This window comes from Salminus brasiliensis, chromosome 2, assembly GCF_030463535.1.
Source record: "Salminus brasiliensis chromosome 2, fSalBra1.hap2, whole genome shotgun sequence".
NCBI lineage: Eukaryota > Metazoa > Chordata > Actinopteri > Characiformes > Bryconidae > Salminus > Salminus brasiliensis.
The window spans coordinates 60,337,342-60,475,965 of NC_132879.1; the positions used below are offsets into that span (position 1 = coordinate 60,337,342).

General features: G+C 44.2%; 1 protein-coding gene across 1 annotated transcript in view; it reads right to left on the reverse strand.

Annotated features, from left to right (window-relative positions):
• Positions 1 to 135,649: 135,649 nt before the first annotated feature.
• Positions 135,650 to 138,624, reverse strand: part of dus3l (dihydrouridine synthase 3-like (S. cerevisiae)) — an 11,238-nt gene continuing 8,263 nt past the window's right edge. The window contains exons 12-15 of the mRNA XM_072673371.1: positions 137,512 to 137,587; positions 136,830 to 137,018; positions 136,341 to 136,469; positions 135,650 to 135,859 (exon numbers count right to left, since the gene is read on the reverse strand). Coding sequence (XP_072529472.1) covers positions 135,787 to 135,859; positions 136,341 to 136,469; positions 136,830 to 137,018; positions 137,512 to 137,587 — 467 coding nt within the window. The 3' untranslated portion in view covers positions 135,650 to 135,786. The remainder of the gene's footprint in view (positions 135,860 to 136,340; positions 136,470 to 136,829; positions 137,019 to 137,511; positions 137,588 to 138,624) is intronic.

The following is a 138,624-nucleotide window of genomic DNA, read 5'->3' on the forward strand; positions in this document are numbered from 1 at the left end:
TTCTCGTGGATGTAGCAGTAGATGGAGTCGTAGTTGATACTGCTGGTGTTGTTCCAGCAGTTGAAGTTGTTAGAGCTTGAGAAGATGTTGATGCAGGTGTGCTTGATCCAGCAGTGGTAGTCATAGTTGTAGTTTGAACTGTTGCTGTGGTTGATCCAGTTGGTGAAGATGTGGTTGTATATGCTGGCGTTGTTGCTTTGGTACTTGTAGGCACTACAGTGAAGGTGCTTTCAGTTGTACTTTGTGGAGAAGCTGTAGTGCTTGCAGACGTGGTAGTTACAGTTTCAGGAGTTCTTGTGGATGTAGCAGTAGATGGAGTCAGAGTTGATACTGCTGGTGTTGTTGCTGCAGTTGAAGATGTTAGAGCTTGAGGAGATGTTGTTGCAGGTGTGCTTGATCCAGCAGTGGTAGTCATAGTTGTCGTTTCAGCTTTTGCTGTGGTTGATGCAGTTGGTGAAGATGTGGTTGTTAATGCTGGCGTTGTTGCTCTGGTACTTGTAGGCACTACAGTGGAGGTGCTTTCAGTTGTACTTGTTGGAGAAGCTGTAGTGCTTGCAGACGTGGTAGATACAGTTTCAGGAGTTCTTGTGGATGTAGCAGTAGATGGAGTCAGAGTTGATACTGCTGGTGTTGTTGCTGCAGTTGAAGATATTAGAGCTTGAGGAGATGTTGTTGCAGGTGTGCTTGATCCAGCAGTGGTAGTCATAGTTGTAGTTTGAACTGTTGCTGTGGTTGAAGCAGTGGATGAAGATGTGGTTGTTAATGCTGGCGTTGTTGCTCTGGTACTTGTAGGCACTACAGTGGAGGTGCTTTCAGTTGTACTTGTTGGAGAAGCTGTAGTGCTTGCAGAAGTTGTAGTTACAGTTTCAGGAGTTCTCGTGGATGTAGCAGTAGATGGAGTCGTAGTTGATACTGCTGGTGTTGTTCCAGCAGTTGAAGATGTTAGAGCTTGAGGAGATGTTGTTGCAGGTGTACTTGATGTAGCAGTGGTAGTCATAGTTGTAGTTTGAACTGTTGCTGTGGTTGATGCAGTTGGTGAAGATGTGGTTGTTAATGCTGGCGTTGTTGCTCTGGTACTTGTAGGCACTACAGTAGGGCTGCTTTCAGTTGTACTTGTTGCAGAAGCTGTAGTGCTTGCAGAAGTTGTAGTTACAGTTTCAGGAGTTCTCGTGGATGTAGCAGTAGATGGAGTCGTAGTTGATACTGCTGGTGTTGTTCCAGCTGTTGAAGATTTTAGAGCTTGAGAAGATGTTGATGCAGGTGTGCTTGATCCAGCAGTGGTCGCCATAGTTGTAGTTTGAACTGTTGCTGTGGTTGATCCAGTTGGTGAAGATGTTGTTGTAAATGCTGGCGTTGTTGCTTTGGTCCTTGTAGGCACTACAGTGGAGGTGCTTTCAGTTGTACTTTTTGGAGAAGCTGTAGTGCTTGCAGACGTGCTAGTTACAGATTCAGGAGTTCTTGTGGATGTAGCAGTAGATGGAGTCAGAGTTGATACTGCTGGTGTTGTTCCAGCAGTTGAAGATGTTAGAGCTTGAGGAGATGTTGCAGGTGTGCTTGATCCAGCAGTGGTAGTCATATTTGTCGTTTGAACTGTTGCTGTGGTTGATGCAGTTGGTGAAGATGTGGTTGTTAATGCTGGCGTTGTTGCTCTGGTACTTGTAGGCACTACAGTGGGGGTGCTTTCAGTTGTACTTGTTGCAGAAGCTGTAGTGCTTTCAGAAGTTGTAGTTACAGTTACAGGAGTTCTCTTGGATGTAGCAGTAGATGGAGTCGTAGGTGATACTGCTGGTGTTGTTCCAGCTGTTGAAGATTTTAGAGCTTGAGAAGATGTTGATGCAAGTGTGCTTGATCCAGCAGTGGTAGTCATAGTTGTAGTTTGAACTGTTGCTGTGGTTGATGCAATGGGTGAAGATGTGGTTGTAAATGCTGGCGTTGTTGCTCTGGTACTTGTAGGCACTACAGTGGAGGTACTTTCAGTTGTACTTGTTGAAGAAGCTGTAGTGCTTGCAGAAGTTGTAGTTACAGTTTCAGGAGTTCTTGTGGATGTAGCAGTAGATGGAGTCATAGTTGAAACTGCTGGTGTTGTTTCTGCAGTTGAAGTTGTTAGAGCTTGAGGAGATGTTGTTGCAGGTGTGCTTGATCCAGCAGTGGTAGTCATAGTTGTAGTTTGAACTGTTGCTGGGGTTGATGCAGTTGGTGAAGATGTGGTTGTTAATTCTGGCGTTGTTGCTCTGGTACTTGTAGGCACTACAGTGGAGGTGCTTTCAGTTGTACTTATTGTAGAAGCTGTAGTGCTTGCAGACGTTGTAGTTATAGTTTCAGGAGTTCTCGTGGATGTAGCAGTAGATGGAGTCGTAGTTGATACTGCTGGTGTTGTTCCAGCAGTTGAAGTTGTTAGAGCTTGAGAAGATGTTGATGCAAGTGTGCTTGATCCAGCAGTGGTAGTCATAGTTGTAGTTTGAACTGTTGCTGTGGTTGATGCAGTTGGTGAAGATGTGGTTGTTAATGCTGGCGTTGTTGCTCTGGTACTTGTAGGCACTACAGTGGAGGTGCTTTCAGATGTACTTATTGTAGAAGCTGTAGTGCTTGCAGACGTTGTAGTTATAGTTTCAGGAGTTCTCGTGGATGTAGCAGTAGATGGAGTCGTAGTTGATACTGCTGGTGTTGTTCCAGCAGTTGAAGTTGTTAGAGCTTGAGAAGATGTTGATGCAAGTGTGCTTGATCCAGCAGTGGTAGTCATAGTTGTAGTTTGAACTGTTGCTGTGGTTGATGTAGTTGGTGAAGATGTGGTTGTTAATGCTGGCGTTGTTGCTCTGGTACTTGTAGGCACTACAGTGGAGGTGCTTTCAGTTGTACTTATTGTAGAAGCTGTAGTGCTTGCAGACGTTGTAGTTATAGTTTCAGGAGTTCTCGTGGATGTAGCAGTAGATGGAGTCGTAGTTGATACTGCTGGTGTTGTTCCAGCAGTTGAAGTTGTTAGAGCTTGAGAAGATGTTGATGCAGGTGTGCTTGATCCAGCAGTGGTAGTCATAGTTGTAGTTTGAACTGTTGCTGTGGTTGATCCAGTTGGTGAAGATGTGGTTGTATATGCTGGCGTTGTTGCTTTGGTACTTGTAGGCACTACAGTGAAGGTGCTTTCAGTTGTACTTTGTGGAGAAGCTGTAGTGCTTGCAGACGTGGTAGTTACAGTTTCAGGAGTTCTTGTGGATGTAGCAGTAGATGGAGTCAGAGTTGATACTGCTGGTGTTGTTGCTGCAGTTGAAGATGTTAGAGCTTGAGGAGATGTTGTTGCAGGTGTGCTTGATCCAGCAGAGGTAGTCATAGTTGTAGTTTGAACTGTTGCTGTGGTTGATCCAGTTGGTGAAGATGTGGTTGTAAATGCTGGCGTTGTTGCTCTGGTACTTGTAGGCACTACAGTGGAGGTGCTTTCAGTTGTACTTGTTGGAGAAGCTGTAGTGCTTGCAGACGTGGTGGATACAGTTTCAGGAGTTCTTGTGGATGTAGCAGTAGATGGAGTCAGAGTTGATACTGCTGGTGTTGTTCCAGCTGTTGAAGATTTTAGAGCTTGAGAAGATGTTGATGCAAGTGTGCTTGATCCAGCAGTGGTCGCCAATGTTGTAGTTTGAACTGTTGCTGTGGTTGATGCAGTGGGTGAAGATGTGGTTGTTAATGCTGGCATTGTTGCTCTGGTACTTGTAGGCACTTCAGTGGAGGTTCTTTCAGTTGTACTTGTTGTAGAAGCTGTAGTGCTTGCAGAAGTTGTAGTTACAGTTTCAGGAGTTCTCGTGGATGTAGCAGTAGTTGGAGTCATAGTTGATACTGCTGGTGTTGTTCCAGCTGTTGAAGATTTTAGAGCTTGAGAAGATGTTGATGCAAGTGTGCTTGATCCAGCAGTGGTAGTCATAGTTGTAGTTTGAACTGTTGCTGTGGTTGATGCAATGGGTGAAGATGTGGTTGTAAATGCTGGCGTTGGTGCTCTGGTACTTGTAGGCACTACAGTGGAGGTGCTTTCAGTTGTACTTGTTGGAGAAGCTGTAGTGCTTGCAGACGTGGTAGATACAGTTTCAGGAGTTCTTGTGGATGTAGCAGTAGATGGAGTCAGAGTTGATACTGCTGGTGTTGTTGCTGCAGTTGAAGATATTAGAGCTTGAGGAGATGTTGTTGCAGGTGTGCTTGATCCAGCAGTGGTAGTCATAGTTGTAGTTTGAACTGTTGCTGTGGTTGAAGCAGTGGATGAAGATGTGGTTGTTAATGCTGGCGTTGTTGCTCTGGTACTTGTAGGCACTACAGTGGAGGTGCTTTCAGTTGTACTTGTTGGAGAAGCTGTAGTGCTTGCAGAAGTTGTAGTTACAGTTTCAGGAGTTCTCGTGGATGTAGCAGTAGATGGAGTCAGAGTTGATACTGCTGGTGTTGTTCCAGCAGTTGAAGATGTTAGAGCTTGAGGAGATGTTGTTGCAGGTGTACTTGATGTAGCAGTGGTAGTCATAGTTGTAGTTTGAACTGTTGCTGTGGTTGATGCAGTTGGTGAAGATGTGGTTGTTAATGCTGGCGTTGTTGCTCTGGTACTTGTAGGCACTACAGTAGGGCTGCTTTCAGTTGTACTTGTTGCAGAAGCTGTAGTGCTTGCAGAAGTTGTAGTTACAGTTTCAGGAGTTCTCGTGGATGTAGCAGTAGATGGAGTCGTAGTTGATACTGCTGGTGTTGTTCCAGCTGTTGAAGATTTTAGAGCTTGAGAAGATGTTGATGCAGGTGTGCTTGATCCAGCAGTGGTCGCCATAGTTGTAGTTTGAACTGTTGCTGTGGTTGATCCAGTTGGTGAAGATGTTGTTGTAAATGCTGGCGTTGTTGCTTTGGTCCTTGTAGGCACTACAGTGGAGGTGCTTTCAGTTGTACTTTTTGGAGAAGCTGTAGTGCTTGCAGACGTGCTAGTTACAGATTCAGGAGTTCTTGTGGATGTAGCAGTAGATGGAGTCAGAGTTGATACTGCTGGTGTTGTTCCAGCAGTTGAAGATGTTAGAGCTTGAGGAGATGTTGCAGGTGTGCTTGATCCAGCAGTGGTAGTCATATTTGTCGTTTGAACTGTTGCTGTGGTTGATGCAGTTGGTGAAGATGTGGTTGTTAATGCTGGCGTTGTTGCTCTGGTACTTGTAGGCACTACAGTGGGGGTGCTTTCAGTTGTACTTGTTGAAGAAGCTGTAGTGCTTGCAGAAGTTGTAGTTACAGTTTCAGGAGTTCTTGTGGATGTAGCAGTAGATGGAGTCATAGTTGAAACTGCTGGTGTTGTTTCTGCAGTTGAAGTTGTTAGAGCTTGAGGAGATGTTGTTGCAGGTGTGCTTGATCCAGCAGTGGTAGTCATAGTTGTAGTTTGAACTGTTGCTGGGGTTGATGCAGTTGGTGAAGATGTGGTTGTTAATTCTGGCGTTGTTGCTCTGGTACTTGTAGGCACTACAGTGGAGGTGCTTTCAGTTGTACTTATTGTAGAAGCTGTAGTGCTTGCAGACGTTGTAGTTATAGTTTCAGGAGTTCTCGTGGATGTAGCAGTAGATGGAGTCGTAGTTGATACTGCTGGTGTTGTTCCAGCAGTTGAAGTTGTTAGAGCTTGAGAAGATGTTGATGCAAGTGTGCTTGATCCAGCAGTGGTAGTCATAGTTGTAGTTTGAACTGTTGCTGTGGTTGATCCAGTTGGTGAAGATGTGGTTGTAAATGCTGGCGTTGTTGCTTTGGTATTTGTAGGCACTACAGTGAAGGTGCTTTCAGTTGTACTTTGTGGAGAAGCTGTAGTGCTTGCAGACGTGGTAGTTACAGTTTCAGGAGTTCTTGTGGATGTAGCAGTAGATGGAGTCAGAGTTGATACTGCTGGTGTTGTTGCTGCAGTTGAAGATTTTCGAGCTTGAGGAGATGTTGTTGCAGGTGTGCTTGATCCAGCAGTGGTCGCCATAGTTGTCGTTTCAGCTTTTGCTGTGGTTGATGCAGTTGGTGAAGATGTGGTTGTTAATGCTGGCGTTGTTGCTCTGGTACTTGTAGGCACTACAGTGGAGGTGCTTTCAGTTGTACTTGTTGGAGAAGCTGTAGTGCTTGCAGACGTGGTAGATACAGTTTCAGGAGTTCTTGTGGATGTAGCAGTAGATGGAGTCGTAGGTGATACTGCTGGTGTTGTTCCAGCTGTTGAAGATTTTAGAGCTTGAGAAGATGTTGCAGGTGTGCTTGATCCAGCAGTGGTAGTCATAGTTGTAGTTTGAACTGTTGCTGTGGTTGATGCAGTGGGTGAAGATGTGGTTGTAAATGCTGGCGTTGTTGCTCTGGTACTTGTAGGCACTACAGTGGAGGTACTTTCAGTTGTACTTGTTGAAGAAGCTGTAGTGCTTGCAGAAGTTGTAGTTACAGTTTCAGGAGTTCTTGTGGATGTAGCAGTAGATGGAGTCATAGTTGAAACTGCTGGTGTTGTTTCTGCAGTTGAAGTTGTTAGAGCTTGAGGAGATGTTGTTGCAGGTGTGCTTGATCCAGCAGTGGTAGTCATAGTTGTAGTTTGAACTGTTGCTGTGGTTGATCCAGTTGGTGAAGATGTGGTTGTAAATGCTGGCGTTGTTGCTCTGGTACTTGTAGGCACTACAGTGGAGGTGCTTTCAGTTGTACTTGTTGGAGAAGCTGTAGTGCTTGCAGACGTGGTGGATACAGTTTCAGGAGTTCTTGTGGATGTAGCAGTAGATGGAGTCAGAGTTGATACTGCTGGTGTTGTTCCAGCTGTTGAAGATTTTAGAGCTTGAGAAGATGTTGATGCAAGTGTGCTTGATCCAGCAGTGGTCGCCATTGTTGTAGTTTGAACTGTTGCTGTGGTTGATGCAGTGGGTGAAGATGTGGTTGTTAATGCTGGCATTGTTGCTCTGGTACTTGTAGGCACTTCAGTGGAGGTTCTTTCAGTTGTACTTGTTGTAGAAGCTGTAGTGCTTGCAGAAGTTGTAGTTACAGTTTCAGGAGTTCTCGTGGATGTAGCAGTAGTTGGAGTCATAGTTGATACTGCTGGTGTTGTTCCAGCTGTTGAAGATTTTAGAGCTTGAGAAGATGTTGATGCAAGTGTGCTTGATCCAGCAGTGGTCGTCATAGTTGTAGTTTGAACTGTTGCTGTGGTTGATGCAATGGGTGAAGATGTGGTTGTAAATGCTGGCGTTGGTGCTCTGGTACTTGTAGGCACTACAGTGGAGGTGCTTTCAGTTGTACTTGTTGGAGAAGCTGTAGTGCTTGCAGACGTGGTAGATACAGTTTCAGGAGTTCTTGTGGATGTAGCAGTAGATGGAGTCAGAGTTGATACTGCTGGTGTTGTTGCTGCAGTTGAAGATATTAGAGCTTGAGGAGATGTTGTTGCAGGTGTGCTTGATCCAGCAGTGGTAGTCATAGTTGTAGTTTGAACTGTTGCTGTGGTTGAAGCAGTGGATGAAGATGTGGTTGTTAATGCTGGCGTTGTTGCTCTGGTACTTGTAGGCACTACAGTGGAGGTGCTTTCAGTTGTACTTGTTGGAGAAGCTGTAGTGCTTGCAGAAGTTGTAGTTACAGTTTCAGGAGTTCTCGTGGATGTAGCAGTAGATGGAGTCAGAGTTGATACTGCTGGTGTTGTTCCAGCAGTTGAAGATGTTAGAGCTTGAGGAGATGTTGTTGCAGGTGTACTTGATGTAGCAGTGGTAGTCATAGTTGTAGTTTGAACTGTTGCTGTGGTTGATGCAGTTGGTGAAGATGTGGTTGTTAATGCTGGCGTTGTTGCTCTGGTACTTGTAGGCACTACAGTAGGGCTGCTTTCAGTTGTACTTGTTGCAGAAGCTGTAGTGCTTGCAGAAGTTGTAGTTACAGTTTCAGGAGTTCTCGTGGATGTAGCAGTAGATGGAGTCGTAGTTGATACTGCTGGTGTTGTTCCAGCTGTTGAAGATTTTAGAGCTTGAGAAGATGTTGATGCAGGTGTGCTTGATCCAGCAGTGGTCGCCATAGTTGTAGTTTGAACTGTTGCTGTGGTTGATCCAGTTGGTGAAGATGTTGTTGTAAATGCTGGCGTTGTTGCTTTGGTCCTTGTAGGCACTACAGTGGAGGTGCTTTCAGTTGTACTTTTTGGAGAAGCTGTAGTGCTTGCAGACGTGCTAGTTACAGATTCAGGAGTTCTTGTGGATGTAGCAGTAGATGGAGTCAGAGTTGATACTGCTGGTGTTGTTCCAGCAGTTGAAGATGTTAGAGCTTGAGGAGATGTTGCAGGTGTGCTTGATCCAGCAGTGGTAGTCATATTTGTCGTTTGAACTGTTGCTGTGGTTGATGCAGTTGGTGAAGATGTGGTTGTTAATGCTGGCGTTGTTGCTCTGGTACTTGTAGGCACTACAGTGGGGGTGCTTTCAGTTGTACTTGTTGAAGAAGCTGTAGTGCTTGCAGAAGTTGTAGTTACAGTTTCAGGAGTTCTTGTGGATGTAGCAGTAGATGGAGTCATAGTTGAAACTGCTGGTGTTGTTTCTGCAGTTGAAGTTGTTAGAGCTTGAGGAGATGTTGTTGCAGGTGTGCTTGATCCAGCAGTGGTAGTCATAGTTGTAGTTTGAACTGTTGCTGGGGTTGATGCAGTTGGTGAAGATGTGGTTGTTAATTCTGGCGTTGTTGCTCTGGTACTTGTAGGCACTACAGTGGAGGTGCTTTCAGTTGTACTTATTGTAGAAGCTGTAGTGCTTGCAGACGTTGTAGTTATAGTTTCAGGAGTTCTCGTGGATGTAGCAGTAGATGGAGTCGTAGTTGATACTGCTGGTGTTGTTCCAGCAGTTGAAGTTGTTAGAGCTTGAGAAGATGTTGATGCAAGTGTGCTTGATCCAGCAGTGGTAGTCATAGTTGTAGTTTGAACTGTTGCTGTGGTTGATCCAGTTGGTGAAGATGTGGTTGTAAATGCTGGCGTTGTTGCTTTGGTATTTGTAGGCACTACAGTGAAGGTGCTTTCAGTTGTACTTTGTGGAGAAGCTGTAGTGCTTGCAGACGTGGTAGTTACAGTTTCAGGAGTTCTTGTGGATGTAGCAGTAGATGGAGTCAGAGTTGATACTGCTGGTGTTGTTGCTGCAGTTGAAGATTTTCGAGCTTGAGGAGATGTTGTTGCAGGTGTGCTTGATCCAGCAGTGGTCGCCATAGTTGTCGTTTCAGCTTTTGCTGTGGTTGATGCAGTTGGTGAAGATGTGGTTGTTAATGCTGGCGTTGTTGCTCTGGTACTTGTAGGCACTACAGTGGAGGTGCTTTCAGTTGTACTTGTTGGAGAAGCTGTAGTGCTTGCAGACGTGGTAGATACAGTTTCAGGAGTTCTTGTGGATGTAGCAGTAGATGGAGTCGTAGGTGATACTGCTGGTGTTGTTCCAGCTGTTGAAGATTTTAGAGCTTGAGAAGATGTTGCAGGTGTGCTTGATCCAGCAGTGGTAGTCATAGTTGTAGTTTGAACTGTTGCTGTGGTTGATGCAGTGGGTGAAGATGTGGTTGTAAATGCTGGCGTTGTTGCTCTGGTACTTGTAGGCACTACAGTGGAGGTACTTTCAGTTGTACTTGTTGAAGAAGCTGTAGTGCTTGCAGAAGTTGTAGTTACAGTTTCAGGAGTTCTTGTGGATGTAGCAGTAGATGGAGTCATAGTTGAAACTGCTGGTGTTGTTTCTGCAGTTGAAGTTGTTAGAGCTTGAGGAGATGTTGTTGCAGGTGTGCTTGATCCAGCAGTGGTAGTCATAGTTGTAGTTTGAACTGTTGCTGTGGTTGATCCAGTTGGTGAAGATGTGGTTGTAAATGCTGGCGTTGTTGCTCTGGTACTTGTAGGCACTACAGTGGAGGTGCTTTCAGTTGTACTTGTTGGAGAAGCTGTAGTGCTTGCAGACGTGGTGGATACAGTTTCAGGAGTTCTTGTGGATGTAGCAGTAGATGGAGTCAGAGTTGATACTGCTGGTGTTGTTCCAGCTGTTGAAGATTTTAGAGCTTGAGAAGATGTTGATGCAAGTGTGCTTGATCCAGCAGTGGTCGCCATTGTTGTAGTTTGAACTGTTGCTGTGGTTGATGCAGTGGGTGAAGATGAGGTTGTTAATGCTGGCATTGTTGCTCTGGTACTTGTAGGCACTTCAGTGGAGGTTCTTTCAGTTGTACTTGTTGTAGAAGCTGTAGTGCTTGCAGAAGTTGTAGTTACAGTTTCAGGAGTTCTCGTGGATGTAGCAGTAGTTGGAGTCATAGTTGATACTGCTGGTGTTGTTCCAGCTGTTGAAGATTTTAGAGCTTGAGAAGATGTTGATGCAAGTGTGCTTGATCCAGCAGTGGTCGCCATAGTTGTAGTTTGAACTGTTGCTGTGGTTGATGCAATGGGTGAAGATGTGGTTGTAAATGCTGGCGTTGGTGCTCTGGTACTTGTAGGCACTACAGTGGAGGTGCTTTCAGTTGTACTTGTTGGAGAAGCTGTAGTGCTTGCAGACGTGGTAGATACAGTTTCAGGAGTTCTTGTGGATGTAGCAGTAGATGGAGTCAGAGTTGATACTGCTGGTGTTGTTGCTGCAGTTGAAGATATTAGAGCTTGAGGAGATGTTGTTGCAGGTGTGCTTGATCCAGCAGTGGTAGTCATAGTTGTAGTTTGAACTGTTGCTGTGGTTGAAGCAGTGGATGAAGATGTGGTTGTTAATGCTGGCGTTGTTGCTCTGGTACTTGTAGGCACTACAGTGGAGGTGCTTTCAGTTGTACTTGTTGGAGAAGCTGTAGTGCTTGCAGAAGTTGTAGTTACAGTTTCAGGAGTTCTCGTGGATGTAGCAGTAGATGGAGTCGTAGTTGATACTGCTGGTGTTGTTCCAGCAGTTGAAGATGTTAGAGCTTGAGGAGATGTTGTTGCAGGTGTACTTGATGTAGCAGTGGTAGTCATAGTTGTAGTTTGAACTGTTGCTGTGGTTGATGCAGTTGGTGAAGATGTGGTTGTTAATGCTGGCGTTGTTGCTCTGGTACTTGTAGGCACTACAGTAGGGCTGCTTTCAGTTGTACTTGTTGCAGAAGCTGTAGTGCTTGCAGAAGTTGTAGTTACAGTTTCAGGAGTTCTCGTGGATGTAGCAGTAGATGGAGTCGTAGTTGATACTGCTGGTGTTGTTCCAGCTGTTGAAGATTTTAGAGCTTGAGAAGATGTTGATGCAGGTGTGCTTGATCCAGCAGTGGTCGCCATAGTTGTAGTTTGAACTGTTGCTGTGGTTGATCCAGTTGGTGAAGATGTTGTTGTAAATGCTGGCGTTGTTGCTTTGGTACTTGTAGGCACTACAGTGGAGGTGCTTTCAGTTGTACTTTTTGGAGAAGCTGTAGTGCTTGCAGACGTGCTAGTTACAGATTCAGGAGTTCTTGTGGATGTAGCAGTAGATGGAGTCAGAGTTGATACTGCTGGTGTTGTTCCAGCAGTTGAAGATGTTAGAGCTTGAGGAGATGTTGCAGGTGTGCTTGATCCAGCAGTGGTAGTCATATTTGTCGTTTGAACTGTTGCTGTGGTTGATGCAGTTGGTGAAGATGTGGTTGTTAATGCTGGCGTTGTTGCTCTGGTACTTGTACGCACTACAGTGGGGGTGCTTTCAGTTGTACTTGTTGCAGAAGCTGTAGTGCTTTCAGAAGTTGTAGTTACAGTTACAGGAGTTCTCTTGGATGTAGCAGTAGATGGAGTCGTAGGTGATACTGCTGGTGTTGTTCCAGCTGTTGAAGATTTTAGAGCTTGAGAAGATGTTGATGCAAGTGTGCTTGATCCAGCAGTGGTAGTCATAGTTGTAGTTTGAACTGTTGCTGTGGTTGATGCAGTGGGTGAAGATGTGGTTGTAAATGCTGGCGTTGTTGCTCTGGTACTTGTAGGCACTACAGTGGAGGTACTTTCAGTTGTACTTATTGTAGAAGCTGTAGTGCTTGCAGACGTTGTAGTTATAGTTTCAGGAGTTCTCGTGGATGTAGCAGTAGATGGAGTCGTAGTTGATACTGCTGGTGTTGTTCCAGCAGTTGAAGTTGTTAGAGCTTGAGAAGATGTTGATGCAAGTGTGCTTGATCCAGCAGTGGTAGTCATAGTTGTAGTTTGAACTGTTGCTGTGGTTGATGTAGTTGGTGAAGATGTGGTTGTTAATGCTGGCGTTGTTGCTCTGGTACTTGTAGGCACTACAGTGGAGGTGCTTTCAGTTGTACTTATTGTAGAAGCTGTAGTGCTTGCAGACGTTGTAGTTATAGTTTCAGGAGTTCTCGTGGATGTAGCAGTAGATGGAGTCGTAGTTGATACTGCTGGTGTTGTTCCAGCAGTTGAAGTTGTTAGAGCTTGAGAAGATGTTGATGCAAGTGTGCTTGATCCAGCAGTGGTAGTCATAGTTGTAGTTTGAACTGTTGCTGTGGTTGATGTAGTTGGTGAAGATGTGGTTGTTAATGCTGGCGTTGTTGCTCTGGTACTTGTAGGCACTACAGTGAAGGTGCTTTCAGTTGTACTTTGTGGAGAAGCTGTAGTGCTTGCAGACGTGGTAGTTACAGTTTCAGGAGTTCTTGTGGATGTAGCAGTAGATGGAGTCAGAGTTGATACTGCTGGTGTTGTTGCTGCAGTTGAAGATGTTAGAGCTTGAGGAGATGTTGTTGCAGGTGTGCTTGATCCAGCAGTGGTAGTCATAGTTGTCGTTTCAGCTTTTGCTGTGGTTGATGCAGTTGGTGAAGATGTGGTTGTTAATGCTGGCGTTGTTGCTCTGGTACTTGTAGGCACTACAGTAGGGCTGCTTTCAGTTGTACTTGTTGCAGAAGCTGTAGTGCTTGCAGAAGTTGTAGTTACAGTTTCAGGAGTTCTCGTGGATGTAGCAGTAGATGGAGTCGTAGTTGATACTGCTGGTGTTGTTCCAGCTGTTGAAGATTTTAGAGCTTGAGAAGATGTTGATGCAGGTGTGCTTGATCCAGCAGTGGTCGCCATAGTTGTAGTTTGAACTGTTGCTGTGGTTGATCCAGTTGGTGAAGATGTTGTTGTAAATGCTGGCGTTGTTGCTTTGGTACTTGTAGGCACTACAGTGGAGGTGCTTTCAGTTGTACTTTTTGGAGAAGCTGTAGTGCTTGCAGACGTGCTAGTTACAGATTCAGGAGTTCTTGTGGATGTAGCAGTAGATGGAGTCAGAGTTGATACTGCTGGTGTTGTTCCAGCAGTTGAAGATGTTAGAGCTTGAGGAGATGTTGCAGGTGTGCTTGATCCAGCAGTGGTAGTCATATTTGTCGTTTGAACTGTTGCTGTGGTTGATGCAGTTGGTGAAGATGTGGTTGTTAATGCTGGCGTTGTTGCTCTGGTACTTGTAGGCACTACAGTGGGGGTGCTTTCAGTTGTACTTGTTGCAGAAGCTGTAGTGCTTTCAGAAGTTGTAGTTACAGTTACAGGAGTTCTCTTGGATGTAGAAGTAGATGGAGTCGTAGGTGATACTGCTGGTGTTGTTCCAGCTGTTGAAGATTTTAGAGCTTGAGAAGATGTTGATGCAAGTGTGCTTGATCCAGCAGTGGTAGTCATAGTTGTAGTTTGAACTGTTGCTGTGGTTGATGCAGTGGGTGAAGATGTGGTTGTAAATGCTGGCGTTGTTGCTCTGGTACTTGTAGGCACTACAGTGGAGGTACTTTCAGTTGTACTTATTGTAGAAGCTGTAGTGCTTGCAGACGTTGTAGTTATAGTTTCAGGAGTTCTCGTGGATGTAGCAGTAGATGGAGTCGTAGTTGATACTGCTGGTGTTGTTCCAGCAGTTGAAGTTGTTAGAGCTTGAGAAGATGTTGATGCAAGTGTGCTTGATCCAGCAGTGGTAGTCATAGTTGTAGTTTGAACTGTTGCTGTGGTTGATGTAGTTGGTGAAGATGTGGTTGTTAATGCTGGCGTTGTTGCTCTGGTACTTGTAGGCACTACAGTGGAGGTGCTTTCAGTTGTACTTATTGTAGAAGCTGTAGTGCTTGCAGACGTTGTAGTTATAGTTTCAGGAGTTCTCGTGGATGTAGCAGTAGATGGAGTCGTAGTTGATACTGCTGGTGTTGTTCCAGCAGTTGAAGTTGTTAGAGCTTGAGAAGATGTTGATGCAAGTGTGCTTGATCCAGCAGTGGTAGTCATAGTTGTAGTTTGAACTGTTGCTGTGGTTGATGTAGTTGGTGAAGATGTGGTTGTTAATGCTGGCGTTGTTGCTCTGGTACTTGTAGGCACTACAGTGAAGGTGCTTTCAGTTGTACTTTGTGGAGAAGCTGTAGTGCTTGCAGACGTGGTAGTTACAGTTTCAGGAGTTCTTGTGGATGTAGCAGTAGATGGAGTCAGAGTTGATACTGCTGGTGTTGTTGCTGCAGTTGAAGATGTTAGAGCTTGAGGAGATGTTGTTGCAGGTGTGCTTGATCCAGCAGTGGTAGTCATAGTTGTCGTTTCAGCTTTTGCTGTGGTTGATGCAGTTGGTGAAGATGTGGTTGTTAATGCTGGCGTTGTTGGTCTGGTACTTGTAGGCACTACAGTGGAGGTGCTTTCAGTTGTACTTGTTGGAGAAGCTGTAGTGCTTGCAGACGTGGTAGATACAGTTTCAGGAGTTCTTGTGGATGTAGCAGTAGATGGAGTCGTAGGTGATACTGCTGGTGTTGTTCCAGCTGTTGAAGATTTTAGAGCTTGAGAAGATGTTGATGCAAGTGTGCTTGATCCAGCAGTGGTAGTCATAGTTGTAGTTTGAACTGTTGCTGTGGTTGATGCAGTGGGTGAAGATGTGGTTGTAAATGCTGGCGTTGTTGCTCTGGTACTTGTAGGCACTACAGTGGAGGTACTTTCAGTTGTACTTGTTGAAGAAGCTGTAGTGCTTGCAGAAGTTGTAGTTACAGTTTCAGGAGTTCTTGTGGATGTAGCAGTAGATGGAGTCATAGTTGAAACTGCTGGTGTTGTTTCTGCAGTTGAAGTTGTTAGAGCTTGAGGAGATGTTGTTGCAGGTGTGCTTGATCCAGCAGTGGTAGTCATAGTTGTAGTTTGAACTGTTGCTGTGGTTGATGCAGTGGGTGAAGATGTGGTTGTAAATGCTGGCGTTGTTGCTCTGGTACTTGTAGGCACTACAGTGGAGGTACTTTCAGTTGTACTTGTTGAAGAAGCTGTAGTGCTTGCAGAAGTTGTAGTTACAGTTTCAGGAGTTCTTGTGGATGTAGCAGTAGATGGAGTCATAGTTGAAACTGCTGGTGTTGTTTCCACAGTTGAAGTTGTTAGAGCTTGAGGAGATGTTGTTGCAGGTGTGCTTGATCCAGCAGTGGTAGTCATAGTTGTAGTTTGAACTGTTGCTGTGGTTGATGCAGTTGGTGAAGATGTGGTTGTTAATGCTGGCGTTGTTGCTCTGGTACTTGTAGGCACTACAGTGGAGGTGCTTTCAGTTGTACTTATTGTAGAAGCTGTAGTGCTTGCAGAAGTTGTAGTTATAGTTTCAGGAGTTCTCGTGGATGTAGCAGTAGATGGAGTCGTAGTTGATACTGCTGGTGTTGTTCCAGCAGTTGAAGTTGTTAGAGCTTGAGAAGATGTTGATGCAAGTGTGCTTGATCCAGCAGTGGTAGTCATAGTTGTAGTTTGAACTGTTGCTGTGGTTGATGTAGTTGGTGAAGATGTGGTTGTTAATGCTGGCGTTGTTACTCTGGTACTTGTAGGCACTACAGTGGAGGTGCTTTCAGTTGTACTTATTGTAGAAGCTGTAGTGCTTGCAGACGTTGTAGTTATAGTTTCAGGAGTTCTCGTGGATGTAGCAGTAGATGGAGTCGTAGTTGATACTGCTGGTGTTGTTCCAGCAGTTGAAGTTGTTAGAGCTTGAGAAGATGTTGATGCAAGTGTGCTTGATCCAGCAGTGGTAGTCATAGTTGTAGTTTGAACTGTTGCTGTGGTTGATGTAGTTGGTGAAGATGTGGTTGTTAATGCTGGCGTTGTTGCTCTGGTACTTGTAGGCACTACAGTGAAGGTGCTTTCAGTTGTACTTTGTGGAGAAGCTGTAGTGCTTGCAGACGTGGTAGTTACAGTTTCAGGAGTTCTTGTGGATGTAGCAGTAGATGGAGTCAGAGTTGATACTGCTGGTGTTGTTGCTGCAGTTGAAGATGTTAGAGCTTGAGGAGATGTTGTTGCAGGTGTGCTTGATCCAGCAGTGGTAGTCATAGTTGTCGTTTCAGCTTTTGCTGTGGTTGATGCAGTTGGTGAAGATGTGGTTGTTAATGCTGGCGTTGTTGGTCTGGTACTTGTAGGCACTACAGTGGAGGTGCTTTCAGTTGTACTTGTTGGAGAAGCTGTAGTGCTTGCAGACGTGGTAGATACAGTTTCAGGAGTTCTTGTGGATGTAGCAGTAGATGGAGTCGTAGGTGATACTGCTGGTGTTGTTCCAGCTGTTGAAGATTTTAGAGCTTGAGAAGATGTTGATGCAAGTGTGCTTGATCCAGCAGTGGTAGTCATAGTTGTAGTTTGAACTGTTGCTGTGGTTGATGCAGTGGGTGAAGATGTGGTTGTAAATGCTGGCGTTGTTGCTCTGGTACTTGTAGGCACTACAGTGGAGGTACTTTCAGTTGTACTTGTTGAAGAAGCTGTAGTGCTTGCAGAAGTTGTAGTTACAGTTTCAGGAGTTCTTGTGGATGTAGCAGTAGATATAGTCATAGTTGAAACTGCTGGTGTTGTTTCTGCAGTTGAAGTTGTTAGAGCTTGAGGAGATGTTGTTGCAGGTGTGCTTGATCCAGCAGTGGTAGTCATAGTTGTAGTTTGAACTGTTGCTGTGGTTGATCCAGTTGGTGAAGATGTGGTTGTAAATGCTGGCGTTGTTGCTCTGGTACTTGTAGGCACTACAGTGGAGGTGCTTTCAGTTGTACTTGTTGGAGAAGCTGTAGTGCTTGCAGAAGTTGTAGTTACAGTTTCAGGAGTTCTCGTGGATGTAGCAGTAGTTGGAGTCATAGTTGATACTGCTGGTGTTGTTCCAGCTGTTGAAGATTTTAGAGCTTGAGAAGATGTTGATGCAAGTGTGCTTGATCCAGCAGTGGTAGTCATAGTTGTAGTTTGAACTGTTGCTGTGGTTGATGCAATGGGTGAAGATGTGGTTGTAAATGCTGGCGTTGGTGCTCTGGTACTTGTAGGCACTACAGTGGAGGTGCTTTCAGTTGTACTTGTTGGAGAAGCTGTAGTGCTTGCAGAAGTTGTAGTTACAGTTTCAGGAGTTCTTGTGGATGTAGCAGTAGATGGAGTCAGAGTTGATACTGCTGGTGTTGTTGCTGCAGTTGAAGATATTAGAGCTTGAGGAGATGTTGTTGCAGGTGTGCTTGATCCAGCAGTGGTAGTCATAGTTGTAGTTTGAACTGTTGCTGTGGTTGAAGCAGTGGATGAAGATGTGGTTGTTAATGCTGGCGTTGTTGCTCTGGTACTTGTAGGCACTACAGTGGAGGTGCTTTCAGTTGTACTTGTTGGAGAAGCTGTAGTGCTTGCAGAAGTTGTAGTTACAGTTTCAGGAGTTCTCGTGGATGTAGCAGTAGATGGAGTCGTAGTTGATACTGCTGGTGTTGTTCCAGCTGTTGAAGATGTTAGAGCTTGAGGAGATGTTGTTGCAGGTGTGGTTGATCCAGCAGTGGTAGTCATAGTTGTAGTTTGAACTTTTGCTGTGGTTGATGCAGTTGGTGAAGATGTGGTTGTTAATGCTGGCGTTGTTGCTCTGGTACTTGTAGGCACTACAGTAGAGGTGCTTTCAGTTGTACTTGTTGGAGAAGCTGTAGTGCTTGCAGAAGTTGTAGTTACAGTTTCAGGAGTTCTCGTGGATGTAGCAGTAGATGGAGTCGTAGTTGATACTGCTGGTGTTGTTCCAGCTGTTGAAGATTTTAGAGCTTGAGAAGATGTTGATGCAGGTGTGCTTGATCCAGCAGTGGTCGCCATAGTTGTAGTTTGAACTGTTGCTGTGGTTGATCCAGTTGGTGAAGATGTTGTTGTAAATGCTGGCGTTGTTGCTTTGGTACTTGTAGGCACTACAGTGGAGGTGCTTTCAGTTGTACTTTTTGGAGAAGCTGTAGTGCTTGCAGACGTGCTAGTTACAGATTCAGGAGTTCTTGTGGATGTAGCAGTAGATGGAGTCAGAGTTGATACTGCTGGTGTTGTTCCAGCAGTTGAAGATGTTAGAGCTTGAGGAGATGTTGCAGGTGTGCTTGATCCAGCAGCGGTAGTCATATTTGTCGTTTGAACTGTTTCTGTGGTTGATGTAGTTGGTGAAGATGTGGTTGTTAATGCTGGCGTTGTTGCTCTGGTACTTGTAGGCACTACAGTGGGGGTGCTTTCAGTTGTACTTGTTGCAGAAGCTGTAGTGCTTTCAGAAGTTGTAGTTACAGTTTCAGGAGTTCTCTTGGATGTAGCAGTAGATGGAGTCGTAGGTGATACTGCTGGTGTTGTTCCAGCTGTTGAAGATTTTAGAGCTTGAGAAGATGTTGATGCAAGTGTGCTTGATCCAGCAGTGGTAGTCATAGTTGTAGTTTGAACTGTTGCTGTGGTTGATGCAGTGGGTGAAGATGTGGTTGTAAATGCTGGCGTTGTTGCTCTGGTACTTGTAGGCACTACAGTGGAGGTACTTTCAGTTGTACTTGTTGAAGAAGCTGTAGTGCTTCCAGAAGTTGTAGTTACAGTTTCAGGAGTTCTTGTGGATGTAGCAGTAGATGGAGTCATAGTTGAAACTGCTGGTGTTGTTTCTGCAGTTGAAGTTGTTAGAGCTTGAGGAGATGTTGTTGCAGGTGTGCTTGATCCAGCAGTGGTAGTCATAGTTGTAGTTTGAACTGTTGCTGTGGTTGATGCAGTTGGTGAAGATGTGGTTGTTAATGCTGGTGTTGTTGCTCTGGTACTTGTAGGCACTACAGTGGAGGTGCTTTCAGTTGTACTTATTGTAGAAGCTGTAGTGCTTGCAGACGTTGTAGTTATAGTTTCAGGAGTTCTCGTGGATGTAGCAGTAGATGGAGTCGTAGTTGATACTGCTGGTGTTGTTCCAGCAGTTGAAGTTGTTAGAGCTTGAGAAGATGTTGATGCAAGTGTGCTTGATCCAGCAGTGGTAGTCATAGTTGTAGTTTGAACTGTTGCTGTGGTTGATGTAGTTGGTGAAGATGTGGTTGTTAATGCTGGCGTTGTTGCTCTGGTACTTGTAGGCACTTCAGTGGAGGTGCTTTCAGTTGTACTTATTGTAGAAGCTGTAGTGCTTGCAGACGTTGTAGTTATAGTTTCAGGAGTTCTCGTGGATGTAGCAGTAGATGGAGTCGTAGTTGATACTGCTGGTGTTGTTCCAGCAGTTGAAGTTTTTAGAGCTTGAGAAGATGTTGATGCAAGTGTGCTTGATCCAGCAGTGGTAGTCATAGTTGTAGTTTGAACTGTTGCTGTGGTTGATCCAGTTGGTGAAGATGTGGTTGTTAATTCTGGCGTTGTTGCTCTGGTACTTGTAGGCACTACAGTGAAGGTGCTTTCAGTTGTACTTTGTGGAGAAGCTGTAGTGCTTGCAGACGTGGTAGATACAGTTTCAGGAGTTCTTGTGGATGTAGCAGTAGATGGAGTCAGAGTTGATACTGCTGGTGTTGTTGCTGCAGTTGAAGATGTTAGAGCTTGAGGAGATGTTGTTGCAGGTGTGCTTGATCCAGCAGTGGTAGTCATAGTTGTCGTTTCAGCTTTTGCTGTGGTTGATGCAGTTGGTGAAGATGTGGTTGTTAATGCTGGCATTGTTGCTCTGGTACTTGTAGGCACTACAGTGGAGGTGCTTTCAGTTGTACTTGTTAGAGAAGCTGTAGTGCTTGCAGACGTGGTAGATACAGTTTCAGGAGTTCTTGTGGATGTAGCAGTAGATGGAGTCGTAGGTGATACTGCTGGTGTTGTTCCAGCTGTTGAAGATTTTAGAGCTTGAGAAGATGTTGATGCAAGTGTGCTTGATCCAGCAGTGGTAGTCATAGTTGTAGTTTGAACTGTTGCTGTGGTTGATGCAGTGGGTGAAGATGTGGTTGTAAATGCTGGCGTTGTTGCTCTGGTACTTGTAGGCACTACAGTGGAGGTGCTTTCAGTTGTACTTGTTGGCGAAGCTATAGTGCTTGCAGAAGTTGTAGTTACAGTGTCAGGAGTTCTCGTGGATGTAGCAGTAGATGGAGTCAGAGTTGATACTGCTGGTGTTGTTCCAGCAGTTGAAGTTGTTAGAGCTTGAGAAGATGTTGATGCAAGTGTGCTTGATCCAGCAGTGGTAGTCATAGTTGTAGTTTGAACTGTTGCTGTGGTTGATCCAGTTGGTGAAGATGTGGTTGTAAATGCTGGCGTTGTTGCTTTGGTATTTGTAGGCACTACAGTGAAGGTGCTTTCAGTTGTACTTTGTGGAGAAGCTGTAGTGCTTGCAGACGTGGTAGTTACAGTTTCAGGAGTTCTTGTGGATGTAGCAGTAGATGGAGTCAGAGTTGATACTGCTGGTGTTGTTGCTGCAGTTGAAGATTTTCGAGCTTGAGGAGATGTTGTTGCAGGTGTGCTTGATCCAGCAGTGGTCGCCATAGTTGTCGTTTCAGCTTTTGCTGTGGTTGATGCAGTTGGTGAAGATGTGGTTGTTAATGCTGGCGTTGTTGCTCTGGTACTTGTAGGCACTACAGTGGAGGTGCTTTCAGTTGTACTTGTTGGAGAAGCTGTAGTGCTTGCAGACGTGGTAGATACAGTTTCAGGAGTTCTTGTGGATGTAGCAGTAGATGGAGTCGTAGGTGATACTGCTGGTGTTGTTCCAGCTGTTGAAGATTTTAGAGCTTGAGAAGATGTTGATGCAAGTGTGCTTGATCCAGCAGTGGTAGTCATAGTTGTAGTTTGAACTGTTGCTGTGGTTGATGCAGTGGGTGAAGATGTGGTTGTAAATACTGGCGTTGTTGCTCTGGTACTTGTAGGCACTACAGTGGAGGTACTTTCAGTTGTACTTGTTGAAGAAGCTGTAGTGCTTGCAGAAGTTGTAGTTACAGTTTCAGGAGTTCTTGTGGATGTAGCAGTAGATGGAGTCATAGTTGAAACTGCTGGTGTTGTTTCTGCAGTTGAAGTTGTTAGAGCTTGAGGAGATGTTGTTGCAGGTGTGCTTGATCCAGCAGTGGTAGTCATAGTTGTAGTTTGAACTGTTGCTGTGGTTGATCCAGTTGGTGAAGATGTGGTTGTAAATGCTGGCTTTGTTGCTCTGGTACTTGTAGGCACTACAGTGGAGGTGCTTTCAGTTGTACTTGTTGGAGAAGCTGTAGTGCTTGCAGACGTGGTGGATACAGTTTCAGGAGTTCTTGTGGATGTAGCAGTAGATGGAGTCAGAGTTGATACTGCTGGTGTTGTTCCAGCTGTTGAAGATTTTAGAGCTTGAGAAGATGTTGATGCAAGTGTGCTTGATCCAGCAGTGGTCGCCATTGTTGTAGTTTGAACTGTTGCTGTGGTTGATGCAGTGGGTGAAGATGTGGTTGTTAATGCTGGCATTGTTGCTCTGGTACTTGTAGGCACTTCAGTGGAGGTTCTTTCAGTTGTACTTGTTGTAGAAGCTGTAGTGCTTGCAGAAGTTGTAGTTACAGTTTCAGGAGTTCTCGTGGATGTAGCAGTAGTTGGAGTCATAGTTGATACTGCTGGTGTTGTTCCAGCTGTTGAAGATTTTAGAGCTTGAGAAGATGTTGATGCAAGTGTGCTTGATCCAGCAGTGGTCGCCATAGTTGTAGTTTGAACTGTTGCTGTGGTTGATGCAATGGGTGAAGATGTGGTTGTAAATGCTGGCATTGTTGCTCTGGTACTTGTAGGCACTACAGTGGAGGTGCTTTCAGTTGTACTTGTTGGAGAAGCTGTAGTGCTTGCAGACGTGGTAGATACAGTTTCAGGAGTTCTTGTGGATGTAGCAGTAGATGGAGTCAGAGTTGATACTGCTGGTGTTGTTGCTGCAGTTGAAGATTTTCGAGCTTGAGGAGATGTTGTTGCAGGTGTGCTTGATCCAGCAGTGGTCGCCATAGTTGTCGTTTCAGCTTTTGCTGTGGTTGATGCAGTTGGTGAAGATGTGGTTGTTAATGCTGGCGTTGTTGCTCTGGTACTTGTAGGCACTACAGTGGAGGTGCTTTCAGTTGTACTTGTTGGAGAAGCTGTAGTGCTTGCAGACGTGGTAGATACAGTTTCAGGAGTTCTTGTGGATGTAGCAGTAGATGGAGTCGTAGGTGATACTGCTGGTGTTGTTCCAGCTGTTGAAGATTTTAGAGCTTGAGAAGATGTTGATGCAAGTGTGCTTGATCCAGCAGTGGTAGTCATAGTTGTAGTTTGAACTGTTGCTGTGGTTGATGCAGTGGGTGAAGATGTGGTTGTAAATACTGGCGTTGTTGCTCTGGTACTTGTAGGCACTACAGTGGAGGTACTTTCAGTTGTACTTGTTGAAGAAGCTGTAGTGCTTGCAGAAGTTGTAGTTACAGTTTCAGGAGTTCTTGTGGATGTAGCAGTAGATGGAGTCATAGTTGAAACTGCTGGTGTTGTTTCTGCAGTTGAAGTTGTTAGAGCTTGAGGAGATGTTGTTGCAGGTGTGCTTGATCCAGCAGTGGTAGTCATAGTTGTAGTTTGAACTGTTGCTGTGGTTGATCCAGTTGGTGAAGATGTGGTTGTAAATGCTGGCGTTGTTGCTCTGGTACTTGTAGGCACTACAGTGGAGGTGCTTTCAGTTGTACTTGTTGGAGAAGCTGTAGTGCTTGCAGACGTGGTGGATACAGTTTCAGGAGTTCTTGTGGATGTAGCAGTAGATGGAGTCAGAGTTGATACTGCTGGTGTTGTTCCAGCTGTTGAAGATTTTAGAGCTTGAGAAGATGTTGATGCAAGTGTGCTTGATCCAGCAGTGGTCGCCATTGTTGTAGTTTGAACTGTTGCTGTGGTTGATGCAGTGGGTGAAGATGTGGTTGTTAATGCTGGCATTGTTGCTCTGGTACTTGTAGGCACTTCAGTGGAGGTTCTTTCAGTTGTACTTGTTGTAGAAGCTGTAGTGCTTGCAGAAGTTGTAGTTACAGTTTCAGGAGTTCTCGTGGATGTAGCAGTAGTTGGAGTCATAGTTGATACTGCTGGTGTTGTTCCAGCTGTTGAAGATTTTAGAGCTTGAGAAGATGTTGATGCAAGTGTGCTTGATCCAGCAGTGGTCGCCATAGTTGTAGTTTGAACTGTTGCTGTGGTTGATGCAATGGGTGAAGATGTGGTTGTAAATGCTGGCGTTGTTGCTCTGGTACTTGTAGGCACTACAGTGGAGGTGCTTTCAGTTGTACTTGTTGGAGAAGCTGTAGTGCTTGCAGACGTGGTAGATACAGTTTCAGGAGTTCTTGTGGATGTAGCAGTAGATGGAGTCAGAGTTGATACTGCTGGTGTTGTTGCTGCAGTTGAAGATATTAGAGCTTGAGGAGATGTTGTTGCAGGTGTGCTTGATCCAGCAGTGGTAGTCATAGTTGTAGTTTGAACTGTTGCTGTGGTTGAAGCAGTGGATGAAGATGTGGTTGTTAATGCTGGCGTTGTTGCTCTGGTACTTGTAGGCACTACAGTGGAGGTGCTTTCAGTTGTACTTGTTGGAGAAGCTGTAGTGCTTGCAGAAGTTGTAGTTACAGTTTCAGGAGTTCTCGTGGATGTAGCAGTAGATGGAGTCGTAGTTGATACTGCTGGTGTTGTTCCAGCAGTTGAAGATGTTAGAGCTTGAGGAGATGTTGTTGCAGGTGTACTTGATGTAGCAGTGGTAGTCATAGTTGTAGTTTGAACTGTTGCTGTGGTTGATGCAGTTGGTGAAGATGTGGTTGTTAATGCTGGCGTTGTTGCTCTGGTACTTGTAGGCACTACAGTAGGGCTGCTTTCAGTTGTACTTGTTGCAGAAGCTGTAGTGCTTGCAGAAGTTGTAGTTACAGTTTCAGGAGTTCTCGTGGATGTAGCAGTAGATGGAGTCGTAGTTGATACTGCTGGTGTTGTTCCAGCTGTTGAAGATTTTAGAGCTTGAAAAGATGTTGATGCAGGTGTGCTTGATCCAGCAGTGGTCGCCATAGTTGTAGTTTGAACTGTTGCTGTGGTTGATGCAGTTGGTGAAGATGTTGTTGTAAATGCTGGCGTTGTTGCTTTGGTACTTGTAGGCACTACAGTGGAGGTGCTTTCAGTTGTACTTTTTGGAGAAGCTGTAGTGCTTGCAGACGTGCTAGTTACAGATTCAGGAGTTCTTGTGGATGTAGCAGTAGATGGAGTCATAGTTGAAACTGCTGGTGTTGTTTCTGGAGTTGAAGTTGTTAGAGCTTGAGGAGATGTTGTTGCAGGTGTGCTTGATCCAGCAGTGGTAGTCATAGTTGTAGTTTGAACTGTTGCTGTGGTTGATGCAGTTGGTGAAGATGTGGTTGTTAATGCTGGCGTTGTTGCTCTGGTACTTGTAGGCACTACAGTGGAGGTGCTTTCAGTTGTACTTATTGTAGAAGCTGTAGTGCTTGCAGACGTTGTAGTTATAGTTTCAGGAGTTCTCGTGGATGTAGCAGTAGATGGAGTCGTAGTTGATACTGCTGGTGTTGTTCCAGCAGTTGAAGTTGTTAGAGCTTGAGAAGATGTTGATGCAAGTGTGCTTGATCCAGCAGTGGTAGTCATAGTTGTAGTTTGAACTGTTGCTGTGGTTGATGTAGTTGGTGAAGATGTGGTTGTTAATGCTGGCGTTGTTGCTCTGGTACTTGTAGGCACTACAGTGGAGGTGCTTTCAGTTGTACTTATTGTAGAAGCTGTAGTGCTTGCAGACGTTGTAGTTATAGTTTCAGGAGTTCTCGTGGATGTAGCAGTAGATGGAGTCGTAGTTGATACTGCTGGTGTTGTTCCAGCAGTTGAAGTTGTTAGAGCTTGAGAAGATGTTGATGCAAGTGTGCTTGATCCAGCAGTGGTAGTCATAGTTGTAGTTTGAACTGTTGCTGTGGTTGATGTAGTTGGTGAAGATGTGGTTGTTAATGCTGGCGTTGTTGCTCTGGTACTTGTAGGCACTACAGTGAAGGTGCTTTCAGTTGTACTTTGTGGAGAAGCTATAGTGCTTGCAGACGTGGTAGTTACAGTTTCAGGAGTTCTTGTGGATGTAGCAGTAGATGGAGTCAGAGTTGATACTGCTGGTGTTGTTGCTGCAGTTGAAGATGTTAGAGCTTGAGGAGATGTTGTTGCAGGTGTGCTTGATCCAGCAGTGGTAGTCATAGTTGTCGTTTCAGCTTTTGCTGTGGTTGATGCAGTTGGTGAAGATGTGGTTGTTAATGCTGGCGTTGTTGGTCTGGTACTTGTAGGCACTACAGTGGAGGTGCTTTCAGTTGTACTTGTTGGAGAAGCTGTAGTGCTTGCAGACGTGGTAGATACAGTTTCAGGAGTTCTTGTGGATGTAGCAGTAGATGGAGTCATAGTTGAAACTGCTGGTGTTGTTTCTGCAGTTGAAGTTGTTAGAGCTTGAGGAGATGTTGTTGCAGGTGTGCTTGATCCAGCAGTGGTAGTCATAGTTGTAGTTTGAACTGTTGCTGTGGTTGATCCAGTTGGTGAAGATGTGGTTGTAAATGCTGGCGTTGTTGCTCTGGTACTTGTAGGCACTACAGTGGAGGTGCTTTCAGTTGTACTTGTTGGAGAAGCTGTAGTGCTTGCAGAAGTTGTAGTTACAGTTTCAGGAGTTCTCGTGGATGTAGCAGTAGTTGGAGTCATAGTTGATACTGCTGGTGTTGTTCCAGCTGTTGAAGATTTTAGAGCTTGAGAAGATGTTGATGCAAGTGTGCTTGATCCAGCAGTGGTAGTCATAGTTGTAGTTTGAACTGTTGCTGTGGTTGAAGCAGTGGATGAAGATGTGGTTGTTAATGCTGGCGTTGTTGCTCTGGTACTTGTAGGCACTACAGTGGAGGTGCTTTCAGTTGTACTTGTTGGAGAAGCTGTAGTGCTTGCAGAAGTTGTAGTTACAGTTTCAGGAGTTCTCGTGGATGTAGCAGTAGATGGAGTCGTAGTTGATACTGCTGGTGTTGTTCCAGCTGTTGAAGATGTTAGAGCTTGAGGAGATGTTGTTGCAGGTGTGGTTGATCCAGCAGTGGTAGTCATAGTTGTAGTTTGAACTTTTGCTGTGGTTGATGCAGTTGGTGAAGATGTGGTTGTTAATGCTGGCGTTGTTGCTCTGGTACTTGTAGGCACTACAGTAGAGGTGCTTTCAGTTGTACTTGTTGGAGAAGCTGTAGTGCTTGCAGAAGTTGTAGTTACAGTTTCAGGAGTTCTCGTGGATGTAGCAGTAGATGGAGTCGTAGTTGATACTGCTGGTGTTGTTCCAGCAGTTGAAGATGTTAGAGCTTGAGGAGATGTTGTTGCAGGTGTGCTTGATGTAGCAGTGGTAGTCATAGTTGTAGTTTGAACTGTTGCTGTGGTTGATGCAGTTGGTGAAGATGTGGTTGTTAATGCTGGCGTTTTTGCTCTGGTACTTGTAGGCACTACAGTAGGGCTGCTTTCAGTTGTACTTGTTGCAGAAGCTGTAGTGCTTGCAGAAGTTGTAGTTACAGTTTCAGGAGTTCTCGTGGATGTAGCAGTAGATGGAGTCGTAGTTGATACTGCTGGTGTTGTTCCAGCTGTTGAAGATTTTAGAGCTTGAGAAGATGTTGATGCAGGTGTGCTTGATCCAGCAGTGGTCGCCATAGTTGTAGTTTGAACTGTTGCTGTGGTTGATCCAGTTGGTGAAGATGTTGTTGTAAATGCTGGCGTTGTTGCTTTGGTACTTGTAGGCACTACAGTGGAGGTGCTTTCAGTTGTACTTTTTGGAGAAGCTGTAGTGCTTGCAGACGTGCTAGTTACAGATTCAGGAGTTCTTGTGGATGTAGCAGTAGATGGAGTCAGAGTTGATACTGCTGGTGTTGTTCCAGCAGTTGAAGATGTTAGAGCTTGAGGAGATGTTGCAGGTGTGCTTGATCCAGCAGCGGTAGTCATATTTGTCGTTTGAACTGTTGCTGTGGTTGATGTAGTTGGTGAAGATGTTGTTGTTAATGCTGGCGTTGTTGCTCTGGTACTTGTAGGCACTACAGTGGGGGTGCTTTCAGTTGTACTTGTTGCAGAAGCTGTAGTGCTTTCAGAAGTTGTAGTTACAGTTTCAGGAGTTCTCTTGGATGTAGCAGTAGATGGAGTCGTAGGTGATACTGCTGGTGTTGTTCCAGCTGTTGAAGATTTTAGAGCTTGAGAAGATGTTGATGCAAGTGTGCTTGATCCAGCAGTGGTAGTCATAGTTGTAGTTTGAACTGTTGCTGTGGTTGATGCAGTGGGTGAAGATGTGGTTGTAAATGCTGGCGTTGTTGCTCTGGTACTTGTAGGCACTACAGTGGAGGTACTTTCAGTTGTACTTGTTGAAGAAGCTGTAGTGCTTGCAGAAGTTGTAGTTACAGTTTCAGGAGTTCTTGTGGATGTAGCAGTAGATGGAGTCATAGTTGAAACTGCTGGTGTTGTTTCTGCAGTTGAAGTTGTTAGAGCTTGAGGAGATGTTGTTGCAGGTGTGCTTGATCCAGCAGTGGTAGTCATAGTTGTAGTTTGAACTGTTGCTGTGGTTGATGCAGTTGGTGAATATGTGGTTGTTAATGCTGGCGTTGTTGCTCTGGTACTTGTAGGCACTACAGTGGAGGTGCTTTCAGTTGTACTTATTGTAGAAGCTGTAGTGCTTGCAGACGTTGTAGTTATAGTTTCAGGAGTTCTCGTGGATGTAGCAGTAGATGGAGTCGTAGTTGATACTGCTGGTGTTGTTCCAGCAGTTGAAGTTGTTAGAGCTTGAGAAGATGTTGATGCAAGTGTGCTTGATCCAGCAGTGGTAGTCATAGTTGTAGTTTGAACTGTTGCTGTGGTTGATCCAGTTGGTGAAGATGTGGTTGTTAATGCTGGCGTTGTTGCTCTGGTACTTGTAGGCACTACAGTGAAGGTGCTTTCAGTTGTACTTTGTGGAGAAGCTGTAGTGCTTGCAGACGTGGTAGATACAGTTTCAGGAGTTCTTGTGGATGTAGCAGTAGATGGAGTCAGAGTTGATACTGCTGGTGTTGTTGCTGCAGTTGAAGATGTTAGAGCTTGAGGAGATGTTGTTGCAGGTGTGCTTGATCCAGCAGTGGTAGTCATAGTTGTCGTTTCAGCTTTTGCTGTGGTTGATGCAGTTGGTGAAGATGTGGTTGTTAATGCTGGCATTGTTGCTCTGGTACTTGTAGGCACTACAGTGGAGGTGCTTTCAGTTGTACTTGTTGGAGAAGCTGTAGTGCTTGCAGACGTGGTAGATACAGTTTCAGGAGTTCTTGTGGATGTAGCAGTAGATGGAGTCGTAGGTGATACTGCTGGTGTTGTTCCAGCTGTTGAAGATTTTAGAGCTTGAGAAGATGTTGATGCAAGTGTGCTTGATCCCGCAGTGGTCGCCATAGTTGTAGTTTGAACTGTTGCTGTGGTTGATCCAGTTGGTGAAGATGTGGTTGTAAATGCTGGCGTTGTTGCTTTGGTACTTGTAGGCACTACAGTGAAGGTGCTTTCAGTTGTACTTTGTGGAGAAGCTGTAGTGCTTGCAGACGTGGTAGATACAGTTTCAGGAGTTCTTGTGGATGTAGCAGTAGATGGAGTCAGAGTTGATACTGCTGGTGTTGTTGCTGCAGTTGAAGATGTTAGAGCTTGAGGAGATGTTGTTGCAGGTGTGCTTGATCCAGCAGTGGTAGTCATAGTTGTCGTTTCAGCTTTTGCTGTGGTTGATGCAGTTGGTGAAGATGTGGTTGTTAATGCTGGCATTGTTGCTCTGGTACTTGTAGGCACTACAGTGGAGGTGCTTTCAGTTGTACTTGTTGAAGAAGCTGTAGTGCTTGCAGAAGTTGTAGTTACAGTTTCAGGAGTTCTCGTGGATGTAGCAGTAGTTGGAGTCGTAGTTGATACTGCTAGTGTTGTTCCAGCTGTTGAAGATGTTATAGCATGAGGAGATGTTGATGCAAGTGTGCTTGATCCAGCAGTGGTTGTCACAGTTGTAGTTTGAACTGTTGCTGTGGTTGATGCAGTGGGTGAAGATGTGGTTGTAAATGCTGCCGTTGTTGCTCTGGTACTTGTTGGGACTACAGTGTAGGTGCTTTCAGTTGTACTTTTTGTTGAAGCTGTAGTGCTTGCAGAAGTTGTAGTTACAGTTTCAGGAGTTCTCGTGGATGTAGCAGTAGATGGAGTCGTAGTTGATACTGCTGGTGTTGTTCCAGCAGTTGAAGATGTTAGAGCTTGAGGAGATGTTGTTGCAGGTGTGCTTGATCCAGCAGTGGTAGTCATGGTTGTATTTTGAACTGTTGCTGTGGTTGATGCAGTGGGTGAAGATGTGGTTGTTAATGCTGGCGTTGTTGCTCTGGTACTTGTAGGCACTACAGTGGAGGTGCTTTCAGTTGTACTTGTTGGAGAAGCTGTAGTGCTTGCAGAAGTTGTAGTTACAGTTTCAGGAGTTCTCGTGGATGTAGCAGTAGATGGAGTCGTAGTTGATACTGCTGGTGTTGTTCCAGCAGTTGAAGATGTTAGAGCTTGAGGAGATGTTGTTGCAGGTGTGCTTGATCCAGCAGTGGTAGTCATGGTTGTATTTTGAACTGTTGCTGTGGTTGATGCAGTGGGTGAAGATGTGGTTGTTAATGCTGGCGTTGTTGCTCTGGTACTTGTAGGCACTACAGTGGAGGTGCTTTCAGTTGTACTTTTTGGAGAAGCTGTAGTGCTTGCAGACGTACTGGTTACAGATTCAGGAGTTCTTGTGGATGTAGCAGTAGATGGAGTCGTAGGTGATACTGCTGGTGTTGTTCCAGCTGTTGAAGATTTTAGAGCTTGAGAAGATGTTGATGCAAGTGTGCTTGATCCAGCAGTGGTAGTCATAGTTGTAGTTTGAACTGTTGCTGTGGTTGATGCAGTGGGTGAAGATGTGGTTGTAAATGCTGGCGTTGTTGCTCTGGTACTTGTAGGCACTACAGTGGAGGTACTTTCAGTTGTACTTGTTGAAGAAGCTGTAGTGCTTGCAGAAGTTGTAGTTACAGTTTCAGGAGTTCTTGTGGATGTAGCAGTAGATGGAGTCATAGTTGAAACTGCTGGTGTTGTTTCTGCAGTTGAAGTTGTTAGAGCTTGAGGAGATGTTGTTGCAGGTGTGCTTGATCCAGCAGTGGTAGTCATAGTTGTAGTTTGAACTGTTGCTGTGGTTGATCCAGTTGGTGAAGATGTGGTTGTAAATGCTGGCGTTGTTGCTTTGGTACTTGTAGGCACTACAGTGAAGGTGCTTTCAGTTGTACTTTGTGGAGAAGCTGTAGTGCTTGCAGACGTGGTAGATACAGTTTCAGGAGTTCTTGTGGATGTAGCAGTAGATGGAGTCAGAGTTGATACTGCTGGTGTTGTTGCTGCAGTTGAAGATGTTAGAGCTTGAGGAGATGTTGTTGCAGGTGTGCTTGATCCAGCAGTGGTAGTCATAGTTGTCGTTTCAGCTTTTGCTGTGGTTGATGCAGTTGGTGAAGATGTGGTTGTTAATGCTGGCATTGTTGCTCTGGTACTTGTAGGCACTACAGTGGAGGTGCTTTCAGTTGTACTTGTTGGAGAAGCTGTAGTGCTTGCAGACGTGGTAGATACAGTTTCAGGAGTTCTTGTGGATGTAGCAGTAGATGGAGTCGTAGGTGATACTGCTGGTGTTGTTCCAGCTGTTGAAGATTTTAGAGCTTGAGAAGATGTTGATGCAAGTGTGCTTGATCCAGCAGTGGTAGTCATAGTTGTAGTTTGAACTGTTGCTGTGGTTGATGCAGTTGGTGAAGATGTGGTTGTAAATGCTGGCGTTGTTGCTCTGGTACTTGTAGGCACTACAGTGGAGGTGCTTTCAGTTGTACTTGTTGGCGAAGCTGTAGTGCTTGCAGAAGTTGTAGTTACAGTGTCAGGAGTTCTCGTGGATGTAGCAGTAGATGGAGTCAGAGTTGATACTGCTGGTGTTGTTCCAGCAGTTGAAGATGTTAGAGCTTGAGCAGATGTTGTTGCAGGTGTGCTTGATCCAGCAGTGGTAGTCATAGTTGTAGTTTGAACTGTTGCTGTGGTTGATGCAGTTGGTGAAGATGTGGTTGTTAATGCTGGCATTGTTGCTCTGGTACTTGTAGGCACTACAGTGGAGGTGCTTTCAGTTGTACTTGTTGACGAAGCTGTAGTGCTTGCAGAAGTTGTAGTTACAGTTTCAGGAGTTCTCGTGGATGTAGCAGTAGTTGGAGTCGTAGTTGATACTGCTAGTGTTGTTCCAGCTGTTGAAGATGTTAGAGCATGAGGAGATGTTGATGCAAGTGTGCTTGATCCAGCAGTGGTTGTCACAGTTGTAGTTTGAACTGTTGCTGTGGTTGATGCAGTTGGTGAAGATGTGGTTGTTAATGCTGGCATTGTTGCTCTGGTACTTGTAGGCACTACAGTGGAGGTGCTTTCAGTTGTACTTGTTGCAGAAGCTGTAGTGCTTGCAGAAGTTGTAGTTACAGTTTCAGGAGTTCTCGTGGATGTAGCAGTAGATGGAGTCGTAGTTGATACTGCTGGTGTTGTTCCAGCTGTTGAAGATTTTAGAGCTTGAAAAGATGTTGATGCAGGTGTGCTTGATCCAGCAGTGGTCGCCATAGTTGTAGTTTGAACTGTTGCTGTGGTTGATGCAGTTGGTGAAGATGTTGTTGTAAATGCTGGCGTTGTTGCTTTGGTACTTGTAGGCACTACAGTGGAGGTGCTTTCAGTTGTACTTTTTGGAGAAGCTGTAGTGCTTGCAGACGTGCTAGTTACAGATTCAGGAGTTCTTGTGGATGTAGCAGTAGATGGAGTCAGAGTTGATACTGCTGGTGTTGTTCCAGCAGTTGAAGATGTTAGAGCTTGAGGAGATGTTGCAGGTGTGCTTGATCCAGCAGTGGTAGTCATATTTGTCGTTTGAACTGTTGCTGTGGTTGATGCAGTTGGTGAAGATGTGGTTGTTAATGCTGGCGTTGTTGCTCTGGTACTTGTAGGCACTACAGTGGGGGTGCTTTCAGTTGTACTTGTTGCAGAAGCTGTAGTGCTTTCAGAAGTTGTAGTTACAGTTACAGGAGTTCTCTTGGATATAGCAGTAGATGGAGTCGTAGGTGATACTGCTGGTGTTGTTCCAGCTGTTGAAGATTTTAGAGCTTGAGAAGATGTTGATGCAAGTGTGCTTGATCCAGCAGTGGTAGTCATAGTTGTAGTTTGAACTGTTGCTGTGGTTGATGCAGTGGGTGAAGATGTGGTTGTAAATGCTGGCGTTGTTGCTCTGGTACTTGTAGGCACTACAGTGGAGGTACTTTCAGTTGTACTTGTTGAAGAAGCTGTAGTGCTTGCAGAAGTTGTAGTTACAGTTTCAGGAGTTCTTGTGGATGTAGCAGTAGATGGAGTCATAGTTGAAACTGCTGGTGTTGTTTCTGGAGTTGAAGTTGTTAGAGCTTGAGGAGATGTTGTTGCAGGTGTGCTTGATCCAGCAGTGGTAGTCATAGTTGTAGTTTGAACTGTTGCTGTGGTTGATGCAGTTGGTGAAGATGTGGTTGTTAATGCTGGCGTTGTTGCTCTGGTACTTGTAGGCACTACAGTGGAGGTGCTTTCAGTTGTACTTATTGTAGAAGCTGTAGTGCTTGCAGACGTTGTAGTTATAGTTTCAGGAGTTCTCGTGGATGTAGCAGTAGATGGAGTCGTAGTTGATACTGCTGGTGTTGTTCCAGCAGTTGAAGTTGTTAGAGCTTGAGAAGATGTTGATGCAAGTGTGCTTGATCCAGCAGTGGTAGTCATAGTTGTAGTTTGAACTGTTGCTGTGGTTGATGTAGTTGGTGAAGATGTGGTTGTTAATGCTGGCGTTGTTGCTCTGGTACTTGTAGGCACTACAGTGGAGGTGCTTTCAGTTGTACTTATTGTAGAAGCTGTAGTGCTTGCAGACGTTGTAGTTATAGTTTCAGGAGTTCTCGTGGATGTAGCAGTAGATGGAGTCGTAGTTGATACTGCTGGTGTTGTTCCAGCAGTTGAAGTTGTTAGAGCTTGAGAAGATGTTGATGCAAGTGTGCTTGATCCAGCAGTGGTAGTCATAGTTGTAGTTTGAACTGTTGCTGTGGTTGATGTAGTTGGTGAAGATGTGGTTGTTAATGCTGGCGTTGTTGCTCTGGTACTTGTAGGCACTACAGTGAAGGTGCTTTCAGTTGTACTTTGTGGAGAAGCTATAGTGCTTGCAGACGTGGTAGTTACAGTTTCAGGAGTTCTTGTGGATGTAGCAGTAGATGGAGTCAGAGTTGATACTGCTGGTGTTGTTGCTGCAGTTGAAGATGTTAGAGCTTGAGGAGATGTTGTTGCAGGTGTGCTTGATCCAGCAGTGGTAGTCATAGTTGTCGTTTCAGCTTTTGCTGTGGTTGATGCAGTTGGTGAAGATGTGGTTGTTAATGCTGGCGTTGTTGGTCTGGTACTTGTAGGCACTACAGTGGAGGTGCTTTCAGTTGTACTTGTTGGAGAAGCTGTAGTGCTTGCAGACGTGGTAGATACAGTTTCAGGAGTTCTTGTGGATGTAGCAGTAGATGGAGTCATAGTTGAAACTGCTGGTGTTGTTTCTGCAGTTGAAGTTGTTAGAGCTTGAGGAGATGTTGTTGCAGGTGTGCTTGATCCAGCAGTGGTAGTCATAGTTGTAGTTTGAACTGTTGCTGTGGTTGATCCAGTTGGTGAAGATGTGGTTGTAAATGCTGGCGTTGTTGCTCTGGTACTTGTAGGCACTACAGTGGAGGTGCTTTCAGTTGTACTTGTTGGAGAAGCTGTAGTGCTTGCAGAAGTTGTAGTTACAGTTTCAGGAGTTCTCGTGGATGTAGCAGTAGTTGGAGTCATAGTTGATACTGCTGGTGTTGTTCCAGCTGTTGAAGATTTTAGAGCTTGAGAAGATGTTGATGCAAGTGTGCTTGATCCAGCAGTGGTAGTCATAGTTGTAGTTTGAACTGTTGCTGTGGTTGAAGCAGTGGATGAAGATGTGGTTGTTAATGCTGGCGTTGTTGCTCTGGTACTTGTAGGCACTACAGTGGAGGTGCTTTCAGTTGTACTTGTTGGAGAAGCTGTAGTGCTTGCAGAAGTTGTAGTTACAGTTTCAGGAGTTCTCGTGGATGTAGCAGTAGATGGAGTCGTAGTTGATACTGCTGGTGTTGTTCCAGCTGTTGAAGATGTTAGAGCTTGAGGAGATGTTGTTGCAGGTGTGGTTGATCCAGCAGTGGTAGTCATAGTTGTAGTTTGAACTTTTGCTGTGGTTGATGCAGTTGGTGAAGATGTGGTTGTTAATGCTGGCGTTGTTGCTCTGGTACTTGTAGGCACTACAGTAGAGGTGCTTTCAGTTGTACTTGTTGGAGAAGCTGTAGTGCTTGCAGAAGTTGTAGTTACAGTTTCAGGAGTTCTCGTGGATGTAGCAGTAGATGGAGTCGTAGTTGATACTGCTGGTGTTGTTCCAGCAGTTGAAGATGTTAGAGCTTGAGGAGATGTTGTTGCAGGTGTGCTTGATGTAGCAGTGGTAGTCATAGTTGTAGTTTGAACTGTTGCTGTGGTTGATGCAGTTGGTGAAGATGTGGTTGTTAATGCTGGCGTTTTTGCTCTGGTACTTGTAGGCACTACAGTAGGGCTGCTTTCAGTTGTACTTGTTGCAGAAGCTGTAGTGCTTGCAGAAGTTGTAGTTACAGTTTCAGGAGTTCTCGTGGATGTAGCAGTAGATGGAGTCGTAGTTGATACTGCTGGTGTTGTTCCAGCTGTTGAAGATTTTAGAGCTTGAGAAGATGTTGATGCAGGTGTGCTTGATCCAGCAGTGGTCGCCATAGTTGTAGTTTGAACTGTTGCTGTGGTTGATCCAGTTGGTGAAGATGTTGTTGTAAATGCTGGCGTTGTTGCTTTGGTACTTGTAGGCACTACAGTGGAGGTGCTTTCAGTTGTACTTTTTGGAGAAGCTGTAGTGCTTGCAGACGTGCTAGTTACAGATTCAGGAGTTCTTGTGGATGTAGCAGTAGATGGAGTCAGAGTTGATACTGCTGGTGTTGTTCCAGCAGTTGAAGATGTTAGAGCTTGAGGAGATGTTGCAGGTGTGCTTGATCCAGCAGCGGTAGTCATATTTGTCGTTTGAACTGTTGCTGTGGTTGATGTAGTTGGTGAAGATGTTGTTGTTAATGCTGGCGTTGTTGCTCTGGTACTTGTAGGCACTACAGTGGGGGTGCTTTCAGTTGTACTTGTTGCAGAAGCTGTAGTGCTTTCAGAAGTTGTAGTTACAGTTTCAGGAGTTCTCTTGGATGTAGCAGTAGATGGAGTCGTAGGTGATACTGCTGGTGTTGTTCCAGCTGTTGAAGATTTTAGAGCTTGAGAAGATGTTGATGCAAGTGTGCTTGATCCAGCAGTGGTAGTCATAGTTGTAGTTTGAACTGTTGCTGTGGTTGATGCAGTGGGTGAAGATGTGGTTGTAAATGCTGGCGTTGTTGCTCTGGTACTTGTAGGCACTACAGTGGAGGTACTTTCAGTTGTACTTGTTGAAGAAGCTGTAGTGCTTGCAGAAGTTGTAGTTACAGTTTCAGGAGTTCTTGTGGATGTAGCAGTAGATGGAGTCATAGTTGAAACTGCTGGTGTTGTTTCTGCAGTTGAAGTTGTTAGAGCTTGAGGAGATGTTGTTGCAGGTGTGCTTGATCCAGCAGTGGTAGTCATAGTTGTAGTTTGAACTGTTGCTGTGGTTGATGCAGTTGGTGAATATGTGGTTGTTAATGCTGGCGTTGTTGCTCTGGTACTTGTAGGCACTACAGTGGAGGTGCTTTCAGTTGTACTTATTGTAGAAGCTGTAGTGCTTGCAGACGTTGTAGTTATAGTTTCAGGAGTTCTCGTGGATGTAGCAGTAGATGGAGTCGTAGTTGATACTGCTGGTGTTGTTCCAGCAGTTGAAGTTGTTAGAGCTTGAGAAGATGTTGATGCAAGTGTGCTTGATCCAGCAGTGGTAGTCATAGTTGTAGTTTGAACTGTTGCTGTGGTTGATCCAGTTGGTGAAGATGTGGTTGTTAATGCTGGCGTTGTTGCTCTGGTACTTGTAGGCACTACAGTGAAGGTGCTTTCAGTTGTACTTTGTGGAGAAGCTGTAGTGCTTGCAGACGTGGTAGATACAGTTTCAGGAGTTCTTGTGGATGTAGCAGTAGATGGAGTCAGAGTTGATACTGCTGGTGTTGTTGCTGCAGTTGAAGATGTTAGAGCTTGAGGAGATGTTGTTGCAGGTGTGCTTGATCCAGCAGTGGTAGTCATAGTTGTCGTTTCAGCTTTTGCTGTGGTTGATGCAGTTGGTGAAGATGTGGTTGTTAATGCTGGCATTGTTGCTCTGGTACTTGTAGGCACTACAGTGGAGGTGCTTTCAGTTGTACTTGTTGGAGAAGCTGTAGTGCTTGCAGACGTGGTAGATACAGTTTCAGGAGTTCTTGTGGATGTAGCAGTAGATGGAGTCGTAGGTGATACTGCTGGTGTTGTTCCAGCTGTTGAAGATTTTAGAGCTTGAGAAGATGTTGATGCAAGTGTGCTTGATCCCGCAGTGGTCGCCATAGTTGTAGTTTGAACTGTTGCTGTGGTTGATCCAGTTGGTGAAGATGTGGTTGTAAATGCTGGCGTTGTTGCTTTGGTACTTGTAGGCACTACAGTGAAGGTGCTTTCAGTTGTACTTTGTGGAGAAGCTGTAGTGCTTGCAGACGTGGTAGATACAGTTTCAGGAGTTCTTGTGGATGTAGCAGTAGATGGAGTCAGAGTTGATACTGCTGGTGTTGTTGCTGCAGTTGAAGATGTTAGAGCTTGAGGAGATGTTGTTGCAGGTGTGCTTGATCCAGCAGTGGTAGTCATAGTTGTCGTTTCAGCTTTTGCTGTGGTTGATGCAGTTGGTGAAGATGTGGTTGTTAATGCTGGCATTGTTGCTCTGGTACTTGTAGGCACTACAGTGGAGGTGCTTTCAGTTGTACTTGTTGAAGAAGCTGTAGTGCTTGCAGAAGTTGTAGTTACAGTTTCAGGAGTTCTCGTGGATGTAGCAGTAGTTGGAGTCGTAGTTGATACTGCTAGTGTTGTTCCAGCTGTTGAAGATGTTATAGCATGAGGAGATGTTGATGCAAGTGTGCTTGATCCAGCAGTGGTTGTCACAGTTGTAGTTTGAACTGTTGCTGTGGTTGATGCAGTGGGTGAAGATGTGGTTGTAAATGCTGCCGTTGTTGCTCTGGTACTTGTTGGGACTACAGTGTAGGTGCTTTCAGTTGTACTTTTTGTTGAAGCTGTAGTGCTTGCAGAAGTTGTAGTTACAGTTTCAGGAGTTCTCGTGGATGTAGCAGTAGATGGAGTCGTAGTTGATACTGCTGGTGTTGTTCCAGCAGTTGAAGATGTTAGAGCTTGAGGAGATGTTGTTGCAGGTGTGCTTGATCCAGCAGTGGTAGTCATGGTTGTATTTTGAACTGTTGCTGTGGTTGATGCAGTGGGTGAAGATGTGGTTGTTAATGCTGGCGTTGTTGCTCTGGTACTTGTAGGCACTACAGTGGAGGTGCTTTCAGTTGTACTTGTTGGAGAAGCTGTAGTGCTTGCAGAAGTTGTAGTTACAGTTTCAGGAGTTCTCGTGGATGTAGCAGTAGATGGAGTCGTAGTTGATACTGCTGGTGTTGTTCCAGCAGTTGAAGATGTTAGAGCTTGAGGAGATGTTGTTGCAGGTGTGCTTGATCCAGCAGTGGTAGTCATGGTTGTATTTTGAACTGTTGCTGTGGTTGATGCAGTGGGTGAAGATGTGGTTGTTAATGCTGGCGTTGTTGCTCTGGTACTTGTAGGCACTACAGTGGAGGTGCTTTCAGTTGTACTTTTTGGAGAAGCTGTAGTGCTTGCAGACGTACTGGTTACAGATTCAGGAGTTCTTGTGGATGTAGCAGTAGATGGAGTCGTAGGTGATACTGCTGGTGTTGTTCCAGCTGTTGAAGATTTTAGAGCTTGAGAAGATGTTGATGCAAGTGTGCTTGATCCAGCAGTGGTAGTCATAGTTGTAGTTTGAACTGTTGCTGTGGTTGATGCAGTGGGTGAAGATGTGGTTGTAAATGCTGGCGTTGTTGCTCTGGTACTTGTAGGCACTACAGTGGAGGTACTTTCAGTTGTACTTGTTGAAGAAGCTGTAGTGCTTGCAGAAGTTGTAGTTACAGTTTCAGGAGTTCTTGTGGATGTAGCAGTAGATGGAGTCATAGTTGAAACTGCTGGTGTTGTTTCTGCAGTTGAAGTTGTTAGAGCTTGAGGAGATGTTGTTGCAGGTGTGCTTGATCCAGCAGTGGTAGTCATAGTTGTAGTTTGAACTGTTGCTGTGGTTGATCCAGTTGGTGAAGATGTGGTTGTAAATGCTGGCGTTGTTGCTTTGGTACTTGTAGGCACTACAGTGAAGGTGCTTTCAGTTGTACTTTGTGGAGAAGCTGTAGTGCTTGCAGACGTGGTAGATACAGTTTCAGGAGTTCTTGTGGATGTAGCAGTAGATGGAGTCAGAGTTGATACTGCTGGTGTTGTTGCTGCAGTTGAAGATGTTAGAGCTTGAGGAGATGTTGTTGCAGGTGTGCTTGATCCAGCAGTGGTAGTCATAGTTGTCGTTTCAGCTTTTGCTGTGGTTGATGCAGTTGGTGAAGATGTGGTTGTTAATGCTGGCATTGTTGCTCTGGTACTTGTAGGCACTACAGTGGAGGTGCTTTCAGTTGTACTTGTTGGAGAAGCTGTAGTGCTTGCAGACGTGGTAGATACAGTTTCAGGAGTTCTTGTGGATGTAGCAGTAGATGGAGTCGTAGGTGATACTGCTGGTGTTGTTCCAGCTGTTGAAGATTTTAGAGCTTGAGAAGATGTTGATGCAAGTGTGCTTGATCCAGCAGTGGTAGTCATAGTTGTAGTTTGAACTGTTGCTGTGGTTGATGCAGTTGGTGAAGATGTGGTTGTAAATGCTGGCGTTGTTGCTCTGGTACTTGTAGGCACTACAGTGGAGGTGCTTTCAGTTGTACTTGTTGGCGAAGCTGTAGTGCTTGCAGAAGTTGTAGTTACAGTGTCAGGAGTTCTCGTGGATGTAGCAGTAGATGGAGTCAGAGTTGATACTGCTGGTGTTGTTCCAGCAGTTGAAGATGTTAGAGCTTGAGCAGATGTTGTTGCAGGTGTGCTTGATCCAGCAGTGGTAGTCATAGTTGTAGTTTGAACTGTTGCTGTGGTTGATGCAGTTGGTGAAGATGTGGTTGTTAATGCTGGCATTGTTGCTCTGGTACTTGTAGGCACTACAGTGGAGGTGCTTTCAGTTGTACTTGTTGACGAAGCTGTAGTGCTTGCAGAAGTTGTAGTTACAGTTTCAGGAGTTCTCGTGGATGTAGCAGTAGTTGGAGTCGTAGTTGATACTGCTAGTGTTGTTCCAGCTGTTGAAGATGTTAGAGCATGAGGAGATGTTGATGCAAGTGTGCTTGATCCAGCAGTGGTTGTCACAGTTGTAGTTTGAACTGTTGCTGTGGTTGATGCAGTGGGTGAAGATGTGGTTGTAAATGCTGCCGTTGTTGCTCTGGTACTTGTTGGGACTACAGTGTAGGTGCTTTCAGTTGTACTTTTTGTTGAAGCTGTAGTGCTTGCAGAAGTTGTAGTTACAGTTTCAGGAGTTCTCGTGGATGTAGCAGTAGTTGGAGTCGTAGTTGATACTGCTGGTGTTGTTCCAGCTGTTGAAGATTTTAGAGCTTGAGAAGATGTTGATGCAAGTGTGCTTGATCCAGCAGTGGTAGTCATAGTAGTAGTTTGAACTGTTGCTGTGGTTGATGTAGTTGGTGAAGATGTGGTTGTTAATGCTGGCGTTGTTGCTCTGGTACTTGTAGGCACTACAGTGGAGGTGCTTTCAGTTGTACTTATTGTAGAAGCTGTAGTGCTTGCAGACGTTGTAGTTATAGTTTCAGGAGTTCTCGTGGATGTAGCAGTAGATGGAGTCGTAGTTGATACTGCTGGTGTTGTTCCAGCAGTTGAAGTTGTTAGAGCTTGAGAAGATGTTGATGCAAGTGTGCTTGATCCAGCAGTGGTAGTCATAGTTGTAGTTTGAACTGTTGCTGTGGTTGATCCAGTTGGTGAAGATGTGGTTGTAAATGCTGGCGTTGTTGCTTTGGTACTTGTAGGCACTACAGTGAAGGTGCTTTCAGTTGTACTTTGTGGAGAAGCTGTAGTGCTTGCAGACGTGGTAGTTACAGTTTCAGGAGTTCTTGTGGATGTAGCAGTAGATGGAGTCAGAGTTGATACTGCTGGTGTTGTTGCTGCAGTTGAAGATGTTAGAGCTTGAGGAGATGTTGTTTCAGGTGTGCTTGATCCAGCAGTGGTAGTCATAGTTGTCGTTTCAGCTTTTGCTGTGGTTGATGCAGTTGGTGAAGATGTGGTTGTTAATGCTGGCGTTGTTGCTCTGGTACTTGTAGGCACTACAGTGGAGGTGCTTTCAGTTGTACTTGTTGGAGAAGCTGTAGTGCTTGCAGACGTGGTAGATACAGTTTCAGGAGTTCTTGTGGATGTAGCAGTAGATGGAGTCGTAGGTGATACTGCTGGTGTTGTTCCAGCTGTTGAAGATTTTAGAGCTTGAGAAGATGTTGATGCAAGTGTGCTTGATCCAGCAGTGGTAGTCATAGTTGGAGTTTGAACTGTTGCTGTGGTTGATGCAGTGGGTGAAGATGTGGTTGTAAATGCTGGCGTTGTTGCTCTGGTACTTGTAGGCACTACAGTGGAGGTGCTTTCAGTTGTACTTGTTGGAGAAGATGTAGTGCTTGCAGACGTTGTAGTTTCAGTTTCAGGAGTTCTCGTGGATGTAGCAGTAGATGGAGTCGTAGTTGAAACTGCTGGTGTTGTTCCAGCAGTTGAAGTTGTTAGAGCTTGAGAAGATGTTGATGCAAGTGTGCTTGATCCAGCAGTGGTCGCCATAGTTGTAGTTTGAACTGTTGCTGTGGTTGATGCAGTTGGTGAAGATATGGTTGTTAATGCTGGCGTTGTTGCTCTGGTACTTGTAGGCACTACAGTGGAGGTGCTTTCAGTTGTACTTGTTGGAGAAGCTGTAGTGCTTGCAGAAGTTGTAGTTACAGATTCAGGAGTTCTCGTGGATGTAGCAGTAGTTGGAGTCGTAGTTGATACTGCTAGTGTTGTTCCAGCTGTTGAAGATGTTCGAGCTTGAGGAGATGTTGATGCAAATGTGCTTGATCCAGCAGTGGTCGCCGTAGTTGTAGTTTGAACTGTTGCTGTGTTAGATGCAGTGGGTGAAGAAGTGGTTGTTAATGCTGGTGTTGTTGCTCTGGTACTTGTAGGCACTACAGTGGAGGTGCTTTCAGTTTTACTTGTTGGAGAAGCTGTAGTGCTTGCAGAAGTTGTAGTTACAGTTTCAGGAGTTCTTGTGGATGTAGCAGTAGATGGAGTCAGAGTTGATACTGCTGGTGTTGTTGCTGCAGTTGAAGATGTTAGAGCTTGAGGAGATGTTGTTGCAGGTGTGCTTGATCCAGCAGTGGTAGTCATAGTTGTCGTTTCAGCTTTTGCTGTGGTTGATGCAGTTGGTGAAGATGTGGTTGTTAATGCTGGCGTTGTTGGTCTGGTACTTGTAGGCACTACAGTGGAGGTGCTTTCAGTTGTACTTGTTGGAGAAGCTGTAGTGCTTGCAGACGTGGTAGATACAGTTTCAGGAGTTCTTGTGGATGTAGCAGTAGATGGAGTCATAGTTGAAACTGCTGGTGTTGTTTCTGCAGTTGAAGTTGTTAGAGCTTGAGGAGATGTTGTTGCAGGTGTGCTTGATCCAGCAGTGGTAGTCATAGTTGTAGTTTGAACTGTTGCTGTGGTTGATCCAGTTGGTGAAGATGTCGTTGTAAATGCTGGCGTTGTTGCTCTGGTACTTGTAGGCACTACAGTGGAGGTGCTTTCAGTTGTACTTGTTGGAGAAGCTGTAGTGCTTGCAGAAGTTGTAGTTACAGTTTCAGGAGTTCTCGTGGATGTAGCAGTAGTTGGAGTCATAGTTGATACTGCTGGTGTTGTTCCAGCTGTTGAAGATTTTAGAGCTTGAGAAGATGTTGATGCAAGTGTGCTTGATCCAGCAGTGGTAGTCATAGTTGTAGTTTGAACTGTTGCTGTGGTTGATGCAATGGGTGAAGATGTGGTTGTAAATGCTGGCGTTGGTGCTCTGGTACTTGTAGGCACTACAGTGGAGGTGCTTTCAGTTGTACTTGTTGGAGAAGCTGTAGTGCTTGCAGACGTTGTAGTTACAGTTTCAGGAGTTCTTGTGGATGTAGCAGTAGATGGAGTCAGAGTTGATACTGCTGGTGTTGTTGCTGCAGTTGAAGATATTAGAGCTTGAGGAGCTGTTGTTGCAGGTGTGCTTGATCCAGCAGTGGTAGTCATAGTTGTAGTTTGAACTGTTGCTGTGGTTGAAGCAGTGGATGAAGATGTGGTTGTTAATGCTGGCGTTGTTGCTCTGGTACTTGTAGGCACTACAGTGGAGGTGCTTTCAGTTGTACTTGTTGGAGAAGCTGTAGTGCTTGCAGAAGTTGTAGTTACAGTTTCAGGAGTTCTCGTGGATGTAGCAGTAGATGGAGTCGTAGTTGATACTGCTGGTGTTGTTCCAGCTGTTGAAGATGTTAGAGCTTGAGGAGATGTTGTTGCAGGTGTGGTTGATCCAGCAGTGGTAGTCATAGTTGTAGTTTGAACTTTTGCTGTGGTTGATGCAGTTGGTGAAGATGTGGTTGTTAATGCTGGCGTTGTTGCTCTGGTACTTGTAGGCACTACAGTAGAGGTGCTTTCAGTTGTACTTGTTGGAGAAGCTGTAGTGCTTGCAGAAGTTGTAGTTACAGTTTCAGGAGTTCTCGTGGATGTAGCAGTAGATGGAGTCGTAGTTGATACTGCTGGTGTTGTTCCAGCAGTTGAAGATGTTAGAGCTTGAGGAGATGTTGTTGCAGGTGTGCTTGATGTAGCAGTGGTAGTCATAGTTGTAGTTTGAACTGTTGCTGTGGTTGATGCAGTTGGTGAAGATGTGGTTGTTAATGCTGGCGTTTTTGCTCTGGTACTTGTAGGCACTACAGTAGGGCTGCTTTCAGTTGTACTTGTTGCAGAAGCTGTAGTGCTTGCAGAAGTTGTAGTTACAGTTTCAGGAGTTCTCGTGGATGTAGCAGTAGATGGAGTCGTAGTTGATACTGCTGGTGTTGTTCCAGCTGTTGAAGATTTTAGAGCTTGAGAAGATGTTGATGCAGGTGTGCTTGATCCAGCAGTGGTCGCCATAGTTGTAGTTTGAACTGTTGCTGTGGTTGATCCAGTTGGTGAAGATGTTGTTGTAAATGCTGGCGTTGTTGCTTTGGTACTTGTAGGCACTACAGTGGAGGTGCTTTCAGTTGTACTTTTTGGAGAAGCTGTAGTGCTTGCAGACGTGCTAGTTACAGATTCAGGAGTTCTTGTGGATGTAGCAGTAGATGGAGTCAGAGTTGATACTGCTGGTGTTGTTCCAGCAGTTGAAGATGTTAGAGCTTGAGGAGATGTTGCAGGTGTGCTTGATCCAGCAGCGGTAGTCATATTTGTCGTTTGAACTGTTGCTGTGGTTGATGTAGTTGGTGAAGATGTGGTTGTTAATGCTGGCGTTGTTGCTCTGGTACTTGTAGGCACTACAGTGGGGGTGCTTTCAGTTGTACTTGTTGCAGAAGCTGTAGTGCTTTCAGAAGTTGTAGTTACAGTTTCAGGAGTTCTCTTGGATGTAGCAGTAGATGGAGTCGTAGGTGATACTGCTGGTGTTGTTCCAGCTGTTGAAGATTTTAGAGCTTGAGAAGATGTTGATGCAAGTGTGCTTGATCCAGCAGTGGTAGTCATAGTTGTAGTTTGAACTGTTGCTGTGGTTGATGCAGTGGGTGAAGATGTGGTTGTAAATGCTGGCGTTGTTGCTCTGGTACTTGTAGGCACTACAGTGGAGGTACTTTCAGTTGTACTTGTTGAAGAAGCTGTAGTGCTTGCAGAAGTTGTAGTTACAGTTTCAGGAGTTCTTGTGGATGTAGCAGTAGATGGAGTCATAGTTGAAACTGCTGGTGTTGTTTCTGCAGTTGAAGTTGTTAGAGCTTGAGGAGATGTTGTTGCAGGTGTGCTTGATCCAGCAGTGGTAGTCATAGTTGTAGTTTGAACTGTTGCTGTGGTTGATGCAGTTGGTGAAGATGTGGTTGTTAATGCTGGCGTTGTTGCTCTGGTACTTGTAGGCACTACAGTGGAGGTGCTTTCAGTTGTACTTATTGTAGAAGCTGTAGTGCTTGCAGACGTTGTAGTTATAGTTTCAGGAGTTCTCGTGGATGTAGCAGTAGATGGAGTCGTAGTTGATACTGCTGGTGTTGTTCCAGCAGTTGAAGTTGTTAGAGCTTGAGAAGATGTTGATGCAAGTGTGCTTGATCCAGCAGTGGTAGTCATAGTTGTAGTTTGAACTGTTGCTGTGGTTGATGTAGTTGGTGAAGATGTGGTTGTTAATGCTGGCGTTGTTGCTCTGGTACTTGTAGGCACTACAGTGGAGGTGCTTTCAGTTGTACTTATTGTAGAAGCTGTAGTGCTTGCAGACGTTGTAGTTATAGTTTCAGGAGTTCTCGTGGATGTAGCAGTAGATGGAGTCGTAGTTGATACTGCTGGTGTTGTTCCAGCAGTTGAAGTTGTTAGAGCTTGAGAAGATGTTGATGCAAGTGTGCTTGATCCAGCAGTGGTAGTCATAGTTGTAGTTTGAACTGTTGCTGTGGTTGATCCAGTTGGTGAAGATGTGGTTGTTAATGCTGGCGTTGTTGCTCTGGTACTTGTAGGCACTACAGTGAAGGTGCTTTCAGTTGTACTTTGTGGAGAAGCTGTAGTGCTTGCAGACGTGGTAGATACAGTTTCAGGAGTTCTTGTGGATGTAGCAGTAGATGGAGTCAGAGTTGATACTGCTGGTGTTGTTGCTGCAGTTGAAGATGTTAGAGCTTGAGGAGATGTTGTTGCAGGTGTGCTTGATCCAGCAGTGGTAGTCATAGTTGTCGTTTCAGCTTTTGCTGTGGTTGATGCAGTTGGTGAAGATGTGGTTGTTAATGCTGGCATTGTTGCTCTGGTACTTGTAGGCACTACAGTGGAGGTGCTTTCAGTTGTACTTGTTGGAGAAGCTGTAGTGCTTGCAGACGTGGTAGATACAGTTTCAGGAGTTCTTGTGGATGTAGCAGTAGATGGAGTCGTAGGTGATACTGCTGGTGTTGTTCCAGCTGTTGAAGATTTTAGAGCTTGAGAAGATGTTGATGCAAGTGTGCTTGATCCCGCAGTGGTCGCCATAGTTGTAGTTTGAACTGTTGCTGTGGTTGATCCAGTTGGTGAAGATGTGGTTGTAAATGCTGGCGTTGTTGCTTTGGTACTTGTAGGCACTACAGTGAAGGTGCTTTCAGTTGTACTTTGTGGAGAAGCTGTAGTGCTTGCAGACGTGGTAGATACAGTTTCAGGAGTTCTTGTGGATGTAGCAGTAGATGGAGTCAGAGTTGATACTGCTGGTGTTGTTGCTGCAGTTGAAGATGTTAGAGCTTGAGGAGATGTTGTTGCAGGTGTGCTTGATCCAGCAGTGGTAGTCATAGTTGTCGTTTCAGCTTTTGCTGTGGTTGATGCAGTTGGTGAAGATGTGGTTGTTAATGCTGGCATTGTTGCTCTGGTACTTGTAGGCACTACAGTGGAGGTGCTTTCAGTTGTACTTGTTGGAGAAGCTGTAGTGCTTGCAGACGTGGTAGATACAGTTTCAGGAGTTCTTGTGGATGTAGCAGTAGATGGAGTCGTAGGTGATACTACTGGTGTTGTTCCAGCTGTTGAAGATTTTAGAGCTTGAGAAGATGTTGATGCAAGTGTGCTTGATCCAGCAGTGGTAGTCATAGTTGTAGTTTGAACTGTTGCTGTGGTTGATGCAGTGGGTGAAGATGTGGTTGTAAATGCTGGCGTTGTTGCTCTGGTACTTGTAGGCACTACAGTGGAGGTACTTTCAGTTGTACTTGTTGAAGAAGCTGTAGTGCTTGCAGAAGTTGTAGTTACAGTTTCAGGAGTTCTTGTGGATGTAGCAGTAGATGGAGTCATAGTTGAAACTGCTGGTGTTGTTTCTGCAGTTGAAGTTGTTAGAGCTTGAGGAGATGTTGTTGCAGGTGTGCTTGATCCAGCAGTGGTAGTCATAGTTGTAGTTTGAACTGTTGCTGTGGTTGATCCAGTTGGTGAAGATGTGGTTGTAAATGCTGGCGTTGTTGCTTTGGTACTTGTAGGCACTACAGTGAAGGTGCTTTCAGTTGTACTTTGTGGAGAAGCTGTAGTGCTTGCAGACGTGGTAGATACAGTTTCAGGAGTTCTTGTGGATGTAGCAGTAGATGGAGTCAGAGTTGATACTGCTGGTGTTGTTGCTGCAGTTGAAGATGTTAGAGCTTGAGGAGATGTTGTTGCAGGTGTGCTTGATCCAGCAGTGGTAGTCATAGTTGTCGTTTCAGCTTTTGCTGTGGTTGATGCAGTTGGTGAAGATGTGGTTGTTAATGCTGGCATTGTTGCTCTGGTACTTGTAGGCACTACAGTGGAGGTGCTTTCAGTTGTACTTGTTGGAGAAGCTGTAGTGCTTGCAGACGTGGTAGATACAGTTTCAGGAGTTCTTGTGGATGTAGCAGTAGATGGAGTCGTAGGTGATACTGCTGGTGTTGTTCCAGCTGTTGAAGATTTTAGAGCTTGAGAAGATGTTGATGCAAGTGTGCTTGATCCAGCAGTGGTAGTCATAGTTGTAGTTTGAACTGTTGCTGTGGTTGATGCAGTGGGTGAAGATGTGGTTGTAAATGCTGGCGTTGTTGCTCTGGTACTTGTAGGCACTACAGTGGAGGTACTTTCAGTTGTACTTGTTGAAGAAGCTGTAGTGCTTGCAGAAGTTGTAGTTATAGTTTCAGGAGTTCTTGTGGATGTAGCAGTAGATGGAGTCATAGTTGAAACTGCTGGTGTTGTTTCTGCAGTTGAAGTTGTTAGAGCTTGAGGAGATGTTGTTGCAGGTGTGCTTGATCCAGCAGTGGTAGTCATAGTTGTAGTTTGAACTGTTGCTGTGGTTGATGCAGTTGGTGAAGATGTGGTTGTAAATGCTGGCGTTGTTGCTCTGGTACTTGTAGGCACTACAGTGGAGGTGCTTTCAGTTGTACTTGTTGGCGAAGCTGTAGTGCTTGCAGAAGTTGTAGTTACAGTGTCAGGAGTTCTCGTGGATGTAGCAGTAGATGGAGTCAGAGTTGATACTGCTGGTGTTGTTCCAGCAGTTGAAGATGTTAGAGCTTGAGCAGATGTTGTTGCAGGTGTGCTTGATCCAGCAGTGGTAGTCATAGTTGTAGTTTGAACTGTTGCTGTGGTTGATGCAGTTGGTGAAGATGTGGTTGTTAATGCTGGCATTGTTGCTCTGGTACTTGTAGGCACTACAGTGGAGGTGCTTTCAGTTGTACTTGTTGAAGAAGCTGTAGTGCTTGCAGAAGTTGTAGTTACAGTTTCAGGAGTTCTCGTGGATGTAGCAGTAGTTGGAGTCGTAGTTGATACTGCTAGTGTTGTTCCAGCTGTTGAAGATGTTATAGCATGAGGAGATGTTGATGCAAGTGTGCTTGATCCAGCAGTGGTTGTCACAGTTGTAGTTTGAACTGTTGCTGTGGTTGATGCAGTGGGTGAAGATGTGGTTGTAAATGCTGCCGTTGTTGCTCTGGTACTTGTTGGGACTACAGTGTAGGTGCTTTCAGTTGTACTTTTTGTTGAAGCTGTAGTGCTTGCAGAAGTTGTAGTTACAGTTTCAGGAGTTCTCGTGGATGTAGCAGTAGATGGAGTCGTAGTTGATACTGCTGGTGTTGTTCCAGCAGTTGAAGATGTTAGAGCTTGAGGAGATGTTGTTGCAGGTGTGCTTGATCCAGCAGTGGTAGTCATGGTTGTATTTTGAACTGTTGCTGTGGTTGATGCAGTGGGTGAAGATGTGGTTGTTAATGCTGGCGTTGTTGCTCTGGTACTTGTAGGCACTACAGTGGAGGTGCTTTCAGTTGTACTTGTTGGAGAAGCTGTAGTGCTTGCAGAAGTTGTAGTTACAGTTTCAGGAGTTCTCGTGGATGTAGCAGTAGATGGAGTCGTAGTTGATACTGCTGGTGTTGTTCCAGCAGTTGAAGATGTTAGAGCTTGAGGAGATGTTGTTGCAGGTGTGCTTGATCCAGCAGTGGTAGTCATGGTTGTATTTTGAACTGTTGCTGTGGTTGATGCAGTGGGTGAAGATGTGGTTGTTAATGCTGGCGTTGTTGCTCTGGTACTTGTAGGCACTACAGTGGAGGTGCTTTCAGTTGTACTTTTTGGAGAAGCTGTAGTGCTTGCAGACGTACTGGTTACAGATTCAGGAGTTCTTGTGGATGTAGCAGTAGATGGAGTCGTAGGTGATACTGCTGGTGTTGTTCCAGCTGTTGAAGATTTTAGAGCTTGAGAAGATGTTGATGCAAGTGTGCTTGATCCAGCAGTGGTAGTCATAGTTGTAGTTTGAACTGTTGCTGTGGTTGATGCAGTGGGTGAAGATGTGGTTGTAAATGCTGGCGTTGTTGCTCTGGTACTTGTAGGCACTACAGTGGAGGTACTTTCAGTTGTACTTGTTGAAGAAGCTGTAGTGCTTGCAGAAGTTGTAGTTACAGTTTCAGGAGTTCTTGTGGATGTAGCAGTAGATGGAGTCATAGTTGAAACTGCTGGTGTTGTTTCTGCAGTTGAAGTTGTTAGAGCTTGAGGAGATGTTGTTGCAGGTGTGCTTGATCCAGCAGTGGTAGTCATAGTTGTAGTTTGAACTGTTGCTGTGGTTGATCCAGTTGGTGAAGATGTGGTTGTAAATGCTGGCGTTGTTGCTTTGGTACTTGTAGGCACTACAGTGAAGGTGCTTTCAGTTGTACTTTGTGGAGAAGCTGTAGTGCTTGCAGACGTGGTAGATACAGTTTCAGGAGTTCTTGTGGATGTAGCAGTAGATGGAGTCAGAGTTGATACTGCTGGTGTTGTTGCTGCAGTTGAAGATGTTAGAGCTTGAGGAGATGTTGTTGCAGGTGTGCTTGATCCAGCAGTGGTAGTCATAGTTGTCGTTTCAGCTTTTGCTGTGGTTGATGCAGTTGGTGAAGATGTGGTTGTTAATGCTGGCATTGTTGCTCCGGTACTTGTAGGCACTACAGTGGAGGTGCTTTCAGTTGTACTTGATGGAGAAGCTGTAGTGCTTGCAGACGTGGTAGATACAGTTTCAGGAGTTCTTGTGGATGTAGCAGTAGATGGAGTCGTAGGTGATACTGCTGGTGTTGTTCCAGCTGTTGAAGATTTTAGAGCTTGAGAAGATGTTGATGCAAGTGTGCTTGATCCAGCAGTGGTAGTCATAGTTGTAGTTTGAACTGTTGCTGTGGTTGATGCAGTGGGTGAAGATGTGGTTGTAAATGCTGGCGTTGTTGCTCTGGTACTTGTAGGCACTACAGTGGAGGTACTTTCAGTTGTACTTGTTGAAGAAGCTGTAGTGCTTGCAGAAGTTGTAGTTACAGTTTCAGGAGTTCTTGTGGATGTAGCAGTAGATGGAGTCATAGTTGAAACTGCTGGTGTTGTTTCTGCAGTTGAAGTTGTTAGAGCTTGAGGAGATGTTGTTGCAGGTGTGCTTGATCCAGCAGTGGTAGTCATAGTTGTAGTTTGAACTGTTGCTGTGGTTGATGCAGTTGGTGAAGATGTGGTTGTAAATGCTGGCGTTGTTGCTCTGGTACTTGTAGGCACTACAGTGGAGGTGCTTTCAGTTGTACTTGTTGGAGAAGCTGTAGTGCTTGCAGAAGTTGTAGTTACAGTGTCAGGAGTTCTCGTGGATGTAGCAGTAGATGGAGTCAGAGTTGATACTGCTGGTGTTGTTCCAGCAGTTGAAGATGTTAGAGCTTGAGCAGATGTTGTTGCAGGTGTGCTTGATCCAGCAGTGGTAGTCATAGTTGTAGTTTGAACTGTTGCTGTGGTTGATGCAGTTGGTGAAGATGTGGTTGTTAATGCTGGCATTGTTGCTCTGGTACTTGTAGGCACTACAGTGGAGGTGCTTTCAGTTGTACTTGTTGACGAAGCTGTAGTGCTTGCAGAAGTTGTAGTTACAGTTTCAGGAGTTCTCGTGGATGTAGCAGTAGTTGGAGTCGTAGTTGATACTGCTAGTGTTGTTCCAGCTGTTGAAGATGTTAGAGCATGAGGAGATGTTGATGCAAGTGTGCTTGATCCAGCAGTGGTTGTCACAGTTGTAGTTTGAACTGTTGCTGTGGTTGATGCAGTGGGTGAAGATGTGGTTGTAAATGCTGCCGTTGTTGCTCTGGTACTTGTTGGGACTACAGTGTAGGTGCTTTCAGTTGTACTTTTTGTTGAAGCTGTAGTGCTTGCAGAAGTTGTAGTTACAGTTTCAGGAGTTCTCGTGGATGTAGCAGTAGTTGGAGTCGTAGTTGATACTGCTGGTGTTGTTCCAGCTGTTGAAGATTTTAGAGCTTGAGAAGATGTTGATGCAAGTGTGCTTGATCCAGCAGTGGTAGTCATAGTAGTAGTTTGAACTGTTGCTGTGGTTGATGTAGTTGGTGAAGATGTGGTTGTTAATGCTGGCGTTGTTGCTCTGGTACTTGTAGGCACTACAGTGGAGGTGCTTTCAGTTGTACTTATTGTAGAAGCTGTAGTGCTTGCAGACGTTGTAGTTATAGTTTCAGGAGTTCTCGTGGATGTAGCAGTAGATGGAGTCGTAGTTGATACTGCTGGTGTTGTTCCAGCAGTTGAAGTTGTTAGAGCTTGAGAAGATGTTGATGCAAGTGTGCTTGATCCAGCAGTGGTAGTCATAGTTGTAGTTTGAACTGTTGCTGTGGTTGATCCAGTTGGTGAAGATGTGGTTGTAAATGCTGGCGTTGTTGCTTTGGTACTTGTAGGCACTACAGTGAAGGTGCTTTCAGTTGTACTTTGTGGAGAAGCTGTAGTGCTTGCAGACGTGGTAGTTACAGTTTCAGGAGTTCTTGTGGATGTAGCAGTAGATGGAGTCAGAGTTGATACTGCTGGTGTTGTTGCTGCAGTTGAAGATGTTAGAGCTTGAGGAGATGTTGTTTCAGGTGTGCTTGATCCAGCAGTGGTAGTCATAGTTGTCGTTTCAGCTTTTGCTGTGGTTGATGCAGTTGGTGAAGATGTGGTTGTTAATGCTGGCGTTGTTGCTCTGGTACTTGTAGGCACTACAGTGGAGGTGCTTTCAGTTGTACTTGTTGGAGAAGCTGTAGTGCTTGCAGACGTGGTAGATACAGTTTCAGGAGTTCTTGTGGATGTAGCAGTAGATGGAGTCGTAGGTGATACTGCTGGTGTTGTTCCAGCTGTTGAAGATTTTAGAGCTTGAGAAGATGTTGATGCAAGTGTGCTTGATCCAGCAGTGGTAGTCATAGTTGTAGTTTGAACTGTTGCTGTGGTTGATGCAGTGGGTGAAGATGTTGTTGTAAATGCTGGCGTTGTTGCTTTGGTACTTGTAGGCACTACAGTGGAGGTGCTTTCAGTTGTACTTGTTGGAGAAGCTGTAGTGCTTGCAGAAGTTGTAGTTACAGATTCAGGAGTTCTCGTGGATGTAGCAGTAGTTGGAGTCGTAGTTGATACTGCTAGTGTTGTTCCAGCTGTTGAAGATGTTCGAGCTTGAGGAGATGTTGATGCAAATGTGCTTGATCCAGCAGTGGTAGTCATAGTTGTAGTTTGAACTGTTGCTGTGGTTGATGCAGTGGGTGAAGAAGTGGTTGTTAATGCTGGTGTTGTTGCTCTTGTACTTGTAGGCACTACAGTGGAGGTGCTTTCAGTTTTACTTGTTGGAGAAGCTGTAGTGTTTGCAGAAGTTGTAGTTACAGTTTCAGGAGTTCTCGTGGATGTAGCAGTAGATGGAGTAGTAGTTGATACTGCTGGTGTTGTTCCAGCTGTTGAAGATTTTAGAGCTTGAGAAGATGTTGTTGCAAGTGTGCTTGATCCAGCAGTGTTCACCATAGTTGTAGTTTGAACTGTTGCTGTGGTTGATCCAGTTAGTGAAGATATGGTTGTAAATGCTGGCATTGTTGCTTTGGTACTTGTAGGCACTACAGTGGAGGTGCTTTGAGTTGTACTTTTTGGAGAAGCTGTAGTGCTTGCAGACGTACTGGTTACAGATTCAGGAGTTCTTGTGGATGTAGCAGTAGATGGAGTCATAGTTGATACTGCTGGTGTTGTTCCAGCAGTTGAAGATGTTAGAGCTTGAGGAGATGTTGTTGCAGGTGTGCTTGATCCAGCAGTGGTAGTCATAGTTGTAGTTTGAACTGTTGCTGTGGTTGATGCAGTGGGTGAAGATGTGGTTGTTAATGCTGGCGTTGTTGCTCTGGTACTTGTAGGCACTACAGTGGAGGTGCTTTCAGTTGTACTTGTTGGAGAAGCTGTAGTGCTTGCAGAAGTTGTAGTTACAGTTTCAGGAGTTCTCGTGGATGTAGCAGTAGATGGAGTCGTAGTTGATACTGCTGGTGTTGTTCCAGCAGTTGAAGATGTTAGAGCTTGAGGAGATGTTGTTGCAGGTGTGCTTGATCCAGCAGTGGTAGTCATGGTTGTATTTTGAACTGTTGCTGTGGTTGATGCAGTGGGTGAAGATGTGGTTGTTAATGCTGGCGTTGTTGCTCTGGTACTTGTAGGCACTACAGTGGAGGTGCTTTCAGTTGTACTTTTTGGAGAAGCTGTAGTGCTTGCAGACGTACTGGTTACAGATTCAGGAGTTCTTGTGGATGTAGCAGTAGATGGAGTCATAGTTGATACTGCTGGTGTTGTTCCAGCAGTTGAAGATGTTAGAGCTTGAGGAGATGTTGTTGCAGGTGTGCTTGATCCAGCAGTGGTAGTCATAGTTGTAGTTTGAACTGTTGCTGTGGTTGATGCAGTGGGTGAAGATGTGGTTGTTAATGCTGGCGTTGTTGCTCTGGTACTTGTAGGCACTACAGTGGAGGTGCTTTCAGTTGTACTTGTTGGAGAAGCTGTAGTGCTTGCAGAAGTTGTAGTTACAGTTTCAGGAGTTCTCGTGGATGTAGCAGTAGATGGAGTCGTAGTTGATACTGCTGGTGTTGTTCCAGCAGTTGAAGATGTTAGAGCTTGAGGAGATGTTGTTGCAGGTGTGCTTGATCCAGCAGTGGTAGTCATGGTTGTAGTTTGAACTGTTGCTGTGGTTGATGCAGTGGGTGAAGATGTGGTTGTTAATGCTGGCGTTGTTGCTCTGGTACTTGTAGGCACTACAGTGGAGGTGCTTTCAGTTGTACTTGTTGTAGAAGCTGTAGTGCTTGCAGAAGTTGTAGTTACAGTTTCAGGAGTTCTCGTGGATGTAGCAGTAGATGGAGTCGTAGTTGATACTGCTGGTATTGTTCCAGCTGTTGAAGATTTTAGAGCTTGAGAAGATGTTGATGCAAGTGTGCTTGATCCAGCAGTGGTCGCCATAGTTGTAGTTTGAACTGTTGCTGTGGTTGATGCAGTGGGTGAAGATGTGGTTGTTAATGCTGGCGTTGTTGCTCTGGTACTTGTAGGCACTACAGTGGAGGTGCTTTCAGTTGTACTTGTTGGAGAAGCTGTAGTGCTTGCAGAAGTTGTAGTTACAGATTCAGGAGTTCTTGTGGATGTAGCAGTAGATGGAGTCAGAGTTGATACTGCTGGTGTTGTTCCAGCAGTTGAAAATGTTAGAGCTTGAGGAGATGTTGTTGCAGGTCTGCTTGATCCAGCAGTGGTAGTCATAGTTGTAGTTTGAACTGTTGCTGTGGTTGATGCAGTGGGTGAAGATGTGGTTGTTAATGCTGGCGTTGTTGCTCTGGTACTTGTAGGCACTACAGTGGAGGTGCTTTCAGTTGTACTTGTTGGAGAAGCTGTAGTGCTTGCAGAAGTTGTAGTTACAGATTCAGGAGTTCTTGTGGATGTAGCAGTAGATGGAGTCAGAGTTGATACTGCTGGTGTTGTTCCAGCAGTTGAAAATGTTAGAGCTTGAGGAGATGTTGTTGCAGGTGTGCTTGATCCAGCAGTGGTAGTCATAGTTGTCGTTTGAACTGTTGCTGTGGTTGATGCACTTGGTGAAGATGTGGTTGTTAATGCTGGCGTTGTTGCTCTGGTACTTGTAGGCACTACAGTGTAGGTGCTTTTAGTTGTACTTGTTGGAGAAGCTGTAGTGCTTGCAGAAGTTGTAGTTATAGTTTCAGGAGTTCTCGTGAATGTAGCAGTAGATGGAGTCGTAGTTGATATTGCTGGTGTTGTTCCAGCTGTTGAAGATTTTAGAGCTTGAGAAGATGTTGATGCAAGTGTGCTTGATCCAGCAGTGGTAGTCATAGTTGTAGTTTGAACTGTTGCTGTGGTTGATCCAGTTGGTAAATATGTGGTTGTTAATGCTGGCGTTGTTGCTCTGGTACTTGTAGGCACTACAGTGTAGGTGCTTTTAGTTGTACTTGTTGTAGAAGCTGTAGTGCTTGCAGAAGTTGTAGTTATAGTTTCAGGAGTTCTCGTGGATGTAGCAGTAGATGGAGTCGTAGTTGATACTGCTGGTGTTGTTCCAGCAGTTGAAGCTGTTAGAGCTTGAGAAGATGTTGATGCAAGTGTGCTTGATCCAGCAGTGGTAGTCATAATTGTAGTTTGAACTGTTGCTGTGGTTGATCCAGTGGGTGAAGATGTGGTTGTAAATGCTGGCGTTGTTGCTTTGGTACTTGTAGGCACTACAGTAGGGCTGCTTTCAGTTGTACTTGTTGGAGAAGCTGTAGTGCTTGCAGAAGTTGTAGTTACAGTTTCAGGAGTTCTCGTGGATGTAGCAGTAGATGGAGTCGTAGTTGATACTGCTGGTGTTGTTCCAGCTGTTGAAGTTGTTAGAGCTTGAGAAGATGTTGATGCAAGTGTGCTTGATCCAGCAGTGGTCGCCGTAGTTGTAGTTTGAACTGTTGCTGTGGTTGATGCAGTGGGTGAAGATGTGGTTGTAAATGCTGCCGTTGTTGCTCTGGTACTCGTAGGCACTACAGTAGGGCTGCTTTCAGTTGTACTTGTTGGAGAAGCTGTAGTGCTTGCAGAAGATGTAGTTACAGTTTCAGGAGTTCTCGTGGATGTAGCAGTAGTTGGAGTCAGAGTTGATACTGCTGGTGTTGTTCCAGCTGTTGAAGATTTTAGAGCTTGAGAAGATGTTGATGCAAGTGTGCTTGATCCAGCAGTGGTCACCATAGTTGTAGTTTGAACTGTTGCTGTGGTTGATCCAGTTGGTGAAGATGTGGTTGTAAATGCTGGCGTTATTGCTCTGGTACTTGTAGGCACTACAGTGGAGGTGCTTTCAGTTGTACTTGTTGTAGAAGCTGTAGTACTTGCAGAAGTTGTAGTTACAGTTTCAGGAGTTCTCGTGGATGTAGCAGTAGATGGAGTCATAGATGATACTGCTGGTGTTGTTCCAGCAGTTGAAGTTGTTAGAGCTTGAGGAGATGTTGATAAAAGTGTGCTTGATCCAGCAGTGGTCGCCATAGTTGTAGTTTGAACTGTTGCTGTGGTTAATCCAGTTGGTGAAGATGAGGTTGTAAATGCTGGCGTTGTTGCTTTGGTACTTGTAGGCACTACAGTGGAGGTGCTTTCAGTTGTACTTTTTGGAGAAGCTGTAGTGCTTGCAGAAGTTGTAGTTATAGTTTCAGGAGTTCTCGTGGATGTAGCAGTAGATGGAGTCGTAGTTGATACTGCTGGTGTTGTTCCAGCAGTTGAAGTTGTTAGAGCTTGAGAAGATGTTGATGCAAGTGTGCTTGATCCAGCAGTGGTAGTCATAGTTGTAGTTTGAACTGTTGCTGTCGTTGATTTAGTGGGTGAAGATGTGGTTGTTAATGCTGGCGTTGTTGCTCTGGTACTTGTAGGCACTACAGTGGAGGTACTTTCAGTTGTACTTGTTGTAGAAGCTATAGTGCTTGCAGAAGTTGTAGTTACAGTTTCAGGAGTTCTCGTGGATGTAGCAGTAGATGGAGTCGTAGTTGATACTGCTGGCGTTGTTCCAGCTGTTGAAGTTGTTAGAGCTTGAGAAGATGTTGATAAAAGTGTGCTTGATCCAGCAGTGGTCGCCATAGTTGTAGTTTGAACTGTTGCTGTGGTTGATGCAGTCAGTGAAGATGTGGTTGTAAATGCTGGCGTTGTTGCTCTGGTACTTGTAGGCACTACAGTGGAGGTACTTTCAGTTGTACTTGTTGAAGAAGCTGTAGTGCTTGCAGAAGTTGTAGTTACAGTTTCAGGAGTTCTCGTGGATGTAGCAGTAGAAGGTGTCATAGTTGAAACTGCTGGTGTTGTTTCTGCAGTTGAAGTTGTTAGAGCTTGAGGAGATGTTGTTGCAGGTGTGCTTGATCCAGCAGTGGTCGCCATAGTTGTAGTTTGAACTGTTGCTGTGGTTGATGCAGTCAGTGAAGATGTGGTTGGTAATGCTGGCGTTGTTGCTCTGGTACTTGTAGGCACTACAGTATGGCTGCTTTCAGTTGTACTTGTTGGAGAAGCTGTAGTGCTTGCAGAAGTTGTAGTTACAGTTTCAGGAGTTCTCGTGGATGTAGCAGTAGATGGAGTCATAGTTGATACTGCTGGTGTTGTTCCAGCAGTTGAAGTTGTTAGAGCTTGAGGAGATGTTGATAAAAGTGTGCTTGATCCAGCAGTGGTCGCCATAGTTGTAGTTTGAACTGTTGCTGTGGTTAATCCAGTTGGTGAAGATGTGATTGTAAATGCTGGCGTTGTTGCTTTGGTAATTGTAGGCACTACAGTGGAGGTGCTTTCAGTTGTACTTTTTGGAGAAGCTGTAGTGCTTGCAGAAGTTGTAGTTACAGTTTCAGGAGTTCTCGTGGATGTAGCAGTAGAAGGTGTCATAGTTGAAACTGCTGGTGTTGTTTCTGCAGTTGAAGTTGTTAGAGCTTGAGGAGATGTTGTTGCAGGTGTGCTTAATCCAGCAGTGGTAGTCATAGTTGTAGTTTCAGCTGTTGCTGTGGTTGATGCAGTTGGTGAAGATGTGGTTGGTAATGCTGGCGTTGTTGCTCTGGTACTTGTTGGCACTACAGTAGGGCTGCTTTCAGTTGTACTTGTTGGAGAAGCTGTAGTGCTTGCAGAAGTTGTACTTACAGTTTCAGGAGTTCTCGTGGATGTAGCAGTAGTTGGAGTCAGAGTTGATACTGCTGGTGTTGTTCCAGCTGTTGAAGATTTTAGAGCTTGAGAAGATGTTGATGCAAGTGTGCTTGATCCAGCAGTGGTCGCCATAGTTGTAGTTTGAACTGTTGCTGTCGTTGATTTAGTGGGTGAAGATGTGGTTGTTAATGCTGGCGTTGTTGCTCTGGTACTTGTAGGCACTACAGTAGGGCTGCTTTTAGTTGTACTTGTTGGAGAAGCTGTAGTGCTTGCAGAAGTTGTAGTTACAGTTTCAGGAGTTCTCGTGGATGTAGCAGTAGTTGGAGTCAGAGTTGATACTGCTGGTGTTGTTCCAGCTGTTGAAGATTTTAGAGCTTGAGAAGATGTTGATGCAAGTGTGCTTGATCCAGCAGTGGTCACCATAGTTGTAGTTTGAACTGTTGCTGTGGTTGATCCAGTTGGTGAAGATGTGGTTGTAAATGCTGGCGTTGTTGCTCTGGTACTTTTAGGCACTACAGTGGAGGTGCTTTCAGTTGTACTTGTTGTAGAAGCTGTAGTACTTGCAGAAGTTGTAGTTACAGTTTCAGGAGTTCTCGTGGATGTAGCAGTAGATGGAGTCATAGATGATACTGCTGGTGTTGTTCCAGCAGTTGAAGTTGTTAGAGCTTGAGGAGATGTTGATAAAAGTGTGCTTGATCCAGCAGTGGTCGCCATAGTTGTAGTTTGAACTGTTGCTATGGTTAATCCAGTTGGTGAAGATGTGGTTGTAAATGCTGGCGTTGTTGCTTTGGTACTTGTAGGCACTACAGTGGAGGAGCTTTCAGTTGTACTTTTTGGAGAAGCTGTAGTGCTTGCAGAAGTTGTAGTTATAGTTTCAGGAGTTCTCGTGGATGTAGCAGTAGATGGAGTCATAGATGATACTGCTGGTGTTGTTCCAGCAGTTGAAGTTGTTAGAGCTTGAGGAGATGTTGATAAAAGTGTGCTTGATCCAGCAGTGTTCGCCATAGTTGTAGTTTTAACTGTTGCTGTGGTTAATCCAGTTGGTGAAGATGTGGTTGTAAATGCTGGCGTTGTTGCTTTGGTACTTGTAGGCACTACAGTGGAGGTGCTTTCAGTTGTACTTTTTGGAGAAGCTGTAGTGCTTGCAGAAGTTGTAGTTATAGTTTCAGGAGTTCTCGTGGATGTAGCAGTAGATGGAGTCGTAGTTGATACTGCTGGTGTTGTTCCAGCAGTTGAAGTTGTTAGAGCTTGAGAAGATGTTGATGCAAGTGTGCTTGATCCAGCAGTGGTAGTCATAGTTGTAGTTTGAACTGTTGCTGTCGTTGATTTAGTGGGTGAAGATGTGGTTGTTAATGCTGGCGTTGTTGCTCTGGTACTTGTAGGCACTACAGTGGAGGTACTTTCAGTTGTACTTGTTGTAGAAGCTATAGTGCTTGCAGAAGTTGTAGTTACAGTTTCAGGAGTTCTCGTGGATGTAGCAGTAGATGGAGTCGTAGTTGATACTGCTGGCGTTGTTCCAGCTGTTGAAGTTGTTAGAGCTTGAGAAGATGTTGATAAAAGTGTGCTTGATCCAGCAGTGGTCGCCATAGTTGTAGTTTGAACTGTTGCTGTGGTTAATCCAGTTGGTGAAGATGTGATTGTAAATGCTGGCGTTGTTGCTTTGGTAATTGTAGGCACTACAGTGGAGGTGCTTTCAGTTGTACTTTTTGGAGAAGCTGTAGTGCTTGCAGAAGTTGTAGTTACAGTTTCAGGAGTTCTCGTGGATGTAGCAGTAGAAGGTGTCATAGTTGAAACTGCTGGTGTTGTTTCTGCAGTTGAAGTTGTTAGAGCTTGAGGAGATGTTGTTGCAGGTGTGCTTAATCCAGCAGTGGTAGTCATAGTTGTAGTTTCAGCTGTTGCTGTGGTTGATGCAGTTGGTGAAGATGTGGTTGGTAATGCTGGCGTTGTTGCTCTGGTACTTGTTGGCACTACAGTAGGGCTGCTTTCAGTTGTACTTGTTGGAGAAGCTGTAGTGCTTGCAGAAGTTGTACTTACAGTTTCAGGAGTTCTCGTGGATGTAGCAGTAGTTGGAGTCAGAGTTGATACTGCTGGTGTTGTTCCAGCTGTTGAAGATTTTAGAGCTTGAGAAGATGTTGATGCAAGTGTGCTTGATCCAGCAGTGGTCGCCATAGTTGTAGTTTGAACTGTTGCTGTCGTTGATTTAGTGGGTGAAGATGTGGTTGTTAATGCTGGCGTTGTTGCTCTGGTACTTGTAGGCACTACAGTAGGGCTGCTTTTAGTTGTACTTGTTGGAGAAGCTGTAGTGCTTGCAGAAGTTGTAGTTACAGTTTCAGGAGTTCTCGTGGATGTAGCAGTAGTTGGAGTCAGAGTTGATACTGCTGGTGTTGTTCCAGCTGTTGAAGATTTTAGAGCTTGAGAAGATGTTGATGCAAGTGTGCTTGATCCAGCAGTGGTCACCATAGTTGTAGTTTGAACTGTTGCTGTGGTTGATCCAGTTGGTGAAGATGTGGTTGTAAATGCTGGCGTTGTTGCTCTGGTACTTTTAGGCACTACAGTGGAGGTGCTTTCAGTTGTACTTGTTGTAGAAGCTGTAGTACTTGCAGAAGTTGTAGTTACAGTTTCAGGAGTTCTCGTGGATGTAGCAGTAGATGGAGTCATAGATGATACTGCTGGTGTTGTTCCAGCAGTTGAAGTTGTTAGAGCTTGAGGAGATGTTGATAAAAGTGTGCTTGATCCAGCAGTGGTCGCCATAGTTGTAGTTTGAACTGTTGCTATGGTTAATCCAGTTGGTGAAGATGTGGTTGTAAATGCTGGCGTTGTTGCTTTGGTACTTGTAGGCACTACAGTGGAGGAGCTTTCAGTTGTACTTTTTGGAGAAGCTGTAGTGCTTGCAGAAGTTGTAGTTATAGTTTCAGGAGTTCTCGTGGATGTAGCAGTAGATGGAGTCATAGATGATACTGCTGGTGTTGTTCCAGCAGTTGAAGTTGTTAGAGCTTGAGGAGATGTTGATAAAAGTGTGCTTGATCCAGCAGTGTTCGCCATAGTTGTAGTTTTAACTGTTGCTGTGGTTAATCCAGTTGGTGAAGATGTGGTTGTAAATGCTGGCGTTGTTGCTTTGGTACTTGTAGGCACTACAGTGGAGGTGCTTTCAGTTGTACTTTTTGGAGAAGCTGTAGTGCTTGCAGAAGTTGTAGTTATAGTTTCAGGAGTTCTCGTGGATGTAGCAGTAGATGGAGTAGTAGTTGATACTGCTGGTGTTGTTCCAGCAGTTGAAGTTGTTAGAGCTTGAGAAGATGTTGATGCAAGTGTGCTTGATCCAGCAGTGGTCGCCATAGTTGTAGTTTGAACTGTTGCTGTAGTTGATTTAGTGGGTGAAGATGTGGTTGTTAATGCTGGCGTTGTTGCTCTGGTACTTGTAGGCACTACAGTGGAGGTGCTTTCAGTTGTACTTGTTGAAGAAGCTGTAGTGCTTGCAGAAGTTGTAGTTACAGTTTCAGGAGTTCTCCTGGATGTAGCAGTAGAAGGTGTCATAGTTGAAACTGCTGGTGTTGTTTCTGCAGTTGAAGTTGTTAGAGCTTGAGAAGATGTTGTTGCAGGTGTGCTTGATCCAGCAGTGGTAGTCATAGTTGTAGTTTCAGCTGTTGCTGTGGTTGATGCAGTTGGTGAAGATGTGGTTGGTAATGCTGGCGTTGTTGCTCTGGTACTTGTTGGCACTACAGTAGGTCTGCTTTCAGTTGTACTTGTTGGAGAAGCTATAGTGCTTGCAGAAGTTGTAGTTACAGTTTCAGGAGTTCTCGTGGATGTAGCAGTAGATGGAGTCATAGATGATACTGCTGGTGTTGTTCCAGCTGTTGAAGATTCTAGAGCTTGAGAAGATGTTGATGCAAGTGTGCTTGATCCAGCAGTGATCGCCATAGTTGTAGTTTGAACTGTTGCTGTCGTTGATTTAGTGGGTGAAGATGTGGTTGTTAATGCTGGCGTTGTTGCTCTGGTACTTGTAGGCACTACAGTGGAGGTGCTTTCAGTTGTACTTGTTGTAGAAGCTATAGTGCTTGCAGAAGTTGTAGTTACAGTTTCAGGAGTTCTCGTGGATGTAGCAGTAGATGGAGTCGTAGTTGATACTGCTGGTGTTGTTCCAGCTGTTGAAGTTGTTAGAGCTTGAGAAGATGTTGATGCAAGTGTGCTTGATCCAGCAGTGGTCGCCATAGTTGTAGTTTGAACTGTTGCTGTGGTTGATGCAGTGGGTGAAGATGTGGTTGTAAATGCTGCCGTTGTTGCTCTGGTACTCGTAGGCACTACAGTAGGGCTGCTTTCAGTTGTACTTGTTGGAGAAGCTGTAGTGCTTGCAGAAGTTGTACTTACAGTTTCAGGAGTTCTCGTGGATGTAGCAGTAGTTGGAGTCAGAGTTGATACTGCTGGTGTTGTTCCAGCTGTTGAAGATTTTGGAGCTTGAGAAGATGTTGATGCAAGTGTGCTTGATCCAGCAGTGGTCACCATAGTTGTAGTTTGAACTGTTGCTGTGGTTGATCCAGTTGGTGAAGATGTGGTTGTAAATGCTGGCGTTGTTGCTCTGGTACTTGTAGGCACTACAGTAGAGGTGCTTTCAGTTGTACTTGTTGTAGAAGCTGTAGTACTTGCAGAAGTTGTAGTTACAGTTTCAGGAGTTCTCGTGGATGTAGCAGTAGATGGAGTCATAGATGATACTGCTGGTGTTGTTCCAGCAGTTGAAGTTGTTAGAGCTTGAGGAGATGTTGATAAAAGTGTGCTTGATCCAGCAGTGGTCGCCATAGTTGTAGTTTGAACTGTTGCTGTGGTTAATCCAGTTGGTGAAGATGTGGTTGTTAATGCTGGCGTTGTTGCTCTGGTACTTGTAGGCACTACAGTGGAGGTGCTTTCAGTTGTACTTGTTGTAGAAGCTATAGTGCTTGCAGAAGTTGTAGTTACAGTTTCAGGAGTTCTCGTGGATGTAGCAGTAGATGGAGTCGTAGTTGATACTGCTGGCGTTGTTCCAGCTGTTGAAGTTGTTAGAGCTTGAGAAGATATTGATAAAAGTGTGCTTGATCCAGCAGTGGTCGCCATAGTTGTAGTTTGAACTGTTGCTGTGGTTGATCCAGTTGGTGAAGATGTGGTTGTAAATGCTGGCGTTGTTGCTCTGGTACTTTTAGGCACTACAGTGGAGGTGCTTTCAGTTGTACTTGTTGTAGAAGCTGTAGTACTTGCAGAAGTTGTAGTTACAGTTTCAGGAGTTCTTGTGGATGTAGCAGTAGATGGAGTCATAGATGATACTGCTGGTGTTGTTCCAGCAGTTGAAGGTGTTAGAGCTTGAGGAGATGTTGATAAAAGTGTGCTTGATCCAGCAGTGGTCGCCATAGTTGTAGTTTGAACTGTTGCTATGGTTAATCCAGTTGGTGAAGATGTGGTTGTAAATGCTGGCGTTGTTGCTTTGGTACTTGTAGGCACTACAGTGGAGGAGCTTTCAGTTGTACTTTTTGGAGAAGCTGTAGTGCTTGCAGAAGTTGTAGTTATAGTTTCAGGAGTTCTCGTGGATGTAGCAGTAGATGGAGTCATAGATGATACTGCTGGTGTTGTTCCAGCAGTTGAAGTTGTTAGAGCTTGAGGAGATGTTGATAAAAGTGTGCTTGATCCAGCAGTGTTCGCCATAGTTGTAGTTTTAACTGTTGCTGTGGTTAATCCAGTTGGTGAAGATGTGGTTGTAAATGCTGGCGTTGTTGCTTTGGTACTTGTAGGCACTACAGTGGAGGTGCTTTCAGTTGTACTTTTTGGAGAAGCTGTAGTGCTTGCAGAAGTTGTAGTTATAGTTTCAGGAGTTCTCGTGGATGTAGCAGTAGATGGAGTAGTAGTTGATACTGCTGGTGTTGTTCCAGCAGTTGAAGTTGTTAGAGCTTGAGAAGATGTTGATGCAAGTGTGCTTGATCCAGCAGTGGTCGCCATAGTTGTAGTTTGAACTGTTGCTGTAGTTGATTTAGTGGGTGAAGATGTGGTTGTTAATGCTGGCGTTGTTGCTCTGGTACTTGTAGGCACTACAGTGGAGGTGCTTTCAGTTGTACTTGTTGAAGAAGCTGTAGTGCTTGCAGAAGTTGTAGTTACAGTTTCAGGAGTTCTCCTGGATGTAGCAGTAGAAGGTGTCATAGTTGAAACTGCTGGTGTTGTTTCTGCAGTTGAAGTTGTTAGAGCTTGAGAAGATGTTGTTGCAGGTGTGCTTGATCCAGCAGTGGTAGTCATAGTTGTAGTTTCAGCTGTTGCTGTGGTTGATGCAGTTGGTGAAGATGTGGTTGGTAATGCTGGCGTTGTTGCTCTGGTACTTGTTGGCACTACAGTAGGGCTGCTTTCAGTTGTACTTGTTGGAGAAGCTATAGTGCTTGCAGAAGTTGTAGTTACAGTTTCAGGAGTTCTCGTGGATGTAGCAGTAGATGGAGTCATAGATGATACTGCTGGTGTTGTTCCAGCTGTTGAAGATTCTAGAGCTTGAGAAGATGTTGATGCAAGTGTGCTTGATCCAGCAGTGATCGCCATAGTTGTAGTTTGAACTGTTGCTGTCGTTGATTTAGTGGGTGAAGATGTGGTTGTTAATGCTGGCGTTGTTGCTCTGGTACTTGTAGGCACTACAGTGGAGGTGCTTTCAGTTGTACTTGTTGTAGAAGCTATAGTGCTTGCAGAAGTTGTAGTTACAGTTTCAGGAGTTCTCGTGGATGTAGCAGTAGATGGAGTCGTAGTTGATACTGCTGGTGTTGTTCCAGCTGTTGAAGTTGTTAGAGCTTGAGAAGATGTTGATGCAAGTGTGCTTGATCCAGCAGTGGTCGCCGTAGTTGTAGTTTGAACTGTTGCTGTGGTTGATGCAGTGGGTGAAGATGTGGTTGTAAATGCTGCCGTTGTTGCTCTGGTACTCGTAGGCACTACAGTAGGGCTGCTTTCAGTTGTACTTGTTGGAGAAGCTGTAGTGCTTGCAGAAGTTGTACTTACAGTTTCAGGAGTTCTCGTGGATGTAGCAGTAGTTGGAGTCAGAGTTGATACTGCTGGTGTTGTTCCAGCTGTTGAAGATTTTGGAGCTTGAGAAGATGTTGATGCAAGTGTGCTTGATCCAGCAGTGGTCACCATAGTTGTAGTTTGAACTGTTGCTGTGGTTGATCCAGTTGGTGAAGATGTGGTTGTAAATGCTGGCGTTGTTGCTCTGGTACTTGTAGGCACTACAGTAGAGGTGCTTTCAGTTGTACTTGTTGTAGAAGCTGTAGTACTTGCAGAAGTTGTAGTTACAGTTTCAGGAGTTCTCGTGGATGTAGCAGTAGATGGAGTCATAGATGATACTGCTGGTGTTGTTCCAGCAGTTGAAGTTGTTAGAGCTTGAGGAGATGTTGATAAAAGTGTGCTTGATCCAGCAGTGGTCGCCATAGTTGTAGTTTGAACTGTTGCTGTGGTTAATCCAGTTGGTGAAGATGTGGTTGTTAATGCTGGCGTTGTTGCTCTGGTACTTGTAGGCACTACAGTGGAGGTGCTTTCAGTTGTACTTGTTGTAGAAGCTATAGTGCTTGCAGAAGTTGTAGTTACAGTTTCAGGAGTTCTCGTGGATGTAGCAGTAGATGGAGTCGTAGTTGATACTGCTGGCGTTGTTCCAGCTGTTGAAGTTGTTAGAGCTTGAGAAGATATTGATAAAAGTGTGCTTGATCCAGCAGTGGTCGCCATAGTTGTAGTTTGAACTGTTGCTGTGGTTGATGCAGTCAGTGAAGATGTGGTTGTAAATGCTGGTGTTGTTGCTCTGGTACTTGTAGGCACTACAGTGGAGGTACTTTCAGTTGTACTTGTTGAAGAAGTTGTAGTGCTTGCAGAAGTTGTAGTTACAGTTTCAGGAGTTCTCGTGGATGTAGCAGTAGAAGGTGTCATAGTTGAAACTGCTGGTGTTGTTTCTGCAGTTGAAGTTGTTAGAGCTTGAGGAGATGTTGTTGCAGGTGTGCTTGATCCAGCAGTGGTAGTCATAGTTGTAGTTTCAGCTGTTGCTGTGGTTGATGCAGTTGGTGAAGATGTGGTTGGTAATGCTGGCGTTGTTGCTCTGGTACTTGTTGGCACTACAGTAGGGCTGCTTTCAGTTGTACTTGTTGGAGAAGCTGTAGTGCTTGCAGAAGTTGTAGTTACAGTTTCAGGAGTTCTCGTGGATGTAGCAGTAGATGGAGTCATAGTTGATACTGCTGGTGTTGTTCCAGCTGTTGAAGATTTTAGAGCTTGAGAAGATGTTGATGCAAGTGTGCTTGATCCAGCAGTGGTCGCCAAAGTTGTAGTTTGAACTGTTGCTGTCGTTGATTTAGTGGGTGAAGATGTGGTTGTTAATGCTGGCGTTGTTGCTCTGGTACTTGTACGCACTACAGTGGAGGTGCTTTCAGTTGTACTTGTAGAAGCTATAGTGCTTGCAGAAGTTGTAGTTACAGTTTCAGGAGTTCTCATGGATGTAGCAGTAGATGGAGTCGTAGTTGATACTGCTGGTGTTGTTCCAGCTGTTGAAGTTGTTAGAGCTTGAGAAGATATTGATAAAAGTGTGCTTGATCCAGCAGTGGTCGCCATAGTTGTAGTTTCAGCTGTTGCTGTGGTTGATCCAGTTGGTGAAGATGTGGTTGGTAATGCTGGCGTTGTTGCTCTGGTACTTGTTGGCACTACAGTAGGGCTGCTTTCAGTTGTACTTTTTGGAGAAGCTGTAGTGCTTGCAGAAGTTGTAGTTACAGTTTCAGGAGTTCTCGTGGATGTAGCAGTAGATGGAGTCGTAGTTGATACTGCTGGCGTTGTTCCAGCTGTTGAAGTTGTTAGAGCTTGAGAAGATATTGATAAAAGTGTGCTTGATCCAGCAGTGGTCGCCATAGTTGTAGTTTGAACTGTTGCTGTGGTTGATGCAGTTGGTGAAGATGTGGTTGTAAATGCTGGCGTTGTTGCTCTGGTACTTGTAGGCACTACAGTGGAGGTACTTTCAGTTGTACTTGTTGAAGAAGCTGTAGTGCTTGCAGAAGTTGTAGTTACAGTTTCAGGAGTTCTCGTGGATGTAGCAGTAGAAGGTGTCATAGTTGAAACTGCTGGTGTTGTTTCTGCAGTTGAAGTTGTTAGAGCTTGAGGAGATGTTGATGCAAGTGTGCTTGATCCAGCAGTGGTCGCCATAGTTGTAGTTTGAACTGTTGCTGTGGTTGATGCAGTCAGTGAAGATGTGGTTGTAAATGCTGGCGTTGTTGCTCTGGTACTTGTAGGCACTACAGTGGAGGTACTTTCAGTTGTACTTGTTGAAGAAGCTGTAGTGCTTGCAGAAGTTGTAGTTACAGTTTCAGGAGTTCTCGTGGATGTAGCAGTAGAAGGTGTCATAGTTGAAACTGCTGGTGTTGTTTCTGCAGTTGAAGTTGTTAGAGCTTGAGGAGATGTTGTTGCAGGTGTGCTTAATCCAGCAGTGGTAGTCATAGTTGTAGTTTCAGCTGTTGCTGTGGTTGATGCAGTTGGTGAAGATGTGGTTGGTAATGCTGGCGTTGTTGCTCTGGTACTTGTTGGCACTACAGTAGGGCTGCTTTCAGTTGTACTTGTTGGAGAAGCTGTAGTGCTTGCAGAAGTTGTAGTTACAGTTTCAGGAGTTCTCGTGGATGTAGCAGTAGTTGGAGTCAGAGTTGATACTGCTGGTGTTGTTCCAGCTGTTGAAGATTTTAGAGCTTGAGAAGATGTTGATGCAAGTGTGCTTGATCCAGCAGTGGTCGCCATAGTTGTAGTTTGAACTGTTGCTGTCGTTGATTTAGTGGGTGAAGATGTGGTTGTTAATGCTGGCGTTGTTGCTCTGGTACTTGTAGGCACTACAGTGGAGGTTCTTTCAGTTGTACTTGTTGTAGAAGCTGTAGTGCTTGCAGAAGTTGTAGTTACAGTTTCAGGAGTTCTCGTGGATGTAGCAGTAGATGGAGTCGTAGTTGATACTGCTGGTGTTGTTCCAGCTATTGAAGTTGTTAGAGCTTGAGAAGATGTTGATGCAAGTGTGCTTGATCCAGCAGTGGTCGCCGTAGTTGTAGTTTGAACTGTTGCTGTGGTTGATGCAGTGGGTGAAGATGTGGTTGTAAATGCTGGCGTTGTTGCTTTGGTACTTGTAGGCACTACAGTGGAGGTGCTTTCAGTTGTACTTTTTGGAGAAGCTGTAGTGCTTGCAGAAGTTGTAGTTACAGTTTCAGGAGTTCTTGTGGATGTAGCAGTAGATGGAGTCAGAGTTGATACTGCTGGTGTTGTTCCAGCTGTTGAAGATTTTAGAGCTTGAGAAGATGTTGTTGCACGTGTGCTTGATCCAGCAGTGGTCGCCATAGTTGTAGTTTGAACTGTTGCTGTCGTTGATTTAGTGGGTGAAGATGTGGTTGTTAATGCTGGCGTTGTTGCTCTGGTACTTGTAGGCACTACAGTGGAGGTGCTTTCAGTTGTACTTGTTGTAGAAGCTATAGTGCTTGCAGAAGTTGTAGTTACAGTTTCAGGAGTTCTCTTGGATGTAGCAGTAGATGGAGTCGTAGTTGATACTGCTGGCGTTGTTCCAGCTGTTGAAGTTGTTAGAGCTTGAGAAGATATTGATAAAAGTGTGCTTGATCCAGCAGTGGTTGCCATAGTTGTAGTTTGAACTGTTGCTGTGGTTGATGCAGTTGGTGAAGATGTGGTTGTAAATGCTGGCGTTGTTGCTCTGGTACTTGTAGGCACTACAGTGGAGGTACTTTCAGTTGTACTTGTTGAAGAAGCTGTAGTGCTTGCAGAAGTTGTAGTTACAGTTTCAGGAGTTCTCGTGGATGTAGCAGTAGAAGGTGTCATAGTTGAAACTGCTGGTGTTGTTTCTGCAGTTGAAGTTCTTAGAGCTTGAGGAGATGTTGATAAAAGTGTGCTTGATCCAGCAGTGGTAGCCATAGTTGTAGTTTGAACTGTTGCTGTGGTTGATGCAGTCAGTGAAGATGTGGTTGTAAATGCTGGCGTTGTTGCTCTGGTACTTGTAGGCACTACAGTGGAGGTACTTTCAGTTGTACTTGTTGAAGAAGCTGTAGTGCTTGCAGAAGTTGTAGTTACAGTTTCAGGAGTTCTCGTGGATGTAGCAGTAGAAGGTGTCATAGTTGAAACTGCTGGTGTTGTTTCTGCAGTTGAAGTTGTTAGAGCTTGAGGAGATGTTGTTGCAGGTGTGCTTAATCCAGCAGTGGTAGTCATAGTTGTAGTTTCAGCTGTTGCTGTGGTTGATGCAGTTGGTGAAGATGTGGTTGGTAATGCTGGCGTTGTTGCTCTGGTACTTGTTGGCACTACAGTAGGGCTGCTTTCAGTTGTACTTTTTGGAGAAGCTGTAGTGCTTGCAGAAGTTGTAGTTACAGTTTCAGGAGTTCTCGTGAATGTAGCAGTAGATGGAGTCGTAGTTGATACTGCTGGCGTTGTTCCAGCTGTTGAAGTTGTTAGAGCTTGAGAAGATATTGATAAAAGTGTGCTTGATCCAGCAGTGGTCGCCATAGTTGTAGTTTGAACTGTTGCTGTGGTTGATGCAGTTGGTGAAGATGTGGTTGTAAATGCTGGCGTTGTTGCTCTGGTACTTGTAGGCACTACAGTGGAGGTACTTTCAGTTGTACTTGTTGAAGAAGCTGTAGTGCTTGCAGAAGTTGTAGTTACAGTTTCAGGAGTTCTCGTGGATGTAGCAGTAGAAGGTGTCATAGTTGAAACTGCTGGTGTTGTTTCTGCAGTTGAAGTTGTTAGAGCTTGAGGAGATGTTGATGCAAGTGTGCTTGATCCAGCAGTGGTAGCCATAGTTGTAGTTTGAACTGTTGCTGTGGTTGATGCAGTCAGTGAAGATGTGGTTGTAAATGCTGGCGTTGTTGCTCTGGTACTTGTAGGCACTACAGTGGAGGTACTTTCAGTTGTACTTGTTGAAGAACCTGTAGTGCTTGCAGAAGTTGTAGTTACAGTTTCAGGAGTTCTTGTGGATGTAGCAGTAGAAGGTGTCATAGTTGAAACTGCTGGTGTTGTTTCTGCAGTTGAAGTTGTTAGAGCTTGAGAAGATGTTGTTGCAGGTGTGCTTGATCCAGCAGTGGTAGTCATAGTTGTAGTTTCAGCTGTTGCTGTGGTTGATGCAGTTGGTGAAGATGTGGTTGGTAATGCTGGCGTTGTTGCTCTGGTACTTGTTGGCACTACAGTAGGGCTGCTTTCAGTTGTACTTGTTGGAGAAGCTATAGTGCTTGCAGAAGTTGTAGTTACAGTTTCAGGAGTTCTCGTGGATGTAGCAGTAGATGGAGTCATAGATGATACTGCTGGTGTTGTTCCAGCTGTTGAAGATTCTAGAGCTTGAGAAGATGTTGATGCAAGTGTGCTTGATCCAGCAGTGATCGCCATAGTTGTAGTTTGAACTGTTGCTGTCGTTGATTTAGTGGGTGAAGATGTGGTTGTTAATGCTGGCGTTGTTGCTCTGGTACTTGTAGGCACTACAGTGGAGGTGCTTTCAGTTGTACTTGTTGTAGAAGCTATAGTGCTTGCAGAAGTTGTAGTTACAGTTTCAGGAGTTCTCGTGGATGTAGCAGTAGATGGAGTCGTAGTTGATACTGCTGGTGTTGTTCCAGCTGTTGAAGTTGTTAGTGTTTGAGAAGATGTTGATGCAAGTGTGCTTGATCCAGCAGTGGTCGCCGTAGTTGTAGTTTGAACTGTTGCTGTGGTTGATGCAGTGGGTGAAGATGTGGTTGTAAATGCTGCCGTTGTTGCTCTGGTACTCGTAGGCACTACAGTAGGGCTGCTTTCAGTTGTACTTGTTGGAGAAGCTGTAGTGCTTGCAGAAGTTGTACTTACAGTTTCAGGAGTTCTCGTGGATGTAGCAGTAGTTGGAGTCAGAGTTGATACTGCTGGTGTTGTTCCAGCTGTTGAAGATTTTGGAGCTTGAGAAGATGTTGATGCAAGTGTGCTTGATCCAGCAGTGGTCACCATAGTTGTAGTTTGAACTGTTGCTGTGGTTGATCCAGTTGGTGAAGATGTGGTTGTAAATGCTGGCGTTGTTGCTCTGGTACTTGTAGGCACTACAGTAGAGGTGCTTTCAGTTGTACTTGTTGTAGAAGCTGTAGTACTTGCAGAAGTTGTAGTTACAGTTTCAGGAGTTCTCGTGGATGTAGCAGTAGATGGAGTCATAGATGATACTGCTGGTGTTGTTCCAGCAGTTGAAGTTGTTAGAGCTTGAGGAGATGTTGATAAAAGTGTGCTTGATCCAGCAGTGGTCGCCATAGTTGTAGTTTGAACTGTTGCTGTGGTTAATCCAGTTGGTGAAGATGTGGTTGTTAATGCTGGCGTTGTTGCTCTGGTACTTGTAGGCACTACAGTGGAGGTGCTTTCAGTTGTACTTGTTGTAGAAGCTATAGTGCTTGCAGAAGTTGTAGTTACAGTTTCAGGAGTTCTCGTGGATGTAGCAGTAGATGGAGTCGTAGTTGATACTGCTGGCGTTGTTCCAGCTGTTGAAGTTGTTAGAGCTTGAGAAGATATTGATAAAAGTGTGCTTGATCCAGCAGTGGTCGCCATAGTTGTAGTTTGAACTGTTGCTGTGGTTGATGCAGTCAGTGAAGATGTGGTTGTAAATGCTGGTGTTGTTGCTCTGGTACTTGTAGGCACTACAGTGGAGGTACTTTCAGTTGTACTTGTTGAAGAAGTTGTAGTGCTTGCAGAAGTTGTAGTTACAGTTTCAGGAGTTCTCGTGGATGTAGCAGTAGAAGGTGTCATAGTTGAAACTGCTGGTGTTGTTTCTGCAGTTGAAGTTGTTAGAGCTTGAGGAGATGTTGTTGCAGGTGTGCTTGATCCAGCAGTGGTAGTCATAGTTGTAGTTTCAGCTGTTGCTGTGGTTGATGCAGTTGGTGAAGATGTGGTTGGTAATGCTGGCGTTGTTGCTCTGGTACTTGTTGGCACTACAGTAGGGCTGCTTTCAGTTGTACTTGTTGGAGAAGCTGTAGTGCTTGCAGAAGTTGTAGTTACAGTTTCAGGAGTTCTCGTGGATGTAGCAGTAGTTGGAGTCAGAGTTGATACTGCTGGTGTTGTTCCAGCTGTTGAAGATTTTAGAGCTTGAGAAGATGTTGATGCAAGTGAGCTTGATCCAGCAGTGGTCGCCATAGTTGTAGTTTGAACTGTTGCTGTCGTTGATTTAGTGGGTGAAGATGTGGTTGTTAATGCTGGCGTTGTTGCTCTGGTACTTGTAGGCACTACAGTGGAGGTGCTTTCAGTTGTACTTGTTGTAGAAGCTATAGTGCTTGCAGAAGTTGTAGTTACAGTTTCAGGAGTTCTCGTGGATGTAGCAGTAGATGGAGTCGTAGTTGATACTGCTGGCGTTGTTCCAGCTGTTGAAGTTGTTAGAGCTTGAGAAGATATTGATAGAAGTGTGCTTGATCCAGCAGTGGTCGCCATAGTTGTAGTTTCGGCTGTTGCTGTGGTTGATGCAGTTGGTGAAGATGTGGTTGGTAATGCTGGCGTTGTTGCTCTGGTACTTGTTGGCACTACAGTAGGGCTGCTTTCAGTTGTACTTGTTGGAGAAGCTGTAGTGCTTGCAGAAGTTGTAGTTACAGTTTCAGGAGTTCTCGTGGATGTAGCAGTAGATGGAGTCATAGTTGATACTGCTGGTGTTGTTCCAGCTGTTGAAGATTTTAGAGCTTGAGAAGATGTTGATGCAAGTGTGCTTGATCCAGCAGTGGTCGCCATAGTTGTAGTTTGAACTGTTGCTGTCGTTGATTGAGTGGGTGAAGATGTGGTTGTTAATGCTGGCGTTGTTGCTCTGGTACTTGTAGGCACTACAGTGGAGGTGCTTTCAGTTGTACTTGTTGTAGAAGCTATAGTGCTTGCAGAAGTTGTAGTTACAGTTTCAGGAGTTCTCGTGGATGTAGCAGTAGATGGAGTCGTAGTTGATACTGCTGGTGTTGTTCCAGCTGTTGAAGTTGTTAGAGCTTGAGAAGATGTTGATGCAAGTGTGCTTGATCCAGCAGTGGTCGCCGTAGTTGTAGTTTGAACTGTTGCTGTGGTTGATGCAGTCAGTGAAGATGTGGTTGTAAATGCTGCCGTTGTTTCTCTGGTACTCGTAGGCACTACAGTAGGGCTGCTTTCAGTTGTACTTGTTGGAGAAGCTGTAGTGCTTGCAGAAGTTGTAGTTACAGTTTCAGGAGTTCTCGTGGATGTAGCAGTAGTTGGAGTCAGAGTTGATACTGCTGGTGTTGTTCCAGCTGTTGAAGATTTTAGAGCTTGAGAAGATGTTGATGCAAGTGTGCTTGATCCAGCAGTGGTCACCATAGTTGTAGTTTGAACTGTTGCTGTGGTTGATCCAGTTGGTGAAGATGTGGTTGTAAATGCTGGCGTTGTTGCTCTGGTACTTGTAGGCACTACAGTGGAGGTGCTTTCAGTTGTACTTGTTGTAGAAGCTGTAGTACTTGCAGAAGTTGTAGTTACAGTTTCAGGAGTTCTCGTGGATGTAGCAGTAGATGGAGTCATAGATGATACTGCTGGTGTTGTTCCAGCAGTTGAAGTTGTTAGAGCTTGAGGAGATGTTGATAAAAGTGTGCTTGATCCAGCAGTGGTCGCCATAGTTGTAGTTTGAACTGTTGCTGTGGTTAATCCAGTTGGTGAAGATGTGGTTGTAAATGCTGGCGTTGTTGCTCTGGTACTTGTAGGCACTACAGTGGAGGTGCTTTCAGTTGTACTTGTTGGAGAAGCTGTAGTGCTTGCAGAAGTTGTAGTTATAGTTTCAGGAGTTCTCGTGGATGTAGCAGTAGATGGACTAGTAGTTGATACTGCTGGTGTTGTTCCAGCAGTTGAAGTTGTTAGAGCTTGAGAAGATGTTGATGCAAGTGTGCTTGATCCAGCAGTGGTCGCCATAGTTGTAGTTTGAACTGTTGCTGTGGTTGATGCAGTGGGTGAAGATGTGGTTGTAAATGCTGCCGTTGTTGCTCTGGTACTTGTAGGCACTACAGTGGAGGTGCTTTCAGTTGTACTTGTTGGAGAAGCTGTAGTGCTTGCAGAAGTTGTAGTTATAGTTTCAGGAGTTCTCGTGGATGTAGCAGTAGATGGACTAGTAGTTGATACTGCTGGTGTTGTTCCAGCAGTTGAAGTTGTTAGAGCTTGAGAAGATGTTGATGCAAGTGTGCTTGATCCAGCAGTGGTCGCCATAGTTGTAGTTTGAACTGTTGCTGTAGTTGATTTAGTGGGTGAAGATGTGGTTGTTAATGCTGGCGTTGTTGCTCTGGTACTTGTAGGCACTACAGTGGAGGTGCTTTCAGTTGTACTTCTTGTAGAAGCTATAGTGCTTGCAGAAGTTGTAGTTACAGTTTCAGGAGTTCTCGTGGATGTAGCAGTAGATGGAGTCGTAGTTGATACTACTGGTGTTATTCCAGCTGTTGAAGATGTTAGAGCTTGAGAAGATGTTGATAAAAGTGTGCTTGATCCAGCAGTGGTCGTCATAGTTGTAGTTTTAACTGTTGCTGTGGTTGATGCAGTCAGTGAAGATGTGGTTGTAAATGCTGGCGTTGTTGCTCTGGTACTTGTAGGCACTACAGTGGAGGTACTTTCAGTTGTACTTGTTGAAGAAGCTGTAGTGCTTGCAGAAGTTGTAGTTACAGTTTCAGGAGTTCTCGTGGATGTAGCAGTAGAAGGTGTCATAGTTGAAACTGCTGGTGTTGTTTCTGCAGTTGATGTTAGAGCTTGAGGAGATGTTGTTGCAGGTGTGCTTGATCCAGCAGTGGTAGTCATAGTTGTAGTTTCAGCTGTTGCTGTGGTTGATGCAGTTGGTGAAGATGTGGTTGGTAATGCTGGCGTTGTTGCTCTGGTACTTGTTGGCACTACAGTAGGGCTGCTTTCAGTTGTACTTGTTGGAGAAGCTGTAGTGCTTGCAGAAGTTGTAGTTATAGTTTCAGGAGTTCTCGTGGATGTAGCAGTAGATGGACTAGTAGTTGATACTGCTGGTGTTGTTCCAGCAGTTGAAGTTGTTAGAGCTTGAGAAGATGTTGATGCAAGTGTGCTTGATCCAGCAGTGGTCGCCATAGTTGTAGTTTGAACTGTTGCTGTAGTTGATTTAGTGGGTGAAGATGTGGTTGTTAATGCTGGCGTTGTTGCTCTGGTACTTGTAGGCACTACAGTGGAGGTGCTTTCAGTTGTACTTGTTGCAGAAGCTGTAGTGCTTGCAGAAGTTGTAGTTACAGTTTCAGGAGTTCTCGTGAATGTAGCAGTAGATGGAGTCGTAGTTGATATTGCTGGTGTTGTTCCAGCTGTTGAAGATTTTAGAGCTTGAGAAGATGTTGATGCAAGTGTGCTTGATCCAGCAGTGGTAGTCATAGTAGTAGTTTGAACTGTTGCTGTGGTTGATCCAGTTGGTGAATATGTGGTTGTTAATGCTGGCGTTGTTGCTCTGGTACTTGTAGGCACTACAGTGTAGGTGCTTTTAGTTGTACTTGTTGTAGAAGCTGTAGTGCTTGCAGAAGTTGTAGTTATAGTTTCAGGAGTTCTCGTGGATGTAGCAGTAGATGGAGTCGTAGTTGATACTGCTGGTGTTGTTCCAGCAGTTGAAGCTGTTAGAGCTTGAGAAGATGTTGATGCAAGTGTGCTTGATCCAGCAGTGGTAGTCATAATTGTAGTTTGAACTGTTGCTGTGGTTGATGCAGTAGGTGAAGATATGGTTGTTAATGCTGGCGTTGTTGCTCTGGTACTTGTAGGCACTACAGTGGAGGTGCTTTCAGTTGTACTTGTTGGAGAAGCTGTAGTGCTTGCAGAAGTTGTAGTTACAGATTCAGGAGTTCTCGTGGATGTAGCAGTAGTTGGAGTCGTAGTTGATACTGCTAGTGTTGTTCCAGCTGTTGAAGATGTTCGAGCTTGAGGAGATGTTGATGCAAATGTGCTTGATCCAGCAGTGGTAGTCATAGTTGTAGTTTGAACTGTTGCTGTGGTTGATGCAGTGGGTGAAGAAGTGGTTGTTAATGCTGGTGTTGTTGCTCTTGTACTTGTAGGCACTACAGTGGAGGTGCTTTCAGTTTTACTTGTTGGAGAAGCTGTAGTGTTTGCAGAAGTTGTAGTTACAGTTTCAGGAGTTCTCGTGGATGTAGCAGTAGATGGAGTCAGAGTTGATACTGCTGGTGTTGTTGCTGCAGTTGAAGATGTTAGAGCTTGAGGAGATGTTGTTGCAGGTGTGCTTGATCCAGCAGTGCTAGTCATATTTGTAGTTTGAACTGTTGCTGTCGTTGATGTAGTTGGTGAAGATATGGTTGTAAATGCTGCCGTTTTTGCTCTGGTACTTGTAGGCACTACAGTGGAGGTGCTTTCAGTTGTACTTTTTGGCGAAGCTGTAGTGCTTGCAGAAGTTGTAGTTACAGTTTCAGGAGTTCTCGTTGATGTAGCAGTAGATGGAGTAGTAGTTGATACTGCTGGTTTTGTTCCAGCTGTTGAAGATTTTAGAGCTTGAGAAGATGTTGTTGCAAGTGTGCTTGATCCAGCAGTGTTCACCATAGTTGTAGTTTGAACTGTTGCTGTGGTTGATCCAGTTGGTGAAGATATGGTTGTAAATGCTGGCATTGTTGCTTTGGTACTTGTAGGCACTACAGTGGAGGTGCTTTCAGTTGTACTTGTTGGAGAAGCTGTAGTGCTTGCAGAAGTTGTAGTTACAGTTTCAGGAGTTCTCGTAGATGTAGCAGTAGTTGGAGTCGTAGTTGATACTGCTAGTGTTGTTCCAGCTGTTGAAGATGTTCGAGCTTGAGGAGATGTTGATGCAAGTGTGCTTGATCCAGCAGTGGTCGCCGTAGTTGTAGTTTGAACTGTTACTGTGTTAGATGCAGTGGGTGAAGAAGTGGTTGTTAATGCTGGTGTTGTTGCTCTGGTACTTGTAGGCACTACAGTGGAGGTGCTTTCAGTTTTACTTGTTGGAGAAGCTGTAGTGCTTGCAGAAGTTGTAGTTACAGTTTCAGGAGTTCTCGTGGATGTAGCAGTAGTTGTAGTCGTAGTTGATACTGCTAGTGTTGTTCCAGCTGTTGAAGATGTTAGAGATTGAGAAGATGTTGTTGCAGGTGTGCTTGATCCAGTACTGGTAGTCATATTTGTAGTTTGAACTGTTGCTGTCGTTGATGTAGTTGGTGAAGATATGGTTGTAAATGCTGCCGTTGTTGCTCTGGTACTTGTAGGCACTACAGTGGAGGTGCTTTCAGTTGTACTTTTTGGCGAAGCTGTAGTGCTTGCAGAAGTTGTAGTTACAGTTTCAGGAGTTCTCGTTGATGTAGCAGTAGATGGAGTAGTAGTTGATACTGCTGGTGTTGTTCCAGCTGTTGAAGATTTTAGAGCTTGAGAAGATGTTGTTGCAAGTGTGCTTGATCCAGCAGTGTTCACCATAGTTGTAGTTTGAACTGTTGCTGTGGTTGATCCAGTTAGTGAAGATATGGTTGTAAATGCTGGCATTGTTGCTTTGGTACTTGTAGGCACTACAGTGAAGGTGCTTTGAGTTGTACTTTTTGGAGAAGCTGTAGTGCTTGCAGACGTACTGGTTACAGATTCAGGAGTTCTTGTGGATGTAGCAGTAGATGGAGTCATAGTTGATACTGCTGGTGTTGTTCCAGCAGTTGAAGATGTTAGAGCTTGAGGAGATGTTGTTGCAGGTGTGCTTGATCCAGCAGTGGTAGTCATAGTTGTAGTTTGAACTGTTGCTGTGGTTGATGCAGTGGGTGAAGATGTGGTTGTTAATGCTGGCGTTGTTGCTCTGGTACTTGTAGGCACTACAGTGGAGGTGCTTTCAGTTGTACTTGTTGGAGAAGCTGTAGTGCTTGCAGAAGTTGTAGTTACAGTTTCAGGAGTTCTCGTGGATGTAGCAGTAGATGGAGTCGTAGTTGATACTGCTGGTGTTGTTCCAGCAGTTGAAGATGTTAGAGCTTGAGGAGATGTTGTTGCAGGTGTGCTTGATCCAGCAGTGGTAGTCATGGTTGTATTTTGAACTGTTGCTGTGGTTGATGCAGTGGGTGAAGATGTGGTTGTTAATGCTGGCGTTGTTGCTCTGGTACTTGTAGGCACTACAGTGGAGGTGCTTTCAGTTGTACTTTTTGGAGAAGCTGTAGTGCTTGCAGACGTACTGGTTACAGATTCAGGAGTTCTTGTGGATGTAGCAGTAGATGGAGTCATAGTTGATACTGCTGGTGTTGTTCCAGCAGTTGAAGATGTTAGAGCTTGAGGAGATGTTGTTGCAGGTGTGCTTGATCCAGCAGTGGTAGTCATAGTTGTAGTTTGAACTGTTGCTGTGGTTGATGCAGTGGGTGAAGATGTGGTTGTTAATGCTGGCGTTGTTGCTCTGGTACTTGTAGGCACTACAGTGGAGGTGCTTTCAGTTGTACTTGTTGGAGAAGCTGTAGTGCTTGCAGAAGTTGTAGTTACAGTTTCAGGAGTTCTCGTGGATGTAGCAGTAGATGGAGTCGTAGTTGATACTGCTGGTGTTGTTCCAGCAGTTGAAGATGTTAGAGCTTGAGGAGATGTTGTTGCAGGTGTGCTTGATCCAGCAGTGGTAGTCATGGTTGTAGTTTGAACTGTTGCTGTGGTTGATGCAGTGGGTGAAGATGTGGTTGTTAATGCTGGCGTTGTTGCTCTGGTACTTGTAGGCACTACAGTGGAGGTGCTTTCAGTTGTACTTGTTGTAGAAGCTGTAGTGCTTGCAGAAGTTGTAGTTACAGTTTCAGGAGTTCTCGTGGATGTAGCAGTAGATGGAGTCGTAGTTGATACTGCTGGTATTGTTCCAGCTGTTGAAGATTTTAGAGCTTGAGAAGATGTTGATGCAAGTGTGCTTGATCCAGCAGTGGTCGCCATAGTTGTAGTTTGAACTGTTGCTGTGGTTGATGCAGTGGGTGAAGATGTGGTTGTTAATGCTGGCGTTGTTGCTCTGGTACTTGTAGGCACTACAGTGGAGGTGCTTTCAGTTGTACTTGTTGGAGAAGCTGTAGTGCTTGCAGAAGTTGTAGTTACAGATTCAGGAGTTCTTGTGGATGTAGCAGTAGATGGAGTCAGAGTTGATACTGCTGGTGTTGTTCCAGCAGTTGAAAATGTTAGAGCTTGAGGAGATGTTGTTGCAGGTCTGCTTGATCCAGCAGTGGTAGTCATAGTTGTAGTTTGAACTGTTGCTGTGGTTGATGCAGTGGGTGAAGATGTGGTTGTTAATGCTGGCGTTGTTGCTCTGGTACTTGTAGGCACTACAGTGGAGGTGCTTTCAGTTGTACTTGTTGGAGAAGCTGTAGTGCTTGCAGAAGTTGTAGTTACAGATTCAGGAGTTCTTGTGGATGTAGCAGTAGATGGAGTCAGAGTTGATACTGCTGGTGTTGTTCCAGCAGTTGAAAATGTTAGAGCTTGAGGAGATGTTGTTGCAGGTGTGCTTGATCCAGCAGTGGTAGTCATAGTTGTCGTTTGAACTGTTGCTGTGGTTGATGCACTTGGTGAAGATGTGGTTGTTAATGCTGGCGTTGTTGCTCTGGTACTTGAAGGCACTACAGTGGAGGTGCTTTCAGTTGTACTTGTTGCAGAAGCTGTAGTGCTTGCAGAAGTTGTAGTTACAGTTTCAGGAGTTCTCGTTGATGTAGCAGTAGATGGAGTCATAGTTGATACTGCTGGTGTTGTTCCAGCTGTTGAAGATGTTAGAGCTTGAGGAGATGTTGTTGCAGGTGTGCTTGATCCAGCAGTGGTAGTCATAGTTGTAGTTTGAACTGTTGCTGTGGTTGATGCAGTGGGTGAAGATGTGGTTGATAATGCTGGCGTTGTTGCTCTGGTACTTGTAGGCACTACAGTGGAGGTGCTTTCAGTTGTACTTGTTGCAGAATCTGTAGTGCTTGCAGAAGTTGTAGTTACAGTTTCAGGAGTTCTCGTGAATGTAGCAGTAGATGGAGTCGTAGTTGATATTGCTGGTGTTGTTCCAGCTGTTGAAGATTTTAGAGCTTGAGAAGATGTTGATGCAAGTGTGCTTGATCCAGCAGTGGTAGTCATAGTTGTAGTTTGAACTGTTGCTGTGGTTGATCCAGTTGGTAAATATGTGGTTGTTAATGCTGGCGTTGTTGCTCTGGTACTTGTAGGCACTACAGTGTAGGTGCTTTTAGTTGTACTTGTTGTAGAAGCTGTAGTGCTTGCAGAAGTTGTAGTTATAGTTTCAGGAGTTCTCGTGGATGTAGCAGTAGATGGAGTCGTAGTTGATACTGCTGGTGTTGTTCCAGCAGTTGAAGCTGTTAGAGCTTGAGAAGATGTTGATGCAAGTGTGCTTGATCCAGCAGTGGTAGTCATAATTGTAGTTTGAACTGTTGCTGTGGTTGATCCAGTGGGTGAAGATGTGGTTGTAAATGCTGGCGTTGTTGCTTTGGTACTTGTAGGCACTACAGTAGGGCTGCTTTCAGTTGTACTTGTTGGAGAAGCTGTAGTGCTTGCAGAAGTTGTAGTTACAGTTTCAGGAGTTCTCGTGGATGTAGCAGTAGTTGGAGTCAGAGTTGATACTGCTGGTGTTGTTCCAGCTGTTGAAGATTTTAGAGCTTGAGAAGATGTTGATGCAAGTGTGCTTGATCCAGCAGTGGTCGCCGTAGTTATAGTTTGAACTGTTGCTGTGGTTGATGCAGTGGGTGAAGATGTGGTTGTTAATGCTGGCGTTGTTGCTCTGGTACTTGTAGGCACTACAGTGGAGGTGCTTTCAGTTGTACTTGTTGTAGAAGCTATAGTGCTTGCAGAAGTTGTAGTTACAGTTTCAGGAGTTCTCGTGGATGTAGCAGTAGATGGAGTCGTAGTTGATACTGCTGGTGTTGTTCCAGCTGTTGAAGTTGTTAGAGCTTGAGAAGATGTTGATGCAAGTGTGCTTGATCCAGCAGTGGTCGCCGTAGTTGTAGTTTGAACTGTTGCTGTGGTTGATGCAGTGGGTGAAGATGTGGTTGTAAATGCTGCCGTTGTTGCTCTGGTACTTGTAGGCACTACAGTGGAGGTGCTTTCAGTTGTACTTGTTGGAGAAGCTGTAGTGCTTGCAGAAGTTGTAGTTACAGTTTCAGGAGTTCTCGTAGATGTAGCAGTAGTTGGAGTCGTAGTTGATACTGCTAGTGTTGTTCCAGCTGTTGAAGATGTTCGAGCTTGAGGAGATGTTGATGCAAGTGTGCTTGATCCAGCAGTGGTCGCCGTAGTTGTAGTTTGAACTGTTACTGTGTTAGATGCAGTGGGTGAAGAAGTGGTTGTTAATGCTGGTGTTGTTGCTCTGGTACTTGTAGGCACTACAGTGGAGGTGCTTTGAGTTGTACTTTTTGGAGAAGCTGTAGTGCTTGCAGACGTACTGGTTACAGATTCAGGAGTTCTTGTGGATGTAGCAGTAGATGGAGTCATAGTTGATACTGCTGGTGTTGTTCCAGCAGTTGAAGATGTTAGAGCTTGAGGAGATGTTGTTGCAGGTGTGCTTGATCCAGCAGTGGTAGTCATAGTTGTAGTTTGAACTGTTGCTGTGGTTGATGCAGTGGGTGAAGATGTGGTTGTTAATGCTGGCGTTGTTGCTCTGGTACTTGTAGGCACTACAGTGGAGGTGCTTTCAGTTGTACTTGTTGGAGAAGCTGTAGTGCTTGCAGAAGTTGTAGTTACAGTTTCAGGAGTTCTCGTGGATGTAGCAGTAGATGGAGTCGTAGTTGATACTGCTGGTGTTGTTCCAGCAGTTGAAGATGTTAGAGCTTGAGGAGATGTTGTTGCAGGTGTGCTTGATCCAGCAGTGGTAGTCATGGTTGTATTTTGAACTGTTGCTGTGGTTGATGCAGTGGGTGAAGATGTGGTTGTTAATGCTGGCGTTGTTGCTCTGGTACTTGTAGGCACTACAGTGGAGGTGCTTTCAGTTGTACTTTTTGGAGAAGCTGTAGTGCTTGCAGACGTACTGGTTACAGATTCAGGAGTTCTTGTGGATGTAGCAGTAGATGGAGTCATAGTTGATACTGCTGGTGTTGTTCCAGCAGTTGAAGATGTTAGAGCTTGAGGAGATGTTGTTGCAGGTGTGCTTGATCCAGCAGTGGTAGTCATAGTTGTAGTTTGAACTGTTGCTGTGGTTGATGCAGTGGGTGAAGATGTGGTTGTTAATGCTGGCGTTGTTGCTCTGGTACTTGTAGGCACTACAGTGGAGGTGCTTTCAGTTGTACTTGTTGGAGAAGCTGTAGTGCTTGCAGAAGTTGTAGTTACAGTTTCAGGAGTTCTCGTGGATGTAGCAGTAGATGGAGTCGTAGTTGATACTGCTGGTGTTGTTCCAGCAGTTGAAGATGTTAGAGCTTGAGGAGATGTTGTTGCAGGTGTGCTTGATCCAGCAGTGGTAGTCATGGTTGTAGTTTGAACTGTTGCTGTGGTTGATGCAGTGGGTGAAGATGTGGTTGTTAATGCTGGCGTTGTTGCTCTGGTACTTGTAGGCACTACAGTGGAGGTGCTTTCAGTTGTACTTGTTGTAGAAGCTGTAGTGCTTGCAGAAGTTGTAGTTACAGTTTCAGGAGTTCTCGTGGATGTAGCAGTAGATGGAGTCGTAGTTGATACTGCTGGTATTGTTCCAGCTGTTGAAGATTTTAGAGCTTGAGAAGATGTTGATGCAAGTGTGCTTGATCCAGCAGTGGTCGCCATAGTTGTAGTTTGAACTGTTGCTGTGGTTGATGCAGTGGGTGAAGATGTGGTTGTTAATGCTGGCGTTGTTGCTCTGGTACTTGTAGGCACTACAGTGGAGGTGCTTTCAGTTGTACTTGTTGGAGAAGCTGTAGTGCTTGCAGAAGTTGTAGTTACAGATTCAGGAGTTCTTGTGGATGTAGCAGTAGATGGAGTCAGAGTTGATACTGCTGGTGTTGTTCCAGCAGTTGAAAATGTTAGAGCTTGAGGAGATGTTGTTGCAGGTCTGCTTGATCCAGCAGTGGTAGTCATAGTTGTAGTTTGAACTGTTGCTGTGGTTGATGCAGTGGGTGAAGATGTGGTTGTTAATGCTGGCGTTGTTGCTCTGGTACTTGTAGGCACTACAGTGGAGGTGCTTTCAGTTGTACTTGTTGGAGAAGCTGTAGTGCTTGCAGAAGTTGTAGTTACAGATTCAGGAGTTCTTGTGGATGTAGCAGTAGATGGAGTCAGAGTTGATACTGCTGGTGTTGTTCCAGCAGTTGAAAATGTTAGAGCTTGAGGAGATGTTGTTGCAGGTGTGCTTGATCCAGCAGTGGTAGTCATAGTTGTCGTTTGAACTGTTGCTGTGGTTGATGCACTTGGTGAAGATGTGGTTGTTAATGCTGGCGTTGTTGCTCTGGTACTTGAAGGCACTACAGTGGAGGTGCTTTCAGTTGTACTTGTTGCAGAAGCTGTAGTGCTTGCAGAAGTTGTAGTTACAGTTTCAGGAGTTCTCGTGGATGTAGCAGTAGATGGAGTCATAGTTGATACTGCTGGTGTTGTTCCAGCTGTTGAAGATGTTAGAGCTTGAGGAGATGTTGTTGCAGGTGTGCTTGATCCAGCAGTGGTAGTCATAGTTGTAGTTTGAACTGTTGCTGTGGTTGATGCAGTGGGTGAAGATGTGGTTGATAATGCTGGCGTTGTTGCTCTGGTACTTGTAGGCACTACAGTGGAGGTGCTTTCAGTTGTACTTGTTGCAGAATCTGTAGTGCTTGCAGAAGTTGTAGTTACAGTTTCAGGAGTTCTCGTGAATGTAGCAGTAGATGGAGTCGTAGTTGATATTGCTGGTGTTGTTCCAGCTGTTGAAGATTTTAGAGCTTGAGAAGATGTTGATGCAAGTGTGCTTGATCCAGCAGTGGTAGTCATAGTTGTAGTTTGAACTGTTGCTGTGGTTGATCCAGTTGGTAAATATGTGGTTGTTAATGCTGGCGTTGTTGCTCTGGTACTTGTAGGCACTACAGTGTAGGTGCTTTTAGTTGTACTTGTTGTAGAAGCTGTAGTGCTTGCAGAAGTTGTAGTTATAGTTTCAGGAGTTCTCGTGGATGTAGCAGTAGATGGAGTCGTAGTTGATACTGCTGGTGTTGTTCCAGCAGTTGAAGCTGTTAGAGCTTGAGAAGATGTTGATGCAAGTGTGCTTGATCCAGCAGTGGTAGTCATAATTGTAGTTTGAACTGTTGCTGTGGTTGATCCAGTGGGTGAAGATGTGGTTGTAAATGCTGGCGTTGTTGCTTTGGTACTTGTAGGCACTACAGTAGGGCTGCTTTCAGTTGTACTTGTTGGAGAAGCTGTAGTGCTTGCAGAAGTTGTAGTTACAGTTTCAGGAGTTCTCGTGGATGTAGCAGTAGTTGGAGTCAGAGTTGATACTGCTGGTGTTGTTCCAGCTGTTGAAGATTTTAGAGCTTGAGAAGATGTTGATGCAAGTGTGCTTGATCCAGCAGTGGTCGCCGTAGTTATAGTTTGAACTGTTGCTGTGGTTGATGCAGTGGGTGAAGATGTGGTTGTTAATGCTGGCGTTGTTGCTCTGGTACTTGTAGGCACTACAGTGGAGGTGCTTTCAGTTGTACTTGTTGTAGAAGCTATAGTGCTTGCAGAAGTTGTAGTTACAGTTTCAGGAGTTCTCGTGGATGTAGCAGTAGATGGAGTCGTAGTTGATACTGCTGGTGTTGTTCCAGCTGTTGAAGTTGTTAGAGCTTGAGAAGATGTTGATGCAAGTGTGCTTGATCCAGCAGTGGTCGCCGTAGTTGTAGTTTGAACTGTTGCTGTGGTTGATGCAGTGGGTGAAGATGTGGTTGTAAATGCTGCCGTTGTTGCTCTGGTACTCGTAGGCACTACAGTAGGGCTGCTTTCAGTTGTACTTGTTGGAGAAGCTGTAGTGCTTGCAGAAGATGTAGTTACAGTTTCAGGAGTTCTCGTGGATGTAGCAGTAGTTGGAGTCAGAGTTGATACTGCTGGTGTTGTTCCAGCTGTTGAAGATTTTAGAGCTTGAGAAGATGTTGATGCAAGTGTGCTTGATCCAGCAGTGGTCACCATAGTTGTAGTTTGAACTGTTGCTGTGGTTGATCCAGTTGGTGAAGATGTGGTTGTAAATGCTGGCGTTATTGCTCTGGTACTTGTAGGCACTACAGTGGAGGTGCTTTCAGTTGTACTTGTTGTAGAAGCTGTAGTACTTGCAGAAGTTGTAGTTACAGTTTCAGGAGTTCTCGTGGATGTAGCAGTAGATGGAGTCATAGATGATACTGCTGGTGTTGTTCCAGCAGTTGAAGTTGTTAGAGCTTGAGGAGATGTTGATAAAAGTGTGCTTGATCCAGCAGTGGTCGCCATAGTTGTAGTTTGAACTGTTGCTGTGGTTAATCCAGTTGGTGAAGATGAGGTTGTAAATGCTGGCGTTGTTGCTTTGGTACTTGTAGGCACTACAGTGGAGGTGCTTTCAGTTGTACTTTTTGGAGAAGCTGTAGTGCTTGCAGAAGTTGTAGTTATAGTTTCAGGAGTTCTCGTGGATGTAGCAGTAGATGGAGTCGTAGTTGATACTGCTGGTGTTGTTCCAGCAGTTGAAGTTGTTAGAGCTTGAGAAGATGTTGATGCAAGTGTGCTTGATCCAGCAGTGGTAGTCATAGTTGTAGTTTGAACTGTTGCTGTCGTTGATTTAGTGGGTGAAGATGTGGTTGTTAATGCTGGCGTTGTTGCTCTGGTACTTGTAGGCACTACAGTGGAGGTACTTTCAGTTGTACTTGTTGTAGAAGCTATAGTGCTTGCAGAAGTTGTAGTTACAGTTTCAGGAGTTCTCGTGGATGTAGCAGTAGATGGAGTCGTAGTTGATACTGCTGGCGTTGTTCCAGCTGTTGAAGTTGTTAGAGCTTGAGAAGATGTTGATAAAAGTGTGCTTGATCCAGCAGTGGTCGCCATAGTTGTAGTTTGAACTGTTGCTGTGGTTGATGCAGTCAGTGAAGATGTGGTTGTAAATGCTGGCGTTGTTGCTCTGGTACTTGTAGGCACTACAGTGGAGGTACTTTCAGTTGTACTTGTTGAAGAAGCTGTAGTGCTTGCAGAAGTTGTAGTTACAGTTTCAGGAGTTCTCGTGGATGTAGCAGTAGAAGGTGTCATAGTTGAAACTGCTGGTGTTGTTTCTGCAGTTGAAGTTGTTAGAGCTTGAGGAGATGTTGTTGCAGGTGTGCTTGATCCAGCAGTGGTCGCCATAGTTGTAGTTTGAACTGTTGCTGTGGTTGATGCAGTCAGTGAAGATGTGGTTGGTAATGCTGGCGTTGTTGCTCTGGTACTTGTAGGCACTACAGTATGGCTGCTTTCAGTTGTACTTGTTGGAGAAGCTGTAGTGCTTGCAGAAGTTGTAGTTACAGTTTCAGGAGTTCTCGTGGATGTAGCAGTAGATGGAGTCATAGTTGATACTGCTGGTGTTGTTCCAGCAGTTGAAGTTGTTAGAGCTTGAGGAGATGTTGATAAAAGTGTGCTTGATCCAGCAGTGGTCGCCATAGTTGTAGTTTGAACTGTTGCTGTGGTTAATCCAGTTGGTGAAGATGTGATTGTAAATGCTGGCGTTATTGCTTTGGTAATTGTAGGCACTACAGTGGAGGTGCTTTCAGTTGTACTTTTTGGAGAAGCTGTAGTGCTTGCAGAAGTTGTAGTTACAGTTTCAGGAGTTCTCGTGGATGTAGCAGTAGAAGGTGTCATAGTTGAAACTGCTGGTGTTGTTTCTGCAGTTGAAGTTGTTAGAGCTTGAGGAGATGTTGTTGCAGGTGTGCTTAATCCAGCAGTGGTAGTCATAGTTGTAGTTTCAGCTGTTGCTGTGGTTGATGCAGTTGGTGAAGATGTGGTTGGTAATGCTGGCGTTGTTGCTCTGGTACTTGTTGGCACTACAGTAGGGCTGCTTTCAGTTGTACTTGTTGGAGAAGCTGTAGTGCTTGCAGAAGTTGTACTTACAGTTTCAGGAGTTCTCGTGGATGTAGCAGTAGTTGGAGTCAGAGTTGATACTGCTGGTGTTGTTCCAGCTGTTGAAGATTTTAGAGCTTGAGAAGATGTTGATGCAAGTGTGCTTGATCCAGCAGTGGTCGCCATAGTTGTAGTTTGAACTGTTGCTGTCGTTGATTTAGTGGGTGAAGATGTGGTTGTTAATGCTGGCGTTGTTGCTCTGGTACTTGTAGGCACTACAGTAGGGCTGCTTTTAGTTGTACTTGTTGGAGAAGCTGTAGTGCTTGCAGAAGTTGTAGTTACAGTTTCAGGAGTTCTCGTGGATGTAGCAGTAGTTGGAGTCAGAGTTGATACTGCTGGTGTTGTTCCAGCTGTTGAAGATTTTAGAGCTTGAGAAGATGTTGATGCAAGTGTGCTTGATCCAGCAGTGGTCACCATAGTTGTAGTTTGAACTGTTGCTGTGGTTGATCCAGTTGGTGAAGATGTGGTTGTAAATGCTGGCGTTGTTGCTCTGGTACTTTTAGGCACTACAGTGGAGGTGCTTTCAGTTGTACTTGTTGTAGAAGCTGTAGTACTTGCAGAAGTTGTAGTTACAGTTTCAGGAGTTCTCGTGGATGTAGCAGTAGATGGAGTCATAGATGATACTGCTGGTGTTGTTCCAGCAGTTGAAGTTGTTAGAGCTTGAGGAGATGTTGATAAAAGTGTGCTTGATCCAGCAGTGGTCGCCATAGTTGTAGTTTGAACTGTTGCTATGGTTAATCCAGTTGGTGAAGATGTGGTTGTAAATGCTGGCGTTGTTGCTTTGGTACTTGTAGGCACTACAGTGGAGGAGCTTTCAGTTGTACTTTTTGGAGAAGCTGTAGTGCTTGCAGAAGTTGTAGTTATAGTTTCAGGAGTTCTCGTGGATGTAGCAGTAGATGGAGTCATAGATGATACTGCTGGTGTTGTTCCAGCAGTTGAAGTTGTTAGAGCTTGAGGAGATGTTGATAAAAGTGTGCTTGATCCAGCAGTGTTCGCCATAGTTGTAGTTTTAACTGTTGCTGTGGTTAATCCAGTTGGTGAAGATGTGGTTGTAAATGCTGGCGTTGTTGCTTTGGTACTTGTAGGCACTACAGTGGAGGTGCTTTCAGTTGTACTTTTTGGAGAAGCTGTAGTGCTTGCAGAAGCTGTAGTTATAGTTTCAGGAGTTCTCGTGGATGTAGCAGTAGATGGAGTAGTAGTTGATACTGCTGGTGTTGTTCCAGCAGTTGAAGTTGTTAGAGCTTGAGAAGATGTTGATGCAAGTGTGCTTGATCCAGCAGTGGTCGCCATAGTTGTAGTTTGAACTGTTGCTGTAGTTGATTTAGTGGGTGAAGATGTGGTTGTTAATGCTGGCGTTGTTGCTCTGGTACTTGTAGGCACTACAGTGGAGGTGCTTTCAGTTGTACTTGTTGAAGAAGCTGTAGTGCTTGCAGAAGTTGTAGTTACAGTTTCAGGAGTTCTCCTGGATGTAGCAGTAGAAGGTGTCATAGTTGAAACTGCTGGTGTTGTTTCTGCAGTTGAAGTTGTTAGAGCTTGAGAAGATGTTGTTGCAGGTGTGCTTGATCCAGCAGTGGTAGTCATAGTTGTAGTTTCAGCTGTTGCTGTGGTTGATGCAGTTGGTGAAGATGTGGTTGGTAATGCTGCCGTTGTTGCTCTGGTACTTGTTGGCACTACAGTAGGGCTGCTTTCAGTTGTACTTGTTGGAGAAGCTATAGTGCTTGCAGAAGTTGTAGTTACAGTTTCAGGAGTTCTCGTGGATGTAGCAGTAGATGGAGTCATAGATGATACTGCTGGTGTTGTTCCAGCTGTTGAAGATTCTAGAGCTTGAGAAGATGTTGATGCAAGTGTGCTTGATCCAGCAGTGATCGCCATAGTTGTAGTTTGAACTGTTGCTGTCGTTGATTTAGTGGGTGAAGATGTGGTTGTTAATGCTGGCGTTGTTGCTCTGGTACTTGTAGGCACTACAGTGGAGGTGCTTTCAGTTGTACTTGTTGTAGAAGCTATAGTGCTTGCAGAAGTTGTAGTTACAGTTTCAGGAGTTCTCGTGGATGTAGCAGTAGATGGAGTCGTAGTTGATACTGCTGGTGTTGTTCCAGCTGTTGAAGTTGTTAGAGCTTGAGAAGATGTTGATGCAAGTGTGCTTGATCCAGCAGTGGTCGCCGTAGTTGTAGTTTGAACTGTTGCTGTGGTTGATGCAGTGGGTGAAGATGTGGTTGTAAATGCTGCCGTTGTTGCTCTGGTACTCGTAGGCACTACAGTAGGGCTGCTTTCAGTTGTACTTGTTGGAGAAGCTGTAGTGCTTGCAGAAGTTGTACTTACAGTTTCAGGAGTTCTCGTGGATGTAGCAGTAGTTGGAGTCAGAGTTGATACTGCTGGTGTTGTTCCAGCTGTTGAAGATTTTGGAGCTTGAGAAGATGTTGATGCAAGTGTGCTTGATCCAGCAGTGGTCACCATAGTTGTAGTTTGAACTGTTGCTGTGGTTGATCCAGTTGGTGAAGATGTGGTTGTAAATGCTGGCGTTGTTGCTCTGGTACTTGTAGGCACTACAGTAGAGGTGCTTTCAGTTGTACTTGTTGTAGAAGCTGTAGTACTTGCAGAAGTTGTAGTTACAGTTTCAGGAGTTCTCGTGGATGTAGCAGTAGATGGAGTCATAGATGATACTGCTGGTGTTGTTCCAGCAGTTGAAGTTGTTAGAGCTTGAGGAGATGTTGATAAAAGTGTGCTTGATCCAGCAGTGGTCGCCATAGTTGTAGTTTGAACTGTTGCTGTGGTTAATCCAGTTGGTGAAGATGTGGTTGTTAATGCTGGCGTTGTTGCTCTGGTACTTGTAGGCACTACAGTGGAGGTGCTTTCAGTTGTACTTGTTGTAGAAGCTATAGTGCTTGCAGAAGTTGTAGTTACAGTTTCAGGAGTTCTCGTGGATGTAGCAGTAGATGGAGTCGTAGTTGATACTGCTGGCGTTGTTCCAGCTGTTGAAGTTGTTAGAGCTTGAGAAGATATTGATAAAACTGTGCTTGATCCAGCAGTGGTCGCCATAGTTGTAGTTTGAACTGTTGCTGTGGTTGATCCAGTTGGTGAAGATGTGGTTGTAAATGCTGGCGTTGTTGCTCTGGTACTTTTAGGCACTACAGTGGAGGTGCTTTCAGTTGTACTTGTTGTAGAAGCTGTAGTACTTGCAGAAGTTGTAGTTACAGTTTCAGGAGTTCTCGTGGATGTAGCAGTAGATGGAGTCATAGATGATACTGCTGGTGTTGTTCCAGCAGTTGAAGTTGTTAGAGCTTGAGGAGATGTTGATAAAAGTGTGCTTGATCCAGCAGTGGTCGCCATAGTTGTAGTTTGAACTGTTGCTATGGTTAATCCAGTTGGTGAAGATGTGGTTGTAAATGCTGGCGTTGTTGCTTTGGTACTTGTAGGCACTACAGTGGAGGAGCTTTCAGTTGTACTTTTTGGAGAAGCTGTAGTGCTTGCAGAAGTTGTAGTTATAGTTTCAGGAGTTCTCGTGGATGTAGCAGTAGATGGAGTCATAGATGATACTGCTGGTGTTGTTCCAGCAGTTGAAGTTGTTAGAGCTTGAGGAGATGTTGATAAAAGTGTGCTTGATCCAGCAGTGTTCGCCATAGTTGTAGTTTTAACTGTTGCTGTGGTTAATCCAGTTGGTGAAGATGTGGTTGTAAATGCTGGCGTTGTTGCTTTGGTACTTGTAGGCACTACAGTGGAGGTGCTTTCAGTTGTACTTTTTGGAGAAGCTGTAGTGCTTGCAGAAGTTGTAGTTATAGTTTCAGGAGTTCTCGTGGATGTAGCAGTAGATGGAGTAGTAGTTGATACTGCTGGTGTTGTTCCAGCAGTTGAAGTTGTTAGAGCTTGAGAAGATGTTGATGCAAGTGTGCTTGATCCAGCAGTGGTCGCCATAGTTGTAGTTTGAACTGTTGCTGTAGTTGATTTAGTGGGTGAAGATGTGGTTGTTAATGCTGGCGTTGTTGCTCTGGTACTTGTAGGCACTACAGTGGAGGTGCTTTCAGTTGTACTTGTTGAAGAAGCTGTAGTGCTTGCAGAAGTTGTAGTTACAGTTTCAGGAGTTCTCCTGGATGTAGCAGTAGAAGGTGTCATAGTTGAAACTGCTGGTGTTGTTTCTGCAGTTGAAGTTGTTAGAGCTTGAGAAGATGTTGTTGCAGGTGTGCTTGATCCAGCAGTGGTAGTCATAGTTGTAGTTTCAGCTGTTGCTGTGGTTGATGCAGTTGGTGAAGATGTGGTTGGTAATGCTGGCGTTGTTGCTCTGGTACTTGTTGGCACTACAGTAGGGCTGCTTTCAGTTGTACTTGTTGGAGAAGCTATAGTGCTTGCAGAAGTTGTAGTTACAGTTTCAGGAGTTCTCGTGGATGTAGCAGTAGATGGAGTCATAGATGATACTGCTGGTGTTGTTCCAGCTGTTGAAGATTCTAGAGCTTGAGAAGATGTTGATGCAAGTGTGCTTGATCCAGCAGTGATCGCCATAGTTGTAGTTTGAACTGTTGCTGTCGTTGATTTAGTGGGTGAAGATGTGGTTGTTAATGCTGGCGTTGTTGCTCTGGTACTTGTAGGCACTACAGTGGAGGTGCTTTCAGTTGTACTTGTTGTAGAAGCTATAGTGCTTGCAGAAGTTGTAGTTACAGTTTCAGGAGTTCTCGTGGATGTAGCAGTAGATGGAGTCGTAGTTGATACTGCTGGTGTTGTTCCACCTGTTGAAGTTGTTAGAGCTTGAGAAGATGTTGATGCAAGTGTGCTTGATCCAGCAGTGGTCGCCGTAGTTGTAGTTTGAACTGTTGCTGTGGTTGATGCAGTCAGTGAAGATGTGGTTGTAAATGCTGCCGTTGTTGCTCTGGTACTCGTAGGCACTACAGTAGGGCTGCTTTCAGTTGTACTTGTTGGAGAAGCTGTAGTGCTTGCAGAAGTTGTACTTACAGTTTCAGGAGTTCTCGTGGATGTAGCAGTAGATGGAGTCATAGATGATACTGCTGGTGTTGTTCCAGCTGTTGAAGATTTTGGAGCTTGAGAAGATGTTGATGCAAGTGTGCTTGATCCAGCAGTGGTCACCATAGTTGTAGTTTGAACTGTTGCTGTGGTTGATCCAGTTGGTGAAGATGTGGTTGTAAATGCTGGCGTTGTTGCTCTGGTACTTGTAGGCACTACAGTAGAGGTGCTTTCAGTTGTACTTGTTGTAGAAGCTGTAGTACTTGCAGAAGTTGTAGTTACAGTTTCAGGAGTTCTCGTGGATGTAGCAGTAGATGGAGTCATAGATGATACTGCTGGTGTTGTTCCAGCAGTTGAAGTTGTTAGAGCTTGAGGAGATGTTGATAAAAGTGTGCTTGATCCAGCAGTGGTCGCCATAGTTGTAGTTTGAACTGTTGCTGTGGTTAATCCAGTTGGTGAAGATGTGGTTGTTAATGCTGGCGTTGTTGCTCTGGTACTTGTAGGCACTACAGTGGAGGTGCTTTCAGTTGTACTTGTTGTAGAAGCTATAGTGCTTGCAGAAGTTGTAGTTACAGTTTCAGGAGTTCTCGTGGATGTAGCAGTAGATGGAGTCGTAGTTGATACTGCTGGCGTTGTTCCAGCTGTTGAAGTTGTTAGAGCTTGAGAAGATATTGATAAAAGTGTGCTTGATCCAGCAGTGGTCGCCATAGTTGTAGTTTGAACTGTTGCTGTGGTTGATGCAGTCAGTGAAGATGTGGTTGTAAATGCTGGTGTTGTTGCTCTGGTACTTGTAGGCACTACAGTGGAGGTACTTTCAGTTGTACTTGTTGAAGAAGTTGTAGTGCTTGCAGAAGTTGTAGTTACAGTTTCAGGAGTTCTCGTGGATGTAGCAGTAGAAGGTGTCATAGTTGAAACTGCTGGTGTTGTTTCTGCAGTTGAAGTTGTTAGAGCTTGAGGAGATGTTGTTGCAGGTGTGCTTGATCCAGCAGTGGTAGTCATAGTTGTAGTTTCAGCTGTTGCTGTGGTTGATGCAGTTGGTGAAGATGTGGTTGGTAATGCTGGCGTTGTTGCTCTGGTACTTGTTGGCACTACAGTAGGGCTGCTTTCAGTTGTACTTGTTGGAGAAGCTGTAGTGCTTGCAGAAGTTGTAGTTACAGTTTCAGGAGTTCTCGTGGATGTAGCAGTAGATGGAGTCATAGTTGATACTGCTGGTGTTGTTCCAGCTGTTGAAGATTTTAGAGCTTGAGAAGATGTTGATGCAAGTGTGCTTGATCCAGCAGTGGTCGCCAAAGTTGTAGTTTGAACTGTTGCTGTCGTTGATTTAGTGGGTGAAGATGTGGTTGTTAATGCTGGCGTTGTTGCTCTGGTACTTGTACGCACTACAGTGGAGGTGCTTTCAGTTGTACTTGTTGTAGAAGCTATAGTGCTTGCAGAAGTTGTAGTTACAGTTTCAGGAGTTCTCATGGATGTAGCAGTAGATGGAGTCGTAGTTGATACTGCTGGCGTTGTTCCAGCTGTTGAAGTTGTTAGAGCTTGAGAAGATATTGATAAAAGTGTGCTTGATCCAGCAGTGGTCGCCATAGTTGTAGTTTCAGCTGTTGCTGTGGTTGATCCAGTTGGTGAAGATGTGGTTGGTAATGCTGGCGTTGTTGCTCTGGTACTTGTTGGCACTACAGTAGGGCTGCTTTCAGTTGTACTTTTTGGAGAAGCTGTAGTGCTTGCAGAAGTTGTAGTTACAGTTTCAGGAGTTCTCGTGGATGTAGCAGTAGATGGAGTCGTAGTTGATACTGCTGGCGTTGTTCCAGCTGTTGAAGTTGTTAGAGCTTGAGAAGATATTGATAAAAGTGTGCTTGATCCAGCAGTGGTCGCCATAGTTGTAGTTTGAACTGTTGCTGTGGTTGATGCAGTTGGTGAAGATGTGGTTGTAAATGCTGGCGTTGTTGCTCTGGTACTTGTAGGCACTACAGTGGAGGTACTTTCAGTTGTACTTGTTGAAGAAGCTGTAGTGCTTGCAGAAGTTGTAGTTACAGTTTCAGGAGTTCTCGTGGATGTAGCAGTAGAAGGTGTCATAGTTGAAACTGCTGGTGTTGTTTCTGCAGTTGAAGTTGTTAGAGCTTGAGGAGATGTTGATGCAAGTGTGCTTGATCCAGCAGTGGTCGCCATAGTTGTAGTTTGAACTGTTGCTGTGGTTGATGCAGTCAGTGAAGATGTGGTTGTAAATGCTGGCGTTGTTGCTCTGGTACTTGTAGGCACTACAGTGGAGGTACTTTCAGTTGTACTTGTTGAAGAAGCTGTAGTGCTTGCAGAAGTTGTAGTTACAGTTTCAGGAGTTCTCGTGGATGTAGCAGTAGAAGGTGTCATAGTTGAAACTGCTGGTGTTGTTTCTGCAGTTGAAGTTGTTAGAGCTTGAGGAGATGTTGTTGCAGGTGTGCTTAATCCAGCAGTGGTAGTCATAGTTGTAGTTTCAGCTGTTGCTGTGGTTGATGCAGTTGGTGAAGATGTGGTTGGTAATGCTGGCGTTGTTGCTCTGGTACTTGTTGGCACTACAGTAGGGCTGCTTTCAGTTGTACTTGTTGGAGAAGCTGTAGTGCTTGCAGAAGTTGTAGTTACAGTTTCAGGAGTTCTCGTGGATGTAGCAGTAGTTGGAGTCAGAGTTGATACTGCTGGTGTTGTTCCAGCTGTTGAAGATTTTAGAGCTTGAGAAGATGTTGATGCAAGTGTGCTTGATCCAGCAGTGGTCGCCATAGTTGTAGTTTGAACTGTTGCTGTCGTTGATTTAGTGGGTGAAGATGTGGTTGTTAATGCTGGCGTTGTTGCTCTGGTACTTGTAGGCACTACAGTGGAGGTTCTTTCAGTTGTACTTGTTGTAGAAGCTGTAGTGCTTGCAGAAGTTGTAGTTACAGTTTCAGGAGTTCTCGTGGATGTAGCAGTAGATGGAGTCGTAGTTGATACTGCTGGTGTTGTTCCAGCTATTGAAGTTGTTAGAGCTTGAGAAGATGTTGATGCAAGTGTGCTTGATCCAGCAGTGGTCGCCGTAGTTGTAGTTTGAACTGTTGCTGTGGTTGATGCAGTGGGTGAAGATGTGGTTGTAAATGCTGGCGTTGTTGCTTTGGTACTTGTAGGCACTACAGTGGAGGTGCTTTCAGTTGTACTTTTTGGAGAAGCTGTAGTGCTTGCAGAAGTTGTAGTTACAGTTTCAGGAGTTCTTGTGGATGTAGCAGTAGATGGAGTCAGAGTTGATACTGCTGGTGTTGTTCCAGCTGTTGAAGATTTTAGAGCTTGAGAAGATGTTGTTGCACGTGTGCTTGATCCAGCAGTGGTCGCCATAGTTGTAGTTTGAACTGTTGCTGTCGTTGATTTAGTGGGTGAAGATGTGGTTGTTAATGCTGGCGTTGTTGCTCTGGTACTTGTAGGCACTACAGTGGAGGTGCTTTCAGTTGTACTTGTTGTAGAAGCTATAGTGCTTGCAGAAGTTGTAGTTACAGTTTCAGGAGTTCTCTTGGATGTAGCAGTAGATGGAGTCGTAGTTGATACTGCTGGCGTTGTTCCAGCTGTTGAAGTTGTTAGAGCTTGAGAAGATATTGATAAAAGTGTGCTTGATCCAGCAGTGGTTGCCATAGTTGTAGTTTGAACTGTTGCTGTGGTTGATGCAGTTGGTGAAGATGTGGTTGTAAATGCTGGCGTTGTTGCTCTGGTACTTGTAGGCACTACAGTGGAGGTACTTTCAGTTGTACTTGTTGAAGAAGCTGTAGTGCTTGCAGAAGTTGTAGTTACAGTTTCAGGAGTTCTCGTGGATGTAGCAGTAGAAGGTGTCATAGTTGAAACTGCTGGTGTTGTTTCTGCAGTTGAAGTTCTTAGAGCTTGAGGAGATGTTGTTGCAGGTGTGCTTGATCCAGCAGTGGTAGCCATAGTTGTAGTTTGAACTGTTGCTGTGGTTGATGCAGTCAGTGAAGATGTGGTTGTAAATGCTGGCGTTGTTGCTCTGGTACTTGTAGGCACTACAGTGGAGGTACTTTCAGTTGTACTTGTTGAAGAAGCTGTAGTGCTTGCAGAAGTTGTAGTTACAGTTTCAGGAGTTCTCGTGGATGTAGCAGTAGAAGGTGTCATAGTTGAAACTGCTGGTGTTGTTTCTGCAGTTGAAGTTGTTAGAGCTTGAGGAGATGTTGTTGCAGGTGTGCTTAATCCAGCAGTGGTAGTCATAGTTGTAGTTTCAGCTGTTGCTGTGGTTGATGCAGTTGGTGAAGATGTGGTTGGTAATGCTGGCGTTGTTGCTCTGGTACTTGTTGGCACTACAGTAGGGCTGCTTTCAGTTGTACTTTTTGGAGAAGCTGTAGTGCTTGCAGAAGTTGTAGTTACAGTTTCAGGAGTTCTCGTGGATGTAGCAGTAGATGGAGTCGTAGTTGATACTGCTGGCGTTGTTCCAGCTGTTGAAGTTGTTAGAGCTTGAGAAGATATTGATAAAAGTGTGCTTGATCCAGCAGTGGTCGCCATAGTTGTAGTTTGAACTGTTGCTGTGGTTGATGCAGTTGGTGAAGATGTGGTTGTAAATGCTGGCGTTGTTGCTCTGGTACTTGTAGGCACTACAGTGGAGGTACTTTCAGTTGTACTTGTTGAAGAAGCTGTAGTGCTTGCAGAAGTTGTAGTTACAGTTTCAGGAGTTCTCGTGGATGTAGCAGTAGAAGGTGTCATAGTTGAAACTGCTGGTGTTGTTTCTGCAGTTGAAGTTGTTAGAGCTTGAGGAGATGTTGATGCAAGTGTGCTTGATCCAGCAGTGGTAGCCATAGTTGTAGTTTGAACTGTTGCTGTGGTTGATGCAGTCAGTGAAGATGTGGTTGTAAATGCTGGCGTTGTTGCTCTGGTACTTGTAGGCACTACAGTGGAGGTACTTTCAGTTGTACTTGTTGAAGAACCTGTAGTGCTTGCAGAAGTTGTAGTTACAGTTTCAGGAGTTCTTGTGGATGTAGCAGTAGAAGGTGTCATAGTTGAAACTGCTGGTGTTGTTTCTGCAGTTGAAGTTGTTAGAGCTTGAGGAGATGTTGTTGCAGGTGTGCTTAATCCAGCAGTGGTAGTCATAGTTGTAGTTTCAGCTGTTGCTGTGGTTGATGCAGTTGGTGAAGATGTGGTTGGTAATGCTGGCGTTGTTGCTCTGGTACTTGTTGGCACTACAGTAGGGCTGCTTTCAGTTGTACTTGTTGGAGAAGCTGTAGTGCTTGCAGAAGTTGTAGTTACAGTTTCAGGAGTTCTCGTGGATGTAGCAGTAGTTGGAGTCAGAGTTGATACTGCTGGTGTTGTTCCAGCTGTTGAAGATTTTAGAGCTTGAGAAGATGTTGATGCAAGTGAGCTTGATCCAGCAGTGGTCGCCATAGTTGTAGTTTGAACTGTTGCTGTCGTTGATTTAGTGGGTGAAGATGTGGTTGTTAATGCTGGCGTTGTTGCTCTGGTACTTGTAGGCACTACAGTGGAGGTGCTTTCAGTTGTACTTGTTGTAGAAGCTATAGTGCTTGCAGAAGTTGTAGTTACAGTTTCAGGAGTTCTCGTGGATGTAGCAGTAGATGGAGTCATAGATGATACTGCTGGTGTTGTTCCAGCAGTTGAAGTTGTTAGAGCTTGAGGAGATGTTGATAAAAGTGTGCTTGATCCAGCAGTGGTCGCCATAGTTGTAGTTTGAACTGTTGCTATGGTTAATCCAGTTGGTGAAGATGTGGTTGTAAATGCTGGCGTTGTTGCTTTGGTACTTGTAGGCACTACAGTGGAGGAGCTTTCAGTTGTACTTTTTGGAGAAGCTGTAGTGCTTGCAGAAGTTGTAGTTATAGTTTCAGGAGTTCTCGTGGATGTAGCAGTAGATGGAGTCATAGATGATACTGCTGGTGTTGTTCCAGCAGTTGAAGTTGTTAGAGCTTGAGGAGATGTTGATAAAAGTGTGCTTGATCCAGCAGTGTTCGCCATAGTTGTAGTTTTAACTGTTGCTGTGGTTAATCCAGTTGGTGAAGATGTGGTTGTAAATGCTGGCGTTGTTGCTTTGGTACTTGTAGGCACTACAGTGGAGGTGCTTTCAGTTGTACTTTTTGGAGAAGCTGTAGTGCTTGCAGAAGTTGTAGTTATAGTTTCAGGAGTTCTCGTGGATGTAGCAGTAGATGGAGTAGTAGTTGATACTGCTGGTGTTGTTCCAGCAGTTGAAGTTGTTAGAGCTTGAGAAGATGTTGATGCAAGTGTGCTTGATCCAGCAGTGGTCGCCATAGTTGTAGTTTGAACTGTTGCTGTAGTTGATTTAGTGGGTGAAGATGTGGTTGTTAATGCTGGCGTTGTTGCTCTGGTACTTGTAGGCACTACAGTGGAGGTGCTTTCAGTTGTACTTGTTGAAGAAGCTGTAGTGCTTGCAGAAGTTGTAGTTACAGTTTCAGGAGTTCTCCTGGATGTAGCAGTAGAAGGTGTCATAGTTGAAACTGCTGGTGTTGTTTCTGCAGTTGAAGTTGTTAGAGCTTGAGAAGATGTTGTTGCAGGTGTGCTTGATCCAGCAGTGGTAGTCATAGTTGTAGTTTCAGCTGTTGCTGTGGTTGATGCAGTTGGTGAAGATGTGGTTGGTAATGCTGGCGTTGTTGCTCTGGTACTTGTTGGCACTACAGTAGGGCTGCTTTCAGTTGTACTTGTTGGAGAAGCTATAGTGCTTGCAGAAGTTGTAGTTACAGTTTCAGGAGTTCTCGTGGATGTAGCAGTAGATGGAGTCATAGATGATACTGCTGGTGTTGTTCCAGCTGTTGAAGATTCTAGAGCTTGAGAAGATGTTGATGCAAGTGTGCTTGATCCAGCAGTGATCGCCATAGTTGTAGTTTGAACTGTTGCTGTCGTTGATTTAGTGGGTGAAGATGTGGTTGTTAATGCTGGCGTTGTTGCTCTGGTACTTGTAGGCACTACAGTGGAGGTGCTTTCAGTTGTACTTGTTGTAGAAGCTATAGTGCTTGCAGAAGTTGTAGTTACAGTTTCAGGAGTTCTCGTGGATGTAGCAGTAGATGGAGTCGTAGTTGATACTGCTGGTGTTGTTCCAGCTGTTGAAGTTGTTAGAGCTTGAGAAGATGTTGATGCAAGTGTGCTTGATCCAGCAGTGGTCGCCGTAGTTGTAGTTTGAACTGTTGCTGTGGTTGATGCAGTCAGTGAAGATGTGGTTGTAAATGCTGCCGTTGTTGCTCTGGTACTCGTAGGCACTACAGTAGGGCTGCTTTCAGTTGTACTTGTTGGAGAAGCTGTAGTGCTTGCAGAAGTTGTACTTACAGTTTCAGGAGTTCTCGTGGATGTAGCAGTAGATGGAGTCATAGATGATACTGCTGGTGTTGTTCCAGCTGTTGAAGATTTTGGAGCTTGAGAAGATGTTGATGCAAGTGTGCTTGATCCAGCAGTGGTCACCATAGTTGTAGTTTGAACTGTTGCTGTGGTTGATCCAGTTGGTGAAGATGTGGTTGTAAATGCTGGCGTTGTTGCTCTGGTACTTGTAGGCACTACAGTAGAGGTGCTTTCAGTTGTACTTGTTGTAGAAGCTGTAGTACTTGCAGAAGTTGTAGTTACAGTTTCAGGAGTTCTCGTGGATGTAGCAGTAGATGGAGTCATAGATGATACTGCTGGTGTTGTTCCAGCAGTTGAAGTTGTTAGAGCTTGAGGAGATGTTGATAAAAGTGTGCTTGATCCAGCAGTGGTCGCCATAGTTGTAGTTTGAACTGTTGCTGTGGTTAATCCAGTTGGTGAAGATGTGGTTGTTAATGCTGGCGTTGTTGCTCTGGTACTTGTAGGCACTACAGTGGAGGTGCTTTCAGTTGTACTTGTTGTAGAAGCTATAGTGCTTGCAGAAGTTGTAGTTACAGTTTCAGGAGTTCTCGTGGATGTAGCAGTAGATGGAGTCGTAGTTGATACTGCTGGCGTTGTTCCAGCTGTTGAAGTTGTTAGAGCTTGAGAAGATATTGATAAAAGTGTGCTTGATCCAGCAGTGGTCGCCATAGTTGTAGTTTGAACTGTTGCTGTGGTTGATGCAGTCAGTGAAGATGTGGTTGTAAATGCTGGTGTTGTTGCTCTGGTACTTGTAGGCACTACAGTGGAGGTACTTTCAGTTGTACTTGTTGAAGAAGTTGTAGTGCTTGCAGAAGTTGTAGTTACAGTTTCAGGAGTTCTCGTGGATGTAGCAGTAGAAGGTGTCATAGTTGAAACTGCTGGTGTTGTTTCTGCAGTTGAAGTTGTTAGAGCTTGAGGAGATGTTGTTGCAGGTGTGCTTGATCCAGCAGTGGTAGTCATAGTTGTAGTTTCAGCTGTTGCTGTGGTTGATGCAGTTGGTGAAGATGTGGTTGGTAATGCTGGCGTTGTTGCTCTGGTACTTGTTGGCACTACAGTAGGGCTGCTTTCAGTTGTACTTGTTGGAGAAGCTGTAGTGCTTGCAGAAGTTGTAGTTACAGTTTCAGGAGTTCTCGTGGATGTAGCAGTAGATGGAGTCATAGTTGATACTGCTGGTGTTGTTCCAGCTGTTGAAGATTTTAGAGCTTGAGAAGATGTTGATGCAAGTGTGCTTGATCCAGCAGTGGTCGCCAAAGTTGTAGTTTGAACTGTTGCTGTCGTTGATTTAGTGGGTGAAGATGTGGTTGTTAATGCTGGCGTTGTTGCTCTGGTACTTGTACGCACTACAGTGGAGGTGCTTTCAGTTGTACTTGTTGTAGAAGCTATAGTGCTTGCAGAAGTTGTAGTTACAGTTTCAGGAGTTCTCATGGATGTAGCAGTAGATGGAGTCGTAGTTGATACTGCTGGCGTTGTTCCAGCTGTTGAAGTTGTTAGAGCTTGAGAAGATATTGATAAAAGTGTGCTTGATCCAGCAGTGGTCGCCATAGTTGTAGTTTCAGCTGTTGCTGTGGTTGATCCAGTTGGTGAAGATGTGGTTGGTAATGCTGGCGTTGTTGCTCTGGTACTTGTTGGCACTACAGTAGGGCTGCTTTCAGTTGTACTTTTTGGAGAAGCTGTAGTGCTTGCAGAAGTTGTAGTTACAGTTTCAGGAGTTCTCGTGGATGTAGCAGTAGATGGAGTCGTAGTTGATACTGCTGGCGTTGTTCCAGCTGTTGAAGTTGTTAGAGCTTGAGAAGATATTGATAAAAGTGTGCTTGATCCAGCAGTGGTCGCCATAGTTGTAGTTTGAACTGTTGCTGTGGTTGATGCAGTTGGTGAAGATGTGGTTGTAAATGCTGGCGTTGTTGCTCTGGTACTTGTAGGCACTACAGTGGAGGTACTTTCAGTTGTACTTGTTGAAGAAGCTGTAGTGCTTGCAGAAGTTGTAGTTACAGTTTCAGGAGTTCTCGTGGATGTAGCAGTAGAAGGTGTCATAGTTGAAACTGCTGGTGTTGTTTCTGCAGTTGAAGTTGTTAGAGCTTGAGGAGATGTTGATGCAAGTGTGCTTGATCCAGCAGTGGTCGCCATAGTTGTAGTTTGAACTGTTGCTGTGGTTGATGCAGTCAGTGAAGATGTGGTTGTAAATGCTGGCGTTGTTGCTCTGGTACTTGTAGGCACTACAGTGGAGGTACTTTCAGTTGTACTTGTTGAAGAAGCTGTAGTGCTTGCAGAAGTTGTAGTTACAGTTTCAGGAGTTCTCGTGGATGTAGCAGTAGAAGGTGTCATAGTTGAAACTGCTGGTGTTGTTTCTGCAGTTGAAGTTGTTAGAGCTTGAGGAGATGTTGTTGCAGGTGTGCTTAATCCAGCAGTGGTAGTCATAGTTGTAGTTTCAGCTGTTGCTGTGGTTGATGCAGTTGGTGAAGATGTGGTTGGTAATGCTGGCGTTGTTGCTCTGGTACTTGTTGGCACTACAGTAGGGCTGCTTTCAGTTGTACTTGTTGGAGAAGCTGTAGTGCTTGCAGAAGTTGTAGTTACAGTTTCAGGAGTTCTCGTGGATGTAGCAGTAGTTGGAGTCAGAGTTGATACTGCTGGTGTTGTTCCAGCTGTTGAAGATTTTAGAGCTTGAGAAGATGTTGATGCAAGTGTGCTTGATCCAGCAGTGGTCGCCATAGTTGTAGTTTGAACTGTTGCTGTCGTTGATTTAGTGGGTGAAGATGTGGTTGTTAATGCTGGCGTTGTTGCTCTGGTACTTGTAGGCACTACAGTGGAGGTTCTTTCAGTTGTACTTGTTGTAGAAGCTGTAGTGCTTGCAGAAGTTGTAGTTACAGTTTCAGGAGTTCTCGTGGATGTAGCAGTAGATGGAGTCGTAGTTGATACTGCTGGTGTTGTTCCAGCTATTGAAGTTGTTAGAGCTTGAGAAGATGTTGATGCAAGTGTGCTTGATCCAGCAGTGGTCGCCGTAGTTGTAGTTTGAACTGTTGCTGTGGTTGATGCAGTGGGTGAAGATGTGGTTGTAAATGCTGGCGTTGTTGCTTTGGTACTTGTAGGCACTACAGTGGAGGTGCTTTCAGTTGTACTTTTTGGAGAAGCTGTAGTGCTTGCAGAAGTTGTAGTTACAGTTTCAGGAGTTCTTGTGGATGTAGCAGTAGATGGAGTCAGAGTTGATACTGCTGGTGTTGTTCCAGCTGTTGAAGATTTTAGAGCTTGAGAAGATGTTGTTGCACGTGTGCTTGATCCAGCAGTGGTCGCCATAGTTGTAGTTTGAACTGTTGCTGTCGTTGATTTAGTGGGTGAAGATGTGGTTGTTAATGCTGGCGTTGTTGCTCTGGTACTTGTAGGCACTACAGTGGAGGTGCTTTCAGTTGTACTTGTTGTAGAAGCTATAGTGCTTGCAGAAGTTGTAGTTACAGTTTCAGGAGTTCTCTTGGATGTAGCAGTAGATGGAGTCGTAGTTGATACTGCTGGCGTTGTTCCAGCTGTTGAAGTTGTTAGAGCTTGAGAAGATATTGATAAAAGTGTGCTTGATCCAGCAGTGGTTGCCATAGTTGTAGTTTGAACTGTTGCTGTGGTTGATGCAGTTGGTGAAGATGTGGTTGTAAATGCTGGCGTTGTTGCTCTGGTACTTGTAGGCACTACAGTGGAGGTACTTTCAGTTGTACTTGTTGAAGAAGCTGTAGTGCTTGCAGAAGTTGTAGTTACAGTTTCAGGAGTTCTCGTGGATGTAGCAGTAGAAGGTGTCATAGTTGAAACTGCTGGTGTTGTTTCTGCAGTTGAAGTTCTTAGAGCTTGAGGAGATGTTGATAAAAGTGTGCTTGATCCAGCAGTGGTAGCCATAGTTGTAGTTTGAACTGTTGCTGTGGTTGATGCAGTCAGTGAAGATGTGGTTGTAAATGCTGGCGTTGTTGCTCTGGTACTTGTAGGCACTACAGTGGAGGTACTTTCAGTTGTACTTGTTGAAGAAGCTGTAGTGCTTGCAGAAGTTGTAGTTACAGTTTCAGGAGTTCTCGTGGATGTAGCAGTAGAAGGTGTCATAGTTGAAACTGCTGGTGTTGTTTCTGCAGTTGAAGTTGTTAGAGCTTGAGGAGATGTTGTTGCAGGTGTGCTTAATCCAGCAGTGGTAGTCATAGTTGTAGTTTCAGCTGTTGCTGTGGTTGATGCAGTTGGTGAAGATGTGGTTGGTAATGCTGGCGTTGTTGCTCTGGTACTTGTTGGCACTACAGTAGGGCTGCTTTCAGTTGTACTTTTTGGAGAAGCTGTAGTGCTTGCAGAAGTTGTAGTTACAGTTTCAGGAGTTCTCGTGGATGTAGCAGTAGATGGAGTCGTAGTTGATACTGCTGGCGTTGTTCCAGCTGTTGAAGTTGTTAGAGCTTGAGAAGATATTGATAAAAGTGTGCTTGATCCAGCAGTGGTCGCCATAGTTGTAGTTTGAACTGTTGCTGTGGTTGATGCAGTTGGTGAAGATGTGGTTGTAAATGCTGGCGTTGTTGCTCTGGTACTTGTAGGCACTACAGTGGAGGTACTTTCAGTTGTACTTGTTGAAGAAGCTGTAGTGCTTGCAGAAGTTGTAGTTACAGTTTCAGGAGTTCTCGTGGATGTAGCAGTAGAAGGTGTCATAGTTGAAACTGCTGGTGTTGTTTCTGCAGTTGAAGTTCTTAGAGCTTGAGGAGATGTTGATGCAAGTGTGCTTGATCCAGCAGTGGTAGCCATAGTTGTAGTTTGAACTGTTGCTGTGGTTGATGCAGTCAGTGAAGATGTGGTTGTAAATGCTGGCGTTGTTGCTCTGGTACTTGTAGGCACTACAGTGGAGGTACTTTCAGTTGTACTTGTTGAAGAACCTGTAGTGCTTGCAGAAGTTGTAGTTACAGTTTCAGGAGTTCTTGTGGATGTAGCAGTAGAAGGTGTCATAGTTGAAACTGCTGGTGTTGTTTCTGCAGTTGAAGTTGTTAGAGCTTGAGGAGATGTTGTTGCAGGTGTGCTTAATCCAGCAGTGGTAGTCATAGTTGTAGTTTCAGCTGTTGCTGTGGTTGATGCAGTTGGTGAAGATGTGGTTGGTAATGCTGGCGTTGTTGCTCTGGTACTTGTTGGCACTACAGTAGGGCTGCTTTCAGTTGTACTTGTTGGAGAAGCTGTAGTGCTTGCAGAAGTTGTAGTTACAGTTTCAGGAGTTCTCGTGGATGTAGCAGTAGTTGGAGTCAGAGTTGATACTGCTGGTGTTGTTCCAGCTGTTGAAGATTTTAGAGCTTGAGAAGATGTTGATGCAAGTGAGCTTGATCCAGCAGTGGTCGCCATAGTTGTAGTTTGAACTGTTGCTGTCGTTGATTTAGTGGGTGAAGATGTGGTTGTTAATGCTGGCGTTGTTGCTCTGGTACTTGTAGGCACTACAGTGGAGGTGCTTTCAGTTGTACTTGTTGTAGAAGCTATAGTGCTTGCAGAAGTTGTAGTTACAGTTTCAGGAGTTCTCGTGGATGTAGCAGTAGATGGAGTTGTAGTTGATACTGCTGGTGTTGTTCCAGCTGTTGAAGTTGTTAGAGCTTGAGAAGATGTTGATGCAAGTGTGCTTGATCCAGCAGTGGTCGCCGTAGTTGTAGTTTGAACTGTTGCTGTGGTTGATGCAGTGGGTGAAGATGTGGTTGTAAATGCTGCCGTTGTTGCTCTGGTACTCGTAGGCACTACAGTAGGGCTGCTTTCAGTTGTACTTGTTGGAGAAGCTGTAGTGCTTGCAGAAGTTGTACTTACAGTTTCAGGAGTTCTCGTGGATGTAGCAGTAGATGGAGTCGTAGTTGATACTGCTGGTGTTGTTCCAGCTGTTGACGATTTTAGAGCTTGAGAAGATGTTGATGCAAGTGTGCTTGATCCAGCAGTGGTCACCATAGTTGTAGTTTGAACTGTTGCTGTGGTTGATCCAGTTGGTGAAGATGTGGTTGTAAATGCTGGCGTTGTTGCTCTGGTACTTGTAGGCACTACAGTAGAGGTGCTTTCAGTTGTACTTGTTGTAGAAGCTGTAGTACTTGCAGAAGTTGTAGTTACAGTTTCAGGAGTTCTCGTGGATGTAGCAGTAGATGGAGTCATAGATGATACTGCTGGTGTTGTTCCAGCAGTTGAAGTTGTTAGAGCTTGAGGAGATGTTGATAAAAGTGTGCTTGATCCAGCAGTGGTCGCCATAGTTGTAGTTTGAACTGTTGCTGTGGTTAATCCAGTTGGTGAAGATGTGGTTGTTAATGCTGGCGTTGTTGCTCTGGTACTTGTAGGCACTACAGTGGAGGTGCTTTCAGTTGTACTTGTTGTAGAAGCTATAGTGCTTGCAGAAGTTGTAGTTACAGTTTCAGGAGTTCTCGTGGATGTAGCAGTAGATGGAGTCGTAGTTGATACTGCTGGCGTTGTTCCAGCTGTTGAAGTTGTTAGAGCTTGAGAAGATATTGATAAAAGTGTGCTTGATCCAGCAGTGGTCGCCATAGTTGTAGTTTGAACTGTTGCTGTGGTTGATGCAGTCAGTGAAGATGTGGTTGTAAATGCTGGCGTTGTTGCTCTGGTACTTGTAGGCACTACAGTGGAGGTACTTTCAGTTGTACTTGTTGAAGAAGTTGTAGTGCTTGCAGAAGTTGTAGTTACAGTTTCAGGAGTTCTCGTGGATGTAGCAGTAGAAGGTGTCATAGTTGAAACTGCTGGTATTGTTTCTGCAGTTGAAGTTGTTAGAGCTTGAGGAGATGTTGTTGCAGGTGTGCTTGATCCAGCAGTGGTCGCCATAGTTGTAGTTTCAGCTGTTGCTGTGGTTGATGCAGTTGGTGAAGATGTGGTTGGTAATGCTGGCGTTGTTGCTCTGGTACTTGTTGGCAATACAGTAGGGCTGCTTTCAGTTGTACTTGTTGGAGAAGCTGTAGTGCTTGCAGAAGTTGTAGTTACAGTTTCAGGAGTTCTCGTGGATGTAGCAGTAGATGGAGTCATAGTTGATACTGCTGGTGTTGTTCCAGCTGTTGAAGATTTTAGAGCTTGAGAAGATGTTGATGCAAGTGTGCTTGATCCAGCAGTGGTCGCCATAGTTGTAGTTTGAACTGTTGCTGTCGTTGATTTAGTGGGTGAAGATGTGGTTGTTAATGCTGGCGTTGTTGCTCTGGTACTTGTAGGCACTACAGTGGAGGTGCTTTCAGTTGTACTTGTTGTAGAAGCTATAGTGCTTGCAGAAGTTGTAGTTACAGTTTCAGGAGTTCTCGTGGATGTAGCAGTAGATGGAGTCGTAGTTGATACTGCTGGCGTTGTTCCAGCTGTTGAAGTTGTTAGAGCTTGAGAAGATATTGATAGAAGTGTGCTTGATCCAGCAGTGGTCGCCATAGTTGTAGTTTCGGCTGTTGCTGTGGTTGATGCAGTTGGTGAAGATGTGGTTGGTAATGCTGGCGTTGTTGCTCTGGTACTTGTTGGCACTACAGTAGGGCTGCTTTCAGTTGTACTTGTTGGAGAAGCTGTAGTGCTTGCAGAAGTTGTAGTTACAGTTTCAGGAGTTCTCGTGGATGTAGCAGTAGATGGAGTCATAGTTGATACTGCTGGTGTTGTTCCAGCTGTTGAAGATTTTAGAGCTTGAGAAGATGTTGATGCAAGTGTGCTTGATCCAGCAGTGGTCGCCATAGTTGTAGTTTGAACTGTTGCTGTCGTTGATTGAGTGGGTGAAGATGTGGTTGTTAATGCTGGCGTTGTTGCTCTGGTACTTGTAGGCACTACAGTGGAGGTGCTTTCAGTTGTACTTGTTGTAGAAGCTATAGTGCTTGCAGAAGTTGTAGTTACAGTTTCAGGAGTTCTCGTGGATGTAGCAGTAGATGGAGTCGTAGTTGATACTGCTGGTGTTGTTCCAGCTATTGAAGTTGTTAGAGCTTGAGAAGATGTTGATGCAAGTGTGCTTGATCCAGCAGTGGTCGCCGTAGTTGTAGTTTGAACTGTTGCTGTGGTTGATGCAGTGGGTGAAGATGTGGTTGTAAATGCTGGCGTTGTTGCTTTGGTACTTGTAGGCACTACAGTGGAGGTGCTTTCAGTTGTACTTTTTGGAGAAGCTGTAGTGCTTGCAGAAGTTGTAGTTACAGTTTCAGGAGTTCTTGTGGATGTAGCAGTAGATGGAGTCAGAGTTGATACTGCTGGTGTTGTTCCAGCTGTTGAAGATTTTAGAGCTTGAGAAGATGTTGTTGCACGTGTGCTTGATCCAGCAGTGGTCGCCATAGTTGTAGTTTGAACTGTTGCTGTCGTTGATTTAGTGGGTGAAGATGTGGTTGTTAATGCTGGCGTTGTTGCTCTGGTACTTGTAGGCACTACAGTGGAGGTGCTTTCAGTTGTACTTGTTGTAGAAGCTATAGTGCTTGCAGAAGTTGTAGTTACAGTTTCAGGAGTTCTCTTGGATGTAGCAGTAGATGGAGTCGTAGTTGATACTGCTGGCGTTGTTCCAGCTGTTGAAGTTGTTAGAGCTTGAGAAGATATTGATAAAAGTGTGCTTGATCCAGCAGTGGTTGCCATAGTTGTAGTTTGAACTGTTGCTGTGGTTGATGCAGTTGGTGAAGATGTGGTTGTAAATGCTGGCGTTGTTGCTCTGGTACTTGTAGGCACTACAGTGGAGGTACTTTCAGTTGTACTTGTTGAAGAAGCTGTAGTGCTTGCAGAAGTTGTAGTTACAGTTTCAGGAGTTCTCGTGGATGTAGCAGTAGAAGGTGTCATAGTTGAAACTGCTGGTGTTGTTTCTGCAGTTGAAGTTCTTAGAGCTTGAGGAGATGTTGATAAAAGTGTGCTTGATCCAGCAGTGGTAGCCATAGTTGTAGTTTGAACTGTTGCTGTGGTTGATGCAGTCAGTGAAGATGTGGTTGTAAATGCTGGCGTTGTTGCTCTGGTACTTGTAGGCACTACAGTGGAGGTACTTTCAGTTGTACTTGTTGAAGAAGCTGTAGTGCTTGCAGAAGTTGTAGTTACAGTTTCAGGAGTTCTCGTGGATGTAGCAGTAGAAGGTGTCATAGTTGAAACTGCTGGTGTTGTTTCTGCAGTTGAAGTTGTTAGAGCTTGAGGAGATGTTGTTGCAGGTGTGCTTAATCCAGCAGTGGTAGTCATAGTTGTAGTTTCAGCTGTTGCTGTGGTTTTTGCAGTTGGTGAAGATGTGGTTGGTAATGCTGGCGTTGTTGCTCTGGTACTTGTTGGCACTACAGTAGGGCTGCTTTCAGTTGTACTTTTTGGAGAAGCTGTAGTGCTTGCAGAAGTTGTAGTTACAGTTTCAGGAGTTCTCGTGGATGTAGCAGTAGATGGAGTCGTAGTTGATACTGCTGGCGTTGTTCCAGCTGTTGAAGTTGTTAGAGCTTGAGAAGATATTGATAAAAGTGTGCTTGATCCAGCAGTGGTCGCCATAGTTGTAGTTTGAACTGTTGCTGTGGTTGATGCAGTTGGTGAAGATGTGGTTGTAAATGCTGGCGTTGTTGCTCTGGTACTTGTAGGCACTACAGTGGAGGTACTTTCAGTTGTACTTGTTGAAGAAGCTGTAGTGCTTGCAGAAGTTGTAGTTACAGTTTCAGGAGTTCTCGTGGATGTAGCAGTAGAAGGTGTCATAGTTGAAACTGCTGGTGTTGTTTCTGCAGTTGAAGTTGTTAGAGCTTGAGGAGATGTTGATGCAAGTGTGCTTGATCCAGCAGTGGTAGCCATAGTTGTAGTTTGAACTGTTGCTGTGGTTGATGCAGTCAGTGAAGATGTGGTTGTAAATGCTGGCGTTGTTGCTCTGGTACTTGTAGGCACTACAGTGGAGGTACTTTCAGTTGTACTTGTTGAAGAACCTGTAGTGCTTGCAGAAGTTGTAGTTACAGTTTCAGGAGTTCTTGTGGATGTAGCAGTAGAAGGTGTCATAGTTGAAACTGCTGGTGTTGTTTCTGCAGTTGAAGTTGTTAGAGCTTGAGAAGATGTTGATGCAAGTGTGCTTGATCCAGCAGTGGTCGCCGTAGTTGTAGTTTGAACTGTTGCTGTGGTTGATGCAGTGGGTGAAGATGTGGTTGTAAATGCTGCCGTTGTTGCTCTGGTACTCGTAGGCACTACAGTAGGGCTGCTTTCAGTTGTACTTGTTGGAGAAGCTGTAGTGCTTGCAGAAGTTGTACTTACAGTTTCAGGAGTTCTCGTGGATGTAGCAGTAGATGGAGTCGTAGTTGATACTGCTGGTGTTGTTCCAGCTGTTGACGATTTTAGAGCTTGAGAAGATGTTGATGCAAGTGTGCTTGATCCAGCAGTGGTCACCATAGTTGTAGTTTGAACTGTTGCTGTGGTTGATCCAGTTGGTGAAGATGTGGTTGTAAATGCTGGCGTTGTTGCTCTGGTACTTGTAGGCACTACAGTAGAGGTGCTTTCAGTTGTACTTGTTGTAGAAGCTGTAGTACTTGCAGAAGTTGTAGTTACAGTTTCAGGAGTTCTCGTGGATGTAGCAGTAGATGGAGTCATAGATGATACTGCTGGTGTTGTTCCAGCAGTTGAAGTTGTTAGAGCTTGAGGAGATGTTGATAAAAGTGTGCTTGATCCAGCAGTGGTCGCCATAGTTGTAGTTTGAACTGTTGCTGTGGTTAATCCAGTTGGTGAAGATGTGGTTGTTAATGCTGGCGTTGTTGCTCTGGTACTTGTAGGCACTACAGTGGAGGTGCTTTCAGTTGTACTTGTTGTAGAAGCTATAGTGCTTGCAGAAGTTGTAGTTACAGTTTCAGGAGTTCTCGTGGATGTAGCAGTAGATGGAGTCGTAGTTGATACTGCTGGCGTTGTTCCAGCTGTTGAAGTTGTTAGAGCTTGAGAAGATATTGATAAAAGTGTGCTTGATCCAGCAGTGGTCGCCATAGTTGTAGTTTGAACTGTTGCTGTGGTTGATGCAGTCAGTGAAGATGTGGTTGTAAATGCTGGCGTTGTTGCTCTGGTACTTGTAGGCACTACAGTGGAGGTACTTTCAGTTGTACTTGTTGAAGAAGTTGTAGTGCTTGCAGAAGTTGTAGTTACAGTTTCAGGAGTTCTCGTGGATGTAGCAGTAGAAGGTGTCATAGTTGAAACTGCTGGTATTGTTTCTGCAGTTGAAGATTTTAGAGCTTGAGAAGATGTTGATGCAAGTGTGCTTGATCCAGCAGTGGTCGCCATAGTTGTAGTTTGAACTGTTGCTGTCGTTGATTTAGTGGGTGAAGATGTGGTTGTTAATGCTGGCGTTGTTGCTCTGGTACTTGTAGGCACTACAGTGGAGGTGCTTTCAGTTGTACTTGTTGTAGAAGCTATAGTGCTTGCAGAAGTTGTAGTTACAGTTTCAGGAGTTCTCGTGGATGTAGCAGTAGATGGAGTCGTAGTTGATACTGCTGGCGTTGTTCCAGCTGTTGAAGTTGTTAGAGCTTGAGAAGATATTGATAGAAGTGTGCTTGATCCAGCAGTGGTCGCCATAGTTGTAGTTTCGGCTGTTGCTGTGGTTGATGCAGTTGGTGAAGATGTGGTTGGTAATGCTGGCGTTGTTGCTCTGGTACTTGTTGGCACTACAGTAGGGCTGCTTTCAGTTGTACTTGTTGGAGAAGCTGTAGTGCTTGCAGAAGTTGTAGTTACAGTTTCAGGAGTTCTCGTGGATGTAGCAGTAGATGGAGTCATAGTTGATACTGCTGGTGTTGTTCCAGCTGTTGAAGATTTTAGAGCTTGAGAAGATGTTGATGCAAGTGTGCTTGATCCAGCAGTGGTCGCCATAGTTGTAGTTTGAACTGTTGCTGTCGTTGATTGAGTGGGTGAAGATGTGGTTGTTAATGCTGGCGTTGTTGCTCTGGTACTTGTAGGCACTACAGTGGAGGTGCTTTCAGTTGTACTTGTTGTAGAAGCTATAGTGCTTGCAGAAGTTGTAGTTACAGTTTCAGGAGTTCTCGTGGATGTAGCAGTAGATGGAGTCGTAGTTGATACTGCTGGTGTTGTTCCAGCTGTTGAAGTTGTTAGAGCTTGAGAAGATGTTGATGCAAGTGTGCTTGATCCAGCAGTGGTCGCCGTAGTTGTAGTTTGAACTGTTGCTGTGGTTGATGCAGTCAGTGAAGATGTGGTTGTAAATGCTGCCGTTGTTGCTCTGGTACTCGTAGGCACTACAGTAGGGCTGCTTTCAGTTGTACTTGTTGGAGAAGCTGTAGTGCTTGCAGAAGTTGTAGTTACAGTTTCAGGAGTTCTCGTGGATGTAGCAGTAGTTGGAGTCAGAGTTGATACTGCTGGTGTTGTTCCAGCTGTTGAAGATTTTAGAGCTTGAGAAGATGTTGATGCAAGTGTGCTTGATCCAGCAGTGGTCACCATAGTTGTAGTTTGAACTGTTGCTGTGGTTGATCCAGTTGGTGAAGATGTGGTTGTAAATGCTGGCGTTGTTGCTCTGGTACTTGTAGGCACTACAGTGGAGGTGCTTTCAGTTGTACTTGTTGTAGAAGCTGTAGTACTTGCAGAAGTTGTAGTTACAGTTTCAGGAGTTCTCGTGGATGTAGCAGTAGATGGAGTCATAGATGATACTGCTGGTGTTGTTCCAGCAGTTGAAGTTGTTAGAGCTTGAGGAGATGTTGATAAAAGTGTGCTTGATCCAGCAGTGGTCGCCATAGTTGTAGTTTGAACTGTTGCTGTGGTTAATCCAGTTGGTGAAGATGTGGTTGTAAATGCTGGCGTTGTTGCTCTGGTACTTGTAGGCACTACAGTGGAGGTGCTTTCAGTTGTACTTGTTGGAGAAGCTGTAGTGCTTGCAGAAGTTGTAGTTATAGTTTCAGGAGTTCTCGTGGATGTAGCAGTAGATGGACTAGTAGTTGATACTGCTGGTGTTGTTCCAGCAGTTGAAGTTGTTAGAGCTTGAGAAGATGTTGATGCAAGTGTGCTTGATCCAGCAGTGGTCGCCATAGTTGTAGTTTGAACTGTTGCTGTGGTTGATGCAGTGGGTGAAGATGTGGTTGTAAATGCTGCCGTTGTTGCTCTGGTACTTGTAGGCACTACAGTGGAGGTGCTTTCAGTTGTACTTGTTGGAGAAGCTGTAGTGCTTGCAGAAGTTGTAGTTATAGTTTCAGGAGTTCTCGTGGATGTAGCAGTAGATGGACTAGTAGTTGATACTGCTGGTGTTGTTCCAGCAGTTGAAGTTGTTAGAGCTTGAGAAGATGTTGATGCAAGTGTGCTTGATCCAGCAGTGGTCGCCATAGTTGTAGTTTGAACTGTTGCTGTAGTTGATTTAGTGGGTGAAGATGTGGTTGTTAATGCTGGCGTTGTTGCTCTGGTACTTGTAGGCACTACAGTGGAGGTGCTTTCAGTTGTACTTCTTGTAGAAGCTATAGTGCTTGCAGAAGTTGTAGTTACAGTTTCAGGAGTTCTCGTGGATGTAGCAGTAGATGGAGTCGTAGTTGATACTACTGGTGTTATTCCAGCTGTTGAAGATGTTAGAGCTTGAGAAGATGTTGATAAAAGTGTGCTTGATCCAGCAGTGGTCGTCATAGTTGTAGTTTTAACTGTTGCTGTGGTTGATGCAGTCAGTGAAGATGTGGTTGTAAATGCTGGCGTTGTTGCTCTGGTACTTGTAGGCACTACAGTGGAGGTACTTTCAGTTGTACTTGTTGAAGAAGCTGTAGTGCTTGCAGAAGTTGTAGTTACAGTTTCAGGAGTTCTCGTGGATGTAGCAGTAGAAGGTGTCATAGTTGAAACTGCTGGTGTTGTTTCTGCAGTTGATGTTAGAGCTTGAGGAGATGTTGTTGCAGGTGTGCTTGATCCAGCAGTGGTAGTCATAGTTGTAGTTTCAGCTGTTGCTGTGGTTGATGCAGTTGGTGAAGATGTGGTTGGTAATGCTGGCGTTGTTGCTCTGGTACTTGTTGGCACTACAGTAGGGCTGCTTTCAGTTGTACTTGTTGGAGAAGCTGTAGTGCTTGCAGAAGTTGTAGTTACAGTTTCAGGAGTTCTCGTGGATGTAGCAGTAGATGGAGTCATAGTTGATACTGCTGGTGTTGTTCCAGCTGTTGAAGATTTTAGAGCTTGAGAAGATGTTGATGCAAGTGTGCTTGATCCAGCAGTGGTCGCCATAGTTGTAGTTTGAACTGTTGCTGTGGTTGATGCAGTGGGTGAAGATGTGGTTGTAAATGCTGCCGTTGTTGCTCTGGTACTTGTAGGCACTACAGTGGAGGTGCTTTCAGTTGTACTTGTTGGAGAAGCTGTAGTGCTTGCAGAAGTTGTAGTTATAGTTTCAGGAGTTCTCGTGGATGTAGCAGTAGATGGACTAGTAGTTGATACTGCTGGTGTTGTTCCAGCAGTTGAAGTTGTTAGAGCTTGAGAAGATGTTGATGCAAGTGTGCTTGATCCAGCAGTGGTCGCCATAGTTGTAGTTTGAACTGTTGCTGTAGTTGATTTAGTGGGTGAAGATGTGGTTGTTAATGCTGGCGTTGTTGCTCTGGTACTTGTAGGCACTACAGTGGAGGTGCATTCAGTTGTACTTCTTGTAGAAGCTATAGTGCTTGCAGAAGTTGTAGTTACAGTTTCAGGAGTTCTCGTGGATGTAGCAGTAGATGGAGTCGTAGTTGATACTACTGGTGTTATTCCAGCTGTTGAAGATGTTAGAGCTTGAGAAGATGTTGATAAAAGTGTGCTTGATCCAGCAGTGGTCGTCATAGTTGTAGTTTTAACTGTTGCTGTGGTTGATGCAGTCAGTGAAGATGTGGTTGTAAATGCTGGCGTTGTTGCTCTGGTACTTGTAGGCACTACAGTGGAGGTACTTTCAGTTGTACTTGTTGAAGAAGCTGTAGTGCTTGCAGAAGTTGTAGTTACAGTTTCAGGAGTTCTCGTGGATGTAGCAGTAGAAGGTGTCATAGTTGAAACTGCTGGTGTTGTTTCTGCAGTTGATGTTAGAGCTTGAGGAGATGTTGTTGCAGGTGTGCTTGATCCAGCAGTGGTAGTCATAGTTGTAGTTTCAGCTGTTGCTGTGGTTGATGCAGTGGGTGAAGATGTGGTTGTTAATGCTGGCGTTGTTGCTCTGGTACTTGTAGGCACTACAGTGGAGGTGCTTTCAGTTGTACTTGTTGTAGAAGCTATAGTGCTTGCAGAAGTTGTAGTTACAGTTTCAGGAGTTCTCGTGGATGTAGCAGTAGATGGAGTCGTAGTTGATACTGCTGGTGTTGTTCCAGCTGTTGAAGTTGTTAGAGCTTGAGAAGATGTTGATGCAAGTGTGCTTGATCCAGCAGTGGTCGCCGTAGTTGTAGTTTGAACTGTTGCTGTGGTTGATGCAGTGGGTGAAGATGTGGTTGTAAATGCTGCCGTTGTTGCTCTGGTACTCGTAGGCACTACAGTAGGGCTGCTTTCAGTTGTACTTGTTGGAGAAGCTGTAGTGCTTGCAGAAGTTGTACTTACAGTTTCAGGAATTCTCGTGGATGTAGCAGTAGTTGGAGTCAGAGTTGATACTGCTGGTGTTGTTCCAGCTGTTGAAGATTTTAGAGCTTGAGAAGATGTTGATGCAAGTGTGCTTGATCCAGCAGTGGTCACCATAGTTGTAGTTTGAACTGTTGCTGTGGTTGATCCAGTTGGTGAAGATGTGGTTGTAAATGCTGGCGTTGTTGCTCTGGTACTTGTAGGCACTACAGTAGAGGTGCTTTCAGTTGTACTTGTTGTAGAAGCTGTAGTACTTGCAGAAGTTGTAGTTACAGTTTCAGGAGTTCTCGTGGATGTAGCAGTAGATGGAGTCATAGATGATACTGCTGGTGTTGTTCCAGCAGTTGAAGTTGTTAGAGCTTGAGGAGATGTTGATAAAAGTGTGCTTGATCCAGCAGTGGTTGCCATAGTTGTAGTTTGAACTGTTGCTGTGGTTAATCCAGTTGGTGAAGATGTGGTTGTTAATGCTGGCGTTGTTGCTCTGGTACTTGTAGGCACTACAGTGGAGGTGCTTTCAGTTGTACTTGTTGTAGAAGCTATAGTGCTTGCAGAAGTTGTAGTTACAGTTTCAGGAGTTCTCGTGGATGTAGCAGTAGATGGAGTCGTAGTTGATACTGCTGCCGTTGTTCCAGCTGTTGAAGTTGTTAGAGCTTGAGAAGATATTGATAAAAGTGTGCTTGATCCAGCAGTGGTCGCCATAGTTGTAGTTTGAACTGTTGCTGTGGTTGATGCAGTCAGTGAAGATGTGGTTGTAAATGCTGGCATTGTTGCTCTGGTACTTGTAGGCACTACAGTGGAGGTACTTTCAGTTGTACTTGTTGAAGAAGTTGTAGTGCTTGCAGAAGTTGTAGTTACAGTTTCAGGAGTTCTCGTGGATGTAGCAGTAGAAGGTGTCATAGTTGAAACTGCTGGTGTTGTTCCAGCTGTTGAAGATTTTAGAGCTTGAGAAGATGTTGATGCATGTGTGCTTGATCCAGCAGTGGTCGCCATAGTTGTAGTTTGAACTGTTGCTGTCGTTGATTTAGTGGGTGAAGATGTGGTTGTTAATGCTGGCGTTGTTGCTCTGGTACTTGTAGGCACTACAGTGGAGGTGCTTTCAGTTGTACTTGTTGTAGAAGCTGTAGTACTTGCAGAAGTTGTAGTTACAGTTTCAGGAGTTCTCGTGGATGTAGCAGTAGATGGAGTCGTAGTTGATACTGCTGGTGTTGTTTCTGCAGTTGAAGTTGTTAGAGCTTGAGGAGATGTTGTTGCAGGTGTGCTTGATCCAGCAGTGGTAGTCATAGTTGTAGTTTCAGCTGTTGCTGTGGTTGATGCAGTTGGTGAAGATGTGGTTGGTAATGCTGGCGTTGTTGCTCTGGTACTTGTAGGCACTACAGTAGGGCTGCTTTCAGTTGTACTTGTTGGAGAAGCTGTAGTGCTTGCAGAAGTTGTAGTTACAGTTTCAGGAGGTCTCGTGGATGTAGCAGTAGATGGAGTCGTAGTTGATACTGCTGGTGTTGCTCCAGCAGTTGAAGTTGTTAGAGCTTGAGAAGATGTTAATGCAAGTGTGCTTGATCCAGCAGTGGTCGCCATAGTTGTAGTTTGAACTGTTGCTGTCGTTGATTTAGTGGGTGAAGATGTGGTTGTTAATGCTGGCGTTGTTGCTCTGGTACTTGTAGGCACTACAGTGGAGGTGCTTTCAGTTGTACTTTTTGTAGAAGCTATAGTGCTTGCAGAAGTTGTAGTTACAGTTTCAGGAGTTCTCGTGGATGTAGCAGTAGATGGAGTCGTAGTTGATACTGCTGGCGTTGTTCCAGCTGTTGAAGTTGTTAGAGCTTGAGAAGATGTTGATAAAAGTGTGCTTGATCCAGCAGTGGTCGCCATAGTTGTAGTTTGAACTGTTGCTGTGGTTGATGCAGTCAGTGAAGATGTGGTTGTAAATGCTGGCGTTGTTGCTCTGGTACTTGTAGGCACTACAGTGGAGGTGCTTTCAGTTGTACTTTTTGGAGAAGCTGTAGTGCTTGCAGAAGTTGTAGTTACAGTTTCAGGAGTTCTCGTGGATGTAGCAGTAGTTGGAGTCGTAGTTGATACTGCTGGTGTTGTTCCAGCAGTTGAAGTTGTTAGAGCTTGAGAAGATGTTGATGCAAGTGTGCTTGATCCAGCAGTGGTCGCCATAGTTGTAGTTTGAACTGTTGCTGTGGTTGATGCAGTCAGTGAAGATGTGGTTGTAAATGCTGGCGTTGTTGCTCTGGTACTTGTGGGCACTACAGTGGAGGTGCTTTTAGTTGTACTTGTTGGAGAAGCTGTAGTACTTGCAGAAGTTGTAGTTACAGTTTCAGGAGTTCTCGCGGATGTAGCATTAGATGGAGTCGTAGTTGATACTGCTGGTGTTGTTCCAGCTGTTGAAGATTTTAGAGCTTGAGAAGATGTTGATGCAAGTGTGCTTGATCCAGCAGTGGTCGCCATAGTTGTTGTTTGAACTGTTGCTGTGGTTAATCCAGATGGTGAAGATGTGGTTGTATGTGCTGGCGTTGTTGCTCTGGTACTTGTAGGCACTACAGTGGAGGTGCTTTCAGTTGTACTTTTTGGAGAAGCTGTAGTGCTTGCAGAAGTTGTAGTTATAGTTTCAGGAGTTCTCGTGGATGTAGCAGTAGATGGAGTCGTAGTTGATACTGCTGGTGTTGTTCCAGCAGTTGAAGTTGTTAGAGCTTGAGAAGATGTTGATGCAAGTGTGCTTGATCCAGCAGTGGTAGTCATAGTTGTAGTTTGAACTGTTGCTGTGGTTGATGTAGTTGGTGAAGATGTGGTTGTTAATGCTGGCGTTGTTGCTCTGGTACTTGTTGGCACTACAGTAGGGCTGCTTTCAGTTGTACTTGTTGGAGAAGCTGTAGTACTTGCAGAAGTTGTAGTTACAGTTTCAGGAGTTCTCGTGGATGTAGCAGTAGATGGTGTCATAGTTGAAACTGCTGGTGTTGTTTCTGCAGTATAAGTTGTTAGAGCTTGAGGAGATGTTGTTGCAGGTGTGCTTGATCCAGCAGTGGTAGTCATAGTTGTAGTTTCAGCTGTTGCTGTGGTTGATGCAGTTGGTGAAGATGTGGTTGGTAATGCTGGCGTTGTTGCTCTGGTACTTGTTGGCACTACAGTAGGGCTGCTTTCAGTTGTACTTGTTGGAGAAGCTGTAGTGCTTGCAGAAGTTGTAGTTACAGTTTCAGGAGTTCTCGTCGATGTAGCAGTACATGGAGTCGTAGTTGATACTGCTGGTGTTGTTCCAGCTGTTGAAGATTTTAGAGCTTGAGAAGATGTTGATGCAAGTGTGCTTGATCCAGCAGTGGTCGCCATAGTTGTAGTTTGAACTGTTGCTGTGGTTGATGCAGTGGGTGAAGATGTGGTTGTTAATGCTGGCGTTGTTGCTTTGGTACTTGTAGGCACTACAGTGGAGGTGCTTTCAGTTGTACTTGTTGTAGAAGCTGTAGTGCTTGCAGGCGTGGTAGTTACAGATTCAGGAGATCTTGTGGATGTAGCAGTAGATGGAGTCAGAGTTGATACTGCTGGTGTTGTTCCAGCTGTTGAAGATTTTAGAGCTTGAGAAGGTGTTGATGCAAGTGTGCTTGATCCAGCAGTGGTCGCCATAGTTGTAGTTTGAACTGTTGCTGTGGTTGATGCAGTCAGTGAAGATGTGGTTGTAAATGCTGGCGTTGTTGCTCTGGTACTTGTAGGCACTACAGTGGAGGTGCTTTCAGTTGTACTTTTTGGAGAAGCTGTAGTGCTTGCAGAAGTTGTAGTTATAGTTTCAGGAGTTCTCGTGGATGTAGCAGTAGATGGAGTCGTAGTTGATACTGCTGGTGTTGTTCCAGCAGTTGAAGTTGTTAGAGCTTGAGAAGATGTTGATGCAAGTGTGCTTGATCCAGCAGTGGTAGTCATAGTTGTAGTTTCAGCTGTTGCTATGGTTGATGCAGTGGGTGAAGATGTGGTTGTTAACGCTGGCGTTGTTGCTCTGGTACTTGTAGGCACTACAGTAGGGCTGCTTTCAGTTGTACTTGTTGGAGAAGCTGTAGTGCTTGCAGAAGTTGTAGTTACAGTTTCAGGAGTTCTCGTCGATGTAGCAGTAGATGGAGTCGTAGTTGATACTGCTGGTGTTGTTCCAGCTGTTGAAGATTTTAGAGCTTGAGAAGATGTTGATGCAAGTGTGCTTGATCCAGCAGTGGTCGCCATAGTTGTAGTTTGAACTGTTCCTGTGGTTAATCCAGTTGGTGAAGATGTGGTTGTAAATGCTGGCGTTGTTGCTTTGGTACTTGTAGGCACTACAGTAGGGCTGCTTTCAGTTGTACTTGTTGGAGAAGCTGTAGTGCTTGCAGAAGTTGTAGTTATAGTTTCAGGAGTTCTCGTGGATGTAGCAGTAGATGGAGTCGTAGTTGATACTGCTGGTGTTGTTCCAGCAGTTGAAGTTGTTAGAGCTTGAGAAGATCTTGATGCAAGTGTGCTTGATCCAGCAGTGGTAGTCATAGTTGTAGTTTCAGCTGTTGCTATGGTTGATGCAGTGGGTGAAGATGTGGTTGTTAACGCTGGCGTTGTTGCTCTGGTACTTGTAGGCACTACAGTAGGGCTGCTTTCAGTTGTACTTGTTGGAGAAGCTGTAGTGCTTGCAGAAGTTGTAGTTACAGTTTCAGGAGTTCTCGTGGATGTAGCAGTAGATGGAGTCGTAGTTGATACTACTGGTGTTGTTCCAGCTGTTGAAGATTTTAGAGCTTGAGAAGATGTTGATGCAAGTGTGCTTGATCCAGCAGTGGTAGTCATAGTTGTAGTTTGAACTGTTGCTGTGGTTGATCCAGTTGGTGAATATGTGGTTGTTAATGCTGGCGTTGTTGCTCTGGTACTTGTAGGCACTACAGTGTAGGTGCTTTTAGTTGTACTTGTTGTAGAAGCTGTAGTGCTTGCAGAAGTTGTAGTTATAGTTTCAGGAGTTATCGTGGATGTAGCAGTAGATGGAGTCGTAGTTGATACTGCTGGTGTTGTTCCAGCTGTTGAAGTTGTTAGAGCTTGAGAAGATGTTGATGCAAGTGTGCTTGATCCAGCAGTGGTCGCCATAGTTGTAGTTTGAACTGTTGCTGTGGTTGATGCAGTGGGTGAAGATGTGGTTGTAAATGCTGCCGCCGTTGTTGCTCTGGTACTCGTAGGCACTACAGTAGGGCTGCTTTCAGTTGTACTTGTTGGAGAAGCTGTAGTGCTTGCAGAAGTTGTAGTTACAGTTTCAGGAGTTCTCGTGGATGTAGCAGTAGTTGGAGTCAGAGTTGATACTGCTGGTGTTGTTCCAGCAGTTGAAGTTGTTAGAGCTTGAGAAGATGTTGATAAAAGTGTGCTTGATCCAGCAGTGGTAGTCATAGTTGTAGTTTGAACTGTTGCTGTGGTTGATGCAGTGGGTGAAGATGTGGTTGTAAATGCTGGCGTTGTTGCTCTGGTACTTGTAGGCACTACAGTGGAGGTGCTTTCAGTTGTACTTTTTGGCGAAGCTGTAGTGCTTGCAGAAGTTGTAGTTACAGTTTCAGGAGTTCTCGTGGATGTAGCAGTAGATGGAGTTGTAGTTGATACTGCTGGTGTTGTTCCAGCTGTTGAAGATTTTAGAGCTTGAGAAGATGTTGTTGCAGGTGTGCTTGATCCAGCAGTGGTCGCCATAGTTGTAGTTTGAACTGTTGCTGTGGTTGATCCAGTTGGTGAAGATGTGGTTGTTAATGCTGGCGTTGTTGCTCTGGTACTTGTAGGCACTACAGTAGAGGTGCTTTCAGTTGTACTTGTTGAAGAAGCTGTAGTGCTTGCAGAAGTTGTAGTTACAGTTTCAGGAGTTCTCGTGGATGTAGCAGTAGATGTAGTCGTAGTTGATACTGCTGGTGTTGTTCCAGCAGTTGAAGTTGTTAGAGCTTGAGAAGATGTTGATGTAAGTGTGCTTGATCCAGCAGTGGTCGCCATAGTTGTAGTTTGAACTGTTGCTGTGGTTGATCCAGTTGGTGAAGATGTGGTTGTAAATGCTGGCGTTGTTGCTTTGGTACTTGTAGGCACTATAGTAGGGCTGCTTTCAGTTGTACTTGTTGGGGAAGCTGTAGTGCTTGCAGAAGTTGTAGTTACAGTTTCAGGAGTTCTCGTGGATGTAGCAGTAGATGGAGTCGTAGTTGATACTGCTGGTGTTGTTCCAGCAATTGAAGATTTTAGAGCTTGAGAAGATGTTGTTGCAAGTGTGCTTGATCCAGCAGTGGTCGCCATAGTTGTAGTTTGAACTGTTGCTGTGGTTGATGCAGTGGGTGAAGATGTGGTTGTTAATGCTGGCGTTGTTGCTCTGGTACTTGTAGGCACTACAGTGGAGGTGCTTTCAGTTGTACTTGTTGTAGAAGCTGTAGTGCTTGCAGAAGTTGTAGTTACAGTTTCAGGAGTTCTCGTGGATGTAGCAGTAGATGGAGTCGTGGTTGATACTGCTGGTGTTGTTCCAGCAGTTGAAGTTGTTAGAGCTTGAGAAGATGTTGTTGCAAGTGTGCTTGATCCAGCAGTGGTCGCCATAGTTGTAGTTTGAACTGTTGCTGTGGTTGATGCAGTGGTTAAAGATGTGGTTGTTAATGCTGGCGTTGTTGCTCTGGTACTTGTAGGCACTACAGTAGAGGTGCTTTCAGTTGTACTTGTTGGAGAAGCTGTAGTGCTTGCAGAAGTTGTAGTTACAGTTTCAGGAGTTCTCGTGGATGTAGCAGTAGATGGAAACAGAGTTGATACTGCTGGTGTTGTTTTAGAAGTTGAAGTTATTGGAACTTCAGAAGAAGTTGTTGCAGTAGTGCTTGACCCAGAATCAGTAGTATTTTTATCATTTGGTGTGCTTGTTTCTAAATTAGTCTTTGTCATGCTCGTTTGTGGAATGATACCTGCATTCGTATTGGTTGACTGAGGTGTTATATTTGTTGTTGTAGCCATGAAAGTTTCTGCTACTATGGTTTTAGTCGGTGGTGTTGTTTGTGCTATAGATGAGGTTATTCTTTGTTTTGGTGTAGTCCGTATATGGGGTGGCATGTAAGGTTTTGTAGGTATAGAATCAAATCCCCAAAACTCATGTACTGACTGCTCAGGGAGGTCTTCAACATGCCCTGGAGGATAGGAGATAGGAGGTCTAGCTGGTTTGGTTCTACTTGCAGTTGAGATTGTTTTGTCAGTTGTTGAGGGTCTTGTATAATTAGGTGTAGCTGTAGTCTCTGCTTCTGGAGAAGGTTCTTCTTTAACTGAAGTTGTTCCTGTTATTACATACATTCCTGCATTCATGCTTGTTTCAAAGGAAAGTCCCCAAGACTCATATGTTGTTTCCTCAGGTATATATTCACCATATTCTGTGGAGTACAAGATAGGAGATGTTGCTACCTTTGTTCTTTTTGTAGTTGATTGTATGTCACCTGTTCTGGAGGCCCTTGTAGTAGTGCTTATTTCAGTAGCTATAGCAGTAGTAGTAGTAGAAGTAGTAGTTTTTGCTTCTATATCAATCTGTGTAGTGGGTGCTGCTGCTGAAGAGGGTTCAACTGATTTTGTTGATGCTGTTGTGGATATATCTGCATTAATGCTTGTTTCTATAGGAAAGCCCCAAAGTTCATCTGTTGTTTCCTCTGGTAGATCTTCAACATATTCTGAGGGGTAGAAGACAGAGGATGTTGCTAGATTGGATCTTGATTCAGTTGAGGGTATTTTACCTGTTGTTGAGGGTCTTGTAGTAGTGTTTATTCCAGTAGTTATAACAGTTGAAGGAGCAGAGGTAGCAGTTTCTGCTTCTGTAGTAGTCTGTATAGTGACTGTAGCTGGAGTCATAGTTTTTGGAGAAGCTTCACCTGAAGGTTTTGATGCTATTGTCGACACCTCTGAATCAATGCTTGTTTCTACAGGAAAGCCCCAAAGCTCATCTACTGTTTCTTCAGGTAGATCGTCTACATGTCCTGAAGGATAGATGACAGGGGATGTAGCTAGATTGTTTTTTGTGTCAGTTGAGGTTTGTGTGTCTGTTGTGGAAGGGCTTGTAAGAGTTATTTCAGTAGCTATAGCAGTTGAAGGATTAGAATTAGTAATTTCTGGTTCTGTATTAGCATGTACTGTAAATGTAGATGGAATCATAGCTTCTGGATTGGCTTCACCTGAAGGTTTTAATGCTATTGTAGACACCTCTGAATTAATGCTTGTTTCTATGGGAAAGCCCCAAAGTTCATCTGTTGTTTCCTCTGGTAGATCTTCAACATATTCTGAGGGGTAGAAGACAAAGGATGTTGCTAGATTGGATCTTGATTCAGTTAAGGGTATTTCACCTGTTGTTGAGGGTCTTGTAGTAGTGTTTATTCCAGTAGTTATAACAGTTGAAGGAGCAGAGGTAGCAGTTTCTGCTTCTGTAGTAGTCTGTATAGTGACTGTAGCTGGAGTCATAGCTTCTGGAGAAGCTTCACCTGAAGGTTTTGATGCTATTGTCGACACCTCTGAATCAATGCTTGTTTCAAGAGGAAAGCCCCAAAGCTCATCTACTGTTTCCTCAGGTAGATCTTCAATATACTCTGTGGAGTAGGAGATAGGGGATGTTGCTAGATTGGTTCTTGTTGCAGTTGAGGTTGTTTTGCCTGTTGTGGAGATCCTCGTAGTAGTGCTTATTTCAGTACTTATAGCAGGATTAGAATTAGTCATTTCTGGTTCTGTATTAGCATGTACTGTGGATGCAGCTAGAGTGATTGCTTCTGAATAGGGTCCATCTGATGTTGCTGCTGTTATTGTAGACATATCTGCATTGATGCTTGTTTCAAGAGGAAAGTCCCACAGCTCATCTACTGTTTCATCAGGCAGATTGTCTACATATCCTGGAGAATAGATGATAGGGGATGTGGCTAGATTGTTTTTTGTGTCTGTTGTGGGGGTGCTTGTAAGACTTTCTGTAGCTATAGCAGTTAAAGGATTATAATTAGTCATTTCTGGTTCTGTATGAACTTGTACTGTAAATGTAGCTGAAATCATTGCTTCAGCTGACATTTTTGCTGTTATTGTAGACACTTCTGAATTGATGTTTGTTTCCAGAGGAAAGTCCCACAGCTCATCTATTGTTTCCTCAGGGAGGTCATCTACATATCCTGGGAAGGAACTGATGGGTGATGCAGATGCAGTTGAGGTTGTTTCACCTGTTGTGGAGGTTCTTGTAGTAGTACTTATTCCAGTAGTTATAGCAGTTGAAGGAGCAGAGGTAGTAGGTTCTGCTTCTGTAGTAATCTGTATTTTTGCTGCTATTGTAGACACCCCTGAATCAATGCTTGTTTCAGAAGGAAAGCCCCAAATCTCATCTACTGTTTCTTCAGGTAGGTCTTCAATATACTCTGGTGGGTAGGAGATAGGGGATGTTGCTGGCTTAGTTGTTGCTGGAGTTGAGGTTGTTTGACCTGGGGACCCATCTGTATATTTAAAGTAACTCTCGGAAGGTGTCGTTGAGATCAAATCCCAGAAAGGGTCTTGTCTCTGTATCCTTGCCCTAGAACGTTGTTTGGGTTGTTTCTGGGCACAGGACACTTTTGCCATGCCCAGTCCATCTGTCATATCAGTATACTGCAGCACAAGCAGAATGTGATCCTGAAGAACGAACCAAAATGAGCCCAGCATTAAAGAACAGTTTGAATGTGTGAATGTAAGCTGAAGCACTATAGCTATGTGGCAAATACATGTAGAATGAAATAAAAAACAAACACGCCAAATGAGCCTGAAACTCCTGATTTCTTTACTAAAACAGTTTAGGAATCATTAATAATCTTTGCATGAAAGATTGAGGTGAGGTGAGATGAGGTTTGCAGAGACACCAGCTCCACAGCCAAGAGAGCACAGCAGCACCTCCTAAGGAGACTGAGGAAAGCTCCTCTTTCTCCTCCCATCCTCACCATGTTCTACAGAAAGACTGTGGAGAGCATCCTGAGCAGCTGCATCACTGTCTGGTTAGGGAATTGCAACGTGTAGTGAATAGTAAAGACAGCTGAGGAAAGCTTCGGGGGCTCTCAACTTTTCCATCATTGACATTTACACCACATAATGCAGCCGCAAAGCCACCATGATTGTGGACGACCCCACCCACCCCTTACACAGACTCTTCTCACTGCTGCCGTCTGGTAGAAGAGAAAGGAGCATCCGAGCCGTCCCTGCCAGACTCTCTAACAGCTTTCACAAGCACTAAACTGCACTAAAGTGCTGTGTCACCACTGCACTGTCCTGTCTCAAATTAGTCTAATGTCTGCATTTGTGGTATTTGTTGTATTTGTTGTTCTGGTTCTGTGTTTACACTTTATATATCTGTATTGTATTGTGGTGTTCTATGTTGCACCATGGAGGAACATCATTTTACTCCACTGTGTACCTGTACTCAGATGGAATGACAATAAAAGCTTCATGAAAACCAGAGGTACCACATTTTGCAATCAACACAAATCAAAGTTGCTTTCACTCTGATTTTGAATGTCAGATGTCGGATGTTTCTGAGGTATAATTGCACAAAATGATGTAAGAACAAGTTACCATTTCCTTGCTGCCAAGTGTGGTTCTAGGCTAGCTTGGTGCATGCAGTACTACAGCTAATTGATTAGAATTTGTCAAGATAAGAAATCAATTATCAAGTATTAAAAGCTTAATGATTGAATGATCTAAACTTACTAGTGTGATTCATTTTTTTCCAGAGTAAAACAAAATAGGATGATTAACAATACAGACTGAATTAAGTAGAACATTTTCCCATTTTTTTCCAGAAATCTAAGACAGGTTTCTCCATCTGTGAGTATTTAGGGATCTCTGGTATTTAGGGTAGATAACTGGTAATAATTATCTTCTGTATAATTCCAGTGTCTGACAGTACCTCCATTCCAGAGTTCTTCACTTTGATAAACAGATCATCTTCATTTCTCCATTGTGTTAGACCAGGTTCAGACACACTACTCTCTCGTGCAGGATGTGTGTCTATTTCAGAAAAAGAGATTCAATACTTTAATATCAACACTTATAAAATCCCCCTTGGCTGAGGTTGTAATAAACACTGCTGCTGTAACATCTTCAGAACCAGGAAAGAAACACAGCAATGTGAACGGCAGCTTGCTCTGAATCCCACCATTACAATCCAGATTAGAAGAGAACACTGTGTTATGATACACATGTATGGTTTCACAGTGAAACTGCATCTGCATACCTACAGCTGTTTATTTGTTTCTGTTAATATTTACCTGCAACAGATGGATATTAATAAAGTACAGCCTTTGTTTAGGAGGAGGTGTAAATATTTAGTATGAGTTTGTGTGCTTCGTCGTTTTGCTTTAGGAATGCTTCAGATGAATTCTAGACAATATTTACATTATAGCCTATTTCTGAACTTTCGTCAGTATATTACATTATTAGGAGAATATTCAACATCTAACAGACCTCTGAATGTTGCGCCTTTCAGCTCTTTAGCAGATAATCTCACAGTCGTGTCTTCACTTCCACATGTAACTGAAGGAACCTGCAGATGTGCTCCAGATGCAGAAGACGGGCAGGTGTGAGTTCTCACAGTGTTCTTCTCCAGAATACTGTTTGAGTAGCCCATCTTCACAGAGTACTGCTTCTTCTGTCTGACCTGAGGAGAAGAGAATACAGGATGAATCTGAGCAACCCCGATTACATTAATGCTGATGAAATCACACCGAGCATCAGTGATGAGACACAGCGTAATCAGCAGCAGGAATTCTAGACTTCTATCTGTATATAATATATCTGTCTCACCCAGTGGTCCAGGAAGCAGTCCTTATAGAAGACCCTGAGCAGTGAGCTGGGCTGCAGCTCCACATGACTGCACTCCAGCAGGAGGGTTCTGATGGAAACGCGAGGATGGTCGTCTAATAGGAGAAGCAGAAGAACAGTTTATACCCCTCATTCACCTCCATGAGTTTAGTGTGTTTTATTAACCCATTAATGCATGAATTATTAAATAGACAAGGTGAATTATTTTACCCCCAGAAGAAACATATCCAATAGTTTTTTCCAATATTTATTAATTTCACAAACCCAACTCTCCGCAGTTGTAGACAGCATGCATCGCCTGTACATGCACTTCAATAGTAAATATTCTTTTTTAGAAGAAACAGGTTTTTATACAGCTCAGACAGAAACTCTAATAAAGAATAAAACAAACAAGAGTTTCAAACACAAAACTTACAACAGTAACTTTTGAAACATTAATATCCAGTATGAAGCTCTAATAACATCAATATCCAGAATGAAGTTCTAATAACATTAATATCCAGTATGAAGCTCTAATAACATCAATATCCAGAATGAAGTTCTAATAACATTAATATCCAGTATGAAGCTCTAATAACATCAATATCAAGTATGAAGCTCTAATAACATCAATATCCAGAATGAAGTTCTAATAACATTAATATCCAGTATGAAGCTCTAATATCATTAATATCCAGTGTGAAGCTCTAATAACATTAATATCCAGTATGAAGCTCTAATAACATTAATATCCAGTATGAAGTTCTAATAATATTAATATCTACAATGATGTTCTAATAATATTAAAATCCAGTGTGACGCTCAAATAACATTAATATCCAGTATGAAGCTCTAATTACATTAATATCCAGCATGAAGCTCTAATAACATTAATATCCAGTATGAAGCTCTAATTACATTAAAATCCAGTATAAAGTTTTAATTACATTAATATCCAGTATGAAGTTCTAATAACATTAATATCCAGTATGAAGTTTTAATTACATTAATATCCAGAATGACGTTCTAATAACATTAATATCCAGTATGAAGTTCTAATAACATTCATATCCTGTATGAGGTTCTAATAACATTAATATCCAGTATGAAGCTCTAATAACATTAATATCCAGTATGAAGTTCTAATAACATTAATATCCAGTATGAAGCTCTAATAACATTCATATCTAGAATGAAGTTCTAATTACATTAATATCCAGTATGAAGTTCTAATAACATTCATATCCAAAATGAAGTTCTAATAACATTAATATCTAGTATGTAGGTCTAATAACATTCATATTCAGAATGAAGTTCTAATAACATTCATATTCAGTGTGAAGCTCTAATAACATTAATATCCAGTATGAAGCTCTAATAACATTAATATCCAGTATGAAGTTCTAATAATATTAATATCTAGAATGGTGTTCTAATAACATTAAAATCCAGCATGACGCTCCAATAATATTAATATCTAATATGACGCTCCAATAATATTAATATCCAGTATGAAGCTCTAATAACATTAATATCCAGTATGAAGTTCTAATAACATTAATATCCTGTATGAGGTTCTAATAACATTAATATCCAGTATAAAGCTCTAATAACATTAATGTCCAGAATGAAGTTCTAATAACATTAATATCCAGTATGAAGTTCTAATAACATTAATGTCCAGAATGAAGTTCTAATAACATTAATATCCAGTATGAAGTTCTAATAACATTAATATCCAGTATGAAGTTCTAATAACATTAATATCCTGTATGAGGTTCTAATAACATTAATATCCAGTATAAAGCTCTAATAACATTAATATCCAGTATGAAGCTCTAATAACATTAATGTCCAGAATGAAGTTCTAATAACATTAATATCCAGTATGAAGCTCTAATAACATTCATATCTAGAATGAAGTTCTAATAACATTAATATCTAGTATGTAGGTCTAATAACATTCATATTCAGAATAAAGTTCTAATAACATTCATATTCAGTATGAAGTTCTAATAACATTAATATCCAGTATGAAGTTCTAATAGCATTAATATCCAGTATGAAGCTCTAATAACATTAATATCCTGTATGAAGTTCTAATTACATTAATATCCAGTATGAAGCTTTATCATAAATTATTGTCAGTCTGAGTAACTGGTATTCTGAATAAGTTTTTTCTATCATTAGACTGGAGTCTCGCACCCTGACAGATTTTTAAATGCCAAGTCAAAAACACCCTGGTTTCAGTAAAGGTCACAACCGCTATTATCGTCCACTACGTAGAAGGACAGACCATGAAAGTCCAGACGGCACCAACTTAACAATCATCAACACAATAACTGATAATGTTACAGAGGAGATTATTAAAATAAAAACAACATAGTATGAAAACACTGAGAGAGTGACAGCTGGTGATTTTTCAGACCCAATAAATTTTTTCCGTTGATATTTTTTTTAGTATTTCTGTAGACTTACATTTTTAAAACAAAACACACAGAGAGCCGATAGTTCACTCAGCTGGAGGGCAACATTTATACAGGTCAAGTCAGACACATTTCACTAAAGGCACCAACCATATAATCATCCACTAACTACCAACTGCCTGTAGTTACAACAGTAAAACAGCAGATTTTCCACTTGTTTACTCTGCTCCAGCTCCAAACACACAGGTACCAGGTACACAGGTAACCCTCAGGTACCACCTTTACCAGCTGGAGTAGGAACTGGGATGGGTTTTAAAATGTGGACTGGGTGGAGGTCACTCAAGAAGATCACACTGCTTCACCACCCTCATAGTGCAGTGCAGAAGCTCCACACACGAGCGCAGTGAGATGTTTAAAAAGTGCTCTTACTGAACAGCAGGTACAGGTTGGAGCGCTGATCTGGAGAACATCTGATGGTCAGACTTTCAGTGTCACAGTAAAACATGGGCTGATCAGTGAGAGAGTCCTCAGCAGCTCCTTTCTCCTGAGACCCTACAGAGGAACATCAGAGGAACATTATAGAGTTTCTGTTAACACTTAGAAGCGTTTTAAGGTTGTCTGGGTTCCTCATCTCATTTCCATGTAATCTAAGTTAGTTTTAGTGTATTTAAAACTAAATCTAGTCTCACAGTATAGAGATACATAATAAAAGCCATTAAAAGCTCTGCTTACCCTCACTACGCTGGTGCTGGATGTGTCCATTAAAAGGTTCACCAACACAGCACCCAAAAAACAGCACCAGAAAAACAGCATACATCTCCAAACTCACTCAGACGACCGATGTTCAGGACTCGAGCTTATATGGGATGTTTGTTAATGCCTAAGGCTGAAGGGGTGTTCCAATGTTCACGTGACAGTGAACAGGACATGGTGCAGTTGGCACAAACTGTGCATAATGTGTGTGTGCTCTGCCTCCAGCCCTGTATATTCACTCCAAGTGGACCTTGAAACACATCAGAAGTTTCTTTTACATAAACAACTGCACTACAATATTTACTTTAAAATGGGAAATTAAGACTCAGCAGATTAGCAAAGAACTTCCCAGAAAATAGAACTTATACCAAAGAACTGGAGAACAACCACATCTTCATTAAATGATCAGATCAATCAAAAGCTAAACAGAATAAAAGTCTCTCACGCTACAGCTCACCTGGATGGATCTGCTCTGACCGACAGACAGACAGACAGGGACAGGTGAGTCTGTAAGGATGTGGACCGTGACAGTGTTTGACAGGGTCATTATCCATCTGAATTGTGAAGAACCGTTCTTTTAGTCCTATAGCATCTGACTGAATCTGAGTTCCATACACTTCAGATCTCTTCCTTCTGCTTCTGGGCTTTAAGTGGGGTAGATATGAGGTTAACGCATGTCGACCATGCCTAAATCATTCCACTGACAAATCACAACCAAGACAAGAATCAAGAAAACTTATGTCAGAATTGGAACTGCAGGTTTACTGCCACTGCCACTGCTGGTTCATTAATATTTTTAAAAAAATGAGATGTCTCAAATAAATACTGAATCAAATAAAGGTTCATTTAAGCTTTTTACTGGAGTTGAATAAACCTAGTTAAACTGCTTGTTACCACATGAAGTCATTTTAGCTTGAGAACAGCGTACTACTTAAAATAAGCTACTCAGACCAAATATAAGTCATTCAGAAAATACTGCAAACCTGTATGTTAATGAACTCTCCAGTTTGGTCTGAAAGTAGGTCCAGATGGAGCATGCTGAAGCTTTATTGTGAGACTGAATGTGTGAAGACTGAAAACCTCCTTAGTTAAACCCCAGGTTAAAGAAACTGTTTCAAATAAAGGTCTGTGTTCAGACTACAGCTCAGACTAGTAGAATACTTCTTATAATAAATTAGCCTCATGGGGAAATACCTGTAAAGGTAGAACCTGCCATAAAATGGAAAGGGGCTGAGTTTGGCTATGTTCTACAAGTTACTGATTTTAAGTGCAGCTGAAGAAACATGGAGGAAGCTGAAGGTAACACAGTGTTTATTATGAGATGGTGTTGCATTGGTGCACTCCTCTGTGCTCTATGGAATAGTGGAGGCTTTTGATAGCTCTTCAGAGCTTCATAGCATGGCTCCTGCTTTCTGCCTCTTCTCTGTGAGAAACGGCATGGTACCAACTTTTCGGTGCTCGTGGTTGCTCAGTTGCTTATCGCCAACGTCTTGTGGTTACAGTTGGAGGTAGATGTAGCAGTGACTACAGCAGTTAGCACTAGTGTTGTTCCAGCAGTTGAGCTAAATAAAAAAAGGCCACTGCCGTGTTTGACTTAAAAGGTAAAAGTGCATGCATCTATCACTGCACTATGTACAGCAAAATGTGTCCGTCGAACTTTAACTATCTATGGTAGTAAACACACACACTAGTGAACTAGGGGCAGTGAGCATACATGCGCAGCCCAGGTATCGAACCCACAACCCTGTCATCAATAGCCCGGAGTTCTAACCACTGAGGCACCACTGCCCCTGCCACTTAGCAGCTATCGTTATTTAAGCTACTGTTTTGATTAATCAGATTTATTTATATAGCTTTTTATAACTAGTGTCACAAAGCAGCTTTACAGAATCAGTAATTAGTAAAACGACAAGAAACCAACAACATAAGAAGACATGAAAACCTAAGACCCCCATTGCCGGAAAACCTCCCTCAGAGCTGGAGGAAGAAACCTTGGGAGGAACCAAGAATCACATGGGGGACCCGACCCGTCCTCCTCTGATCAGAACTATTTATAAATGATTGATAAAAGTCACTGAACCACCAAGACTGTTAGGGTGTGCTGATATATTCTTAATATCATAATATTATAATCATAATAATCATCATGGTGTAGCATAATTTAATATAATCTCAGTAGTGATGGGCAGAGAAATTAAAGTAATAATGGTTAATGATGGTAACATTTGTAGTGGAATATGAATAGTCAGTTAATAGTCCATTTATTTTAACATAATCATAAGGCAGGTAGCAGTGGCAGGACGGTGGGCAGCTGGTCTTGAGTGTAAAGTTAGTCTAGAGCTGGATTTTTAAGCAGGGCTTTTATGGACCTAAACAGTTGTGGCAGTAGTGAGACTAGATCAGGGTGTCTTCACAAGTGTTGCGAAGGATGCAGAGGTTTCAGCTGGTGTAGTTCTTGCAGTTGAACCATGAGCCAGTTTTGAAAAGATCATTTCAGTTGTACTTATTGGAGAAGCTGTAGTGCTTGCAGACGTTGTAGTTACAGTTTCAGGAGTTCTCGTGGATGTAGCAGTAGATGGAGTCGTAGTTGATACTGCTGGTGTTGTTCCAGCAGTTGAAGATGTTAGAGATTGAGAAGATGTTGTGGCAGGTGTGCTTGATCCAGCAGTGGTAGTCATAGTTGTAGTTTGAACTGTTGCTGTGGTTGATGCAGTTGGTGAAGATGTGGTTGTTAATGCTGGCGTTGTTGCTCTGGTACTTGTAGGCACTACAGTGGAGGTGCCTTCAGTTGTACTTGTTGGAGAAGCTGTAGTGCTTGCAGAAGTTGTAGCTACAGTTTCAGGAGTTCTTGTGGATGTAGCAGTAGATGGAGTCACAGTAGTTATTTCTAATTGTATTTTTTTTTGTAGATTGGTTCTTGGTGCAGCTGACATTGTTTGTGCTGTTGTTGAGGTTCTTGCAGCAGTGTTTATTTCAGTAGTTATAGCAGCTGAAGTTGTAGTGTCTGATTCTGCAGTAGTCTGTAGAGTGAATGCAGCTGGAGTCATTGCTTCGGGAGAGGGTTCTGCTTCAGTGCTTATTTCAGATGGAAAGCCCCAAACCTCATATATTGTTTCCTCAGGTAGGTCTTCAACATATCCGGGAGTATTGAAGATGGCATTATGGCTGTTACTATTAGGACACCTATTTGGAATTTGATTTGGAAAACGACTGTTCCAATGACGTCTGTAAGGTGTGGGTTTAAAACTCCAGAAAAGGTCTTGTCTCTGTATTGCTGTCATAGGATGTTGTTTCTGGGCACAGGTCAGTTTTGCCATACTCAGTCCATCTGTTATGTCAGTATACTGCAGCACAAGCAGTAGGTGATCCTGAGGGAGGAACAAAAGTGAACCTATCATTAATGAACAGTGGAATTCAAGTTCTATCTAATGTAACTTGTACTCATTTCAAACTGTGCTGTTAAAATACTGTGTTTTATCTTCTGTATAATTCCAGTGTCTGACAGTACCTCCATTCCAGAGTTCTTCACTTTGATAAACAGATCATCTTCATTTCTCCATTGTGTTAGACCAGGTTCAGACACACTACTCTCTCGTGCAGGATGTGTGTCTATTTCAGAAAAAGAGATTCAATACTTTAATATCAACACTTATAAAATCCCCCTTGGCTGAGGTTGTAATAAACACTGCTGCTGTAACATCTTCAGAACCAGGAAAGAAACACAGCAATGTGAACGGCAGCTTGCTCTGAATCCCACCATTACAATCCAGATTAGAAGAGAACACTGTGTTATGATACACATGTATGGTTTCACAGTGAAACTGCATCTGCATACCTACAGCTGTTTATTTGTTTCTGTTAATATTTACCTGCAACAGATGGATATTAATAAAGTACAGCCTTTGTTTAGGAGGAGGTGTAAATATTTAGTATGAGTTTGTGTGCTTCGTCGTTTTGCTTTAGGAATGCTTCAGATGAATTCTAGACAATATTTACATTATAGCCTATTTCTGAACTTTCGTCAGTATATTACATTATTAGGAGAATATTCAACATCTAACAGACCTCTGAATGTTGCGCCTTTCAGCTCTTTAGCAGATAATCTCACAGTCGTGTCTTCACTTCCACATGTAACTGAAGGAACCTGCAGATGTGCTCCAGATGCAGAAGACGGGCAGGTGTGAGTTCTCACAGTGTTCTTCTCCAGAATACTGTTTGAGTAGCCCATCTTCACAGAGTACTGCTTCTTCTGTCTGACCTGAGGAGAAGAGAATACAGGATGAATCTGAGCAACCCCGATTACATTAATGCTGATGAAATCACACCGAGCATCAGTGATGAGACACAGCGTAATCAGCAGCAGGAATTCTAGACTTCTATCTGTATATAATATATCTGTCTCACCCAGTGGTCCAGGAAGCAGTCCTTATAGAAGACCCTGAGCAGTGAGCTGGGCTGCAGCTCCACATGACTGCACTCCAGCAGGAGGGTTCTGATGGAAACGCGAGGATGGTCGTCTAATAGGAGAAGCAGAAGAACAGTTTATACCCCTCATTCACCTTAGTGAGTGGAAACAGAGCTTCTCCCCTGTTAAACAGTGTGTGGGAAAGACTATAAGCAGTACTGCTGAATAAAGAACAGCAAGACGACCCAAGATCCTCACAGAACCTCACAGATCCAGAACCCCCAGTTGAGAATGGAGGGACTCTTAGCTGCTGCATTTGACCTTTTTAATTCCTCAAAGAGGTTCATTTAGCCCAGATTTTCCACTTTGCTGGAAAGGTAACCCTCGGGTACCAGCTGGAGTAGGAACTGGGATGGGTTTTAAAATGTGGACTGGGTGGAGGTCACTCAAGAAGATCACACTGCTTCACCACCCTCATAGTGCAGTGCAGAAGCTCCACACACGAGCGCAGCGAGATGGTTAAAAAGTGCTCTTACTGAACAGCAGGTACAGGTTGGAGCGCTGATCTGGAGAACATCTGATGGTCAGACTTTCAGTGTCACAGTAAAACATGGGCTGATCAATGAGAGATTCCTCAGCAGCTCTTTTCTCCTGAGACCCTACAGAGGAACATCAGAGGAACATTAGTTACTGTATAATCTACTGTATTTACAGAAGAACAGTTTACATGCAGTAAAAGCTCTGCTTACCTTCGCTGTGCTGGATGTGTCCATTAAATGGTGCACCAAGACAACAGCACCCAAAAAGCAGCACCCGAACCACTGCACACACAAACATCTCCAAATGCTCTCAGACGGCTTCGTCCTGAGGTCTCATGCTTTAATAAGAAAGGAGGGTATAAGTGTATAGTGACGGGTGGCTGGGGGGGGGGTGTCCCCATGTTCCCATGATCTGGTAACAATTACGAACAGAACATAGTGCAGCGGGCACAGATAGTGCTTAATGACGCATGTATCTCATTTGTGTGTGTGTGTGTGTGCGTGTGTGTGACTGCTTCCATCAGCCATGCTTAATCACTCCAAGAGGACCTTGGAGCTCGTCAGAACACAGTTTAATTAATATAAACAACAGCATTTTTTTAAATGTGAAAAGTCTTCAGTAAGAGAAAAGCTGCTCAGGTGGGTTCAGTGAGGTCAGGTGACTGACTCGGCTATTAAAGAACAGTACTTTCAGAAGGTTTTAGGTTTTTTGTGGTATGGTTTGGGGCATTGCTCATCTGTACTGTTAAGAACCGATCTTCCAGTGGTCCAGTTCCACTGACCCAATCATTCATGTCCATGCTGTAATACAGCCTCCACCATGTTTAACAGATTCCTTCCTCTCCTTCTCCTTATGGAAGTTACTCTGGGCTTCATCTGTCTGAAGATATTTGATCCAGACGTCTTGTAGATGGTCTTAGTCTAATCTGATCATTCTGTTCTCGAGGGTTACCAGTGGTCCGGACTTGAAGTAAACCCTGTTCTTACACTAATTGATGGTGTCTCATGATGATGAACACAGCTCATTGAGAGGCTTTGTGACAACGTCTGAAGATGCCTTTTCTTTATTCTCTAATAAATCCTGCGATCATCTGCTTTAGTCATTTTTCCATGGTCTTATTGGTGGTGCTGAGCTCCACATGTTGATTGGCCGCTCCTAAGGTTTCTGCTCTGATGGGTTTGTTGATTTTATTTTATTTTTCTCAGAATAATGATGGCTGCATAATATGCACCATGTCCACACAGACTTAACACAGCAGTATTCTTAAACACAGATTCCTAAAAACTCAACATCTGCTGCTCCTCGTCTGATCACACTGTTGGTAAGGAACCCTGCAGCTGATCAGTGTTTAGTAAGCACTAACGATATCCTTCTTAAGATGAGAAAAGCAGACTGTCTCACGACACGGTAAAATATCCTCCTATTGCCCAACTATTCATGTACATGTTGATGTTCAAACTTTAATTAAAAGTTTAAATCAGTCGTTTAATAAATGTTAAACTGTCAGTCTGAGAGCCGCTAATGCTCACCTGCTCTGAATCAGCAGAGAGAAGCAGGATAACAAACATCCTACCTTCAGCTTCATTTAGGCAGCTGGACCCGCGTACCGATACACCATGGCAGCGTGCTTTGACAAGGACAGAACACTGGATATCTAGGCTTAGAGAAGTTAGCTAGCACCTCTTTAGAGGATGAAGCCTCAAAGCTGAGAGTGCAGAGTCGAGGGAATGGTCTGAGGAGGGTAGGCGGGTTCTTCTTCAGCAGACTGGCTCATCCAGGTTCACCTGCTCTCCCTTTTAATGGGACTCAGCCTGGCTCAGCTCGGCTGGGGGGGCTTGTTTTTATTTCTGCTCTTAAACGCACGTGGGGGAAAGAGCTAATTAGGCCGTTAACTAGATACACACAGATTCAGATTCTAGATCAGACCTGAAACAGTATTGTTTTAAACAAAGCAAGACAGTATTTGTATTTTTATACTGAGTATTTGTATTTAGTAAATATGTGTGGTTTACTACAGTGAGGGACGATGCACCTACATTCCTCATTCCCCTTCACACCGGAGTGATACTATGAACCTGATCTGATCAGAGTATAACAGTGTCGAACAGTATTACCGCCCAAGTATAAACCACACACTACGGTTTTATCACAACATTACCTAAACGAGGTCCACATCCACTCATCAACCTATCTGTCCACCCACCCATTTCTCCATACAGCCCTCCATCTATCCACCCAGTCACGCTCCCACTCTCTACTGAGTGGGCAACGTCCAGTAGTGGCACTCACTCACTCACAATAAACACTGCATTCTGTGGATAAACTTAAATATCTTTATTAAGAGTCAGACTTATTAACCAAATCAGCTCTTACACCCACAGTTACCAACTCCAAACGGATCTCATACACACACAGACACACACACACACACACACACACACACACAGGTGTTCAGCTCATCGGTCATCTGTCCGTCACTTGTAGGCGTTGGCTTTGTGTTTAGGGAGGAAGCTGAAGTTTTTTGGCACTGGTCCAAGCAGCATCTCACTGCAGATGAACAACAAACAAGCAGATCAACACAGACTGAACAGAACAGGAGTGTGTGTGCTGTAATCAGGCTGTAGAAGACCTCGTCCCCCCCTGCAGAACATCTAATCTGGGTGGTCTTCAGCGCTGTGAGCTGCTGAACTCCCATCATTCCATCTTCTCCATTCAGCCCCAGCCTGCTCTGATTCACAGCCATAGTTCATAAAACTCCATCAGATTTCCCCAGCTCTCCACCTCCCACTGCTGTGAAAAAGTGTCTGCCCCCTTTCTGACCTTCTGAATTCTTGACTAGTCTTAGAACAGAATGTAGGAGGAACCTTAACATCAAGATGAGCTTCGTTAAAGCTCTCCATTATAAACAGGGTTCCTCCACGACTTCGCTCAGATCGCTCATCTGACACTCCGGCATGTCTGGAGGGATAAACTGAGAGGAACTCCAAGACTGCTACAACTGATTTACATCTAAACACCATATTCACACCTGATCTTAATCCAGTCTCCTACGTGCTGGCTGGCCATCAGAGTCTCCAGGTAATCTCGACCCATGTAAAACGGAGGACGCTCGTTTATCTTCTGCGGCACTCGCTCCAGCAGACCCACTGGGATATATCTAGAACACAGGAAGAGAGGAAGAGATCAATAAAAGCAAATAAGAGATAGCAGCGTTAAAGCAGGCAGGACGTATTCGGTTCTGTTCAGTGTAACACAGCACAGCATGTGACCAAGTGGAGAACCCTCAGAATGTTCTAGGTGTCCAGAGAACATCTACTAATTTCTGGAAAAGAACTTCCAACCCCATCAAGGTGAGTGTAGCTGACTGTTCTTCTACAGGAGATTGAAGCTAGGATTTAAACTTGATTAGGAAATCATTTCCTTCAAGATCATTAAAAAAAAAAAATCTACCTGTACCAACAGACCTGTATCTCTCCAGTGTGTGTGTGTGTGTTCAGTATGAGATTTAGAGCACCACCTGCAGGTGAAGGAGAGCCACTCCAGCAGGAAGGTCCTGGTCTTCTCCACTCCCTGTGTGTCGGAGCCCCAGTGCTCCAGGCCGTAGTTCGTGAAGTCCCGCAGGATGTCCATTCTCTCTCCGGAGGAAATGTCCCAGTGCCTCCTTTCCTTAATCTCAGTAAAGAGCCACGGCTTTATCAGAGCACCTCTGTGACACACACACACACACACACACACACACACACTTAACCTTTACCAAGGCACTAAAGGGCCCAAATAATTAAGTCCAGGTCTCTTTGCTATCTAAACCAGTTGTAATTTAATAGAAAGAAGAAAAGAAAGTAGAAACCCACCAGCACTCTGCTGCAGTTGCACAAACTCCTGGGACAGATTTTTACTTTCTGGACCTGAATTTTCCACCTCTAATAAATGTAGTGTGTAAGTGATTGCTCAAAAGCCCTGTAGCCCCACCCATTCATCCTGCACCACTTTAGCTCCACCCATTCATCCTGCAGCAGTTTGGCTCCACCCATTCATCCTGCAGCAGCAGTTCAGCCCTTCTCCTTAATGGTCTTAAAGGTACAGTGTGTTTAATGGTACAGGATAAAGAGAGGCTGGAAAAATGCTTGTGTAAACATTTTAAAACCATCACACACACACTTAGTGATATGCAATCAGACACAACACACACACACACTGACCTTGCCAGCATGATTCCAGATACTCCAGTCTCTCTGGCTTTCAGAGCGTCTTCATAAGATAGAATATCTCCATTACCTTCAGAGAGAGAGAGAGAGAGAGAGAGAGAGAGAGAGAGAGAGAGATGAGCTTCTCACCACTGTACAGCTGAGTATTTGTGCAGTTCTGACCGACACCAGCAGGTGGCAGTGCCAATTCCTCCTCTATAGGGTGTTCCCTCCTTACCAGTAGAACATCAACCTGCAGCAGTGTGGAGCAATAAAGCTCCAGTCTGGCTCCGATACCTTTGCATTGAGCAGAGTGTGTGTGTGTGTGTGTGTGTGTGTGTGTGTGTGTGTGTGTGTATAAATAGTTCATTAACAGCCCATTATATATATTCAGTGTTTTATTAAGAAACAATATTTGATCTTTGTTCTGGTATTGGTAGATAGAGATGATCATTGTATCGTCTCTGAAATCTGACCATCATTTATTTAACAAAACAATGAAAGACTAATTCCTACTGAGGAAAAAGTTAGAACACCCTCTGCCCCAACAGCCAACCAGATCTTCCCCTGAAACAACCTCAATCAGACATTTCCTAGAATCATCTACCAGCCTCAGAGTGGGAGGAGCTTTTCCTACTCCTCTATGCAGAATTCTTTCAGCTGTGTGATGTGGGAGGGGTTTCTTGCTGCACAGCCTGTTTCATCCTGAGGTTCTGCTGCTGGGCTGATCTTGTAGGACGGTCTGATCTGGTCATGCTGGTCAGCTGTTCCTCTTGTAGATGATTTAGTGGACAGTGGAACAGCGGCTGATCTCTAACTGTTCTGAGATCAGTTTAAACCCCCTTCCCAGACTCCTCTGCATCTCCACCCTTCTTTCTGAAGGCCTCAGAGATCTCTGGATCTGACCATGGTGATCTTCTTCACCCCTAACTTCAACTATCAAGATCAGACCAGACTAAACATCTGAGGTTTAGATCAGACTCCAGGCTCCTCCAGAATAATCCTCTCCAACCATGTTCTGATGATCTGCAGCTGATCTTCTGCTCCTGACTCTGATTCTACTCTTTAGTAGGAGGGATGCATGTGTGTGTGTGTGTATTTTATAAATGCTGATTAAAGATGTTTCTT